At 40.5% G+C, this 144,179-nt stretch overlaps 4 protein-coding genes and 2 non-coding genes across 16 annotated transcripts; all 6 read right to left on the bottom strand.

Annotated features, from left to right (window-relative positions):
- Window positions 1-8,677: 8,677 nt before the first annotated feature.
- Window positions 8,678-45,207, bottom strand: LOC131300425 (F-box protein PP2-B11-like). Of its 3 annotated transcripts, none has more exons than XM_058326271.1 (3): window positions 44,862-45,192; window positions 40,235-40,353; window positions 8,678-9,401 (listed from the first exon to the last, which is right to left on the bottom strand). In XM_058326271.1, exons 1-3 carry the CDS (start codon window positions 45,120-45,122, stop codon window positions 8,975-8,977), a joined length of 807 nt encoding a protein of 268 aa, XP_058182254.1. In that variant the 5' UTR covers window positions 45,123-45,192; the 3' UTR covers window positions 8,678-8,974. The 3 variants fall into 3 exon arrangements, with proteins under 3 accessions (XP_058182254.1, XP_058182255.1, XP_058182253.1); XM_058326272.1 differs by having other exon boundaries at window positions 40,241-40,353; XM_058326270.1 differs by lacking the exon at window positions 8,678-9,401 and adding an exon at window positions 25,268-26,066 and having other exon boundaries at window positions 44,862-45,207.
- Window positions 45,208-60,190: 14,983 nt separating this feature from the next.
- Window positions 60,191-60,322, bottom strand: LOC131302184 (small nucleolar RNA snoR135). The gene has a single exon (XR_009191654.1). It is a non-coding gene; the product is annotated as a small nucleolar RNA snoR135 (small nucleolar RNA).
- A 14,498-nt stretch (window positions 60,323-74,820) lies between these two features.
- Window positions 74,821-124,595, bottom strand: LOC131300423 (uncharacterized). 8 transcript variants are annotated; one of them, XM_058326263.1, is made up of 12 exons: window positions 124,006-124,067; window positions 123,207-123,280; window positions 120,600-120,763; window positions 120,380-120,493; window positions 118,562-118,804; window positions 118,114-118,221; window positions 117,482-117,619; window positions 84,183-84,287; window positions 83,799-83,903; window positions 82,894-83,022; window positions 80,139-81,640; window positions 78,847-79,104 (listed from the first exon to the last, which is right to left on the bottom strand). In XM_058326263.1, the coding sequence occupies exons 6-11, from the start codon at window positions 118,174-118,176 to the stop codon at window positions 81,539-81,541; spliced, it is 642 nt and encodes a 213-aa protein (XP_058182246.1). In that variant the 5' UTR covers window positions 118,177-118,221; window positions 118,562-118,804; window positions 120,380-120,493; window positions 120,600-120,763; window positions 123,207-123,280; window positions 124,006-124,067; the 3' UTR covers window positions 78,847-79,104; window positions 80,139-81,538. The 8 variants fall into 8 exon arrangements, with proteins under 8 accessions (XP_058182248.1, XP_058182246.1, XP_058182249.1 ...); XM_058326265.1 differs by lacking the exons at window positions 123,207-123,280; window positions 124,006-124,067 and adding an exon at window positions 74,821-78,834 and having other exon boundaries at window positions 78,967-79,104; window positions 120,600-120,893; XM_058326266.1 differs by lacking the exons at window positions 123,207-123,280; window positions 124,006-124,067 and adding an exon at window positions 122,947-123,200.
- LOC131302141 (small nucleolar RNA snoR100) lies at window positions 101,878-101,985 on the bottom strand. The gene has a single exon (XR_009191616.1). It is a non-coding gene; the product is annotated as a small nucleolar RNA snoR100 (small nucleolar RNA).
- A 6,021-nt stretch (window positions 124,596-130,616) lies between the features above and the next one.
- LOC131300422 (F-box/kelch-repeat protein At3g23880-like) lies at window positions 130,617-138,618 on the bottom strand. Of its 2 annotated transcripts, none has more exons than XM_058326261.1 (2): window positions 137,257-138,607; window positions 130,617-131,060 (listed from the first exon to the last, which is right to left on the bottom strand). In XM_058326261.1, exon 1 carries the CDS (start codon window positions 138,467-138,469, stop codon window positions 137,273-137,275), a length of 1,197 nt encoding a protein of 398 aa, XP_058182244.1. In that variant the 5' UTR covers window positions 138,470-138,607; the 3' UTR covers window positions 130,617-131,060; window positions 137,257-137,272. The 2 variants fall into 2 exon arrangements, with proteins under 2 accessions (XP_058182244.1, XP_058182243.1); XM_058326260.1 differs by lacking the exon at window positions 130,617-131,060 and adding an exon at window positions 135,399-135,786 and having other exon boundaries at window positions 137,257-138,618.
- Window positions 138,619-140,137: 1,519 nt separating this feature from the next.
- On the bottom strand, window positions 140,138-143,313 carry LOC131300421 (putative F-box protein PP2-B12). The gene is made up of 3 exons (XM_058326259.1): window positions 142,997-143,313; window positions 141,939-142,057; window positions 140,138-141,055 (listed from the first exon to the last, which is right to left on the bottom strand). Exons 1-3 carry the CDS (start codon window positions 143,258-143,260, stop codon window positions 140,617-140,619), a joined length of 822 nt encoding a protein of 273 aa, XP_058182242.1. The 5' UTR covers window positions 143,261-143,313; the 3' UTR covers window positions 140,138-140,616.
- Between the last annotated feature and the right edge of the window lie 866 nt (window positions 143,314-144,179).

The following is a 144,179-nucleotide window of genomic DNA, read 5'->3' as shown; positions in this document are numbered from 1 at the left end:
TTGAAAAAATAAAATAAAGAATGGGTATAGTTTAAGAATTGATTGGTTTGGAGTTTTTGATATATTTAACAATAAAGTTTTTTTGAGAGCCAATTCACAAATGTTGAAACTATGAAATCAAATATGTGCTCCTGTTTATCTAGTCAAGAATTAAGGTTCTGTTTGTTTTGATGTAAAATGTTTTACAATGTAAAATATTTTCCATGTAAAATATTTTTTCAGAAAACAAATTTCAAACTTTTATTTTTCGATATTTGGTTGACACTTGAAAGTATTTTCAGAAATCAACAAAATAGTGCAGAGAGAGAAAGAGGGGGGCTTAAACAGTAGAGAGATCTGAGAATATTGGAATTGAACATGGGTCATGACTGGCGACCGAGAAAACTGAGCAGTGAGAATTGCAGTAAAAGACATCGGGTTCATTTTGGAAAATAACTTATGGAAGATTTAAGGGTAAGTCATTTTCATCTAATTGATGAAAAATGTTTTACATGTAAAATGTTTTTCTAATTTTTTACACAACCAAACACTGAAAAATAGGTAAAACATTCTACCGGAAAATATTTTACGCTCAAACAAACGGAGCCTAAAATGAAGTTGTTTTATCAACCATTTTACGTTGGTGAATCAATATAATCAAATTTACTATAATAAAAAATCGAATGACAAATTGGTTGTGTCCGCCGATGAAATCAATTGTGCTAATATTTTTTTGTATAAGTCAATTGTGAGTGATTGAAAATTTAAACTACGGATCTATTGTGCTATCTTATCTTCCACGCCACACACTTAATCACTTTTCCATCTTCTCCACTACAGGGTCCCAAGTTTTGACTTTGTTAGGGTTAGCACCCAGAGGAAGACCCAAATACTTAATGGGCAGCTTTTCCACTTTACACCCCATAACTTGCGCCAAGGACAGCACATCCTGATGAGGAACTTTAACACCACATAAGGAGCTTTTGGAGAAATTGATATTCAGACCTGACATGAGTTGAAAACAACGAAGGATTCTTTTGATGCTAATCAGTTCCTCCATGTCATTGTTGCAGAAAAGAATTGTATCATCCGCAAACTGGAGGTGGGACACCACAACCCCGTTGGTCCCTATTCTTGCTCCTTTAACAATATTCCGATCCCTAGCTCTTTCCAATAATATGTTGAGACCTTCCACCACGACATTAAAAAGAAAGGGGGATAACGGATCACCTTGTCTGATACCTCTTTGGATCTGAAATTCCTTGGATGCTGAACCATTGATCAACATTGACATAGACACTGAGGTTACACACTCCTTTATCCAACCACACCATTTCCTTCCGAAACCCATTTTTGCAAGAAGATCAAGCAGAAATCCCCAATTGACACAATCATAAGCCCTTTCAAAGTCAATTTTCAGAAGAAGCCCCCCGTGAGAGCTATTTTTCCAACTATGAATAACCTCATTTGCAATAAGAACTCCATCCAAAATTTGTTTTCCCCCAATAAATGCAGCCTGAGATTCTCCAATAATCGATGGCAAATGAGCTTTAATTCTATTAGAAAGCACTTTGGAGAGCACCTTATACACCCATCCAACCATGCTTATAGGTCTATAATCCTTAAATGAAATAGGACAATCCACCTTAGGAATCAAAGCCACAAAAGTCGCGTTGATACCTTTTGTAAGCTTGCCATTGGAATGAAATTCAGAAAAAAACTGCATAATCAAATCCTTCATAAATCCCCAACCATGCTTCACAAAAGAGAAATTAAATCCATCCGGGCCCGGAGCCTTAAGATTGCTGCACTCCTTTTGAGCAATCAAGACCTCCCTCTCATCAAAAGCTCGGCCAAGATGGACTGAAATATCATGTGGCAACCTCCTATATATGAAAGGTGCCCCCCAATACTGGCCTATATGCTCTGTCCTCTCTGAAATTGTTACTAAAGTGTACAACGGCTGCTTCTTTAATATCCTTCGGATCGTCTAACACTCTCCCATTTGCCTTTATTGAACCCATCAAATTTCTCCGAAACCTATTATTGGCTATAGCTTGAAAATACCTTGTGTTTTTGTCCCCCAATTTTAGCCAATTGAGCCTAGATTTCTGCCGCCATAACGATTCCGTTAGTCGAATGAGTCTCCAATACTTTGAATTGGCTTTACATCTAGATGCTTTTTCCTCTATACAGAGTTGTCTTTCCTCGGTTAACAAATCAAACTGATGAAGCTCATTTTCCGCTGCTAACAAAGCTGAATTTACATCCCCAAACTCCTCCTTGTTCCACACCTTTAGCTTATCTTTAATGGCCCTCAAATTTTGCAAGATTCGGAATCCAGCCCATCCAGACACGGTAGAGTTCTCCCATGACTCCTTTGCAATAGCCATACACCTCGGGTTTGATAGCCATATATCCATGAACCTAAAAGGCCTAGGGCCCCAATCTCTTTCATCATCAGTAAGAACAATTGGGCAATGGTCTGAAATTGGCCTATGAATCCCCCATTGGACCACCTTGAATTTCTCAAGCCACTGTTGGGATATTAAAAATCTATCCAACCGACTGTGAATTGCATGATCTTGGAAGTTAGTCCACGTGAACCTCCTACCCAACAATGGAATGTCTAGGAGTTCCATATTATTACTGAACTCTAGAAAGTCCCTCATTCCCCTCTCCATCCTCAGGCAGACTACCCTTTCACTGATAGCTTTGATCTCATTAAAATCACCCCCAATGCACCAAGGAACTAAAGAGGCTGCTTTCAAAGAAACCAATTCCTCCCATACTCCTCTCCTACTAACCACGTCATTTGGAGCGTACATATTGACCACAGTACAAGAAAACTCAGCATTAATCACACCTTGCAAAAAAATAAAAGATCTGTGGCAAATGATACTAATAGGATTGAAAAAGACTTTGTTCCAAATTGCCAATAATCCCCCTGACGCCCCGGAAGCACTAGAGCAAGCAAAATCACAATCCCCACTGCCCCACAATTTCTGAACCGAATAGGCATCTATGGTTTCCAGCTTGGTTTCCTGGATTAAAACCATATCGGGTTTCCTCTTTTTTATCAGCTTGAGCACAAATCTTTTCTTAACCGAACTCCCCAATCCCCTAATGTTCCAAGAAATAATCTGCATAAAAACAAATAACCCAAGACAATATACTCCACAAAGACAGATAGACCGAAATCTGCCCACCTTATACTCTCACACGATCAGGAGAGAATTCCTAAGACTCAATTTCGATCATTTTACAGAGAATTATATCATCATTCGAGCGAAAAATAATTCCCAACTCACCTCCGATAGCCATGGTAGCAAGAACCTCTTGAGCAACATCGGAATTAGACTGAACCATCTCCTCTAGATCGGCTGAAGAGTTGATTGCCGCCAGGTTTGGATTACGATCAACAGCCTCACTAATTGTAGCCAGATTGGTTAGTTGACGTCGCCTCCTTCTTCTACAACCAGCATCCTTAAGGTCCACCACCAAGTTGATGCCTGGGAGTTGAGAGCACCTCACAGAATCCACTGGGATTTCTAGGGCTGCAACCCGCTCACCACCCACTGCTAGAGATTCCACCTCCCTTTGAGATAAAGGTAGCCCTCCCTCGCCTCCCCCTAACAGATTAATCTGACTAAGAGGATTCAAACCACAAGGAAGTGGGCCCAGAGCCCTTTTAACAATATTAGGTCCAACTAGCCCCTCCTCCCCATCAAGGTCTATGGTAACCTCCTGGGCTAGAGGAACCTCTTGATCCAGAGACTTGCTTTGGGCCGAAAGGCCCACAAGATGTCTAGACCCCTCCCCGCTATCCACCGAGTCTTCAACCTGAGATTCAAAATTCTCTGACTCAGCAAGAGAGCTGGAGTTGACAGGCATTAAATGCAAAGCTGCATTTACCAACTTCGAGCCCCCTAGGCCAATCCCTTTTTTTCCTGCCGAAAAGTCACTTTCTCCATCTACCACCTTCATCCGATTGGTTTCTCCTCCTGGGTCCCTCGCCACGTCATCATCTTCTCTTCTCTCTCTCCTGGATTCAGACTCCATGACCTTTTTTGCCAGAGTTTTGATCACCCCTCTTTGCTCCATTATCAAAGGACTACATGCTTCCACCAAATCAGGATTGGTAAACGAATGTGTCTCTGAAACCTTAACATCGTAGTAAACTCCCGCTATCTCGAACTGAATCCAATCATCTATTGTAGACCTCTCCTCCGTTGCTATCAGAACACTCCCTTCATCAAAAGACAATTCTTTTAGAGTTTGCTCTTCTAACTTAATAAAGCATCCCCAAACCTCTGCAATCAATCTAAACGAAAGAACATTCCAAGCATTTAAGGGCACTCCCTTACAGCTTAGCCAAACAAATCTCTCGGGGCTATATGGCTCACCCCTCCAAGGATTCACCCTATCGAACCATAGTTTCATCCATTGTCCTGCAATGAGATTATCTCTAACTTCCTGACTTTGGAAGGTGATTAGAACAGATCGCCCTCCCAGAGAACGGAATTGGGCCACCCTGTTTGTCTCCATACTAAAGCTCACTTGCAAAGTCTTCATGGATCGATAAAAGAAAACTCCACTTAGTCAAATGGGAGATAATTTGTAAGAAGAAGGATTATGGTGGGTTAGGCGTGAAGAACTTGATGGTCCAAAATCTGGCCCTCTTGGCCAAGTGGTGGTGGCGATTCCATTCGGACTGTGATTCTCTTTGGGTGCGAGTCGTTAGAGGTAAATATAATTTGGAGCATGGCTGTTGGTTTCCTCGGATGCCGGTCTCTGGAAGGGCCTCAAGAATCTGGAAGGATATTTGTGCAATTGGGGATGTATCATCTTGTATCGGTAACATTATCCAAGAGGGTTTTAGTTTACAACTCCACTCGGGCTCGGAGATTTCCTTTTGGAATCATGTTTGGCTAAGGGATTCAACTCTTAGAGAGGAGTACCCTCGGTTGTACTTAATATCTTCTCAAAAAGAAGCAACGGTCAATGCAATGAAGGGTGGAGATGGTGAGGAAAGGTGGAATTTGGTATTCAACAGAGACCTTCGTGAGTGGGAAATTCTTCAAGTGGAGGAATTAAATCAGAGATTGGATTTAGTTATGCTGGATTCCGCCAGGCGAGATGCAGTGATTTGGAAATGGTCTTCAGACAATCGGTTCTCGGTAAAATCAGTGTATGATATGTGGGAGAGTGGGGGTTTCTTAAGAAGCCCGGTGATGGAAGCTCTTTGGAAGAACCTTTGCCCCCCAAAGGTGGAAATTTTCGCTTGGATGGCTATTCAATCCAAGGTGGCTACTAGATCCGTGCTTCTGGGCAGAAATCTGATTTTAGAGGGTCAATCAGCTCTATGCCCTCTCTGCTCGCTGCACTTGGAAACTCCTCAACACCTTTTCTTGCATTGTCAATTTTCTTGGGAGGTGTGGTCTCGGATATTGGATCGGTGGCATGTGAGATGGGTGTGCCCTGAATCATTGGAAGATCTTTTCATTTGGTGGGGGGATAATCGATTTCGAAAGTGGGAGAAGCACTTGTGGGAAGCTACCTTCTTCGTGACCTTGTGGTCTTTGTGGCTGGCAAGAAATGCCTATGTGTTCAACAATGTTTCTACAAGTGCAGAGGAAGTGGGTGAGCTGATTAAATCTAGAGTTGCAATGTGGGTTAAAGCAAAATTTGACATAAAGGTGTATTCGGTGGAGGATTTTAGGATATTTTTGGATGGAGTTAGATTGTTGAAGTTGTAACTTTGGTTGAGGGTGAGGTGTTTTGCTATTCCAACTTTCTGTTGGAGGGCAGTGCCTAGGTGGTTTTGTTGTTCTTCTTTTTTTTCCTTTTCTTCTGGTTTGATCGAGTAAGCGTGTAATCTTACTGTGTTCAAACCGCTCGATGTATCCCTTCGAGTGTTATAAAAGTTTCGTTTGCCGAGCAAAAAAAAAAAACAAATAAAAATTGATAGAGATGTAGGTCATCAAAACCTCAATTGTTTTACCATTATCTAAAGTTTGTTGATAACTGTTAGCTTCAAAACACACATTTATATGTATTCCGTTTATCGAGTTTGTAATTTTAATTTGCTTTTATTTTCTTTTTAGAGAGTCTGTTTAAGGTTGTGGAAATGAATCAATTTGATTTGTATTGCATTTGAGTGCGGTAGTCATTAGTACTGAAGTGGGTTTTTGGTTTAGGAAGGAAATATGAAGAGATTGTGATTCAAAATGAAATATGGATAGATTGTGGTTTGAAAAGACTAGGATCAAGGGGAAAAAAAGGTGGGAATAAAAGTACTACACCAAAATTATTTGAACACAATTTCCGCTCAAAAATTCTTCCAAATCAAATTCTTTTTCTACAAAATTTATTTCACAACAAACAAAATCCCTCCAATTTTTCACGGAAAATTAAAATTTTCCCCCAAAAATCAATTATACAACTGTCACAAGACAAGGGTTTAGGCTATCCACAATGACGTAATAAAAAGTGGATAATCAAAAGTTGTCACATCAGCTTTTGATGATCCATTTAAGAGATTGCTAAGTTTAGTAGTGTAGAGGTCCACAATGGCATAATCAAAATTGGATAATCAAAACTTGCCACATCATCTTTTCAAACTACAAAAACTAAAAACTGTGAGCATTAAAAATAGTTTTTCTAAAAATAATTTGAAACTAATAAAAACTATTTATAAGAAATAGAAATAAGTTTTTGAATTTTTTTTAAAAGAAGTTTAAAAAGCAGTTTTTGAAAAAACAATTTTTATATAGGATAAGGTTTTAAAAACAAGACGATTTTTTAAAAAAAGAACAATTTTTTTTTTGTATAAAATCTGTTTATGAAAAATAGAAAAAATGTTTTTAAAAACAAGTTTTTAGTAAAATATTTTTTTATGAAAACATTGGAGAGAGAGAGAGAGAGAGAGAGAGAGAGAGAGAGAGAGAGAGAACGTTTTTGTATAATGATGTGTGTTTTTAAAAAAAAAATACAAAGGTTGCTAGTTTTGATGTGTATAATGATGAGTGTATTTGATTGAGAATATGTGGAGTCAACTAAATTTGATTATTGTCAAAAGGTTACTAATTTTGGTTATCCAAAATTCAAAATTTGATTATCTCTAAAGAGGTTGCTAAGTTTGATTATACTATCGTGAACCATATTTCGTATCAACATTGTTAACTTAGGTTCGACCTTTTTGGTGAAAAGGCTTGAGGTGATCATGATATAATTTATCTTCACAGACAATTTGAAAATGAGGATGTGCGAATCCCAAAAACCATGTGCGAACATGACAATTTGATCATGTGCAAATCCCAAAAATCATGTTTACCAATGAATATGTTAAATTTATCATATTTGGGAATTGATAGGTAGGTAAGGTAATAAATAGGAGGTTAGTTCAGGAATTATTTGAAAATGAGGATGAGAACTTAATGTTGTAAACTAACTAGAAGGGGGATTTTATGTCTATGGTTTTAAGACTAATTAAAGTTCCCCCTTTTTTATAATAAAAAAAGTGACAAACCTCTTTTACCTCACTCTTAAGCTTGTCTCCTGTCCCTCTCCATTTATTAACTTCCCTATTTTTCCTCTCCACTTCCTTCAAACTTCCTGTTTTAAAAAATCCCTGATTGACCATCTATGAACTTTTTAATACTTTCTTTTATTTTTAATACTTTATTTTTTTTTCTTTGAACTTTTTGTTGAAAACAAATTAGAGAGTTACTATTTGTAAAAGCTATGGATTGGTACTTTCGTTTAGAACCTCTTTTTCATTTTCACTTTTATTTTATTACTAGCATTGTGCCAGTTTCATGCATAGTAGCGTAAAAAAAGATTGGTGGGAACTTTTGTTCATATTTTCCCGTACATCAAACGGACTCAAAGCTAGTGTCAGACGTAATCAACTATTATTCATAACACTACATGCTGTAGAATCACTACCATGTGTTTCAGAAGCTAACACAAAGGGGTGTCAGCGTGCCCAGGCCCATGCACACGCTAATTATTCTCACATATTATACTAGTTTTTAGGCTAATTAATATACTCCATTGAATTGACCCTTGCAGGCTTGCAAGCCTTTTGGGTGAAATCTTTTCTTAAAATATTCCTGTGTGGGAAATAATTTAAAAAATCTCAAGTTATCCATCATTTTTTATCGTGTATAAGATTAAATGCTGGCATCTACACACAATTTATACTTCATCCATCCCTTTTTGAGTGTCTTCTAGTATTAAAAAGACGTGCAATTTTTGTATGTCTGTATATAGTACTATTTTTCAACTTCTATGTAGTTTTTTAAATTGGTGTAAAATAATTTTAAAAGTTCTACACAGAAGTGCTTTATTTTATGATCTAATAATTACATGTTTTTTCATATGGAATAGTTAAAAAGTATAGATGTCAATTCATCAATACTTTATTTTTTGACATTAACGTAGAAATATTTGCGGTTCGTTCCCACTAAGTACAAATCCTGACAAATGTTGTCAAGACTAGTTCAAGGAAATCAGAATGAATTTCATTCTTTTTTTTTCTTTTCTTTTTCTTTTAGAATGAATTTCATCATTTAAGCAACAACATTCTTGAATGCATGTTGCTTCTTGTATCTTGATAGAATTGGAGGCCATATTAGCAGTGTATCCACAACGCAGGGCACAATTAAATGTGCAGATTAAACCGCCATCTTACTTATCCCAATTCAGTATATTCTAATGCATGTTCGAATTTAAAGAAACGAAATGTTCGCAAATATGTAGAAAACAAAAAAAGGTGAAAGCGGTAACTTTCCAATCCAAAATCCAATCAGGAACCAATGCATTCGGCTTGCAATATATACGTGCAACGAGCCATATGCAACGTTCCAATTCAAGCTGAATATGTGGCGAATGTACGTTTTCATTCTACGTGGGCTTACGAATCATTTCTCCATAAAAGACATTTCTCCATAAAAGACATGCTGAACCATGCCTAGCTCTTCCTTTTTATTTAGGCAGTATCTTTAGGCCGAACCTCAATGCCCTCCACAATAAGTCTGCTCTTGCCTACCCTGACCTCCCTCAATCTCATCTCCACTTCACCCTCATCTCCTTTGTCGTCGTAAAATTCCCCCAGTTCAATCTCCATCCTCCCGTCCCTTCTCATCTGAGGAAGCCGTCCATTTTGTTCTCTGGGCAGATATCTCACCGTCTCCAACGTCAAATATACAGTAAAGCTCATATCATCTTGATACCCATCTTCTAATTCCTTTACAAATCTCACAGAGGACTTCACTGGATATTCAAGACCACAACGGTCTGCGATTTTGAAAATGAGGTAAGCTGCATAAGTGATGTTTGTAGATAGCATCGCAGTGTTAATCCTGCCCCAAATATCAAGCCAACAAACAAACAAAAGCTGGGCCACCTCTGGGAATCTGCACATGCTATGCACATATTACTCTTGAATCCAACTGGAAAATTTACGAAATACATACTCGTAGGATCCATTGGAATAGATGTGCATTCTGAATTGAGCAAAACTAATTTTCAATTTCACCGAAAGTATAGGAAGTTTAGCTACAGACACTTCTGAAACTAAAGTAGAAGATGGATCAAACCTAGAACACTGATTTTACTAAGAATCTTTGTCGAACTATAATCAGATTAAATAGACCTTCAAAATTTTCGTGATAAAACTTTGAAACTCAATGTCCGCCATTCATATGTACCCGGCTAAATTCAAATCTTAGTTAATAATGATTCATTCCTTTAAAATGCACATCTATCCAAACAGGCCCTAAGGCTCAGTCCAAATGAGAGCAAATTTGAAGGGATGGAATAAGATTTTGGATTAGGTACTTGTTCGGCTCTGAAATAGCTCAAGGACTGAGCGGACGTGCCAGGACTTGTCGCGTCCAACGTAAAGGACCGAGTGCCCTTTTTCTGACTTCTTAATTGTGAGGGCGAAAATGCTGCAAACCTAAGGGCTGGATTGCAGTGTTGGTTCGTGGTTTTGCCTCTACGAGCGAGGACTTAATAATTTTCTAACCGTGTAGGAAAAGAAGTAACAACGTAGAATAACTTTATTATATCGTAATAATAAAGTTGGGGATATAAGAGAGATATGAATAACTTTGTTATGTCGTAATAACAAAATTGGGGTACAAGAGAGAATTTTTTTTTTTTTGATCCGCGGGTACAAGAGAGATAGAAATGAGATAATTGCTTCGCTGGGAAGGCTTTGGTTTTAAGCGATGAGCTTGATTGGTGTGTGGACCCTTTTTTCATCTTGTGAACTTGCATTTATAGGCCAAGGGTTTTCGATTTTTCTGCATGCAAAGGCCTTGTTGTCCTCCTCTTATGGCGCCATGTGTCCTTTGTAACTTCCACTTCATGAGATAATAGGTAGTTATTGGAAGTTATAAAAGATCATGGGCAAATACTGCACTGGTCCAGATTTGAGCCAAGTTTCCCGCCTTCACCACGAGCTGACATGTGTCCCGAGTTGGCTCTAGATGTTGCCAAGTGTCCAAAATAACTACCCACTAATATATTTAGTGGGATCATGGGTGATTATTGGAGGTTTAAAAGAAAACCCACATGTTTTCTTTTATCATGGGAAGTTACTGGAAGTTAAACAAGAGTAATGGGCCACCCTCTTTCCTCTTTTCGTGGGTATCAAAAAGTAGTGGGTCATTTGACCAAGTCAAATGGCCATGTGGCAAATATTCCCACCAACTTGTTCCCATTTTTGCTCGTACAATTCCATTATGGGCCTCCACCTTCCAAGGCCAAACTATATATTCTCTGGATTCCAACTTAAATAATAAAACCCATAGCCCACAACTTTAGAATTTCAACCGAAAGGGATTAAAATTAATTGGGCCCAATTAATATTCTCTTGGCCCATTAATTTTAACTCAATACATCTCTATTTTTGGCCAAATTTAATCAAATAATAATTAAATGGCCTTCCAGCGCTAGCTCAAGATTTGGTGCAAAAAACGGGTGTAAACAGTACTAGAACTGGAATCACTTTCTAAACGAACAGATATCTGGTCCTCACACCTCCCAATTCGGAGTAGAATAGGATTTTGGATTAGCTATTAAAGTGTGTGTGAGAGAGAGAGAGAGAGAGAGAGAGAGACCTTGAGTCGGGCAAAGATATCCATATCCAGTATCGGGGATCATCTTTCCAAGCAATATCGAGTACCCGGGCTGGTAGAGCGTAACACTTCTTCCTGCTTTCTCTGTCTAGTGCAAAGCTCCGGAATAAATGGTATCAAGATATCGTATTAGTAAAAGATGCACACCAGATCCTCAAACAATTTTGATACAATAAGATTTCACTGTAAAATATGATACTGCAAAAAACATTTTTCAGGGGAGTCACTGTACAAAATCATTTTCTGGTGTGTATAAATATATTCCTCCAGATGGGAATAACCACATTTACAACTAAAGCACTCTCCTCTGGTTTCAATAGATGCAAAACATATAGCGGAATTGAAACGATAGCCCCTAAACCTAAACAAAGTAGAATTTTTTCATCACCACCCATAGGCTATAAAGCACCGACACCTCTAGAGGTCGAAGTATCGCAGTATCGGAACACGAGGGCATAGCGGGGACACGCGTGGACACGTATGGGACACGTCACGTGGCGTGTCCCATAATTTAATTTAAATTTTTTTCGGAGACACCGCTGGGGACACTAATAGGGACACAGCAGGGGCCAAACTGTAATTTTAAAAAAATTGAGGGTCAAATTGTAATTTTTAAAAAAAATTTGGGGCCAAATTATAATTTTTAAAAAATTTGTGGGTGTAAAACTAAAATTATTTAACACATGGCGTGTCTCCTGCCGTGTTCGTATTCCCTTTTTTTAAAATTTCTATGTCCCTGTATCCGAGTCAGTGCATCATAGCCCATAGAAAATCTCCATTAAATGTCGAAGACCGTGTCCATGTGAAAAGAGAGTCCAAAGAATTGAAGGCTACAGACGAAGAATGGCGATAGCAAAGCTAGAACAGAACCCGAATACAGAGGTCATTGAATAGTAGCGACATGTCGACGCTTCAGATCTCGACAAATTATTACCCAAATTTTTTTTTTTTTTTTTCGGATCTTTGTATGACAGACAGCGGCGAAGGTGGGAACTGATTTGGCTAAAAACATTTAACTTTCAAAACAGACAGATCGTTAAATTCAGCAAAAGTCAAAGTATCCACTTTGCCACTTTGGTGCAAAAATCTCAAATCTCAAATGTTGCCCCATTTCCCGGACATCTATCATTGCAAAAGGATACCCAAACCAACCAGCTTTGTATTTATCAGTCAATAGACGTGATTTCGAAGGGTAATGCTACATGGGCAGGGTATTAAAAATCTGCTCTCTCACTCTATGAGTATAGTCAACTTGTAAAATTTGGTCTTTTATTAGGACAGTAATGGAAATGGCATCACCGACACTAGCTTCAAATTTTTGTTCACACTATTGTATTCCCTGGCTACATTCGAATAGATTAGATCTATATGGAAGGTTTGCTTAATTTCCAGAGTATGGAGGAGGCATGTGTATTGTTGGGGATTCGATCGTCCAAACCCACAAGCAAACGCACACAATTGAAGAACAAATCAAGAACAGAAAACAATATAAAACAAGAAAGGAACAAGACACAAAGATTACGTGGTTCCGACTTAAGCTGATTGCTTAATCGTACGTCCACGGGGTGCTGGGGTGTTTCACTATGATGAAAATATGTCAGAGTTACAAAAGGAGGCAGCCCTAGCTTTGCTTTTATATGTGCAAGCAAGCTAATACTAAAAAATCCTAAAAAAACGCTAAAACCTGCGTTGGGCGGGACCCAAACCTTCCGGGTCATTTTTTACTGCAACTCTAAAATTGTCTTCACATCTCAACAATCTCCCACTTGAAAACATGATCAGACATCCAACCAATCATCAATTATCATTAACACCACCAGCACCCAGCCTCCCACTCAAGCTTGGAGACCCACAGAAGTTGAACAAGACTTCAGCTTCTCCACAGTAACCACCTTCGTAAACATGTCTGCCGGATTATTCCTTGTGTGAATCTTCTCCAAAGTGAATTATCCATCCTCCAACAAAGAGCGAATAAAGTGATACTTTATGTCAATATACTTGGTCCTCGAATGAAAAGCTGCGTTCTTTGCCAGATGTATTGCACTCTGACTATCGCTGAACAATTTGCAATTGTCCTGTTCCTTACCCAACTCTTTCATGAAGCTCCTTAGCCATACCATCTCCTTGCACGCCTCCGTGGCTGCAACATACTCCGCCTCTGTTGTGGAAATAGTCACTATTTTCTGTAGCCGCGAGACCCAATCAACCGCTGCACTCCCCAATGTGAAAACAGTACTCTTCCTGCTGTCAATGTCCCCTGCTAAATCCGAATCCATATATCCTTGCAAACAAATATCAGAACCTCCAAAACACAAAGCCAAATCAGAAGTACCTCTCAGATACCGCAAAATCCACTTGATTGCCTCCTAATGCTCCTTGCCCGGATTTGCCATAAACCTACTGACAACTCCCACTGCTTGAGCAATGTTTGGCCTCGTGCTAACCATAGCATACATCAAGCTGCCTACCGCCGAGGCATATGGAACTTTGGCCATGTAGTTCTTTTCTTCATCAGTTACTGTCCCTTTTTCCCTCGAAAGCTTGAAGTGACTTGTCAACAGTGTGCTAACAGGCTTAGCACCTTCCATGTTGAACCTTTTGAGCACCTTTTCAACATATTCCTCCTGTGACAACTTCAACTTTCGGTTCACCCTGTCCCTACTGATTCGCATCCCAAGGATTTTCTTCGCAAAACCCAAATCCTTCATTGTAAACTCCCTGGACAGCTGTGCCTTGAGATTAGCAATCTCATCTATGCTTGAACCTACAACAAGCATATCATCTACATACAACAAAAGTATGAGATACGATTTACCAAGCTTCTTAAAATAACAACAGTGATCCCCATGACATCTACTGAACCCCGTATTTGTCATAAAGGTATCAAACCTTTTATACCACTGCCTAGGTGCCTGTTTCAACCCATACAGACTCCTTCGAAGCTTACATACTTGATCCTCTTTCCCTTTGACAACATAACCCTCTGGCTGATGCATATAAATATCCTCCTCCAAATCCCCATGAAGGAAAGCAGTTTTAACATCTAACTGCTCTGAGTGCAAGTTCTCAACAGCCACAATATTAAGGACACATCTAATAGTACAAATCTTTACCACAGGAGAAAAGATTTCGGTGTAGTCAATACCTGGTTTCTGCTCAAAACTCTTTACTACCAACCTCGCCTTGTACCGTTTGCTCCCATCAGATTCTTCCTTAAGCCTGTATACCCATTTGTTGTGCAAAGCTCTCTTCCCCTTGGGCAAATGAACCAAGTCCCAAGTCTGGTTTGATGAGAGAGAATCCATCTCATCATCCATTGCTCGCTCCCAGTCTCCCTTAGTCTCCACATGTAATGCTTCCTTAAAACATTCTGGTTCACCACTATCAGTTAGCAACAAATAGTGTAAAGCAGGAGAATAACGCATTGGTGGCTTAACGGTATGTATAAACCTCCTGAGTGGAGGAGTCTGTGGATCTGCCTGTGGAGTAGGTTATATATTAATATCCTGAGGCTGTGAGATATTGTTGTCAGGGATCTCCTCAAACTCTACAAAGTCTGAATTTTCATTAGCCTCCTCGGGTTGATTCTGTCTATTTCTATACAAAACGGACTCATTAAATACCACATCCATACTCCTGTGTGTTTTTCGATTTTCAAAATCATATAGCCTATACTCATAGCTATCAGTACCATAGCCTATGAACACGCACTTTCGAGACTTAGCATCAAGTTTACCCCTATCACTCAATTCAATATGCATTTAGGCCATGCAACTAAATACTCGTAAATGAGATAAATTTACGTCTTTACCTGACCAAGCCTCCTCCGGCAATTCATTGTTCAAAGGAACTGAAGGTCCCTTGTTGATCAAATACGCCTCTGTATTTACTGCGTCAGCCCATAATTGCTTAGGTAATCCAGCATGTAGCCTCATGCTCCTTGCACGTTCTAGGATCGTCCTATTCATGCACTCAGCAACTCCATTCTGCCTTAGCTTATTTGGGATCGTTTTCAACCTTCGAATCCCATTTGCAGCACAGTAAGCCTCAAACTCACCATCACAATACTCGCCGCCATTATCAGATTTTAGACACTTCAATTTCTTCCCTATTTCATTCTCAACTAATGCTTTCCAATTCTTGAAAACACCAAACACATCAGATTTATGCTTGAGAAAATAAACCCATAATTTTCCAGTTGCGTCATCAATGAAAGTAACAAAATAACTGTAGACACCCAATTTTGGACTGTCCAGACCAGTTTACTTACGGATTTTGATTCTCCAATGATGATTACGGTCAAGAACATTCCAAGGTTAATGGTGTGTTTGACCTTTGAGTGTCTTGAACCTCATTTAAACCTATGTCGAGCCTTGTCCAGACCCTTCAAGCCAGAACCAAATGGCCTCAGCAAAACCTTACTTGCTTACGCCGGTACTATGCTGGCGGGCGCCGGTAAACTGCTACGTGTCAGTCATCGATCGTTGACTCAGTTACCACCGGCGCACGCAGGTACAATGTTGGCGTACGCCAGTCAAAGTTGGTCAAACCGTCACTATTCAACTACGTGTTCGGGACTTTTGTGGCCACCCTGACTTAGTCCACAGTCCCCTGATGATTATACTCTGTAGAGACGTTCCCCCTTCTCTCCTACATCTCCCATCACCTAGTCCCATGCATTTAATGCATGAGAGGCTCACTCACTAACCAAACCAGCCCTTAACCCATCTAATTTCAGTCCCTCTTCAGTCACCTTTTGGCTATAAATACACCCTTTGCATTCATTTGCAAGGGGTTACTTCCTTTAAGAGCTTTAAAGTCTTCTCATCTCTTTGCAGTTGGTTTGTTTGTTCTCTCTCTCTCTCTCTCCCCATTGAAAGAGAAAGAAAGCAGCCTCTTATATACCATTCACATTCATACACTCATCATCCATCTCTCAAACATCAAGTTCAAGGTTCAAACCTCCTACCAACCTCAAAACCAAAGGTATACCACCTTTGTGAAGCTTTCTGTTCTGACCCCTGAGGGGTGCTGGCAGGGTCAAGGCTAGTAATCAATACTAGTCCTGGCCTTAAATGCTAGCAAGGTCCAAAGATGTTGCCAGATGACACGTGGCGCACGCTAGTAACATTGAGCCGTACGCCAGTTATGGCTGTACGCGCACTACTGGCGTGGGGATCACCGATCATCCTTTTCCTGCTTCCTTTCTTATTTTGTCACCTTATAGCATGATAAAAACCAGTTTACTATTTTCTGTATTTTAGAACTGTATAGTTTTACACCTCAATACTTGTTTTCATTTACTTTGGAAGGCCACTGGGATCCTTTTGGTCATGCTCCAGAGCCCAGATGCTGTAAAGCCAAGCACTGTCCAAATAAAGTAACTGGCGTACGGTCACTTGTGACATGCGTATGGTAGTTAAGTCGTGGATCAGTGGCTGGCCCTTGCACGGCGGTTAAACCTTGGCCTCTGTTTATTTCCCCACACTGTTTATGAGGTTTTCCTTTCATTTCATGCTTTTAGATCTATTGCTGATGGCTGTACCTGCTTAATATCTTCCTTATAGATTGCGTGGTTTATCCTAGGTGTGCACTGATCCTTCCAGAGCCCAGAGGGTGGAGAGCAAGGGTTGTAGTTTTAAACTTACTGGAGTACGCCGGTTTGTGTGTGGCGTGCGCAAGCGGGATCTGCATGCGGTGGTTAGCCAGTGCAAGCAGGTTTCTTCTTGCGCACGACACCCCTGGCCAGTAAATTCCAGTTTGATCGAAACACTCACAAGTGCTTGTTCTCAATCTATAATACTTGTTTAGATCATCCACACATCATTTTTGCCATATGTATGCAACTTGTCACTGCTTTAACCCCATCTAACTATTCCCCCGCCCTAACTGGCTAGAAAATGATCAATGAGAGAAAAATGCAAACGTTTTACAAAATGCCCGAGTAGAGATCGATCTTCGGATTGGGCGAGAGGGGTGCCATAAAACCCTTCCCCTCTCGTAACCTGGCTCCCGAACCTTAGATATCGAAGGTAACGACGGTCCAGTCTACAAGCCTTTTTCAAATAACAAAACGTAGCAAAACGTTTCAAGTTCGGTTCCTTGGGTGTTTCACCGCTAAAACCCGAGTGGCGACTCTGAATCGAAGCGTTTCACCGCGCTTTTCCAAAAAGGGCACACCCGATTTTATGCATAAAAATGAATTTTTTGGGACGTGTGCCCACAATAACGTGAGCCACCAAGAGAAGATATCTGAGATGGTCCCCACACGTCTGTATGAACCAGCTCCAACTTCTCCGATTTTAGAGTCCTTGCCACCTTTGTAAAGCTAACTTTCCTCTATTTCCTGAAGATACAATCATCACAGAAGTCCAAGTCTAGCGACTTACAACCCGACAATTTCCCTGCACATAATTCTGTAGCACATCCATGCGTGAAGTAGCATGGAATGAGGCTCCCGAGTCTACAATCCAAGACTCATCGTGAGAATCCAGCGAACAAATCAAGGCTTCATTATCCGATTTCTCGAAAACATTGACGGTGTTCTTACCCCCCTGATAATTCCCGTTCTGCTACTTTTTCGGTGGTGCTTTACAGTCTCGCTTCCAATGCCCCATCTGTTCTTGATAGCAGTTGTTGGGGATTCGAACGTCCAAACCCACAAGCAAACGCACAAAATTGAAGAACAAATCAAGAACAGAAACAATATAAAACAAGAAAAGAACAAGACACGGAGATTACGTGGTTCCGACTTAAGTTGATTGCTTAATCGTACGTCCACGGGGTGCTGGGGTGTTTCACTATTATGAAAATATGTCAGAGTTACAAAAGGAGGCAGCCCTAGCTTTGCTTTTATATGTGCAAGCAAGCTAATACTAGAAAACCCTAAAAAAACGCTAAAACCTGCGTTGGGCGGGACCCAAAACCTTCCGGATCATTTTTTACTGCAACTCTAAAATTGTCTTCATATCTCAACATGTATATGTTATAAATCTTGATAGGATATGCTTGGCGTCTTGCCTCATAATCATAATATTATCGTGGTGTTATTATTCAACGAGAAATCAAAGAAGGAAGAGGATGCGCTTCGGACCATGACCGTCCAGTTAGCAAGTTTGTGGTCCCTTTCTGGGTTCACTTTCATGATTCAAACCTTTCACAATTCAGAAATCTTTCTTGATTCAGAGCTTGTTGAGAACATCAACCAAGTCAAAAATCAAGTTGATCGGACACTGGTTGATACAATTTCACAATGAATGAGTTAAACGAGTTTCGATTCGGTTTTGTAATCGTGTTATGTTCCAAAACAAATGTGTACCGAAATCGTATCAAGCGATATCCGATCAACTACGGACAGTTTGGATCATTAGAGTGGGTGGACGTACTGGACAGTCTAGTCCATTTCCATGGACTGGAGAGGAGCTAATTCCATCAAAGAAAAGGAAGGAAAAACAAGGGTCAAGGGGAAAGGAATCGACAAGATCAAGACTAGAGAGAGAGAGAGAGAGAAATGGGTGGCTTCTCAAAGGAGGAGTGAGGACATTACGGTGAACAAAATTACAAACAAGGGTGGAACCTTAGTCACATTATTCTTTCAAAATGTTGTGTGCTTCCGCTCTCAATCCTCGCATTACACTCAAACTCTCAATCCTCGCTCTCACTAAATTTTAGTAAGTTGAGATGTATTTCAAAAACATTTTACCGCTCCTGCTCACGCACACACGAATTATGTGACTTGGAGTCAGGGCCGGCTCTAAGCTAAGGCAGACAAGACGGTGGACTTAAGCCCCTTAATTTTGAATCAAAACTAGGGCCCCAGATGGATTTATGTAATATATATTTAATCTAGCGCTTATATAACAAATAAGTGTTATATAAGCTAGCTAGCCCAGTGGAAAAGCATACTTTTGTTATTCAATAGGTACATGGTTCAAGTCCTAAGGCCTCTCCTTTTCTTCCCCACATGAATATTTTTTTGGGAAAATGACGGTCCAGGACGTGTTTTGATAATTAATACCCACCAAGGACTTGCTAAGCAAATGTTCTTAGCACGTCCTTGGCGGGTATTAATTATCAAAACACGTCCTGGGCCTTCATTTTCCCTATTTTTTTCTCCTCACAAGTTCATCTTGGGCCCAGAGAATCTCAGGGCCGGCCCGGCTTAGAGTGGAACCAAAATACTTCTCCAGTCGATGGTGACCGACTATAACTGATTCGTACAAAAATGACGACTATAATCAAAGTGACACCCACAAAATACCTCTGTTACCCACCCTTCGCCGATGGTGAACAAAATCACACTCTTATATAATATAAATAAATAAGATAAACAAAAGACGATTAAAGTAACAAAGAAAGAGCAGCAAGGGAAGGAATGGCAATGAGAATTACCAGTTTGCCGCCGTCTAGGAGGAGAGGAGAATCACATAGACTCAAGTACAAGTGCTTCTTGGTGGGGAAGGCCACAGGAGATACCGATCTCGACATGATTTGCCGATAATCGGACGACAGAAACTTCTCCCACGCACCATCCGAATCGGCGGCTGCTTTGAATGGGGATGAGATCGCCGATGATCGGCACGCCTCCCGAGGGGAGGTCAGGGACAGAATCTGTGAGATGCATCCTTCCGGCAGCACGCAGAAATTGTCCGACGACTACAATTTTAACATGAAAATATGATCCAACGATCGTTTGAATGTTTTATTACCTTATTTGTATGGCCAGATATTTCTGCTTTGTTTTATAGTGTAGATTTCATAGACCACTTTTCGTGTGGTGGGATTGTCGTACCTTTATTGTTTACAATTATTAGTTTTATTCTAATTTTATAAGTTCAAGAAAATATCTTTTAGAATACTTTTTAAGTGATTTTATTTGTATCCAAAGAGTACATTAATTTATACCTGTATGTACATATAATGAACTTAGGCCTCGTTTGATTCGGGAATTAAAATAGCCCATGCGCACGAAATATTATTAGTTCATTGGTGACAAATCGTATAGAACATTTTTTAGTCAAAACTCTATATATGCTTAAAAATTTAATAGGGTTGATTTCTTTTATTAAAGCTATATTATCTACTTACTCATAAATTTAAGTAGATTTTCATTTACCTTGTATATATTAAATTATATTAAAAAAACTAGTCTTTGAAGTGCAAAGAGGAGGGGAGGGAGGGCATCTTTATGGAGGACTTGGAAAGTAGAAAGCAAGGGCGGCTTTACTAGGCATTCAGGGGGTTTGAACTCTCTGAGTTCGAAAAGGCTGCTGATTTTGCCACTTCATTTTTTGTTAACGTCACTCTTCTGCAAGTGTATCAGCCTTTTCGAACTCAGAGTGTGTTCAAACCCCCTGAATGCCTAGTAAAGCCGCCCTTGCTTTCTACTTTCCAAGTCCTCCATAAAAATAACAGTGTGTGTTGGCCTTACCCTAAAACTTTGTATGGGCAGGGTGATTCACATGATTCATATTTGTACCACAAAATCCCATAGCATATCCCAATTGACAAGAGTATGAGTTGCCTATGTCATTGCTTTTAGAGAATTACACTAAAAGTCATGCTTTTGTATAATGGATTAATGATTGTTATTTATTAATCAGTTTTATCCCTTTTTGATGAAAATCTTTTATGGACAATATTTGCATAATATTATTGTATGTTGCACATGTGTGTCTTTTGTTTTACAAAGTAGATGATTCAGTGTGTAGAGTTCGGCTTACACACAGAAAATCAGATCATCGGTTTTTGTGAAATATAAGATATAGTTCATGATCTTAGATGGAACTGGACACACCATCGGTAAGACTGCAATATAATGTTCAAGTAGGTCTGTCTTGACCATGGGCAACGATCTAGTTCCAACTCATTGCACTAGTACACTTTTGTGTGTATTGAACAAGACTCATTGAGGTAATTGTCTTTGTACTAACTTTATAAGACAATTAGAACTCATGGTTATTACGAATAATTATGCTCTTAATCCAAAGATAATTAATATATATCTAATGTTGTTGACTTTGATTTATTAGATAGTGAGATCTTTTTCAAGGTCAATAGTCTCAGTGAGTTGGGTCATAAAATTATATGTATAATAGATATTAATTATTAATGGAATCCATGTCCCGGTAGAGAATGATGATACCCCATTGAGTAAACTTATAAGTTTCGATTATGTTAAACCCTGCAGGTGTATATTTTTATCCAACATATCAGATAAATTAAGTGGACAGTCTCAAGAAATTATAGATGTTGATTAAATATAATTGCTGGTAATTTAATATAATCAATGGGTATATGTAATCTTAACGTGGGGAGATATTTAAGTATTTAATATCATGGAGCTCATAATATAATTGAAATAAGGATGGGAGTGCAATTATAATTTTGTAGTAGGGTGAATTATAATTAGTGTAACAAGAAATAGAATCCTGGTGGAATTAGAGTTTCTTATTTGCGATGGAAGCCCCGACTTTGTTACTCCTTGGTAGGGATGGCAATCGTACCCACCCCGCCCTGATCGGGGCTGGTTTTCCACCCCATTTTCAGGTATCGGGTCGGGGTCGAGGTAAAAATTTCCAAACCCGCCCGGGTTTGGGACGAAAGTGCCCCGCCCCTAAACCTGCCTCGAAATTACCCGACCCGACGCGCGCGCGTGTATATATATATATATACACATATATTATTTATATATGTATATATACTTATATACATGTTCTTTCATTTTTTTAGAATTAATCCAAAAAACAATGTCTCTTTATTGTCAAGTAGCCTAATTAAATTTAAAAAAGAAATAAAATTTGATATTTATTGGTGTTTAGTGGATTTTTTTATAGGAGTTTTTAAATATTCATCCTCAAGCGTCACTCCTCATAAGTTTCCATGCATCCTTTGACTTTTTTGCACTTATGTTTTCATCCTTCCTCTTTTTTAATACCAATGATACCCTTACATATAAATATGCATAGCAGATATTGCCTAAATAGGTGGCATGTAATTAGGTTTTATGTGATTATGGTTTCCTAATTAAATGGGATTTGATTGATGATTTGAAAATAACGGGGGATAATTCAACTCTTTGTTATCTTTTTTTCCAAAACTTTTTAAAACCAACTGAAATCCATTCCATTCCCTGTACACACCAAATCTCCATTGAATAAACACATCATGAATGGAAAGAAATTTATAATAAGTGTTTCATGGTTAATTATATACATGATTTTTATAACATACACGAAACCATCGCCTCATATCATATTCATGACATCTATTCGCAATTGTGGAATCGATTTTATTATTAAAACATGACATATTAAGATCATGACGCAATTCAAATCAATAAACCTAACATCTGTTCCATAAAAACATGACAATCATTAATCCCAACAAATAAACGCGAAATCGATTCCACCATGAAATTGGTTTCATAAACACGACAGATTTCAAAAGATAAACTTTAAAATTATGGCAGATTTCATAAATTGATTCAAGTACCCTGTTGTGCAATCCGCCATGAACTTCAACCATGACAGATTTCTAAAAAATTGAACCTAAAAACATGGCAGATTTCATCTGCATGCACGTAATACAACCCCAAGCCTCCCCGCCTCGGTATGAACTTCAAAATCATGAACATAAAAATCTATCATGTTTCATGAATCTGAACATGAACTTCAAAACACAGCAGATTTCTAAAAACATGAACCTATAAACATGGCAGATTTCATCTGCATATACATAATACAACCCTAAGCCTCGTCGCCTCAGAGTACCTTTGTTTTTGTCGTCATCGGAGAGGAGTATCGCGTTCATGGAAATAGTGTCACCGGTGGAGTTTTTGTGGAGAAACAGATCGACCCCATGCCCCATCCGTGCATCTTCCCCATACGCCGCTGCTCCATGCTCGCCGCCGATCGCTGCTCACCACCGCTTGCCCTCGCTGCAATTTTGGGGGATTCATGTCGTCGTGGCCGCTTGCACCGCTGCTCGCCAATTACATGGAGATTGCACGAAAATCCATTTTATTATCCCAATCAACCAATTTTCAATCATCAACATCATCTACAAAGCAATAACATAATCATAAACAACTTCACCACGTCCATCTCCTAATACCCGCTAGTACATCACGGAAGAGTGGACACCGATGGCGATTGGACGACACGGCGAATCATTGAAACGCCAATTCAAATCATTAAAAAAATGAATTTGGGGCACTTAAGAACTAGGACCATTCAAAAATCGTTCATTCTCCTTTGATGACTAGTGTTTTCCGGCGATGTTGATTACGGACTGGCGAGGATGGAGGATTGAGTTTAGTGACGAAGGATGGAGGATGGACAACAGAGGATGGACGATGGAAGACGAAGTCGACGGAGGATGAGAAATAAATTCTCAGATTTGTTCTCTGTGAGGATGTGATATTGTGTGGTGGTTTTTTCAATCCTAATTTCAAATTACTTATAATAGTATTTGGAAAGCAAAAATTTAGGGATTTGATATGACTTACAATCAGAAAAATAGCAATTAGGACCTAGAAGATTTGAAATAGATATGGAAAGCGTGACTTTAGGGATTTGGTAAGTGTAGGTATCCATAAATTATAGTACGGGGCCTTCGAAGTTATTTTTCAATCCCAAAAATCATGGCCTATATAGGCTCCCAAAAAACAAATAAATTCCATAAATATAGTCCTACAAGCTGGTTTTTCAAAATTAGAGGATGAAAACATAACCTAGAAAAATGGCTGGGATGAAAACATACGTCGGTTAAGGTCTGAGGATAAATCTTTAAGTCTCCCTTTTTTAAAAAGTTTTCGTCAAATATTTATAATAAATTCTACACATAAAGAAATGGAATGAAGTATCTAAAATATTGATTGCAATTAAAAGTTTAGATAAAACCGCGACACCAAAATACAAAAAAAAATAATTTCAAAATTTTAATTTTCTAGATAATTTTATTCTTATTCAGCAAATTTTTTTTTTACTTTTTTACTTATACTTTAATTTTTAAAATTTTTATGGGGCGGGAACGGGGGTACCCCAAAAAAACCCGGGCGGGGCGGGGCCGGGGTATGCAAAAACCCGTCCCACCCCCTTGCCATTCCTACTCCTTAGGTCCCTAGGGTAGCCTTTTATATATGTCATTACGTTCTCTAGGTTTTCACATAATTTCATAATATACGGAATTGAGCTGAGAGAGAGAGAACACAGAGGTTGCGTTTGGTACGGTCGAGCGGAGTTCATAACATACAGCAATCGGTGTGCTGTAGCAGTCGGGTTCAACAACGAAGCAAGTCAACCAGCTTTCATTGCACATGAGTTGAGATAAAACCTAGTTTCGTCTCGTAGGATTTTGCTTTTTTTTTTTTGTTGTTATCTAATCTGTACACATTATTACTAGGTTCTAAGAATCGTTTCTCAACAATTGCAAAACCATCCGTCGAGGAATGGAAGCCATTTAGCAAACCCAAGCAACCACAAGAGCCCTACCTTAAGCCAGTGGCATGAAACCGGCTAGGCAGACTAGGCGTTGGACACCCTGGCTCGAAATGGGGTGTCACCGGGCGAGTACCATCATATGTGAGAAACAAACTTGTCCACCTACTCTAAGTAAGCTCTATTACGAGGACCGAAATTCAAGTACAAATTACAAATATGAATGATGTTCACCCACTTTTAATGAGTTACGAGATTTCCTCTCCTCGTACGACATGAATTACATGAATTGATGGATGTAACAGAACAAATGATTGTTCCATATATGGTGGTGTATCAAATGTGATTCACAAGTGTGATCACCAGAAGCGATAGAAACCAACATCTTTTTCCTTTTTTAGTTTAAGGAAATCAAAAGGAGACCACTGAACATTGTAGAGTCACCACAATCAATTGATTCTTGACAAGAACGCCGCCCCCACCGCCAACATTAAAGTTGATTATGCAACTGTTTGTCCGAGTATTACAAGAAAACAGAATAAATATCATCGTTTATGACAACATTCTTGAGTGCGTGTCAGTTATTAATAAAATTGGAGGACATACTATCAAGTACTCCACATTCACAACGCGAAGACAACAAATGTGCAGATTTAACCGCAAGGGACTGCCATACATGTCCGCAACAAAGAAGCATTTTCGATTTACAAAGCCATTCCAGATTGTATTAAGCACCATATTACTTTTCCCAGCATTGTGTACTCTTTTCAAGTGTTTCCAAGGCATGCCCCAATTTAAAAACAGAAAAATCAATTATGGAAGTTCCTAAAGCACAATCCCCCAAGCCTGGCCAAAAAAAGAAACAGTAGTTTTCCAGAACGGAAATCCATTCGCAAACCAATGCGTTCAGCTTGGTTTATTTAGTGGTATGGACACACCCCATCATAACATGTTCCATTTCAAGCCAACTATGTGATGAAATATTGTATATACTATATGGGCTTTAAAATCATTTCCCTCATTAAAGATAACCAAGCCTAAGCCGTGACTCTTTCTTTTCATTTATACAACAACTTTAGGCCGTACCTCAATGCCCTCCACAATAAGGCCAGTCTTCATACTTTCGACCTCCCTCAACCTCATCTCCACTTCACCATCATCTGCTACGTCATTGTAAAATTCCCCCAGTTCAATCTCCATCCACCCATCCTTCCTTGTCTGAGGGAGGCGTCCATTTTGTCCTCCACCCACAGATCTCAACGTCCGCAACGTCAAGAAAACGGTGCTACTGTTATCGTCTTCATACTCGTCTTCTCCATTTACAAATCTAACAGAGGCCTTCAGAGGAAGCGACTCAAGCCTAGAGTGCCTCTGGTCTGTGATCTTGAAAATGAGGTAAGCTGTATAAGTGGTGTTTGGAGATAGCATTGCAGTGCTAATCCTGCCCCAAATATCAAGCCACCACACATGCAAAAGCTGGGCCACCTCTGGGAATCTGCACAAGCTATGCACATCACTCTTGAATTCAACCAAGAAAAAACAAAAATGTTAGGATCCATTTGCATATATATAATGTCCAATTCTAGCCAAAAATATAAGAAGTTTTGCTATGGGTCACTTTTGAAACGAAAGTAGAAGATGGATTAAACCTAGGACTTAATTTACTAAGAATCCAATAACCTTGTGGAATTTTAGTCAAATGGCCTTTTAAAACACTCCGATTAATAAGAATCCAATCCAAGATCCTTGTCATAAAACTTTGAAATGCAGACTTTGTTTGGTTTAGGTTTTGAGGGAGGTTTAGGGATAATGAGTGGAGATGGATTGATAGAGAAATAAGAGTTACAAAATTGCAGAGAAACTTATTGGGGTCCCTGCTAAGAGAGGGGGTGGCTTTGGAAAACCAAAACAAACAAAGTCTCAATGTCCCCATCCATATGTACCCCTGTTAAATCTAAATTTGAGTAAATACTGGCAAATTTATTCTTTTGAAATCCATGTATATCCAAATAGTGCCCAAGTCTGAATTCAAATGAGAGCAAATTTGAAGGGAACTGTGGTGGGCATGGCTTGGCGAAGTGACCTAGGGCATGGCCACGTCACGCTAATGACAAGTCAAATCCATGGTCATAAGGGTTGGATGGACCGGCAGTGCACAGTGTTTGTTGTACCTCTGCCGGACCCGTCTTGCCGGGCCGAGTACACCCGGCAAGGGTGAGAACTAGGGACCAAGGCATGGGTTAGCCGTTCTCGGATATGTCTTTCTGTTCGGCGATGTTCCATTGGACCAATCGGTAATGAGAGAGAAGCCCGAACATAGCCGGGCTGTATCAATTTGCAGAACCGTCAACCACCGAGCCACCCCTGCCCCCTGACTTAAAGAGGAAGTCAGGTAGAGTCGAGTAGGTTGGGCAGGTGGCGTGACAGTATGGAACCAACAAGTGGTTGGAAGGTGGCATGACACCGTTCCTCCTATTGAATGAATGGAGTGCAGAGCTCGTGACAGGCTTTTGACTGCAGGCCTAACTTAGTGAACCAAGTGGGCACCAATCATCGAGCACGTGGTGTATACGCATGGGTTGGGCTCCAAGTTACCTTTGCCTATAAAAGGAGTACTCCACCTTCAAAATAAGGTAATGCATTCTCTCTCCAAAACCCTAAACACATCTTAAAAGCTTCCCTTCCCTCTTTCTAACTTGACCATCGGAGTGCCTATCTCGGACTCCCCATGACCCGGGTTTGGCACTGACGCGGGTGCTAAGTGTGCAGGTCTTAACCACGCTCAAAGAACACCAACCTAGCCACCATCCAAGAGGATTCAACTGGAGAAAGCACTACACCACAATTGGCGACTCTGCTGGGGAAAGACTATTGACTCAGACCTTGTGGTGAACCCTTTCTCCTCGCACCCTTTCTTTCTCCTTACCTCCTTGTTCAAGATGACTGACGCGGACGGAAGACTTCTCGGTCTCCCGCACTTCGTACCAAACCCCCAAGCTCTACAAGCCTTTCCAACTACTCAACCAGTACAGGAGGATGTAGGGCTTGTAGGCACCCCGGCTAGGGGGCCCGATGGCACCAATATGGTAGGGTTAACTGTCGCGGGGATGAGTAACCTTATTGTAGGAGTGGCTTCGTTTCATATCAACGGGGTCAACCACTCGGTGGGTAGCCTTACCCCTATTCCACCTCCTTTGCCAGACCTCCTGGTGAGTATGGCAGAGGAGCTACTGCGATTGAGGACGCAAGTACAAGAGCTCCAAGAGCGCCAGGGGTCTCCCCCCGCCTCTAGGTCTAGGGAATAGCGCCAAAAGAGGAATGCGGTCCACCCGTCCCAAACGGTCGACACTGCTAAGGCCTCAACCTTTACAAGGCTCGTCCCACTGTGTCGCCTTGACACCAATGGACACATTCATCTGGAGTCGAGACACCGAATGGCTTCTCACAATGAACCGTCCGGCGATGGCCGCACTCGCCGAACCCTACTACCCGAGACAAGCACCACGGTCTCGAGCATTTGGACGAGGGGATCTAAGGATAGGCGACCACCAACTGAGGTGGCTCGTCGGACAAGCGAAGGAAGGAATGTTGCAGAAAATTTCCATGACAACCATCCCACCAGGTCTCACAACCGCCGAGATGATTGTTACGCGGCCAGGTCTAGGGACCGGCGGAATGAAGACTGCGGGAAAGGGTTGGGACTCACTCCCAACAGCGTTCGCCGGGACACTCCGCAAGTCGTTCCCGGCAGCGTTCGCCGAGGCACTCTGCCGGTCCGTCCCAAGCACACAAGGAGGATAGCCAGGGTTGCTCCCTGAGGAGAGGTGCGAAGTCAGCAGCGGCGGCGAAGCCTTGACTATGGTTAACACCCGGACCGGTGAGAGAACCACCTACTGAGTGGCACAGCAGCACAGGGTCTCCCCACAAATGAAGGAAAATGTAAAGGCACCATCAGGGTCCAAGAAACAGCACTCACCTGAGCAAAGTGTCGGCGGTCGAGGACCCCGAGTGCCGCTATCCGACAAGCATTCAAGGGATGTCATCCCCGAGACGTACATCGCCCCTTCGGCAGTCATTTTGCTGAACCCTCAAGTCACGGCCGCAACCACAGCCGAAAAGGCGGGATCACCTTTCTCCAGAGCCATAACAGAAGAGATCCCCCCTTCCAACTTCAAGGTCCCGAAGTTCAATACCGACGATCCAAGATCGGATACTCCGACCCATGTTTAGCAATTCAGGTCTGTGTCTGCGCTCTGTGGACTTAGCGAGGCCATGATGTGCCGGACGTTCTCCTTAAGCTTGCCGGACGTTGCCATGCTGTGGTACACCTAGCTCAAATATGGGTCAATCAATGGCTTCAACGAGTTGGAGCATTCGTTCACATCTCGGTTTGTCACGAGCAATCGGCGGCCGAAGACTATTGAAACTTTGACGGACTTAAGGCGGAAAGTCGGCGAGTTGTTAAAGGACTACTCGGATCGCTTCTACAATGTCTACAACTTGGTCGAGAGCTGTGACTAGAAGAGTGCCGCCACATATTTTAAGCGCAGTCTGGATCAAACTTCTGATCTCTCCAAGGAGCTAATGCTCTGGCCGCCGGGCGACGTGTCAGACCTAATGCACACCGTTGCCCATTATATCGAGCTCAGGAATATATTGGGGGCTCTGGTGTGCCAGAGGTTGCCGAGTTGACTAAACCAGCGGCGAAGAAAGTAAAGAAGTAGGTCAATACCGTTGCCAAAAAGGACAGCACTAGCGATGGAGGCAATAGGGGAGGCGGCAAATTGTGGGACCAGCCGCTGAGAGATGGTCGGGACCATCTTGCCATCACCACCTATTTCAAAGAGCTCATTTTTCGAATGCTCAGCGAGTGCGGACGGCAGCCTGGATTCTAATGGCCGATAGGGGCAGCAGAAAAATTAGAGACTACAGATGGGCGTGAGCCGGACCGGTGAGTGTTCTACTCATTCCATAATGAACAGGGTCATTACACGATGGCATGTCAGCCGTACAAGCTCTATCTCGAAGAGCTTGTCCGGCAAGGGAGGATGGACAAGTGGATCGATCGGACCAAGTCGCCGAATGTGAGGGCCTGGCGCGAGCTTAGGTCCTAGAAGGCATTATACAATGTATACATGGTCCAATAGGTCAAAACTGGGCCAATGAGCTCCATAGTGAACTTTATCAGCCTTCACCTTTTTCCAAAGTGATGACGATACAGCCGTCTCCGAAACGCAAGATGGATGCTCGCGACACGTGGGTGATCACGTTCACCGAGCAGGACATGAAAGGGGTGGATTTTCCTCACGACGACGCTTTAGTCCTCTCGATACCTATCCAGCTGAAAATGGTCCAAAGAGTGTTGGTCAATAAGGCAGCTTGGCGGAAATTTTGTACTACTCAGCATTCAAGGCCCTTGGATTCACCAAGGATCAGCTATCTCCGGTGGACGCCCCTCAAGTTGGCTTTACTGGGATTCCGGTTTACCCGGTCGGCAAGATAGTACTCCCAGTTTTTGTTGGTTCGGTACAGCTAGATGTCGAGTTTATTGTAGTGAATTCGCTGAGCCCCTACAATGCCATCCTGGGCCGCAACTGGATGCACGACATGAAGGCTGTCGCATCCACACTCCACCAATGTGTTTGATTCATTGACGAGTCTGGTCGGCAAGAAACCCTCAATGGAAATCAAATGGCCTCCAAGAAGTGCTTTGTTAACTCCGTCCGAGGGAAGGGCAAAGCGAATTAGGTTCAATGGATTGAGGTCCCAGAACTGCCGGACGGAAGTGCGCCCGACAAAGCCATGAAGGAAGCATTGCAAGGACCTGAGGAAGTCAGCATGCCCGCTGGGGATAAGGCTGTTGAAGATTTAATCCAGGTCCCAGCCAATGAGGATGGTTCCAAGTTCTTCCTGGTAGGATCGGAGCTCGGCGACGCCGAGCGCAACCAGTTGATCCAGTTCCTTAAGGACAACATCGAGGTGTTTGCTTGGACCCTGTATGAAATGCCGGGCGTGAGTCCCGACATGATCAAGCATTCGCTCAACATGAACCCGGCAAGACGGCCTGTGGTGCAGAAGCCGCGCCGTGCCGCGCCTCAGCAACTCATGCTGAGGCAGTGAATGATGAAATGGAGCGCCTTATCGAGGCCGACGCGATACGTGAAGTCCAATACCCAACCTGGCTGGCCAACCCAGTGGTGGTAAAGAAGAAGAATGGCAAGTGGCAGGTTTGCATCAATTTCACCGATCTGAACGATGCATGCCCCAAGGACTATTTCCCTGTCCTTGGATCAACTAGTTGGTTCACACAACAGCCAGGCATGCACGGCTCAGTTTCATGGACGCCTACCGAGGCTACCACGAGATAACCATGGATGAGAAAGACCAGGAGAAGACGGCCTTCATCACCTCCAGGGGGACTTACTGTTATCAAGTAATGCCCTTTGGATTGAAGAACGCCAGAGCCACCTTCCAGCGGATGGTGGCCATACTGTTCAAGAGGCAGACCGACCAAATCATGGAGGCTTATATAGATGATATAGTCGCTAAGAGTCAAGACGTAGTAGATCATCTACTTCATCTCGATGAGATATTCGAGATCTTAAAGAAGTTTAGCCTCGAACTCAATGCGGAGAAGTGCGCATTTGGCATCGAGTCGGCAAGTTCCTCGACCATCTGGTCACTCGCCGAGGGATCGAAGCCGACCCGAACCAGATCAAGGCCATTCAAGACCTCCGGGCTCCGTCCAAGGTGAGAGAGGTTCAGCGGCTCACCGGCATGGCTTTAACTCTTAATTGGTTCATTAGCAAATCTTCGGATGTTTGCCGACCGTTCTTCCAATCGATTACGGGTAGTCGGAGGAATTTCCAATGGACGGCTTACTGTGATTGCATTCTCGCCGAGCTAAAAGTCTATCTATCTCAAGCCCCTCTACTTGTTGTTTCGAAGGACGGGGATGACCTCTTTCTTTACCTTGCTATATCTGAGCATGCTACGAGCTCGGTGCTCGGTGCTGGTAGGCAGGAAGGCACGGAGCAGCAACCAATCTACTACGTAAGCAAGACGCTGGTCCCACTGAGACGCGCTACTTGCCTATTGAGAAATTGGCTTTGGCGTTAGTTACGGCTAAGAGGAAGCTCTTACTGTACTTTCAAAGTTATACCATCGTGGTCATTATCGAGTACCCATTGAAAGTCGTCCTTCACAAGGCCGATTTGTCGAACCGAATCTACAAATGGTCCAGAGTTGGCCAACTTCGACATTCGTTACCAACTTCGAACGGCCATCAAAAGACAGGTATTGGCGGACTTTGTCGCCGAGTTCACACCAGGCCAGGTGGTGGATGCACACGCCAACGGACCCTTGTCGAGTAATGAACCAGCCGTGCTAGCTCCCGGACCCCGGTTGAGCCACCCAGCGCACGCTTTGTTTATTACCAAGTGTCCCATCCCGGCTCATCGAGCGAAGTTATTCACTGGACATGCCTGGTGACTGCATGTCGACGGTGCGTCCAATAACCATGGGGCTGGAGCAGGAATTGTTTTGGTTTCTCCGAATGGGACCATGCATGAGCACGCCCTCAGCATTGGCTTCCCTGCATCCAACAACGAAGCTGAATACGAAGCCTTGATTGCCGGGCTTCGACTCGCCAAGCACATGGGTGCCAACGAGGTGCAGGTTTACAGCGATTCCCAACTCGTCGTCAATCAACTTAACGATGATTATGAAGCCAGGGATGCAAGAATAAACAAGTACATGAGCCAGGTCATTGCTTTGACCGGCTCTTTCAAGCATGTGGTCTTCGGTCATATCGGCAGAGACCTCAATTCACACGCCGGTGCTCTGGCTGGCCTCGGAGCCGTATGCGCTACGCACGATGGCAGTTGCACCATCGTTCTTGGCGAGGTTCCTTCATCGAGCTTTGAGCCAAGCCTACGGGAGGTCATGGACATTCATTTGGCGCCAAGCTAGATAGATCCTCTTATCTCCTATTTGAAGCATCCCACCCTCCCTAATGATCGCAAGGAGGCTCACAAGATTCGCTGCCAATCCGCCTCCTATTTCCTTGACCTCTCTGGTGTCTTGAACCGTCGGTCTTACACGGGTCCTAACCTTCGTGTGGTCCATGAGCGATAGGTGCCCGGCATCCTTAAAGAACTCCATGGTGGGAGTGTTGGATGCCACTCCGGCGGCTGATCCTTGGCCAACCGTGCTCTTTCTCAGGGTTACTGGTGGAAGAAGATGGTGCATTCTACTACCGAGTTTGCCAAGTGGTGAAAGCCGTGCCAAAAACACTCTCCGCTTCTTCACTAGTTGACCCTGCCCCTGCAGCCCATTTTCAACCCTTGGCCCTTCGCCCAGTGGGGGATTGACATTGTTGGGAAATTGCCAAAGGCCCATGGCGGCTTCACACACCTCATCACGACCACAGACTATTACACCAAGTGGGTGAAGGCCAAAGCGCTTATTATGATCACGACCGCCAACGTTGAGAACTTCCTTTGGAAACAAATCTTCACTCGCTTCGGCGTACCATATGCCATGGTGTCGGATAACGGCACTTAATTTGTGGTTGACGCCATCAAAGCACTCTATAAGAAGCACAACATCCAGATGAAGACGGCCTCGGTGTCCTACCCTCAAGGGAATGACCAAGCAGAAGCCTCCAACAAGGCCATATCCGCCGGCCTGAAGCGTCGCCTCACAAATAAACGCGACAAGTGGGCGGCGGAGTTACCAGACGTTCTATGGGCTACCACACCACCCCTCGACATGGCATCGGCCGGACCCCTTACTCTATGGCATTCGGCGTTGAAGCTATCCTTCCAGTGGCTAATACTTGGCCTACTGCACGTACCGTCACTTTTAATGTTCCGGCCAACGATGCTATATTGGCCGCCGAGGTGGATGGCATTGATGACCTCCGAGATAATGCCCACATTAAGTACACTGCTTATCAACAGCAGTTGACCCGGGGCTATAACAAGAACGTGAGGGCCCGGCAGTTTAACGTGGACGATATCGTTCTTGGGCAGGTGGTCCAGAAGAAAGACTTGAAAAAATTTATGCCCAAGTGGGAAGGCCCATTTCGGGTTGTTGAGAAGGTGGGCTATGGCTCTTATGAGCTATCGGAGATGGACGGCACCGCTATCCAACCACTGGAACGCTCAGCGGCTTAGGAAGTTTTATGGTTAACTTTCTTTCTGAATTTTTCTCTTGTGCTCTCGGCTGCTTTTGTAAAGCCTTGCGCAACTCTTCCGTTTAAATAGTTACTTCTCAACATGTTTTACTATTCTCTGATTCTCTTTGCTTTTTACCCTCGATGGAGTCCTTGTGATTTTTCTCAAGTCCTCGCATTAAGACCTGAAGGGCACCAAGGCACCGCTACATCCTGCCGAGAGCTTTTTAGTACTTATTCGGTGGAATAAGTCATGCCATATCCTGTAGGGGGCATGCTCGGCTCTTGCCATTCTTTTGCTTCGGCAGCACCGTATGCCGAACTGGCTGGTTTCTGCTGATGCAGGGGCTGGGGCTAGCAAGTGCTTGGGCTATTAACTAAGAACAAATAAACATTTGCATGAAGTGCAGAAATATAAGTCAAAATACCAAGAACCTTAAAACACCCGTCAATTTTAAGGGGCCTTTGAGAGCACCCCATCAAAAGCTTACATCTAGAGGGGCTCGGCGGTAGAGAATTGTTCTTTGCCGACCGCTAGTACAAAAAATAAATCAAAAAGTTACAAGAAATGGCAAAAGGTCTAGACTTTCGGCATCATCGTTGCTGGCACTAGGATCCGGCAGCTGAGAGAGGAGCAGGTGGCTCGGCAATTGGACCTCGGGCACGACCGGAGGTTCCCTCCAGTGATCAACCTTGGGGACCTCGGTGTAGTCAAGCCCGACGTGGAACCCTAGGAGGAAAAAGCTTCTGTGGGTTTCCACAACCCCCTTCGTCTCCCCCTCCTTAAAGGTCTTGGCGACCAGGTTCCGCACCTACTGTCCATAGTCTCGCCCGGCCTCGTTGTAGCAAGCATCGCTGGCCTCTTGAAGTTTTTTCTCCAGCTCCTCAGCCCGTCTCTTCTCCTTAAGCAGCCGGTTCCTCTCTTCCTTGAGGTCCTTGAACTCGGTCAGCAGCTTCTTCCTTTCCGCCAGCCCATCCGTTGCGTCGGCGACGGCATTCTTCAGCCTTTCGACTTCTGCAGTCGCCTTCTGCGCCTCGGTCCTTTTACTCTTTAGCTCCTCCCTCAGTGATTTCCTTGAGGGAAATGAGGGAGTCCATGTCGCTGTAGGCCTGGCTGGCACATTGCCCAACCTATAAAGAGTGGAGGATCATCATTTAAAGATGAATTTTTGGAACAAACAAAAAACATGGAGAGATGTACCTTTGCTGCAAGATGGCAGAGCTTGGCCATGTTGTCAGCCTTCCCCGTCTGCAGAAGCTCTATGTCCCTGGGGAGGGCAACCCCGTTGAGCAGTGTCATGGCTAGATGGGGGTTGTCCACCAGGCTGTCGGCGACCATGATTGTATGCCCGTCAGGACATTTGAAGTGCGGCTCAAAGATCGCCGATGACACTATTGCTTCCGGCTCGGTGTCCTCAATCGAAGCATGTCTTGCGCTGGTGATATCCACCTCATCCTCAACAGCCTTGGCCCTATTTTCAGCCCTTTGGCCGGTCTACCCACCGACCGCGTTGCTCGGCCGACGGCGACTAATGTGTGGTGGCAGAGTGGCTCCTACAGCAGGAGGTTGAACCTGTTGCTGCTGCGGCTGTTGCTGCTGTTGGAGGTTGGGTAGGTTGGAGGTAGAGAGGTCTTGGGCCATGTACTGGTCCCAGAGCGCCTCCCGGCAACGCTGGCAAGGTCCACCTGTTTCCTCACCGGCTTGCTTGTCTTTCCGTGGAGGGAAGCAGTTGTAGGTGGGTTCGTAGCCGAGTAGGGTAGGTGCATCCCTATCTGCGCACAGGAGGAATGCGATCAAGTTTGCCCACTTGCCGGAGATGTAGAGTCCCTTGTTTGGCACAAAGCAATCTGTACGAAATAAAGGAGAAGTATTAGTACGACGCAACAGTTTATGTTAAAGCATGAAGACAAGAAAAGCAAAAAAAATGTTGGAAGCAGTACCAAGGGCTTCCCTGTAGCCGGGGAACCCCCGCTCTCGGGGAATGTCGAAGGGCCTCTCAACTGCCGTGCCACTCCTGGTTGGGAAGGGATGAGGGTCTACCGAACCCCACTCGAAGTTGCCAGATACCCTCACCAGGACATTCCCCCATTTCTCTGTGTCGTACAAGCGGTCCGCCAGATGATTGAACCACTACCGTGTGGTCAGGTAGTACTTGTCGTACGTCGAGTTCCTTGACACCACATACATCAACATCAAGTCGCCCACGGTGAAGGGCAGATGGTTTAGCTTAGCCAACCGCATCGCCAAGCAGAAGATCCGCCAGGTGTTCACGAAAACTTAGCACGGTGTGAGGTCGTATGAGGCAAGGAAGTATCGAAGGAAGGGGCTCATGGGGAACCTTACCCCTTCCGAAGGTGATGGCGTACAAGGGGAGGGTGATGAAGTCAGCACCGAAGGAGACTCTATTATCGGTCACCCTCTCCGCAAGGACGTCCTCCGGGATTTCGAATTTCTCCCAGAAACTGTTGGCGAAGCCCCTTGGACCATCTCCGTAGAAGTCGGTGTACAGCATCGATCCAAGGGTGGTTGGCAAGGGTGGAATAACGTCGATGTCCCTTGGCAGGCGTGGCTGAGCCTCTGCCCCTCCGTCACCGAGCATGGCCTGCGGTGGCCCCCCAATGTGGAGGTGCTAGCTTGGGCCCCGGTGACCATTTGCTCGGTTTGTTCGGCCTCCTGTCCCAAGGCGTGTTGGTGTTGCTCGCCCTCACTGTCCAAGGAGTTGCTCCGGCAGTATAGGATATCCTTTAGGGCCCTGTCGTCTATTTGAAGGGGGACGTGGATGCCAAGGATAACGGGCTGCTTGGCGGACCGAGCGAAATTACTCGAGCTTTCATCGAAGCTCACATTGCCCATCCGGCAACCCCTGCCTAGGTTCTGAATGGTCTCCTGGAGCGTTGGGTATGCGTCGGCGCCTACCTTCAGCGAGCCGGGGCTAGAGGAGTCCACATGCTGAAGACTTAAACAAAGGGGAAGAACAGAGTCAAAAACCTACTTCAGCATGGTCCTATCGCTATGGGTGTTTTCCCGGGGAAAAGCTTATCATCTTCACCAGGGGTTATTCAGCCTCCTCGGTGGAAGGCACGAGGCTTCACCAAGAGGGACCCTCTACGCCAGGTCGCGGCAAGGTTTGAAGATCCCCCGCCATGCTACGGTGGGAACCGCCGTCGTTGGCAGTTAAAGCGGCAGACTACGGCCAAAAGTGGCCGTAAAAGTTAAATGGAGATTTAACCAGTCCAAGTTTTTGGTGCAAAAAACGAGTTTTGAAACGAAATAACGACGATAAGTCATAATAGGAAGCAAAAACGAGCCTAAAGAGGCGGACAGAGTTTACCTGAAGCAGATTAAGCTGATCGATGGTGAGTGGTGGTGCAATGGAAGGCCATTGAGCAGAACAAAAGCTTGGAAGCAAAAGAGTTGCAGAGCGAGAGAGCAAGAGTGATTTCTCTTCCGCCCCTCCCCTTTATATATTGAACGAAATGGGGAGGGAGAGGGGGGAAAACCCTAGGGGGACTACGCGCGGGAACCCAAGCGACGCAACCCCAACCACTCTCGGAGTGCCACGTGGAAAGCCTGTATCGATCCGTACTCGCGGCGCCCCCTCTTCTGCCACATGGGACTCCATGCCGCTTCGGATTCACCCATAACCGTTCGATCTCTGCGCAAAGCACTCCCATCTGCTTCCTCTGCAACGAATATTCATCATTATTCCAAATTCAAAAAGGCTCTTTGATCCTCGTGAAGGCCCAATAAGTACTGCTTGACGGATCTTCCACTGGATGTACCCTCTAGGAAGACATTGGTTCGACTATGCCAAATTACTGAGGGCCTGGACGGACCACCAATCAACTCCTCCCACCTCCATCTAAGGTCGGAAGAAGTTGAGGGACTATTGTGGTGAGCATGGCTCGGCGAAGTGACCCAGGGCAAGGGCATGGCCACGTCACGCGAATGATCAGTCAAACCCATGGTCATAAGAGTTGGACGGACCGGCGGTGCACAATGTTCGTTGTACCTCCGCCGGGCCGAGTACACCCGGCAAGGGTGAGAACTAGGGACCAACGTGTGGGTTATTCGTTCTCAGATATGTCTTTTTGTTCGGCGACGTTCCACCGAACCAATCGGTAACACGAGAGAAGCCCGAACATAGCCGGCCTGTATCGATCGGTAGAACCGTCAACCAGCGAGCCACCCCTGCCCCCTGACTTAGAGAGGAAGTCAGGTAGAGTCGGGTAGGTGGGGCAGGTGGCGTGACAGTAGGGAACCAACAAGTGGTTGGAAGGTGACGTGACACCGTTCCTCCTATTGAACAAACGGAGTGCAGAGCTCGTGACAGGCTTTTGACTGCAGGCCTGACTTAATGAACCAAGTGGGCACCAATCACCGAGCGCGTGGTGTATACGCGCGGGTTGGGCTCCAAGTTACCTTTACCTATAAAAGGAGTACTCCACCTTCAAAATAAGGTAATGCATTCTCTCTCCAAAACCCTAAACACATCTTAAAAGCTTCCCTTCCCTCTTTCTAACTTGACCGTCGGAGTGTCTATCCTGGACTCCCCACGACCTGGGTATGGCACTAACGCGAGTGCTAAGTGTGCAGGTCTTAACCACGCTCAAGGAACACCAACCTAGCCACCATCCAAGAGGGTTCAACCGGAGAAAGCACTGCACCACAGGAACAGAATAGGATTTCACCTTAGCTACTAAAGTCGGAAACAGTTTCTAAACTGAACAGGATTCTGATGCCCACACCTCCCATTAGGTCTGCCAATAGACCAGATTTGATTCGGATCCGACCCGGCACAATTTGAATCAGATTACACAAATATCAATTTGATAATCCATTTAATTACGATCCGAAAATCCAAGAATTAACAGATCAAGTTATGACATCTGATCTCACCCGATTACATATATGATCCCGTGTTACAAATCTCCATTTAACAAATCCCTTACTCATTATTCTCTGCCTCGTTTGATTCGCGAATTAAGTGCCTGGGATAGGACTAATTGTACCTAATCCTGAGTTATCCCACGTTTGGTTCCCGAAATGACTGTCAAGATTATTAATCCAAGGATTAATTTTATCCCTATATGGGGGGTACTATATTATCCTAGGGGGAGGTGGGATTACATAGGATTAACAAAGAAGGGATTGTTTTCAAAAATATTTTGATGATATTGATATTGATTTCAAAAGTAATTTCAGAATTATTTTCTTTAATATTAATTTCAGAATTATTTTCTTCAATATTAATTTCAGAAAATGTTTAAAAAAAACTTTTTAAAAAATATATATTTTCAAAACTTTCTTATTTTTCAAAAACTTTTTACAAAAACTTTTAAAAGGAACTATTTTCAAAACTTTCTTGATTTTCAAAAATTATTTTTGTTAAAAAAAATACGAAAAAATGTTATTAAAAACTTTCTTTTCTCAAAAAATGATTTCAAAAACTATTATGTTTAAAAACCATTTTTCAAAAAAAGTTTCAAAATCATGTTTTTTTTTTTCAAAAAAAAACTTTTCCCAATTGTTTTGGAATAAAAATGATTTACCAAAATTATTATTTTTTAAATGTTTCTTTTTCAAAACTTTCTTTTTTCGAAAAAAATGTTTTTCAATTTTTTTTATAAAAAATAGTATTCCTTATCCCATAATTAATCCTATGCGAATCAAACAGGGAATTGGGTGAAATTAGGGATAAAATTAATTCACGACAAATAGTCCAGGGACTATTAATCCGAGGATTGTTAATCCCATCATTTTCGGTGACGATGAGGCAATTGCATCTCTTTTCGCACCATGGGAAGGTTAAATATGGTTCCTGAGTGGCGATTTTTATGACCGATGGATACATCTTGGCTTTTCAATGCTAGTAGTTTTTTATTTTTCTTTCTTTTCTTTTCTTTTTGTTATTTTTTCGTGATTACGATGTTTGAATTGGAAGCAAGAATTGTTTTTTGGAGTCATACATTTAGATGTAATTCTAAGATTTCGACTGATGAATTTTGGGTTTTTATGCTTAATTGTTGAATAGGTTAAAAGGAATCAGATGGGATCGGATATCCAATTCTTCGGATTCGGATCCGGATGCCCTTAACGGATTTGTGAAAGTCAGATTGAAATCAAATTGGATCATTTGTAACAAGATCATATTCAATCTCGTCGGGTTCAGACCGAATTTGGTTCAGTGGCAGGTGTACCTCCATCCCATGATAATATCAGATTCTAGCTCTATAGGGAAAAAGGTGGACACTAATGAAGGCCATATACAAGAATGAGATTACCTCAGGTGGTAAATTACAGGAATTAAAGTTGTGGCAACTAAATTATAATTTCCACTTGGATTCAGGTCATCTAAAGGTAGTGTTTCCACAAACCAGGTGTTGTGACAGGTGACATACAGGAAAATGGATGATCAAAGAAAAAATAAAAGAGTTTTTTTTGTGTGTGTGTGTGTGTGTGAGAGAGAGAGAGAGAGAGAGACCGAGACTCAGGCAACGATATCCACTTCCAGTATCGTGAATCCTCCTTCCAAGCAATGGCGACTTCCCGGGCTGGTAGAGTGTAACACTTCTTCCCGCTTTCTCTGTCTAACGCAAAGCTCTGGAATAAATTGTATGAAGATATAGCATTAGTACAAGACGCATACCAGATCGTCAAACTGTTGTTGTATATTGTAAGACTCTTTTTGTTTCACTCTATAATCTCTTAATGTAAAACACATGTTTCATGTAAATCAGTTGCAGCAAAAATCTATTATTGCTGCAATCATCTTCAGGAGTTCGGATATAGAGGAAAAATTCCAATGCAAAAATCCTATCAATCCATATGGTAATGACCATATCATGAACTAAAGCACTCTCCTCTGTGTTCAATAAATGCAAAACATTAGATATTGAAACGATAGCCTAAAAAAAGGAATTTTTTCATTGTCGATTGTAGGAAAACTCCATTAAAAGCCAAAGATTGTTACATGCCAAAGGAGAGAATCAAAACAAAATGAACGCTACAAACCTAAGGCAGTCTTTGACTTCATAGGCATGGTGATGGCAAAGCTACAAAAGCATTCCAACAGAAAGGTCATTGAATATTAGTGAGGAGTCGACACCTCAGATTTCAAAAAAAAGCTGAAGGACCCCCCCTTTTTTTTTTGGAAAGTAGCTGAAGGTCCTTTTTCTTGTAAATAAGTGTAGGCCGAAGGAGGAAAATGATTTCACAAAACAATTCATTTACCACATCTTCATGTATACAACAAACTGCGGACAAGGGGGAAACTGTTTGCGATAAAAATATGATACGGAAAAACTAACAGAGCTTGTCTCTTCTTTTTTTGGTGCAAACAGAGCTTGTCATTGCAAGTTTTCACCTGGTGCAAAAATCTCTAATGTTGCCCAATTTCCGTTAGACTTAGACTTCTGTCATTGCAAAAGCGATATCCAAACCAACCAGCTAGTATAAATTTATCAGTCATTGGATGCGATTTCAAAAGGTTTTGCGCTATCTAAGGTAACCAAATATTCCATGTTTATAGAAAATATTTAGTACCTAAATTATATATAAAAGAAATATATGATCCAACATTGTGTGAGGTATACAACACTATGAGAGTTGAGCTATTAATCTGATCACTATTGTCTTTTTTTTATAGGTGTCCGGGTAAGCTTATGCGCACATCGACTAATCCTAAGAGACGAATCTCACCGTTTATTAACAGGGTTCCATTTAAAGCAGCCCCAAGGGCGGAACCAGTAATGAATTATGCCCTGGGCTAACTTAATTTTATATCTACTAACCAAAAAGAGCCAAACTAGACATGTTGATTAACGGGATGTTTTCATATTGAAAAACGTAACCCCGACTCCCGTATAAGATAAGTATCATTAAATTTGACTCCTTGAATTATAGGAGGAGGTTGCTCATAACATTGGATTGAGAAGGAGCATCACTTTCTGATGTATTCACTCTTGATTTGAAGAACGACAAAAGAATTTTTCCTCCTTTTTTTTTATGATCTATTATAATTTAAACTTAAAAGAATTTAAACCTAAAAGACTAAGATTGTAAAAACCAATATGTTAAACTAATTTAAGCATTCTAGACTACCAGTGCTTTGCAATTAACAACATTAGAACAAATCTAAGGACACTAGCTAGTAGTGCTATGCAATTAACATCAAAGCAAATCTAAGCACAACAGCCAGTAGTGCCTCTGCATTAAACATCAAAACAAATTTAAGCACATCAGCCAGTGCTATGCATTTAACATCAGAGCAAATCTAAGCACACCATCCAAAGTATTTACCAACATTTAAATCTAAACACACCATCCAATGTTTTGTATTTAACAACATAAGTATAAATCTAAGCAAACCAACTAGCGCTCTGCATAAAAAGAGAATACTTGTGGATTTGAAGCATCGCGGATGAAAGTATTAGAATCTATCGAGCACGGGTACCGGTACGTGGTACGGGTACGGGAAACGGCAAAATCCAAAAAAGTAGGGTACGGGTACGGCGGGGGTACGGCATATTTATTTATTATTATTTTTTATAATTTTAATATGCTTGAGTTTTTATGTATAATGTATAGCTCATGTATAATCACATCATTATATTAGTTATAAAAAATTTATATATTTCTTAATAAAATACAAATTTAAAAGAGACCAGGGGTCGAAGTGCAAACTTTCATATATTTAGGGACCATATTGTTGCATATGATAAGGTATAAGGACTGGAGTGTAATAACCCTTTAAATATACGTATGAACCTAGGGCTCACAACTTCCCACATCGTCTCTGACTCTCTCGCCGTCGACTCTCTCTCTTTGACACTCTAGCCGTCGATCATCATCATCGTCCGACGTCTCTCTCTCGTCACCATCGATCATCGTCTCGCCGTCGCCATCAATCATCGTCTCTCTTCTCCGTCCGACGTCTCTCTCTCGCAGTAGCAGTGGATCAACAGGTTTCTCCCTTCCTCTCTCTTCTTCTTCTTCTTCTTCTTCGATCTTTCTTCTTCTTCATCTACTTATTCTTCTTCTTTGCGTACCCATCAGAGTATTTCGCGTACCCATGCCGTACCCTAAACATACGAACGTACCCGGTTCATTTCCGGCATACCCGGTGCGTTTCCGGCGTACCCGACCCGTACCCGTACCCGTACCAGGTACGTGTACGCCATTGTTTCTAGCGTACCGGTGCTTCATAGATTAGAATGGTATTTCAGCACAAACGTAAGAATAAATAAACCGGAGTATTTCTTTTTGCGTATCTTTATTAAGGAGTAATGCTCTGCATAGTAGAATACACCAACTGGGCTTATTTTATTATATATATACATATATATAGACACCTAAAAAAACACCTCTGATCCGAGCCACTCAATGTGATCAGAACGTGATTTTAAAGATACCCACGAGAAATCAACAAAAAAAATGACCGAAAAGGGTTTGATCCGAATAGTTTTTTATTGAACAGTTCAAATAATAACTGCTCAAATCAAGCCTTTCCCGGTCATTTTTTTTTTTGCTAATTTCTCGTGGGCACCCTTAAAATCACATTCTGCACACATTGAACAGTTCGGATCATAAAAATTTGATCAGGAACTATGAGATTGAGATCTGGAGTGTTTTTTTAGGTGTTTAATTGGTTGTCCACGGAACTGCCCTGACACACACACACACACACACACACACACACACACTCCAGATCCCTTAAGGGATCCCGGACGGAGTGATTGGTTGGGATTTTAAAAAGGATTTCGCGGATCCTAAGGCGCCCAAATTGAACCCGGGTCGAACACGGTTTCGGGTTACAACAAAACCCAATTCTTCTCATTTCCTCGGTAGCGTTCAAACAGAGAAGAGAGAGAGAGAGAAGAGAAACGATGAAGAGGAGAAGAACGAGGAAGAAGAACGAAGACATAGCAGATCGATCTGGACGCTACGACCACCACCACCCAGGTCTCTCTCTCTCTCTCTCTCTGTTTGAATCTCTCGAATCTGTTATGTCTTTTTAAGATCTGTGCGATTCACTAATTAGGGTTTCACGAATACATGTATCTCTCTCTCTGGTTCGATTTGGAAGAAATTTGGTTTAGGTTTTGTGACAGGAGGTGTTCGAAAGAAGCTCTTGCTGTGGTACTTCCCAATCATATTTTTTACTAATTTGTCACGGTCACCCTTAAAATCACATTCTGCCCACATTGAACAATTCGGATTATAAAAATTTGATCAAGAACTATGAGATTGAGATTTGGAGTGTTTTTTAGGTGTTTAATTAATTGTCCGCGGAACGGGGCGGTTCAATGGACAACTATTTAGACACCTAAAAAAACACATCATAGTTCCCGATCAAATTTTGATGATTCGAGCCGCTCAATGTGATCAGAATATGATTTTAAGGCTACCCGCGAGAAATCAGCAAAAAAAGAGACCAAAAAAGGCTTGATTTGAGCAGTTTTTAACTTAGATTTAATGAACGGTTCAATTAAAACCTGCTTAAAACAAGCACTTTCCGGTCATTTTTTTTGCTAATTTCTCGCGGGCACCTTTAAAATCATATTCTGCACACATTGAACGGTTCGGATCATAAAAATTTGATCGGGAACTATGCGATTGAGAGTTGGGGTGTTTTTTTATGTGTCTAAATAGTTGTCCATTGAACCGTTCCGATATATATATATATTCCCGGTTTTGGGGCGTTGACCTGGGCCACAGCCCAACCCAGCCTGTACACAGTTCCGCCCTTGGCTGGCCCTGGAGGAGTTGATAGCACAGGTTTCGAACCTAAGATATTAGGATGGAGCAAACCATAAGTGACAGGCCTTGACCGCCCGGTCAACCCCAAGATCACTATTATTTCGGTAGAATTCTCTGTCCTGTGAGAATATATATCTTTTACGGAAGTGAATCCTCCTCCAGTCGTTGAAATCTGAACCGTCTACTACTGCAGTGAATGGTTCGCTCGCGCGAAGAGACTTTGAGAAAATCCATCGAAGTGTATGTTTATGCATATATCAAGTGATAGAATTCATTAAACAAGTAACTGAGTACGATTTCAGTAACAAGAAAAGAGCAGCAAGGGAAGGAATGGGGATGGTATTTCCTACCAGTTTGCCGCCATCGAGGAGGAGAGGAGAGTCAAACAGACTGAAGTACAACTGCTTCTTGGTAGAGAAGACGACAGGAGATACAGATCTAGAAATGATTTGCCGATAATCTGAGGGCAGAAATTTCTCCCACACGGGATCCGAGTTGGCAGCCGCGTCGAACCCGGATGAGATCGCGGACGAACGGCACGCGTCCCGAGGAGAGGTCATGGACAGAATCTGTGAAATGCATCCTTCCGGCAACACCGAGAAATTGTCCATCCTCCTCTTCCTCTTCTTCTCCTTCTCCTCTCTCTCTCTCTCTCTCTTTACCTTCAGAAATGTTTTGTTGATTAACAAAACAAACCGCGTTAGGGGTGGGTTATAAATGAGTCAAACTATGAAGCTTGGTTTGAAAATTTAATGGGTTCCAAAAATTGTTCGAGCTTAGTTTGTTTATAAGACGAGTTGATCTCAAATGAGCTTTATAGTAGGTTTGGATTAAAAACTTAGGTGACTTTTAATTTTTTTTCATTTATTTGTTTTGCATTAAACTTTTTGACTTATTTATTCGTTTCGTCGAAAGAAATCAGAAAAGTAAAAAAGTACAATGATCGAAACTCATTATTTTTTTAAATAAAGACAAAAATAAGTCAAAAAGACAATTTATTTTACTTATTTTTGTCTTTTCTTAAAAATTTATGTCTTTCGATCAAAATTTTATATTTTTTCGATTCTTCTCGCCGAGACGAATAAATAAGTCATAAAAATTTGACCTAAAACTAATAAATGCGAATTTTATTGAATAAAGACAAAATAAGTTACTATTTGACTTTTAAAACCAAATCCACCCTTAATTAAGCCAAACACGAGTTGAATCTCAAGTAGTTTAAATTTTTTTCACATAATAATCCGAACGAGCCAAGTAATAGCTTGTTTAAGCTTGGTTTGAAATTTTAACGAGTTTAAAAAAAATGTTTAAGCTTGGTTTGTTTCTTGATTTGTTTATTCTTGAACAAGTTTTTAACGAACGAACACGAGCTCAAACTCGACTAGCTTGGCTTGTTTCTCTCTGTTGTGTAAAATGTAGTATTATTTGAAAGGAAGCGAATCCTCTCCGGTACATATTTTGAACTAAAGGAGACAGTTGTCATATGAACTGTCCAATACTACCCTCAATTGTTCTCAATTTCATAATGTATGATCCAGCTTTGGATTGCTTATTTCAGTCCAAATAGGATCCGATCTATGTTTTGAAAACGATTTTTTGTGAGAAAACCCATCGAAGCATCGTTTTATTATTGTTTACAAATTTTAGTTTTATGGTACTAATTTGTATATTCAAGATATCTTTTTCCTTTAAAGAATAATCTTGCAGTGATTTTATTTGTTATGAAGTATGCTACGTGTATAATATTGCACAACGACTTTTTACATAGTCATATCTTCATGATATCTTTTTCCTTAAAAGAATAATCTTTGAATGTGTAGCGGTCTCGGTTACCGAGACGGTAACCTGGCCATGTGTTCCGAACCAATGTCCCCTTGGAGGCGCGGTCAAGACGGTGGCGGCTAGAAGTCTTGTCTTACGGTTCGGTTTGAGGCTCGGTTAATGATGACGTGGTGTGCTCTCGCTTCGGTGCTCCCTTAGCTTCCAGGAGAAGTTACGCCAAGGGGGGTCCGTGAGGATTACATGGCAGACGTAATCATGAGAATCAGATCTGATCATGTGCTCCGTAACCGCTTTCGCTCCTGTCATCACATATGACGTCACCCGAGGCGGTTACCCGAGCGTATCTTCCACGCGCTAGCATGATGGCCAAGCAAACCTAGGTCTATAAATACAAAAGGGATACTCGCCTTAAGGGTATGCTATTCTTCCCTAACCCTAGATCTATATTCTCCCCGGAGGTCTGACTTGATCGTCGAAGTGTCACTGGGCTGTTCCAGCCCTAGTGACTTGTTGCAGGTTCAGTGGCGCAGGGGAACGAAGCAGCAGAGGAGGAATACTAATTCAGGTCAAGGTCCCGTCAAATCGAACCCCGACAATTGGCGACTCTGCTGGGGACCTAGCCACTCTTTCAGTATCCACTTCCCTCTTTCTACTCCGTTCAGCGTTCCTGAATCAAACATGGTTGAAATAGACGACGCACATCACAGTGGTACCGCCCACGGGCTCGGTTCCCTCGTGGACCACAGCCTGGCTTCCGGCGGAGCAACTGCCCTTGGAAAGACCCATGTATCCGTCAGAGTTGGCGCCGGAGCGTCAATTCCAGACACAGGCCCATCCTCCAAGCTCCACTCCTACATCCGCCATCTTGAGCAAAAAATCGACGATCTCGCGACGGTGATGGACCACGACAGACACGTCCGAGACGAGTTGGCGGAGATCAAACACCTCCTCCAAATCTCCCCGTCTCATTCCTCCGGGAGTCGTGGCGGAAGGAAGGACTGTCACACCCCCCCTCACAGTCGCAAAGTCGGTCACCTGCTGGAGCACAGATCCCGCCCCTCAGTCAAGGATCGTCTCGAGCCACCAAGAGCGGCAGACGCTCGAGCCACAAAGGACACATCGCATAGGGACCGTTCCCGTTCCCCTATGCAGCTTCGAAGGAGACCATCGGCCTTCGAGAGGCTCGATGCTGAGAGCGTCTCTGCCTCTTCCACCCACTCGGTCCGAGTGGGCAAGACAGGCCGGGAATCTACCCCTAGCCTCACAAGGGCGCCAGAGGAGATGACGACATTGTGAAGTTCCAGACGAGAGGATACCGCGAGCGCCTGATGGGCCCTCGAGCCAGAAGTTCCATCGTCTCGCACCCCGGTGGCGCATACAGCAGGAGCCCGATCATTGAGCGCCCCGAGCCTTCCGCTCGAGACAGCTACTGCCATCACCGCCAAGAACGCTTTCCCAGGAAATCGGTTAGTGTTGCCCCAAAGAGAAAGGAATATGAACGATTGGACAAACTTGTCCCCAAGAAGCGTACAGCGACAGAGCGTCCAGACGGCCCCGACCGTTCGATCTGACCTCATTGCGACGCGCGACTTACGCGACTCACGACCTCCCCCTTTACAAGAGAAATCGACTCGGTTACCACCCCCAAGGGATTCACCCAACCCAAGTTTGCCAAATACTACGGCAAGACCGAGGCGTACGCTCATTTGGTTCAGTACAAGCTCTTCATGTCCTTGTTTCTTCGGAACGAACCCTCGGACGATGCCTTCCTGTGCAAAGTGTTTCCTGAAAACCTCAACAACCTGGGCCTCACCTGGTTCAATCAACTCCCGGCTCGGTCAATTTCCTCGTTCGATTCCCTCTGTGATGCCTTCATGGCCCGGTTCGTAACTAGCAATAAGCACGAGAAGGAGATCGACTCCCTATTGGCCCTCCGCAAGAGGAACAATGAAACGCTCCGGTAGTACGTCGGCCGTTACTGGGAACTATTCAATGAGATAGATGGTTGCGATGGCGTCATCTCGGCCCGAGGATTCAAGCTCGGTCTCACCTCCCAGGACGAGCAAGTCTATGACGACCTCGCTCGCCATAAGCCAAACTCTATGAAAGACCTTATGACTCGTATTGAGGGTTGGTGTCAGCTCATCGAGTCCAAAGGAGAGAGAGGCATCGGGAAGTCTACTAGTTCAAAGACATTAACCACCTCGATATCCACACCGGTTCCCGCACCTGTCCCAACACCAAAAAAACAGGTCAACACCATCAAGCAGTCGCAGAGGAGGGGACTAAAGCCAGGAGATTTCAACGCCGAGAAAACCGTCTTTACCATTCCTATCTACCGGATCATCGATCAAGTGAAGGATTAGCCCTTCTTCTCCTTCCCAAATCAAAAGCTAGGAACCGAAAACGGGAAAATCAAGAATCCTATCGTCCGATGCAGTTACCACAACGAGCAGGGTCACTTCACCACAGCATGCAAGCCCTTCAAGGCCTACTTAGAGCAGCTCGTTGTAGGTGGCCACCTCGGCAACTTCATCAATCACTAGAGGACAACGGCTCGGGCACAACGTACCGAAACTAACACCGAGGAAGAGGTCCAGACGATCCACGTCATACACGGTCCGCTAAACTCTGAGGCCGCTCGCATCATCCGGGACGAGCTGAACGAGGCCTCCTCCTCTAAGCGGGTCATGTTGGTCGGTCCCGAACCAAAACGCCCCAGAACCGATGACGGTTCAAGAAAAAGAATGGCAAATGGCGAGTTTGCGTCGATTACTCAAACCTCAACGACGCTTGCCCAAAGGATTTCTTTCCCCTTCCTCGTATCGACCAGCTCGTCGATGCCACCTCCGGACACGAGCGACTCAGCTTCTTGGATGCCTACCGGGGCTATCACCAGATTGCCATGAGCTCAGACCATGTCGAGAACACGGCCTTCATCACCCCCCACGGCGTCTTCGGGTACCTTGTTATGCCCTTCGGTTTAAAGAATGCCGGGGCCACTTTTCAGCGAATGATAACCAAGATGTTTGAGCGGTTACTAGGCGACACTATGCTGGCTTACATTGACGACATGGTGGTCAAAAGCATGCGATCCAGTGATCATCTAACTCACCTCGCCGAAGTCTTCGAGATACTCAAGAAACACAAGCTCCGCCTCAATGCCGAGAAGTGTGTCTTCGGTGTCGGCTCCGGTAAATTTCTTGGCCACCTCGTTTCTCGACGCGGTATAGAAGCCGATCCTCCCAGATTCTCGCTATTGCTTAGCTCTCGGCTCCCCACAACAAACGCGATGTTCAGCGTTTGACTGGCATGGCCGCAGCCCTGAATCGGTTTATAAGCCGATCTTCGGACAAATGCCAGCCATTCTTCGCACTTTTAAAGGGTAGCCGACGGAGCTTCAATTGGACAGAAGACTGTGATCGAGCCCTCCAGTGACTAAAGGAGTATCTTTCCAAGGCTCCATTCCTCGTCACCCCTCGGGACCAGGAAGACTTATTCCTCTACCTAGCTGTCTCTCCGCACGCTGTAAGCTCGGTGCTCGCCCGCCAAGAAGGTCGGGAGCACCAGCCAATCTATTACTCCAGCAAAACTATGACTCCTGCCGAGACACGTTACCTCCCCCTAGAGAAGCTCGTGCTCGCCCTCATCTCAACTTTCCAAAAACTTGCCCCGTACTTTCAGTCGCATCGCATCATCATCCTGACCGAGTACCCCCTCAAATTTCTTCTCCGGAAGGCCGATCTCTCCAACCGAATCTCTCAGTGGGCTGTCGAGCTTGCAAACTTTGAGATCCACTTCCAACCGCGGACAGCGATCAAAGCTCAAGTCCTCGCCAATTTCATCGCCGACCTACTCCAACCGACGCTATCACTTCGATCCCGCCCCCGCAACCCGAAGCGGCCCTCCAGACAAGTCCAAGCTCTGCTTGGAAGCTCTTTCACGGGGATATCTGGAAAATGTACGTCGATGGCGCCTCCAACAGCCGAGGCGCAGGGGCTGGGATCGTACTCCTCTCCCCCTCCGGCGTCTTACACGAAAGCTCACTCTCTCTCACTTTCCCAGCCTCCAACAACGAGGCCAAGTACGAAGCATTGATCTCCGGGCTCAAGACAGCCCAAGCACTGGGCATCGAGGAACTTGTGGACTATAGCGACTTCCAACTAATAGTCAACCAGCTGTCGGAAGAATATGAAGCCCGGGACGACCGAATGCCGACCTACCTTAATTCTGCCATCCAGCTCATCAAAACTTTTAAGGCTATCCGCGTCGAGCATATCGCCCGAGAGCAGAATGTCCATGCCGACGCACTCTCAGGGCTCGCCTCGGCCTGCTCCTCTTCAGAACATCGATCTATCTCCCTCAGCGCAATTGATAAGCCCAGTTTCGAGCTTGACATATTAAGCCACGCGGTCCTCAATATAGACCTCGGCCCAAGTTGGATGGATGAAATCATTGGTTACCTGCGCGATGACACCCAGCCTACCGACAAGAAAGACGCTCACCGACTCCGAAACAAAGCCGCTCTATTCTGGCTCAATCCCAACAGCAAGCTCTACCGAAGATCATTTACCGGACCATACTTATTGGTTGCGCACCCACATCAAGTTCCGGGCATCATCGAAGAGCTTCATGCCGGCGACAGCGGTTGCCACTCCGTAGGGCCGTCCCTCGCTCACCGAGCCATATCCCAGGGGTAATGGTGGCCAACAATGAAGAAGGATTCTGAAGAGTTCGTCAAACGTTGCAAGAAATGTCAAATGTTCGCCCCTATCATCCACCAGCCAGCCCGGGATCTTAGCCCTCTCACAAGTCCTTGGCCTTTTTCCCAATGGGGCATGGATATCGTCGGTAAGCTCCCCGTTGCCGCAGGAGGATTTAAGTTCCTCCTAACGGCCACAGACTATTTCTCAAAGTGGGTCGAGGCCGAACCCTTGGTAACTATTGAAGAAGCAGACATCATTCGTTTCGTTTGGCGAAATATCATTTCACGCTTCGGTGTCCCTTTCGCCATTATTACAAACAACGGACGGCAGTTTATCAGACAGAAATACCGAGCCCTATTAGACGAGTACGGCATCAAATGGGACACATCCACTCCGGCTTACCCCCAGGGCAACGGACAGGCCGAGGCTGCAAACAAGGCAATTTCATCTGGACTTAAGTGACGACTCGAATCACGACGAGGCAAGTGGGCCGAAGAGCTACCCAGGGTACTCTGGGGCTACCGTACTACACCTCGGCGATCCACCAGTCGCACTCCTTTCTCTTTGGCATTTGGAATGGAGGCGGTCATCCCTCTCCAAGTCGGACTCCCGACAATGCGTACCGAAAACTTTGATGAGTCGGTGAACAACAACAGCATTGCTTCGGACCTCGACTTAGCCGAAGAGGAACGTGACAACTCAAGGATCAAGCTCGCGTCGTACCAACAGGAGGTTGCAAAAGGCTACAACCGAAGCGTCCGCCTTAGGTCATTCAAGCCTGACGATCTCGTCTGGAAAAAAGTAGTGGAGAAGTCCAAAAAGTGAAAGCTAATGCCCAACTGGGAGGGCCCCTACCGAGTTCTCAAGCACCTCGGATCAGGAAACTACAAATTTGAAAGGCTAGATGGTTCCCCCATTGCTAAAACATGGAATGCAAACAACCTGAAGAAGTTCTATGGATAGTACCCGGTTATCGAAGCCTAATTCATCTCTTTTATGTTGCATTTTCTTTTATGTTGCATTTCCTTTTAAATCTCAACGGCAACTTGCTTATGTAATGACAGCACTCCAACAAGTTTGAATGAGAATTCTCTCTTCTTAGCACTACCTGTATCCTTTGTTGTTTAAATTACTTACACTCGGATCCGTTTTTGCCCGGACCGTTTTACAACGACTTCAGGGATATTTTCCTTCCGTAGGTGATAACCTTGGACAAAATTCCCACTAAGTCGCCCCGGCCTCTTTGGTCGTTTGGATTTCTGGTCACTCGCTTTAAAGATACTCGGCTTCCTCCCGAGCCCCTTATACCGACCCACCAAAAGTCTCTCACTGCTCAGACTCGCTGCGTCCCGAACCTATGGCAGAAGCCATATCCCTTCGCAACTTCGGCCTACGTCCCCAAGCAGTACTACCACCTCACGCGTCTACTCCTCGCTAGGCTTATTTCCGTTAACAAGCAGGGGCGTGAAAATTCAAAATTTAATAAATACTTGCTTCTGATTCCATAATTTGGTTCCTACCGACCCCCCTAAAGCAGGGGCTCCGGATCAGGTCACTTTTTCCTAAATAAACATCCTTTCTATGCTTGGCAAAAATTTTCGGTTAATGCTTCGGTTAAACTTGTTTTACAACCCTTCAAATCTCACCGAAGCGGGGGCATCATCACCCAAGCAGTAAACCAATCAGACAAGCAATTCAAAGAAAACATTCAGGAAAGGAAAGCATTCATTCACAAAGCATCATGAGTCAGAGCGCCAAACCATAAACAAAAAGGTACAGCTTCGGTATCAAATATTTACAAATCCTGGAACGGCAAACTCCAAATGTCCGGAGCCGTCCAGTCAAAGCTACAGAATCAAAAGACATGAAATCTCAAAAATAAGGGGAAAGGAAAACACTATCCTAAGCACGAGCGTTGGGGTCGAGCTGGTCCTCGAGTGCAGGGGCATTTGTATCGGCTGGGTTCCCGGGGTTTTGGTCCTCGGACACAGGCTCCACCACCTCTTCCTCTTCCTCGGGCAGGACAAGCTTTTCGGGAGGCGCCTCGGGAAGTGTTCGGAGATCGGAGTCTTCAGGGAGGTTGAGCCTCCTCACCAAGGCTTCATGGCCATACCGAAGGCCGTCCAAGAAATGGTCCCGATGCAGCTCGGCCTCGATCTCCCGAACCTGCTTCTTATATTCTACTCCGGCTGCGTCCCAACCTTCATCGTAGCCTCTTTTCCTCGCGAAGTCAACCTTTGTGGCCCGGGTGACTCTCAGGGTGCTGGCATCCTCCTCGGCCTTGGCGGCCCTGCCCTCTGCCTGCACCCTCTCCCTGTCACACCTTTGGAAGTCCGCCAGGTAGAGCTCGCAAGTCTCTTGAGCCAGCTTCAGGTCTTCCTCCTTCCGGGCTAACTCCCGATTCAGCTTCTCGGTCTCCTTCTCCTGCGCCTTGCACCGGTCATTGATAACCAATGCCCGAGAACACGCTTGCAAACAAAGAACAAAAGAGATTCACCAAGTGTAAACATTCAGATTGAAAAGAGCGGGACGCAAACCATTTACTTACAGTGAAAAGAGCCTGAGCTATCTCGGCCGTAACGTCTTCGGTCAAGCCCGTGACAGCCCGGGCATCCCTCGGAAGAATGCTCCCCTGGAGCATCCCGAAGGCTACCCCGAGGTTCTTGACACTGTCGGCGTGATGGATCTGGCAACCGGCGAAGTGGCGGAACTCCGGAGCCCAGGGGAGTTCCCTCGGATTGACCCAGGAACCTTCCTCCGCTCCACCGATCCGCCCTCCGGTCTCTCCCTGCTCCTCCTCGATCAGGATCGTCTCCTGATCTCCCCTTTCTCCGTCATCCCCTCACGCCGAGCCCTCTTTTCCGGGGGCTCCTATGGTGAAACAGGAGTTGCCCTTGAAATTCCGGCTCCTGGCGTACCGGGGACTGTTCCTCTACCCCAACCCGCCGGCCTCCGGCGCCTGAGATTCAGCACCTCACGAGTTTCGGGACCTGCCATCTCCTCGCTCAGCCCGGTTCTCTCGGGAGTATCTCGGTCAATTTCCTCACGAAGGATGCCCCGAGGCCCGGAGTTACTCCCCTCGGTCTCGGTCGCAGTCTCTCCTCTCCCCTCGTCCTCATCCTCTCCCTCTGCCTCGTCCTCGCCCTGCCCTCGGGACCCCCTGCTGCCTCGGTTTCTTCTTTAAAAAGCTCGTGTAAGTTGGGACGTACCCGAGCAGCTCTGGTGCGTACCGGTTTGTGTTGGGAATGGCGTAGGCTGCTGTAATTCGGGCCCGATTAGCTCCTTCCCGAAGCTCTTGAACGATTCCCTCTGCTGCAAGGCAATATCAAAACAAGGGATCAGTATAAGTATGCAGGGCATAACAAAAACATGCAAAGCATCTACCGAAGAGTAATTTCTACCAACCAAGAGCTCCGGTCCCAAACTGCACTCTGGTAGTGGTATCCGCATTCTCCCCGGGTCCCAACATAAAATTTTCGGTTACCGAAACGTAAATGTTCGCCCACTCCTCGGAGTCGGGGAGACGGTCGACAAAGAACGTGTCGTATCCCGTCTTGCATGAGAGGTAGTATCGGTTGCTCTCTCGGTTGACTCCCATGAGATATACGCCGAAGAGTTCCTCGACCCCAAAGGTCAAGTTGAACTGCCTCCTTAGCTCAATGACACTGGTGATGATTCGATACGAGTTTACCGTGAGCTGGGAGGAGGTAAGAGAAAGGGTCCGGAGTACTCGTCGGACGAATTGATGAAGAGGGAATCTAACCCCTCCCTTGGTGATTGCCATCAGGGGAAAAATCAATTCCCCTGGTCGGTGAGGAAGGGTCTTGGGGTTGTTGTCGGGAAGTAACTGAACCTCTACGTCCAGAGGGATGCTGTAAATCCTTTTGAACTCGGCGTAGGCAGCCGGGGTCCCGTTGAAATATTGGTTCAAATAGGGACACGGCCTCATCGGCCTCCTTCGTCCCCGAACCTCTTCGGGGGCATCGGCGAATGGGCCCGGTCCGTGGTCTGATGTACTGGGGATCTCCATTTCCTAAGGGATAAAGGCTGTGACGGAACGTGAAGCTCTAAGAGGGTCTGAGGGTTCAATAGCGTCCAAAGGAATTCGGTAAAAAGCCTGAACACGAATCTCCTCAAAGATTTCCTCAAGATTAGCAGAAGATGAGCTACTAGAACTGTCCGAGGAGACTTCAACAACCATTCGCCCTTACCTAGCAAAAACAAATGTGCAAAAGCCCGTTAGCTATATGCCCAAGGAAAGGCAAAATGACCTAGCAAATGGGACGGAATGGTCGTCGCTCCTCGATAGATCTCCGGGGACCCTTCCCTAGGAAGGGTCTCCGAGGCCAGTGGTTATTCTTATGGTCTTGGGTTGAAGATTAGCCTCGGGATGAATATATAGCCCTCGGGTTGAATTTAGACCTCGAAAAAATGAAGAACAAAGCGCTGGAGGCGCCCAGCGCCGCCGTAAGCCAGACAGCGGTGAACGGCGGCACAGCCACAATGCGTAAAAATGTGGATTAAAGGGAAAAAGACTTGAAGAAGATGATCAAAACACCAAAGCTAGCGACTAAAAATCATCATACCTGGGTTTCGTGTCAAGATCTGCATCCAAAACGCTCGAAATCTTGATCAATAAGCAGAAGGCAGCGGCGGCGGTGATTCGTCTTCGTAGCACAGAGGAAATGGCCGGTCTGTCTTCGTTTCTCCTATTTATAGTGGGAGGGTCGAAGAGTTGCGCGGGAAACGAGGCATCATGCTCAGGGCCGTTAGATCTCTGGCACGCGTCCTTATTGGACGGTCGGCATCAAGGGCTCTGCGCCGAGGTCAGAGCGCCGAAGAGTCAGGCCATTGGCACACTGACACGTGTTCCCGAGGAAGGTGTTTCGTACTAATCAACTGACACGGCACGTGCCGGGACAGCTATCAAACCACTTAGAGGCCGAGAATTTTCGACACGTGGCCCCGGCGGCTAGGGTTAACTGTTTGTCATCTCCCAAAGTCGCTCGATCGCAGGAGTAGGCAAGATTCTCGTGCGGGGGGGGGGGGGGGGGGGGGGTCGTGAGGATATCAACTCCCCCATAGCCAAGATGTGGGGCTCCAAAGAGTTGAGGGGCTATTGTAGCGGCCTCGGTTACCGAGACGGTAACCTGGCTATGTCTTCCGAACCAATGTCCCCTTGGAGGCGCGGTCGTCAAGACGGTGGCGGCTAGAAGTCTTGTCTTACGGTTCAGTTTGAGGCTCGGTTAATGATGACGTGGTGTGCTCTCGCTTCGATGCTCCCTTAGCTTCCAGGAGAAGTTACGCCAAGGGGGGTCCGTAAGGATTACATGGCAGACATAATCATGAGAATCAGGTCTGATCATGTGCTCCGTAACCGCTTTCGCTCCTATTATCACATATGACGTCACCCGAGGCGGTTACCCGAGCGTATCTTCCACGCGCTAACTTGATGGCCAAGCAAACCTAGGTCTATAAATACAAAAGGGATACTCGTCTTAAGGGTATGCTATTCTTCCCTAACCTTAGATCTATATTCTCCCCGAAGGTCTGACTTGATCGTCGGAGGGTCACTGGGCTGTTCCAGCCCTAGTGACTTGTTGCAGGTTCAGTGGCAGGGGAACGGAGCAGCAGAGGAGGAATACTAATTCAGGTCAAGGTCCCGTCAAATCGAACCCCGACAGAATGATTTTACTATTGTTATGGAGACCAGTCATGCTACTCACACAGCAACTGTGCACAGATTGCAGTGTATGGCCCACTTTAGGTCCCACACAAATAATCTGATTTGTCCATTAATTGTAAAATATTTTTCAAAGGTCCCATTGAAAAATCAGCTCAATCTGATACCTATAAGTGCTCGATCTAATCATCTAATTTTTTATTTAGATTTCAGGATAATGAAAAGTCAGATGATTGGATTGAGTACTTATAGGTATTGGATTGTGCTGATTTTTCGCGGGGACCCTTGAAAAAATGTTTTACTTTTAATGAACGGGTCGAATCGTTTGTATGAGACCCGAAATGGGCCCCATATCACAATCTATCTTTACCTCCTTAAAAACGGTAGTAGTATTTTAATGGAATACGTAATGGCATGCACGATCTATGTACGTGTATACTAATGGTATAGCGTAGGTTAATCCGATGATAAATAAAGTAAATAAAATAATACTCCCTCCGTCCCTTTTTAAGTGTCCTGCTTCGTAACTCCAACTTATTAAAAAGACATCATCATTACACCTTTCACATCAACTTTTTCCTCCACTTTTCTTACTTACCCATCATCATTACACTTTTACTCACTAACTTTTCAAAATAAAATCTACTTTTAGGGACAAAATAGACAATGCACCAACTTTTACCCACTTAACTTTACAAAATGGACACTTATTAAGGGACAGCCCAAAATGAAATACTGAACACAAAAAAAAGGACGGAGGAAGTAACACTCATCGAGCTGCCCTTCTTCGAAGTCATGATCTCCTACAATAACGCATACTATCCCAAAATTTGCTTTTACAATTGATGTTAAGGAATAGTGGTGATATCATAGTACTTCCTCCCTCTGTCCCATTTTCCTAGCCCATGTTTCATCTTTTATTGTCCCAATATATTTGTCCATTTTGACTTTTCAATGGGTATCATTGCGTTCATTTCCTATTTTTCCCTTTCTTTTCAAGTCACAATCAACAAGAAATGATAGTTTCCATTTTATAGGAAGAGTTTGAAAGGGTTTAAATTTGAAAAGTTGAATTTACCGTCAATAATTTAGGAGAACATCTGCATAATATTCGGAATTGACTTTGCTGATAAGGGAAAAGTCTTGCTTTTTTCAGAACCTTCTAGAAAGCTTTTTGCTTTTGATTTTGAGCCTCAAATTTGGGTGAATTTTTTGGCGCCACTAATTTCCCCATTACGGGTATTTTAGGAAATTTATTCCGTTTTAATTTGTAATCATGTAAAGCGAAGTGGTGTTATCATATAATATCTAAATCCATATACGTATATCTACTATATTTTATTGCAAGGGTGTTTTAGTAAACAGAGCTTTTAGAGCATCCACAATGGAATAACCAAAATCATAAGGTTACTAAAATTAGCAATGTTCTATTAAAAAAATATTCACAGTGTCATAACCAAATTTAACAACCTCTTAGCAACTCATCAAATTTTGGCCCTTGGATAATCAAAACTAACAACATTTTGCTAATAACCAAAACCTTCTCTCTCTCTCTCTCTCTCTCTCTCTCTCTCTCTCTCTCTCTCTCTCAACAATGTTTCTAAAAAAACATTTTTAAAATAAGTTTTTTTTTTTTGCAAAAACAGTTAAATTGTTTTTTTATTAAAAACTATTTTTTTTAAACTGTCTTTTTTTTTCATAATAAAAGTTTTCAAAAAAATATATTTTTATTTCTAATAACCTGTTTTTATTAGTTTGAAAACTATTTTAAAAAAATTGTTTTATATGGTGACAATTTTTAGATTTTTATAGGTTGAAAAGGTGATGTGGCAAGTTTTGATTATTCATTGTTGATTATGCCACTCTGGACATCTATATTGCTAACTTTAGCAATCCCTTAAATGGATAATTTAAAGGTAATGTAACAACTTTTGATAATCCCATTTTGTTTAGTCCACTGTGAATGCTCTTAGGTGGAAAGTAGTTAGTTGGCTTGTTATAGATGTTTTAATGTGACACACGTCATTAATTTTATTATTAAGATGGTATCTGGGACAACTTGTCGCTTACGCGCACCTCGACTAATTTGAGGACCATAAACCCACCGTGCGGAGGCCTCACTAGAAAGAACAAATATATCGCTTAAATCTTTGAAAAATGATAATACCAAAATTATTTTTATTTGTGTGTCAAAACTCTAGTGCATATATCTTGCACATGGTATGAAGGTTTTATGCACTACAATTTTGACATAAATAAAAACAGTTTTGGCATTAGCAACACATATATCTTTTTCGAATTCATGCTTAGAAATTTTGCTATATTCCATGTCTAATGTAGTATTTTTATTCTCATCTCTCTCTGCCCATCCAAATATGTACATTAATTTATGTCAAATATATAGCAATGTATCTTTGTATAGACAATACTTAATTTTGATAAACAATATATAGACATTGATTGTTAAAATGAATGTACAAACTAATACATGTACTATTGCATAGAAAAGAAATTTTTGGTGTAAAATTCATGTATTTATGCAAACAAATATAAAGTCGTCTCACTTTTTTTTACTATCCCTGACTTTGAATGAGTTGTGAGATGTGCATGAGTTGGGTTGGGCAAGCTAGGAAAATAGGCTCAGTTTGGATGGCTAGGATCTTAAGGAAGAATGTGATGTCATACTTTCATGATTTTGATGTTTGAAAAGGACATCTATATGAATGTGATGCCATACTTTTAAGATTCCCACGTTTGGGAGAGGCAGAAAAAAGAATGTGATTCCTGATGACACATTTGACAAAAATCACATTATTAGTTTGCATGGAAATCTGATCCCTTCCTTACCCTTTGAAATCTTAGATTCCTCGCTCAATCAATACAAAACCAAAATGTTGACTTTGATAAATTTTTAAAATAATTGATTCCTATTTCTTGCAAAAGATCACTGAATTAATCCAAACACCGAAATGAAATTACTTCAGGTATTGTATTTAATTCCTACTAATATATTCTTATTCCTACTTAAGAATTTTATTCTAATAATCATATTTTTGTTTACTGAAGATTACAGTCATCCAAACATAGTCATAAGTTTTTTTTAGGGTTAAATACCGAGACACCCCTCAAACTATTCCTGTTTGTCTCGCTCACCTCCTTATAGAATTTTGATTACGACCAGCTCCCTGAGCAAAGTTTTTTTGTCCCATAGATCCCTTCTGTTAGGGTTCTGTTCAAAACTGTTAGAATTTTGCCCTAATTTTTTTGAAATGTGAGAAAATGTTCCAATTTTGCCCTCCCATGGCCCTTATTGTCCCTAGCACTCCCTCTCCTTCTCTATGAAACTCGGCCTAACACTAAAATACGCCACAACCGCCGCCCACCGGCCACCACCACCATGTCCTTCATTACCGTTGGCCCATCACCCCCACAACCACCGTCGTCGTCCTCGTCATCCATGGCTGCCAAGAGAAATGGCTGTCACTAAAACTCCTCTTTGGAAAAATACAAATGTGGGAAAGATGATTGTTGAAGATTTCAATCAATTTTTTCGAAACACAACTGCCCACCTTCCCCATCTCTCAATTTTGCAGGGAACTCTTTCAATTTGTGTGCAGTGTAATTGGGTGTTCGTCGCGTTCTTCGATCGTCGTCTTTGTTCTTCGTTCATCGCCTCCTTTTCTCTCTAATCCAGAAGTGTGAAGGAACGACAGAATGAGGAGGGGGGATTTGACCCACGGTGTTGGTCTAACCCGTTTCCCATGACCCGGGGTGTGTATATATATATATATATACAATTTCAGGGATAGATATACATAGAGAGATGCAGTGGGATTTTGAGAGACAGAGAGGCGAGAACTCCTCTTGCTGGACTCTAGTCGTCGGCGCCGGAGTTCTCTTGTCGGACACAGAGAGGCGAGAACTCCTCTTCAGTTTTAAAAATGTTTAATTTTGCCGATCTAAGATCCTCTTGAAAACAGCAAACTCAACATAGTCAATTGATTTTTATTTTTGCCATACCCAAAGCCTAATTTGCACTTAGAGGAAGTGGTGCTTCTGGGTGGCTATGGCAAGGTGATGGACGATGTTGTGGTGGTGGTGGGTGGCGGCGGTTGGGATTGCATTTTAGTGTTAGGGCTAGGAAGGGAGACGAGTAAGAAAGGAGATGGAGGAGAGTGGCGGGCTGCTATGTGTATATATATGTAAGGGCAAATTAGTCTTTTCATTTTTTCCATCCAACGGAGTCAGGTCCTCGAAATGAAAACTTTAATGAGGGGAGCTGGCCGTAGGCAAAATTCTATGAAGGGATGAGCGAGACAAATAGGAATAGTTCGAGGGGTGTTTATGTATTTAACCCTTTTTTTTACTATGGCAACCATTCACAAGTCAAAACTTATCTCAAAGAGAAAAATAGTTATGCAAGGGCTTTTCTTTATCTCAAGAGAGATAGACTTCATCACAAACTCTTAACAAAATGATCACAAAATTCATCTTCTACATCAATCAAAACTCTGGAGAGTGATAACTCATTGAATCAAACAAGAGTTTGAGATAATAAAACATATAGTCCTAACCTACTTGGTATTTCTTGTCCTAGTTTGGAAAGAGTTATATGGCTTTATACAATATGCAAGGTTTCAAGTAGTTAAAAAGGGTGCTCCGTAATGAGTTTGCTGGAACCCCTAACATAGCCCCGTGACATGCCAAGATATTAGGTGAACTCAACGTGAGTTGCCCACACGATGCACATGAAAATGAAATAAATAAAGCAAATATTAATTTCATGTTGAACTTTTTGGTTATGGCTCTCAAGTCACCAGTAGAGTCGCCAAAACTGTGGACATCTCCCAAAAGAGGCATGTAGAGACCCGTAAATTTCTTCTATATAATTTTAATGTTTATAAAGGGATAAATGATGGTTTAATGTGGAAATTATGGTTGGGGTTAATGTGCAAGGATTTAGGAGATATGGGTGTTGGTGTAATATAGTGTATATATATGTGAGTGGTGTGTGGCAGTGGATTTATTTTCCCTTCTCCATCTCTCGGTCTCTCACTCTCTCTCTCGACTCTCTCTATCTCTCCCACTTCCTCAACCAAAAACTCACCTACAAACTCAAAACCCACAACAATCAACCTCAACTCCATCTTCTACTTGTGTATTAGGGCTCGTATCACGTTGGATAGAGCTCGGTTTGGTGTATTTGGCTCGATTTGGATTCTGGAAACTAGAGCTTGCTCAATCTCTTTGATTTCGGTTTGGATACTCGAGGTAGGGAATTCTACCTCTCTTTATATGTAATTTGAGTGTTTCCATGTCTTTTTCGAGCTTGTATTAGTCGTTATTGAGATTGGATTAAAATCTAAAATTCCTGTCAAAATCACCAGAAAAGACTCTCTCTCTACCGGTAGGACAAGTGAGAAATTCTTCATAACCAACTCAAACGTACTGCAACAGCTTAAAATTACTCATTTCTTTCCTACCGGTAGGCCAAGTGCAAGATTGTTTCATGCAGAATGTTGGCCCTTTTGTTTCTAGTTTCCACTGGTAAGAATTCTTCACCTACCAATAGATCAAGTGCAAATTTTATTTCTTCTATCGGTAGGACTTGTTCACCTATCGGTAGGCACAGTGTCTAGGAGCTGCTTTCTTACTTCTTCCAAATCACTTTTTGGAGCCTCTCGTCAACTCTAATGGGTTTGTTTATGCATCTTTTCAAGTGTTTGGAGAATAATATTTGTCTCGAACTTAAAATGATATCCGGTGGATCTGTATGAGCTCATTGCGCTAAGGAATGAAGAATGTAAACTATTGCACGTTGAAACATGAACGATAAACATGAGCATATCTAGTGATCCAATGGGTGGAATTGCAATTCGTGTTCTCTCGACTCGTAGAATCTTTTAGACTCCTTTAGCGTACGACTTATGGACTCCAAGTATAGAAACTAGAAGACCGGGCATCGCAGAGTCTAGTCGTGGGTTGATATGTGATATGTGAAGGTACGGGGGTGTAATTAGAGGTACGGTGAGAATGTGTGTATTTGATTATATGTGTTGCAGTAGATTGTTGGTTTCGTAGTATCGTGTGATTAAATAAACGGTTTGGGACTCGATTGAACGGTTTAATGTTTGTGAAATGGGAACGTGGAATAAATGTGGATAACAAATGGACACAAAGAGAACTTTCAGAGCTCTTGAATGAGTAAATACCTAGCAGGAGCTAAATGCTCATATCATATACTTTCAGGGCTCTTAAATGAGTAAATGCCTGGCAGGAGCTAAATGCTCATATCGTATTCTTTCAGGGCTCGTTATAAGAGAGGCAGCACAAGTAACAGATGTACCAGTCTAAGCGAGCGTAGCAGTAGAGGATCCTATCACATCCTGAAATGACAAAAAGCGCTGGTACTCCTTAGCTGGAATAGCCACACTATCGGCAGAAGATTTAGTAAACTGTCCAATATCTTGAGAGCTAGCAGCCTTATGAGCTTGGGGAAAACCATAAAGATTGTAACAGAACTCTACCGTATTATTTGTTCTCCAAAAATGAGTACATAATCTGGAATCTCGACCGCGGCCACCTCCCCCTGATATGCAACCACCATGAGTATCAAAAACAGAATCATGGCTGGCCACGGCCTTCAAAGTCACGACCACGACCACCAAACCTAGACTCACGATTGCTAAAGCCACGACCGCTCACCCCATAGTTACGGTCACGACTACTAAACCCAGACTCACGGCTGCGACCACGACCAAGGCTAACAGAGAAAATAGAGCCATCAGAAACAATAGAACTCAAAGCAGAACGGCCAGAAGTCAGAGCAAAATTAGACGACGACTACTAGAAACGACTGAATACCTCACTGAGAGAAGGTAAGTCACGACTCCCCAAAATCTGATTACCCACAGGACCAAAATCAGATGATGCACCAAATAAGAAACGAGTAACCCGTATGCGCTCACGCTGGCGCCGCATAACCTGAATATCAATAGATAGTGGCTCACAGATATCCAATTCATTGCAAATGCGCCAAAACTTGGCATAATAATCTTCAAAAGAATCAGCACCCTGAGATTTATCAAAGAAAGACTGCTGAAGGTCATATGTGCGATGGAGATTGTCAACACCTGAATATAACTCTTTTGCCTAGGTCTACACCCTTTTAGTAGTATCACAGAACATCAGCGTACTAACAACCTGTTTCGTCATACTATTCCATAGTTCTGAACGAACACGGGCATCAACAGCTTTCCATGCCCTATATGTGGGTCCTTCAGTAGCAGGAGGTTCATCAATCAAATATGAGTCCTCAGACTGACCCATATAATACACCTCAACTGCTTTAGCCCAAAGAACATAATTGCCCCCATTTAATGGTGTTGAGGTGATAGGGCGTCTCTCACGAGACCAAGATCCACTCGATGAGCTACCAACAAGAGTAGAACCAGAGCTAGAAATAGTACCAAACTCAGAATCTTTCTTCTGTTCAGACATTTTACCGGTCAACGGAGAGGCAACAATCAATAACTAGTAAATAACCAGTACACAACCAAATCAATACCAACCAAGCGGAATATCAATAACTACTGATCAACAGCATCAATTAATATACTAACACCGTCACCAAACTGCATCGGTACCCAACATCAGCAACTCCAACTTAACAGATCCGTCACAACAAATAACTGCAGACTCTGCAAATCAAAGCGAACAACAGCTGAACCAAATTGAATGAACAACAACAAATAACATCCAGAAGACGATAACGCATGAAAATGTGAGCAAATAAGTAGTTAAAGACACCATACCAGAGGCAGAACAACAACAAAACAAGAACAACAAGGCGATGAACAATGCGCGATGAACAGTAACGACGATGAATAGTAATTGGTGAACAGTACCAACAATGAACAGTAATCAGTGAACAATAACGACGATGAACAGTGTTTGTGAACAGTGCGCAAGAACATTAATCGTGGGCTAGGATTAGGGTTAGGGTTAAGGCACAGGCTAGGATAAGGATTATGATTTTAGGGATTATGTACAAAGGCTAGGGTTGTGGTGGTTTAGGATTAAGGTTAAGATCCCGCTCTGATACCATGTTGTAAGAGAAAGAAACAAAAGTGTATAGTGTGTTAATTTACCCAAACACATAAAGAGCTTTATTTATATTATGTCAAGACCCATTACATAACATGACTACCCGATGTGGGACTAAACTATTCTAACAATTACTGTGAAGCAAAGTCCCACGTTGCTTGAGTACCAAAATAATATAAAGAATATAAGCGTGAAGGCATCCTCACTTCAATAGCTAGCTTTCGGGGTTGAGTTCTACCCAAAGATCATGCATAATGGTATCCGAGCCGGGTATGCCAAGGATGGGTAGGGTGCATATCCCTGGCTTGCACGTGGCAGGCATAGGCAGACTTACTAAGTGGCATGTGGGGTCACGTGCCTCCACACCCTCCCATACAATTTTTTTCAACTAAGGCTTTCTCTTGTTTGATTTAAGGTTGTAAAGTATATTTCGCAACAATTATGGATCTTTTTTTGATAATTCAAGATGTGTTTAACGTAGAGATTGTCAAATAATTTGTCCACACAAAAAATCAAGTTGATCGGACACTGATAAAACCCTGATAAGAACATTTTATTTATGCGAAAAATAGTTTGACCGTGTATTTTTTATGAGTATAAGTATTTTGATGAAGTTGTTTCAGTTTAAAGTCTAATCAACATAGATTTTTTCAATGGACAATTTATATGACAAGCCCTATCAGGTGAACGGTTCGGATTGATGAGGAGAGATATACTTGTGGACAAATTGCACTTGCAGGGAATCAGGTCCTTTTATTAAGTTAGGAAGAAAAAAAATAGTGCTTAAGAAGAACATAACATTAAAACAAAATTTTAAAAAACGTATTTTGCCGTTTCACCACTCAAATGAAAAAATCTAGCAGAGAATACATATATGTGAATATCTTCAAAAACTTCTGGAATAATGTATAATTGTAGTTGACGGTGAAATTCTTCAAGATTAAGAATACCTTGTTGTCTAAGCAAAAGAAAACCTATCTCAATTTTCTCTCTTAAGCCGTAGCAACCCACATCATAAATATAACTCTACCACAAACGTTTCCTCACTCCAATAACTGCCCACGTTCAAATTTAAAACTTATCTAGTCTAATTACACAATCGACCCAACATTATTCTTCCATATTAACTAATCACTTGCGGGAACTATTCCCAGTTTAACCAAACTTACGATTTTAAACGATACGTCTAACAGATGCCAAAAATAAGCAGCCCAACATTTCTTCTTCTTTTTTTTGCAAGAAGTTTGAAAAAGAAAAATAAAAGATTAATTATTCACATCAAAAATACATTTTTATTGAAAAAGTGGAATGTCACATCATCCCCCTCAAAAAGAATTTCGTCCTCGAAATTTAAAAAAGTAGCTAAACCACAAATTAACACGACCCACTAATGAATTAAACCACGATGATATTCCTAGTAGATATGGTAAAATGAGATGACACCTTTTTCCTCAGACGAATCAACATCTCTTCCTTCCCTCGTAAGAGCATAAACATGTCCTTGAAATGCTAGTTGATTTTGCTTTTCTAGGTTGTCATTAAACTGGTTCTGGTTTTGAAATGATCTATGTGATTGTAGTCCTCCATCTCCTTTTGCCCTACAGTGAGCAGCTACATGTCCAAGTTGTCCACAATTGTAAGTTGTAACATAACTTAAGCAAGCCATCACAACTATAACCATAATGAGATTTCCCACAACGATTGCATAACTACTCAACCTGCTGTCTCCTATCACCATTTGACTACGTTGGTGTAAAGGTCCTCTTGTTAGAGTTACTACCCTCACTGTTTTGTCCTAATTGCCACCATTCTCTACATCTCTTAAACTAACGCTCCTCACACATCTTCTCCTCTTTCAAATCATTCTCTGTTGCCAATGCTTTAGTCACAAGTTTAGGTAGTGTCTCAGTGTCAAGTAAAGAAACTCTCCCATGAATATCGGACCGAAGCCCCCCTTTGAAAATGCCTTGAAAATGCCACACCTTATCTGTTTCTCTTTCCAACAAAACTCCTGCATACCTTGACCATTTATCGAACCTCTGATGATACTCCGCCACTGACATATTGCCCTGCCTTAAAGCCAAAAACTCAGTCTGCATTTGGTCTTTGACTGCAGGTGGAATGTACTTGTCCTCAAAGTCCTTGAAATTGCTCCAAACCAATTTATTTTGCTTGTCTTTGTAATGCTGCTTTGCTGATCGCCACCAATGCTCAGCTCACCCTACAGCTTATATGCTGCAAAAGACACCTTTTGGGCTTCAGAACAACCTAACACATTGAAGATCTTTTCCATTTGCAACAGCCATGCCTCAGCATCCAATGGCTTATTAGTCCCCAAAAAATAAGGTAAATTAGTCTTTAGAAATCTATCAAAAATATTGCCTTTGTCCAATGTCAGAGACCTTGCTACATTTACTGGTACCACTTGGGCCTAATTCCCTGCAAATAATCCCATCAAAGTCTGGAGGGCCTGAATAACAGCTATCGGGTCAACAGAACCTGTGGGTGCACCAGCATTTGCAATAATTTCAGTAATTGGATAAGTTGGATCTGTAGCAGGGTCGGCTAGATTAGTATTATTTTCTGTTTTAACTACATCATCAAAAACTTCAATCTCAGCACTACCTCGGCCACAACTCGCTGGATTGGCGCGACCACGGCCCCGCGCTGCAGGAGAGGCCCGTCCACGGCCACGAATTGTAGGAGTGGCTCGACTACGACCACAAACTGCTGGACCCACATCTGTCAACCTAGTATTACGACGTGGACAAACCATTCCCTAAGCTGCTCAAAAATATAATATGACACACAATAAGCTAAATGCAAAATTAAACAACTACAGTTGTGACTCACATGCCTATAAGACTCCGAGAACCTGGACGTCTTCTAAGACAAGATGCGATGACTAATGCAAGTATAAAAATCGAAACCTGGCTCTGATATGGCACGTGCCACACCTCCACTACATAGCTCCACCCCTGTCAACTAATTTGTTTTTCCTGGGCTTGATTTGATTATTGAGACTTTCATCTGGTTAATTTATGTAATGTCTCATTCTCCCGCTTTTCATGAAATTGGTAAGTGATCCCCAAGTACAAATTAGGGGAAAAAATAGGAATTTCCGAGAAGATAGGGAAATCACCATGTGACATACACGTACATGTTGGTGCTTGTATAATCAGCAAAATTAATGGGTGGTTTTGGAGCACCACCACGTAATGCCACAACATTGTTAACAACTATACATTTATGTGAGACAATACTAAGTATATGTATCCCATAAAATATGAGGTGAAAATGGGTGTTGGAACACTACCACGTGATGCTCCAAAACTACTAAGTAATTACTCGTACAATCAAGTGTCTCCAAATTGATTGGTTGTGTATGTACATACAACTATCAACAGTAAATGGGGTTTTTTTTTATCAACACAAATGGATTATGCTTGATTATAGACAATCAGAGCATCCACAATGGTATAATCAAAACCAAAAGGTTGTTAAGGTTAGCAACATTTGCTCAAAAAAGAGTTAAATAAATTTAGAACTTGTGGCTCATATGTTAATATGAAGACATACTGAGAAATTCTAGAAAGAGGCCAGATGTCGTCATTCTGCTCTGCTCCGGCATTTGGCCCATCACCAATGATTCTTCGGCCTGTGGGTTGATACAGACTGTATGGGTATTTTGGCAAAACTACCGTTTACCCTGATTAGGATTAGAATAGAATGGAATATAAATACTTTGTCTAAAAATCCTACTGCAGTAATACTAAGAAAACGATAGCCACTCTTGCTCCCGTATACGTACATAATTTTGGGGAACCACGTGTATTCTATGTGTCGATTCTTTACAGTTTCTTATTCACATATCATGTGTGTGTGTTTTTGTTCAACATAACCAAACTTAGCAACTCATCAAATTTTGGACATTAGATAATCAAAACTAGTAACTTTTTACCAATAATCAAATTTAGTTATCCCCACATTTTTCAATCAAGTACGCCACCATTTTCAACGTGTTTGTAAGAAAAATACTTTTAAAAAGAGTTAATATTTTTTTACAAAAACTTTTTTTTTTGCGAAAACTATTTTTTTTCCGAACAGTTTTTTAATAAAACTTTTTTTTCAAAATTACTTTTTTTAACTTTTTCTTGAAAATTGCTTTTTTTGATATCAAAGTTTTCAAAAAACTATTTTCTAATAACCTGTTTTTATTAGTTTGAAAATTATTTTTTGTGTCACAATTTTTAGATTTTTATAAGTTGAACATGTGATATGACAAATTTTGATTATTCAATTTTGATTGTATCATTGTGGACCTCTACATTGCTAATCTTAGTAACACTTAAATGGATAACCAAAAGATGATGTAACCACTTTTGATTATTAACTTTTGGTTATTCCACTACGGATGCTCTCAATGTAATAATCAAAACTTGTCACATCATATTTTGATTATCCATTTATAGTTGTTAAGTTAGCAATTTCAAGTCCAACATTGTTTATTTTTTGCCAAAATCAAAATGAGTTGGCAAAATTTAAATCTAACGGTCAATTTTTTTCCTTGTCAATCTAATTGTCTATATTGAATGACATTCTAGTAAAATAAGTGAAAGTAGAGAGCATTTGTTAAAATATCCATAAAGTGGTAACTATTGTTAAATACACAACCACTTGCCAAAGCAGAGAGTGAGTTTTACCGACCAATAGTATTTGTTTTATCAAAAAGTCTATGGGTACAGAAAAATTGATACAGATTTTGTACATAATTTTTTGTGGGGCCCACTACGGGTCCCATACAAATGATCCGAGCTGTTCATTAAATGTAAAACATTTTTTCAAAGGCCTCGCAAAATTCAGCTCAATCCGATACTTCTAGATATTCGATCTAATCATCTAACTTTTTCATATCCTGAAATCTAAATGAAAAATTAGATGATTGGATTGAACACCTATAAATAGCGGATTGAGCTAAATTTTTGCAGGAGCCTATGAAAAAATATTTTACATTTAATAATCGGCTTGGATCATTTGTGCGGGACCCGTAGTGGGCCCCACAAAAAATTATGTACAAAATCTGTACCAATTTTTCTGTACCAGTAGCTGGACTCTTGTTTTTTGGTGAGTGAGTTTTACTTTCCCATGATGGTCGTACTTGATTTTGAAAATGTGAAGACCATTAAATTTGATTATTAGCAAAATGTTGCTAATTTTAATTATCCAAAAGCCAAAATTTCATGAATTGCTAAGAGGTTGTTAACTTTAGCAATCCTTTGGTATTGATTATTAGGCTATCTCCAATGGCATCACCACATTTGGATAGTTAAAAGTTACCACATCGGCTTTTGATTATCCATTTAAAATATTGCTAAAGTTAACAATGTAGAGACCCACAATAGCATAATCAAAATTGGATTACCAATGTAGAGACCCATAAAGTTAACAATGTAGAGACCCCTACTGGTGATCTAATGGTAGTGACGACATCTTCATACATGTCTCTAATCACCTCGATATACCCTTTGGTCTCTCATTTTCTTTCTAGAACCCATCATATGATGTCTCTAGGCACCTTATCATAAGCTTTTTCTAAGTCTATGAAAACCATATGGAGATCATTCTTCTTGGCTCTGTGTTTTTCTACCAATCTCCTTAATAAGTAGATAGCTTCCATGGTTAATCTTCCAAGCATAAACCAAAACTGTTTCTCTGACACCACAGTCACTATCCTCAAACGATGTTCAATAACTCTTTCCCACAACTTCTTCGTATGACTCATCAATTTAATACCTCTATAGTTGTTGCAGTTTTGAATATCCCCTTTATTCTTATAGATAGGTACTAAGGTGCTCCTTCTCCATTCGTCGGGTATCTTCCTAGTCATAAGTAATTTTGTTGAACAACTTCGTCAACCAAGTCACCCCCAAGTCACCTAGACTTTTACACACTTCAATAGGGATACCATCTAGTCCTAGGGCCTTACCCGATTTCATCATTCTCAAAGCTTTAACCACTTCGAACTTTTGTATTCTCCGATAAAACCATATTCTATGTTCTAGGCCAGGTACATACACTTCCTCCCCACCAAAGCCTCCTTCATGTTTCTTTTTTAACAACTTATCGAAATACAACTTTCATCTATCCCTTATCACCTCGTCTTTCACCAATACCACCAAATCAATACTTTTTATACACTTAACTTGAGAAATGCCTCTAACTTTCCTTTCTTGTAGCTTAGCAAGTTTATAAATAATTTTTCTCTATCTTTACAATCGAGTCTAGCGTAGAAATTCTCATAGGCTTTCAACTTAGCATCCCTAACGGCTTTCTTAGCTTTCTTACTGGCTTGCTTATAACCTTGAAATTTTTTCATATTCCAATCATTTTGCCACTTTTTAAAGCACTTAAAGCACTCCTTTGCTTTTGCTATGGTTTGAACCTCATCATTCCACTACTATGTCTCCTTAGAAATTAGACATTTTCCCTTCAACTCCCCAAGTATTTCTTTCAATATTCTTCTAATACCGTCAACTATTGTATTCTACATATTGTCACTATCGCCTTCCACTCCTCACCGTACTTCTTGAGACATTCTTTTCTTGAATACCTCTAACTTCTCCCCTCTTAGGCCACACCATTTAGTTTGTGGGCAACTAGTTTCATTTCTCCTTCTATTATTTCCCTTGCGACAAATATCTAACTCCAAAAGTCCATGTTGTGCCACTAGACACTCTCCGGGAATAACCATACAATCCTTACATGTCAAGCGGTCTACACCTCTAGCAAGAAAATACTCCCTCCGTTCTTTTTTAAGTGTATTGCTTCGTAACTCCAACTTTTTAAAAAATATTATCATTATACCTTTCACATCAACTTTTTCCTTCATTTTCCCTACTTACCCATTATCATTACACTTTTACTCACCAACTTTTCAAAATGAAATCTACTTTTAGGGACAAAATAGATAATCCACTAACTTTTACCCACTAACTTTACAAAATGGACACTTATTAAAGGACAATCCAAAATAAAATACTGGACTGTAAATAAGGGACAAAGAGAGTAGTCGATTTGGCGTCAATTGGCTCCACTCTTAAAGGTAATTAAATACTCATCTTGCTTCCTATAGAGAGTATTCCCAACTATAAGGTCAAAAACTACTGCAAAATCTAAAATCCTCCTACCACCTTCGTTAAGGTCCCAAATCCAAAGCCACCATGCACATTCTCATACCCTTGCTTATGCACTCCCACATGACTATTAAAATTGTCTCATATAAATAGTTTCTTCCCAAAAGGTATCCATTGAACCACGTCATCCATTTACTCCCAAATTTGCTCTTTAATAAGATCATCCAAGCCTACTTGGGGTGCGTAAGCACTAATAATATTAACTATACTCTCTCCAATCACAAGCTTAACTGAAATAATCCGATCTCCTTTTTCTTGTTACTATCACTACCGAATCTTTCAGGTGTTTATCTACTACTATACTTATCACATTTCTATGTGTATTCTTATCCGTATAGTAAAGCTTATAACCTGTGTCCTCTAGCTCCCTAGTTTTCTCCCCTACCCACTTAGTCTCCTAAAGGCAAGCTATACTAATCCTCCTCCTAAGCATGGTGTCAACTAGCTCCCTAATCTTACCCATTAATGTTCCTATATTTCAAGTTGCTAAACAAATCTTATAGTCCTGGGCTAGCTTCTTTACCCGTGCTAGTCCAAACACGCGCGATAACCTTTACTCACTTATCACCACACCCGGGCGCCGATGTTGCGCCCTTTGCTCATTTTTCGAAGCACCTAAAGGCGGGCACAACGCGTCGCTTAAAGGGAACACCCTAACATGTCTTGTAATCATATTTGGATTCATGTCAAAAAGATCTAACGGGTTCTTTTACGTGCTGGCTGTCAGCTACCTAACGCACAACCCTCCTCCTTTGTTTGGACTTGGGATCGGCTTGGAAATAAAGATAAGACTCTAGGCACGAACCAAGCGGAGTTTTGCATTAACATTGTTAACTTTAAAAATTTATTACTTTGATTTTGCCATTATGGATAGTCTTACATTGTGGATGCTCGAAACATTATACCACACAGTTGAATTAATATCGAAAAGATTAGAAGAATACTATTACTCACTCCGTCCCTCATTTAGAGTTCAGTATTCCATTTTTAGTTGTCTCTTAATAAGTTCTTATTGTGTAAAGTTAGTGGATAAAAATTAGTGCATTATCTATTTTGTCCCTAAAAATAAATTCCATTTTAAAATGTTAGTGAGTAAAAGTATAATGATAATGGATAAATAGGAAAAATAAAGAAAAAAATTGATGTGAAAAATATAATAATGATATATTTTTAATAAGTTTGAGTAATAAAGCAAAACACTTAAAAAAGAAACGGAGGGAGTACTACTTATCCCAAATGTTATAAATATTCGTCATTGTGTCAAATTGGTTGTTGCTCAAGGGAAACTAATTCCTCTTACCTGATTTGCATCCAAACACCGGAATGGCAATTTTAGCCTTGTTCACTTCAAGTTTTGAAAATTTATTTTTTACTCTCTGCACGGTTCTCAATAAGTTTCTTTATATATCTATCTCCACTCATTACATCAAAAAATCTCAAAACGCAAAACCAAATCAAGCATGTTTATAATCTGATCCCACCATAGGTACGCCATTTTTGAGGTCTCACACTAATGAATTTGTTAACGTTACTACTGTAAGGGCTCTTCCAAAAAATAAGCTCATTCAACTATTAGTAAAGGCTTAAATTGATCCCTTTTTTTTTTTTTTTTGCGGCAATTCATGGCCAAAAATCGAACAAACACTTACCGTTACCCGATGTGCTGATTTTTTTTTTTAGGGTCTCTTAAAATCTTGTCTTAAACAAATTGAATAACTTCGATTATTTGTATGAGACCCCAAGATGGGTTCCACACAATCTGGTTCTTACACCAAATTGTGTACCCATAGTTTCTTTTTTGTTAGAACAAAACCAACCAACAAAGCTTGAATCCAGGTAGATATTAAGATTATCCAGAGAGTTGGCCACATTCCTCCAAGAGTAAACACAAGCCTTGACTTCTTCCAAGAGTTGGGCAGTAACTGAACTAGAGTCATGCCCAATCCTTTGGAATATACGCCCATTTCTTTCCTTCCAAATGTAGTAGATAGAAGCAGCCAAGCAAAACTTGAATAAAGAGGCCCTGACAAACTTGTTTTTACATGAGAGCCCCAATGAATCAGAGAAGCTAAAGACCAGTCATGAGAAAATGATCCCAACTTTGCTCTGACTCCCAACCAGACTCGAGATGAGAATTGACATGAAAAGAAGAGGTGGGAATGGGATTCAACCCCTCCCATACACTTGACACAGCTACTAACTTGGATAATCCCCCAATTTAATAACCTGTCCTTTGTGTTCAATCTTCCCAGGATAGTCACCCTGGATGCTAATTATTATTTAGATTCTACTTCGATTACATATTTTTGGATTGTAGTGCGAAAACATAAAATTGGTTTGCTGATATATGCAGAATAGTTTTGTTCTCTTTACAATTCAAAAAGAATTTTTCAAAAAACACCCCTTAAATTCTTCCTACTTCCAACATTTCTTTCTCTATCTCGCTCACTTATTACCCCTACTATTTTTCAAAAAAAAATTCAAAAACCAAACCAAACATAGCATAAATTTTTTAAAAGGTTTCTCTGAGTGAAAATAAAATCTAAATCTAAAAAGCTCAAGATGTTTTTGGCATATATATATATATATATCAAGGCGGTTGCAGGGACCCCTAAAAAACCTCTAAAAATAAAAACCTCTCTCTCTCTCTCTCTCTCTCTCTCTCTCTCTCTATATATATATATATATATATATATATATATATATATATATATATATATTTGAATAATACATTTACACATAAAGCATTTCATAATAAGCTCCAAGACAGCCAAAATTCAAAAATACAACATGGAAAATGAAATTCTATTATCAAAGGCTTGAAACAACTTAAAATTCGTTCGTATCACAATCACGAATATTCAACAACCCAATAAAGAGGTGTTTGGGCATCAAGTATTTCTTAAATTTTGGATTGTAAACTGTAGATTATAGATTTTTGAAGTGCAATGGGAATTACCAAAAAAAAAAAAAGTTTAGAACTAGAACAAAATAATACTGATGAAATTAATCAAACATTCAATTGACACAAAAACACAAAACCGATTTGAATTCCAGATAATGGATTACCAGAAATATTTCATATCTAAAATGACGCGAAAGTCGATTGGAATGACAAAGAACCATCAAGAGATTTCCAATTACTAACCATGGAACTAACAAGGTCTTATTATTTGAATTCAAATGACAGGAAGATAGAGGATCGAGAGATTTTGTGTTCCTTTTAAAAATCCCTTTTGCTAAATAAGTAGATAAAAATTTACGTAAACCTACATAACCCACAGATCAAGATGACTTAAGCAACAAAAATCGTGTTAAATATTTAGCATATAAAATCAAAGGCTTCCAAGTAATTAACAAATCAAAAAATCTACTCCCTCCGTCCCGATTAGTTTGTCTCCTTTTTGACTAATACATGTCCAAAATTGATTGCCCAATTTTAAAATCAATGAATCACATTATGTAAATTTCTAAATCAATGGATCAGATTTGGTTTCCTTAATAAGTTGGAAACCCAAAATTGGACAAACAAATCGGGACAGAGGGAGTATAACTTTCCCTCGTCTTAGGAGCTTTTTAGATCAAAAGTATCCTTTTAATTATGAGTACTAGTAAGCAATCTGTATTGTGCATTCTATTTTTAGATTGGGAAAATGTTGAAGGGGTGGAATTCAACTCCAGTCTCATTGATTCCTAAGATTGGTGCTCCCAACACAATGAAGGAATATAGCCCCATTGTTTGCTGCAATGTGACTTATAAATGTAATACCAAAGTCTTGGCCAATAGGCTTCAAACAGTCCTTCCTTATGTCCATTGGCCCTCGGCAATCAGCTTTCATCAAGGGGAGATCAATGATGGATAACATCCTTCTGATGTGGATGTGGGAGCTAGTAAGGGGCTACCATACATCCAAGGTAGACCTACATTTGCCCTAAAGCTTGATATAATATAGGCTTCTAATTCAGTAGCCAGGGACTCTTTGTTTGATTCTATGGCAACCATGAAATTCCCTACTCTTTTTCTACAATGGGTGGAAGAATGTGTGTGCTCCCCATATTTTCAGTGATCATTAATTGAGAAATGCAAGGATACTTTCCTAGGAAAAGGGGCCTCAGACAAGGGGACTCAGTTTGTCCTTATCTTTTCCTTGTCGTGATGGAAGCTTTCTCTTCTCTCCTGATGTGAAAAATATAAGAGAAAGGTTGTGTTGGAAATTGTCCCACATCGGTTAATTATCTCCTCCAAAACTAATATATAAGCCTGGGCGGCCTCTCCACTCATTGCCAATTGGTATTTAGTTGGATGGTTTAGCAGGTTTTGTGTTCCAGCCTAGGTGTGCAGACATTAACCTCTCCCACCTTGTTTTTGCTAACTACATGTTTATATTAGTGGTGCAGATCCATAATCTTTTGGGGTGATTGATGAAGTTCTAAAGGACTTCCGCACACTGTCAGCCTAATTTGGCTTAGAGTTCAGTGTTCTATTATGGGGTTAGTGAGGAGCTAAAAGTGGTTCTTCAAGGTATTCTCCCCATCCCTGAATCTATTATCTCAATTAGGTATGTTGGGGTCTAAGACTCAAATATGTTGATTGCGTAGCCGTGGAAGATAAAATGTTATCAAGGGTCCGATCATGGGTTAATAAAATGTTGTCCTATGGGGGAAGAATGCAGCTTATTAAGCCAGTCTTGTTTAGCATACACTTCTACAGGGGATCAAAACAGGCACCTTTCCAATCAGAGCTTTTCTTTGGAAAGGTGCCTGGTTTGCAAGCTTCAAGAGCCAACATGACATGGGCGGATGTGTGTGTCCCTCAAGAGGAGGTTTGGGCTTTAAAGTACTCAAGGAAAGGAATCATGCTACCATGGTAAGGCACCTCTGGGCAGTGTGCAAGAAAATAGATGCAATGTGGGTCAAATGGGTTCATACGTATTAAGATCCAAAGCTTTCAATATATGCCCTGCCCTCTTGATGCTTCCTGGATCCTTAGAAAACTTTTCCAGCTATGGGGTTTAGCTCAAGGGTGGATTAAATATGAAGTTGGTAATCATTCATCTACCTCTCTCTGCCTTGACAATTGGCACCCTATTGGGCCCTTGTTCAAGCATTATGGCAGGAGGGTTGTTGTGGACGCCCCCTCCAAGAGGTTTCACCACATAGGATGGACATGAAGCGAAACTATGCTCTTTTGTTAGACACCCATTGCGGCATGTCTTGTTTGATTGTTAGTTCCCATTGCGGCGCACTTATTCTGTTTAGAGTCGCCATTTGGTTTTAGGAACCAAGAAACCAAAAGGGTTGAGCTTCTGAGTTCAGGATCCATGGGTACTGGAGGGGAAGGTGTTAGGCGCCCCTGTCCGCACAACCAAAACGTTGGCCTCTACTTGTTTGACAAAAAAAAGTTTAATGCACTTTAACTGATTTCACATGTACTTTTTAATTAAGCCATTAACATATATGGGTGATAACAGGAAATAAACAAGTAGCAGGGAGTGGGGAAAGGAGCATGCAGAAACAACACAATAGAGTTTCTGATCTTTAGAAACTCTGGCAATCGCCACAATCACTGGCAATCGACAAAATTAAATGGTGTTCACCACAAGCATTGGCGACCATCATAAACTAATTGGCGACCGCCACTTAAGGTCAAACAGTTGTCACATGCAATGAGTATTGGCGATCGTCACAAAGTTGTGGCGGTCATTATTCTTCGTTTACACCAGAACAGCAGAAAATAGAAGAACATCCAAAACAGAGAAAAGAGCATGAAACAAATAAAAAAGGCTAGCCCGGAGGCTATATTAACATACCACCTTGGTCACTCAGTTACTGAATATTGCGACTTGCAACTTGATTTCAAGCCTTTGTGGATTAAAGGTAGAAAAACCCAAGAATGATGAAAAACTCTTCCTAGTTTGAAGGTTTCGGATACTCTGTGTGTTTTGGTTGCTCACGGATTTGCTAGACTGCAAGGGTTGAATACTCGAGAGATTATGGGTGTTGTGTGATTGTGGAAAGATGAGAGAACATGATTTTGTATGGGAGAGAGTAGAAAAATCTTATTAAAAACGTATAGGGAGAGGCCCTATTTATCGAGTAGAAGAGGTAGGGTTAAAGATAATTAATAGAAATTAATTTAATCCGAAAAAAAGAATTAATTTCCATCAAAACTCTATCTTGAAGGGTTTGAAAGTGCTAGGCAAGTCAAAACAATCAGATCAGGGAGTTTGGATCGAAGACAACGACTGAGAAGTGTAAGCGTTCTGGAATGTTCTGTGCGCAGAAGGAACTGGCGATCACCACTTTTTGGAAGTATAGATCGCCACTTTGTTTCTGGAAGTATAGACGTCCATTAGTGTTGCACTATGGTGCACAGACGCGAAAACACAGACACGGGGATTATAAAAAACACTGCAGGGGACACATACATCAAATACACACACACACATATACAGACCGAGAGAAAGAGAGTGAGAGAAAGACATAGATACCGAGAGAGAGAGAGAGAGAGAGAGAGAGAGAGAGAGAGAGCTTGCAAGAGCGAGAGAGGAGAAAGGAGCTGCTGTCGCGTCTCTGAGAAAGGAGAGAGAGGGTTGTCGATTGTGAGAGGGAAGGAGAGAGGGTTGTCGATCGTTAGAGAGAGGAGAGGAGCTGCCAATTTAGGGTTTTGATATTTTTAATCAGTCAATGTGCCCTCGTCGTGTCCCTGTCGGTGTCCTAGCCGTGTCTCACCTGTGTCACCCCATGTCCTAGTCGTTTCCCACTCCAAAAATTACATTAAATTATTGGACACGCCACGTGGCGTGTTGGACACGTTTCTAGGAGTGTCGGTGCATCATAGGTGTTGCAAAACCTGCTTCACTAATGACTTAAAATACTATGTTACCTTCATTAGCAAGAACAAAATAGAACAAATGAGAACTTTTCGACGGCATCGTCCCCTAAAAAATGACAACAATGAAATAAACTCCAAGCAATTTCAAACCTCGAATATGGAACCAGTTCCTCCTTCAGCATGTTGATCCAAAGATGGTATTGGACAGTATTTTTCGAATAACCTCAAATGCTGCAGCGGTGAGCTTTGCGTACGAGATTTTTAAGCAACTTAACAAGTGAATGGTATCTGGATTGCAAGAAATAATGAATTAGAACCCAAAAATAAAAATAAACACCTGCAGACAATTTATAAAAGGATAAACTTGAGCTGTACTTCACACATATAGTAAACAAAAGAGAACTGTGATTGTAGTCGAACAATATCCACAAAATGTGAAAACTTACCATCATAGCAGGACAAACTGTGTCCATCTAGATCTACAACCAGTTATTTTCACTTCAACCAATTCTGACATCAGTTATTTTCACTTCAGCCCTCCATTTTTTTTTTTAGAAGTCTTCAGCTCTCCATTAAACTTCACCAAAACTAGTAATTTGATACAAAGTCAAACAGCACCAACAGCCTGGCATCAAGTTTTGATGCTCTGTAGCCCGTCAATAATTTTTAAAAAGTTTACAAAAGTATCACTTACAAGCGCCTCTTTTATCCCCAAACTTTTTCGTAAAGACGAGTTCTACGGACATATAGGCTCAATGCTAATTACCTAAGCTAAGTTCCGGTCATCAGCATTTTGCATATTATCACAATAAAAACCCCGCTCAAACTAGTGTACGATATCTGTAGACCAGCTATACGAAGTTACTGAAAATCCATTTTCATCCCCAATTTACATGCTTTCAGGAAAAACCTTTTCTAAAGCACGATAGACTTTTTGCTATACATGTTTTCCTCAGCTGGATCTCTAAAAGGCACCTCAGCGTAGTAATCTCAACTAGATTCTTCATTCTATTCTCATAGCGGTACATACAACAAAAATTAAACTATGATGCTTGTGTACCCCCAAGTACAAATAAAGTCACCTCAGCGTAGTAATCTAAACAGATTCTTCATTCTATTCTCATAGCGGTACATACAACAAAAATTAAACTATGATGCTTGTGTACCTCCAAGTACAAATAAAGTGATCATTATATTAACGAAAATACACCACAAGACTTACACCACCGATAATAGCACTCCAGGAAAACTAATTTCTGATAAAATCAACATACAGGTACATCCACGCATCAAGTGTATATCGAAGCTATTCCTCTACTTACAGGCACTTGCAGTTTGTGAGACAACAATTACTGCTGTGGTAGCATGGCCATGACGAAGAATCAATATTGCCATCAGATAACCCGAATATCCTCAAAAAGAACATTAGCACCACAGGCATTGAGCCTCAAAGAATTCAACACATCGCAAGAAAGTTAAGGTTACATGACTCCTTTCACTAAAAGGAAGAGAGAAATATCTGCAAGAACTAGACAATATCCAAAAGTTAAATTCAGCCTATATGTCCAGGGAACAAACCCTAGAAGTGAAATACCACAAAAAGAGTAGAAGTTTTTCATTCCACACATCAAAGATGTATGATCCAGAATATCTCCACTGCTAAAATTATTTCAAATTTCAATGAGAAATAGCATGTCTATAAATAAGTTCAGCAAAAAGAAAAAGAAGATGCTAATCCCAGAGAGAGACAAGCTACATACACATCATGTGGGAACTAAGCGGTAGAAGAGGATACGGTTTGTAGGTAAAACTGACTCAGAACATTTCTACCTATAAAATATGGACTGCTTACCAATATGACCTCTACTGATATACTAGAGTTTTTGTGAAACAAACAGCAAGAGCACTGAAATGGCATCTGCAGATAGACCAATGAAGAAAAATATTGGCATTTGAAGTGGGGTGAGGGTCAAATGATTATCTTTATTTCTTTGATCAATAAAGGGGCAAGAGAAAGCTTTACAAGCCCTGTAAAAATATTACTCCACTAATTTCACGTCACTTAACTACTTTCCCCACTACAACCATGGAATGTACTGTACAAAAAATTGCTTGTCAAGTTAGAGACTTTACTTTCCCATCAAGAGGTCTTTCACCCACTAGAGCCACTTATGTTTTCTATTTGTCGTCAGTAGTCAATAAACCTACTCCGAACAACACTTCTTTCTCAAGTTAGCGTCTTTACTTTTTGCTCAACGAGACCAGTTATCTTTTCACAACCAAGAGCAACTTATGCTTCTCAAATTGTGGTCAGTGGTCTACATAGCTACTAGGAACGACAATTGTTCTTCGTCTTACCTTACCGTCGAGTTAGAAACTTTACTTTCCCATCAAACGGCCAGTAGTCTTTCACCCACTAGGAGTCACTAATGTATTTTATTTGTGGTCAGTAGTCTATATACCTACTAGTAACCACACTTTTGTCTCGAGTTAGGACTTTACTTCCTGCGCAATGAGGCCAGTTATATTTTCGTAACCATGAGCTACTTATGCTTTCCAAATTGTGGTCAGTAGTCACTAATCTATACACCAACTAAGAACTAAAATTGTTCTTCGCCATTCTTTGTCAAGTGAATACATACCTTTGCATTTGTGGTAACAAAACAAAATACAAGAAAAAGGGAATAAGAGTCATCAAGGACTTGCCTCTTTTCTCATGGAGCTATCGGCAAGCATTGAGCAGGCGGAAAGCTTTGAAAGATTTTACGCAAATCATTTCACTGTTGCCATCATGATTAATCTCATCTTCAGCTGAGTCATTATCCTGAATGCCAAATAGATCCATAAGCCATCTAGACCAGTTCCCAACTTACCAGCCAGAAAACCAAAGAAAGATCCAATATGGAGAAGTAGTAACTTTTGGTCATTGATATGTAGTTCAAATAAGTCTTGCAGTTTGGAGATTGGTCAAAAGTCAAAATATGATATGCACCAAAAAATAGAAAAGTTATTCTCTTCTAAAATACGATCGCAGTAGGACGCTATTCAACCCACCAATGGATCTGCCCAAATCTTTAGATTTTGCAGAGCCTCCAAGAACCTCTCGATATCAAAGACCTAATAGAATTAGATGAACCTCGTGTAGATTTCAAGATTCTTAAGAGAATGTAGGGAGAGTGTCAGCGTCCAACAAGTGTCTAACACTAGTACGTGACCTCCAACAAAGTGTCCGTGCTCATATTTGTTCCGTACTTTCTGTGCAGCAGTTCTCATATTAGTTATGTTAGAGTCAACCCTTACAAAGATTTTCAATTGCAAACTAATTCGCAACAATGTCTCAGGCTCACTATTATTACTAATATAATATAATCATTATTATTATTGTTGGCATCGTCACTATCATTCACACCCCCGCCCCCCCCCCCCCCCCCCCCCCCTTCCCCCCCCCCTTCCCCTTTTTTTACAAACTTATTCGCAACAATATCTCAGCCAGATTATATCACTACCATTGAACTTTAGTCATATACAGACTGATGTTAATGGAATTACATCTTTTTCCTCCCTACTTTTCCATGACTAAGTGAATTTAAAAAGGGCGAACGATACAACCATTCAAAGAAAATCCTTGAAGCAACGGAACTTAAACCACTATTCCTAGCTGGCTGGAAAGGGTTACTGGACGGTGTGGGCCTCTGATGAAGAAATCCAATACTTAAAACTTCTTCAGTCATGATACTCAATAGTCAATCCCAGGGCGGCTCTACCGTTTTATTTCTAATCCTAAGAAAAAAAGAGCGAATTCTGTTGTCCTGAAACAAAGTCTTTTGCTCAAACCTTAACAAGTGAGTTGACATGTGGAATGTCTTACAAAAATTTTAGAGACTTAAAAACTCTAGCATCTGAGTAAATGTTGAGAATTTATTCTTAATGAGAAATAATTTTAATCAATCTGCTGAGATTAAAAATCATGTTATTTAAACTTCTCGTTGCATTCAGACAGGATTTGCCAAGTCTTATAAATGTTGACAACCTGACCAAAGGGAAAACTTAATTAACGGGGTTTGATAAGCAACTCACCCCCATGATGGCGGCAACTAGAAGAATGATTCCTGTAACCCAAGCTAGGGTCCGCCTAACCAACAGTCCTTCTGCAACATCCTTTGAATTTGGCAAGCCTGTTGTTCCCTCCAGCCAACGAGCAGAGGGCTGAGAAGTGAACATAACATTCAACACTGTTTCTGATTCTTGAGAAGGTGTTTCATTAGATAAGATGACTCCAACAATTTTTCGTGCTCAACCAATACATGCAGTTGGATTAACAATGAGACAGGATGCATATATTTACAAAGAATGAACTTAAAAATCATAAAATGTTCAAAAGGTTGCACACAAATATTCGTAAGGGACTCCAAATAACACCAGTTGTTAACAACAGGGTATTACCCAAGTGCAATATACTTCAAGTGGTAAGGGCTCATGTCGAAAGGACTCCTCTAAAATTTAGTTTAATATCAGTGTTGTAACTCGACACTTGAATAAGGGTCCAGCATGTGTAGTTGGACATTTCAAAGCAAGCATCTGTAGTACTCCGATTTTGAATACAACAACATATATAGCTTGCATATAAAGAACGCAAGGCTCTGTGCCTTCTTGTACCCGCCATTTTGCCCCAAAAATATAAATATATCAAGGACTGATTACTGGGTTGTGTCTCAGTGAACTTGGGTGGGAGTTAGATGAATATGACAAACCTGACCCCCTCAGTCCGTGTAACATAGGCCATGGACTAAGGCCAAAAACCAGTTACACCTTTACGCAGTCCACGTTAATAACTTACTGTTAGCATGTACAGAGAAGCAATACACAATCACATATAGCCTAAACTGTCAGTACAAAACTTCTGAAAATTCGCTGTGGGAATAGGTACTAGTTGTGCAGCTAAAGATCAAGTCAAAGTTTCACGAACCATGTAGAAAACTGACCTTCGTACACGGATTGTAAGGAGTTGAATATCTTTGCAACTGAAGTAAAGAGTAACTCCACTCCTTGATGGTAACACCTTCAGTTCCATACCCCTGTTGCAGAACCTACAAATGTACTCATTAGAATGATGAATGAAGCAATATTACTAACTAAACAGAAGAGACATCTTTAACCCTCCAGGGTACTTATCTGGGTTTCGAGCTTAGTACCTTTTACCCAGTTCACATTAATAACTTACTGTTAGCATGTACAGAGAAGCAATACACACTCACATATAGCCTAAACTGTCAGTACAAAACTTCTGAAAATTCACTGAGGGAATAGGTACTAGTTGTGCAGGTAAAGATCAAGTCAAAGTTTCACAAACCATGTAGAAAACTGACCTTCGTCCACGGATTGTAAGGAGTGGAATATCTTTGCAACTGAAGTAAAGAGTAACTCCACTCCTTCCGGGTAACACCTTCAGTTCCATACCCCTCTTCAAGAACCTACAAATGTACTCATTAGAATGATGAATGAAGCAATATTACTAACTAAACAGAAGAGACATCTTTAACACTCCAGGGTACATCTCTGGGTTTCAAGCTTAGTAGAAGAGAACTTCTAATTTTTTTCAAAGTGCCTTTCTCTTCATATCAAATACCTCAATGGGTTGCCCATCATATGCCAAATCATCTTGAACATGAAGTGGCTCTTAATCAATCACATTGCACGGACTATGCACATAATTCCTCAACATCGATACATGAAAAACGTTTTGAACCCGAGCCAAACTAGGCGGCAACGCCAAATGATAAGCCACCTCACCAATCCTCCCCAAAACCTCAAAAGGACCAATATAGCAAGGACTCAACTTGCCCTTTTTGCAAAACCAAATAACACCTTTCCATTGGGAAACCTTAAGAAACACCATCTCCTATTGCAAACTCCAATCCATCTTGCGATTATCCACAGAACTTTTTTGTCTACTCTGAACTGATGCAAACATTTCCCGACTAGAAATTTTCTTTTATTTGCATGCTCCGCCAAGTCAGATCCCATAAGTTGCCTTTCTCCAACCCCATGCCAACAGATAGGGAATCTATACTTCTACCCATACAAAACCACGAATGGGGGCAACTCCCAACCTCGAATGATAGCTATTATTATATGCAAATTCCATCAACAGAAACTGATCATCCCAATTTCCTTTTCCCTCTAAGGTACATGCTCTCCATCAATCATCCAAACTTTGCATAGACCTCTCAGACCATCAGTTTACGGGTGGTAAACCGAGCTAAAAAGTATGCGAGTACCCATCGCTACCTGTGAGGCATCCCAAAATTTAGCTACAGAATGAGGATCACGGTTTGACACAGTTGATACCGATGCACCATAGAGTCTAACATTCCTCCTAACACACAACCATGCCAAACGATCCAATGTATATGGCATCTTCATAGCAACAAAATGCGTTGACTTAGTGAGCCGATTAACAACCCCCCACCTTCCCCCCCCCCCCCCCCCCCCCCCCCCCCCCCCCCCAACTCAACATTCATGTAACCATTCTATCTCTCTACAACCCATATCACTCACATCAAGATAAAAAAAAAAAAATGTAAGTAGTTATTAGGAACTCCGAAAAGAATCATGTCTCCTTAAGATTGAACATCTTGAATATCCAAGAACTCCAAAATTTTGCCAACAATTCAATAGTTACTGCCTCATTATGTCCAAACATTGATACATCCAAGTGCATCGATCTAATCTAGTTCCAAGTGGACCACCAATTCTTAGAATCCCGACTCATGTCTCATGAGAAAAAGAAATCCAAACCTCCAACTTGAATTCTTTTTCTAACCTCTTGTAATTTTAAATATTTAACTAGCTGCTAAAACAAAATCAAATCACTCACATGATCAATTCTAGGGTTCCTTCAAACTCTGACACAGAAAAAAAATACATTATCCACATTCCAGTATAGCATACCCCAGACACTTCCAAAATAACCACCGTATATATGTTGCATCGAAGAAAATACAGCTCTAAGAAAAATGCTAAACAAAACAAACACCTAATCCACAAAATTGCGTACATCCTAATCCTTGAAGGTATAGCAATAAAGCTCCATCAACAACGGAATCAAATGTCTGAAAATTCATCGTGTTCTCTTCTGGTTCCCTTAGTAAAGTGATACTTCCAAGTCCAACTTTCACATTTCTAGCTATGAAATATAACTATCTCTTCCACATCCGACTCGATAACAGTTAAGTTCCACAAGTACATATATGTCTTCATGATAGCTTACTGCATTCCATCGCTACAAACCAAAAGAAATACTTCCACACAAATCTCCCTAATATTACGGTCCAACTTTGCCTAAGAGGACAAACTTAACACTAACAATTAAGATAATCTACCATATTGTCTATAAAGGATAGAATGAGTAGTCATGAAAAGAATCGATATAATAACAGCTCAAACCCAAGTAAGCCAAGTTCTAAGGTTTGATCTTCAATAATTAACTACTACAATCCCCTCATTCACTAAATCCAAAGTCTACTAATGGACTACCTAGACCTCAAAGCTTCTGATATTTAATACAGTATCACAAGTCTTAGGGCCCAACAGATCAGATCACGTCTTGTTATGCTACACATCACACACCCATACCCTTCAAACAGTTTTGTTGAAACATTCTCAAATAAGTCTTCACAATTGTCCAACAAATGATCAAATCCTGAATTAATTTTTAGGTAACAGCATGCCTTGCAAATATCATTATCAATTCCACATATCCAAATTAAAAGAGCTGCAAGACAAGAATTCTTCAATAAATGCAATCCAATCTTATCACCTCAACCAAAGTTTAAGACATGTACCAATGGTATTGCTAAACAAAATCTCATTCCACCAAATCTAAAAAAAAGAAAAAAAAGTCAAGGGGCATCGTATACAAATCTACAGCCTCGTTAATTTCTCAACTCAGTAGTCTTCAAAACTAATTCTCAAACTAATAGCCCCTAGTCTCACTTCCTATTACACCACATAATACACATCATTACCTGAAAATACTTAAATTCACCTCGCATCTGGAAGATTAATTCCATGCACTAACTCAAAATTCAACTTCATACAATCCTGCATTAATTTCTCCTCTTTTTTTTTTTTTTTTGTCGTACAAAATCACATGTCTAAATCATCCCTAAAAGTAAGAGTTTAAACCTTAAGCAGCGAATAAATAAATAACTCCAAAACTACTAATGATCAAGTCGGTAATACTCCATATTTACCTCAACGGCACAATAACAACTTTAATCCCATAAGTTTACCCAATCAAATTTTCTCTTTACTAACCTTCCCATAATTTCACGACAGCGATACGTAATGCATTAAACTGTCAAATCATCACCGGCGCACACCATAACTTTACACCATGACAATCAACCTTCCATATTATTTTACAGACCCAAGCACTCACATCCTGATATAGCCATAGCCCATTGCATGACCACCACCAACAAGCATTCATAACCTCACGAAAAGCTTTCCATTGGCAAGCTCTCAAAACTGAACTACTACTACTATAATTAGACAAACCCACAACTTCAAGAATCAACTACTCCCACTTTATATTCACCTAGATCGTCAGAGGTTTTTTTTTTTTTTTTTTTAAAGGGATTGAAACAATGAAACATTGAAATCCTTACCATTCTTGCCAATATTCAACTCCTATTAAAACATCAACAAATTCATTGGGTATGGCCTTAGATAAACATAATTATTAACCCATCCTAATAGAACAAAATCAAATCTCTACTAGGATTTCAAGCATAAGAACGAAGGACCAATCAAACAACAACAATTCAAGAATATCTGGGATGTACCGAGTATTACAAGTAGGAAACTCTTGACACACCCTCACACAATTAAACTAACTCATCCTCAATATCAATTTGTTGCAATCCTCTAAGTTAGTCAATCTCCAAATACACTACCACCAATACTAATTGTTCAGATTCAATAACATCATACTCCAACTGCATTATGCCACCAGCATGCTTGTAAAATAAGTGTGACGATCCCAATAACGAATAAAATCACATATGCCACATTCTCCTCCAATACCCTATCCAAAGTCTACAGAAAAATAATGTTCCCACTGAATGGCTATTATCTCCTGTTTACACCCAATTTTGGCAAAAATTTAGAAATAAGGGTTAACTAAAAATTGATGGTTAGAAGGCCCATTATTTCTCATCCTTGGAGGAGTTCGTACAATGGGCCTCCCATTATTGGACCGGGTTAAAATACGAGTGGAGAATCAGTGGGGCACACCAAAAATTCATGGGTTAGGATCAGATTAAGGCCTAAGAAATTTGATTAATAGGAGCCCAATCCAAACTCGTTTCGGGCCTGATTTTCCCAGTTCATGCGAAGGTCTGAATTGGACTTCCTAGGGACTAAGGCCCAGGATCTTTACGTTCCGGGCTTGGGCCTGGCTATGGGCTTTATAGTAGGTCCAAATCAGTTAAAGACCTCCTTCCGGGCCCAGGATAAGAAGGCTTGAACCTTTAGAGGCCCAGTTTCACATTCCATTTCCTTCCATGTTCTAGAATATACATGAACCAACCAGAGTGCGGTGCATGGGAATACGGTGGAGTAGAGGATGTGGGATAATAACTTAGTGACCTGGGGTAGATGTGTACATCAAGTGGACTATCTTGGAACACAAGCAGCTCAAGGCCTTTCTTCGAGGTGAAGAAAGGCCAAGGGCACTTGGCATGCATGCAAGCTGCCAACGCAGGTAGCTCAATCAGGCCAAGGACACATGGCATCCATGCAAGATGCTACCGCAAGCAGCTTAAGGCCTTTCTACATCTTGAAGAAAGGCCAAAGGTACTTGGCATGCATGCAAGCTGCCAACACAAGCAGCTTGCAAGCAGCTCAATAGGACTTAATGGCCATTGATGAGCACGAAGGAGTACAAGTCCCAACAAAACTTTCTGCTCTATATTTTTGCATATTTGGACATATGGAATAGCAAGTGGGCCCCCGGAAGCACCTCAAGGGCCAATGGAGTGGCTGAAAGGCCTGGATATTCTGCAACAGCTGAAATTCCTTTTTGCTTTTAACAGTTTTTATGCAAGAAATGAGGTTTTTTCAGGCCTCAGCCGATTTCTTGGAAAGGGGAGCAAGGCTCGGACAAGTGGCAGCTTCCCATTAGAGCATTTGAAAGCAGCTTAAGCAGATCAAGTCCTAGGACCCCTGGCTATAAATATCAGAATTGAAGGCCTTGGAAAAGGCCCCTGCACCATCAAGCCCTGCGCTTACTAAATTTATCTGTCATTTACTCTCCAGCAAAGTATTATATTTCCTTTCAATCTAGCCCAGCCTGGATCTTGTCATTTATTTCCTTGTACCCAAGCTTTGTTAAGCCTATTAATGAAGTTTGTTTGTTCCTTCTTTATCTTTCAGTCCTTGCATTATCGTTTCCCATTTTCTTATACCGGTTAGGAAATTTTAAGTACTTTTTTGTTCAAGGCAAACCACGAACCATATACGGCCGTACCCCTTTTGGCCATACACAATCTGCTTAGCACGAAGTCAGATTATGAGGCATGAAAGCCTTAAAAATAGTTTGGACTGCAACTCGGTCTAGCATGCCCGCAACTCTAGCCATTTTGGTTTTTTGCACTTTTTGTGGAAAACATCTCCATAATATTATGCGATACCGATCCACATCAAACAACAAAACTTCTTACAAATGGCAATAGGACTCTGTGGACTCAGACCTCCACTAAATGAACATGATAAAAATAAATGCAAAAGTAATATTTTGTTTTTCAAACCTAGGCTATGATACCACAGACGTCACACCCCAAAAAAGGTAGTGACCGACCATGAACCACAAGACCCACACTTGTAGAACATGCAGCCCAAAAAGATATTTATAAGTGACCGTAAATGTTTTTATACGAAGAACTCAAACCAAATGGATCTAGTCAAAAGCACGGGACACAAACATCCCATGAACTTCAATATCAACGAATCACCAATAATAAAAAGACCTAAATATCTGACAAAATTTTCCAATTGCGAAAGCGATAAAAAAAAACAATAAATTATGATGATACACCCTAAAGAGGTCAACCAAAAGAAATTTCCGAGATGCCGTCAGAGTCCTTGCCTAACTCCCCAACTTACCTGCTAACGAGCTCGGTGAATGGCAAAACATGTATATTAAAATAAAGTTCAAAAATAGGGATCAAAATAATTTACCATGTCAACATAAATTTGGCATATGTGGTGTACTTCAAAATATAAACCAACCCAATGAACAATTTAACCAATAAATCTTAATGGTGATCACAATACAATATCCAACCACAATGGGGAACCACAACCAAATACCAAACAGTACTAAATGCCAGTGAACAAATATCTCAAAATTGGATCCAATAACAAATCTTAGAGTCACCACATGTAGGAAGCCCGTGGAACTTTTCCTTAAGAATGATCCGGTCAAAATCAACCATTGAGCATTAGAGTCACCGGCCTAACCCGTGTCCCTTCTCTAATGGCTAGAGTAACACAAAGGATTAATTTCCTTGGAATTTCCAAAATATGTTCCCAATAAAATCTACATAGTTCTCCCCAAAAGGTGATCAGAATACCACAAGATTTCACTAAATGTTTATCGCATGCCAATTTATAGAAAAAATTGTAAACATATATCGATTTCCGAATAACAATCATATAGATTTTCAAGTGAATAATTTTAAGGGACGCAGGAAACTTTTGAAAGTACATAACATGCTTAACCACTCACCTAGGTCCACAAGTAATGCAATCAAATAATGCAAAAAGAGGCTAACCTGTACAAAATAACAAAACACGAATGACTATCTATTCAAATATACACTATAAATACCAAATGCGACTTACTAGAAAAATGAAATAAAAACCTAGTCTAATCCTAATTAATAACCATCAGTAACCACAAAAACTACAAAACCCAAATTCCATGCCACAACCCACGTGCACACACCACTATTTTTATCGTTTGATCATGAACAGCCTTTTCCACTTCAACCCAAATACAAGTATTATAAGAGAGGAACAAATTAAGTCTACTCCAATAACTTCACTAACACCCAAAGCTCTCAATCAAAGGACTACCACCCAAAATTTCTCTTCACACGACAACTCACACAACCAACAAACAACTAGCCCCACATATACACCATTTCGTAAGGCCAAACATGCACCGCCCATGACATTCACAAGGCCACCAAATAAAAAATATTCTAAGAGCGAAATTGCTTGCAAATAAACAAATATACATTGCCGCCTCAAACAATTCTACCATGCACACCACGGCCGTAGAGACCCGCGTGTAATTTTAAATTTATTTTTATTGAGGTTGGTACGTGGAATTATAATTAGATAATTTTGCGAGCAAGGGATAGTTTATATGTGTAGTAGATGTATGTTTGGTCGTGCGAGCCTGAGTTCGTGGGCCATGGGACAAGAGTGTTGGGGGACCCGCGGTGAATAACTTTTATGAGTAATTATTTATTTTAATAGCACATGGAGTTTGATTTAGCTTTTTATTAAAAAAGAGGACTTGAGAGCGTGTGTTAGTAAGTAAAAGGGGGTGTGGTGTAATTTGCACACTTATAAACCCAAATTGGGATCAGGAGACCCCGAAACCCTTTTTCTTCTTTTCTTTTGCCGTGTCCTCTCTTCCTCTCGCCTCACCCTCTCTTGTCAGCTCTCTCGGCTCTCTCTCATCCTCACACCCACTCCGTTTTGCTTCCTTTCGAGAATCCAGACTCGGGAATCTTATGGCAAGGCTGGGAGGGAGTAATTTCCGATGGGCTACAACAAATTCAAGCTTGGAGCATTTAGGGTTTCATTGCAATTCAGGGATTACTCTCTTTGAGGTAGGATTTATGCTAAATGATTAAATATGGGTGTGTATATGCCTTGGTGTGCACTTAATTCGAGTTTATGGTTGAGTAATCAAATTATGAGTCAAGCCCTAATTTATATGTTTGGAATTGTATGCTATACATGATTTTTGTGAGGGATTTTGTTGTTATTCATGGTTAGGGTCGATATTTTACTGCTTTTGGCATATTTGGTCTTCATTAGTAGGGGGTTCACCTTCTAAGTGATCAAGATCATGAATTTTAAGTGACACGAGAATATAGGCTAGTTTATGCACGCTATGTGTTTGAGGAAATGTGCGTAATTTATGTGGGCATATTTATATTCAGAGTATAATTTTCCTTTTGCACTCTGTTAGCACGTGGAATGGTTATTTTTTTTATATGCATTTTGGATACTTGGTAGATTTTGTGTAGATTATATTGAATTTATCCCATATTGGCTATTTTGATGACTTTGGATGGGTATTTGAGGAATTTTAGGTTGATTTGGTCTTAGAGCCAAGTATGGTAATATTGGGATTGTTATTTTCATGATTTTGAGTTGGGTCACCGGGAAACTCGGGTCAATTATGATGTCATCGGTGAAAGTCCGTAAACTTACTCGGGTCAATTGTGACGCCGTCGGTGAAAGTCCATAAACCTACTGGGTCAATTGTGACGCCGTCGGTGAAAGTCCGTAAACCCGCGCGGGGTAGGTTGCTTCGTCATTCGGGTAAGTAGCCCGTAAAGTGCATGTGCTAGAGACGTCTAGTACGGTGGTTGGTTGGTTGTATTGGTGGGCTCATATAATTTTATGTCACTCGGTGTTGAGTAAATTTGATATTCGATTTGGTTGGCTATTCTAATATGAGCTTTGTTATTTTCCGTATCGACTTTTATGGGTAATTTCCTTTATTCGGGACTTGATTTGAGTTCGTAGTTAATAGTATTCTTTTGAGCATTTGAAGGGAAGGAAAAATTGGAAACGCTTAATATAATGCATAGATTATTTTTGTTGTGTTGGCTTGATTTTGAATTGGGACTTTATAACTTCATTATAAATATTGACGGAGAAGAAAGCATGAAAAACTTTTCAATACTTGTATATAAAAAGAGTATATTTTGTGTATCAAGCTTTGCATGTTCATATCTTTTCATTTAGCGTATTTCCTGCACGAGCTGTGGCTCAAGTCGTTGCAACCCAAATTTTTCTGGTTTCGAGATGGATCCGAAGGCTTAAGAATCATGGGATATGTTCTAGTTTTTTATTTAAGAGCGTAATGGAATATTTGTATATTTTTGGCTTGTTAGACTTGTAAAATTTTATTTTGGGTTGTAAGAACTTGAATTGCGAGGTACTTTATTTTGGTATTGTAATTTGTATATTGAGAGAATGGGATCTAGAAGTGCGTAATATATAGGGCATTTTGAAGTTTATTTGTAATAAAAGGCGGGTCGTGACAACGGCAATTAATCTCTTAACACCCACGCATGCACAATAACTAAGAACTCCAAACCAGCTTTGATTACTCCCAAACTGACCCAATTGGGTGCCCAATGGATGAAGGAAAAATTAATCCCCATTGCCCTAACCAAGAACAACTCCACCATAGCCAGAACCCAAATCTTATATGGACACATGAAGAGCCGTTCCTAAGCATGCTTGGCAAAGAATTCCCTAATACACTAGTGTTCTGCCCTCACAGCACTTAAAACACAAAACCCTAGTCTTATATTATTGACCCACATCCACCCCTAAATAATAGGTAACCACCAAATAAAAGTAATTAATTACGGTACAACACTAATCACTAAAACCATTTAAACTTATACCCCAAAACTATAATAGTGCCGACAACAGTTATACCTTGTGCAGAGAAAGAATATCAATTATGATCCAAACCATAATTATCCATTTTCTTTTTCTACAGAAATATAATTATTAGGAATCTAAAAAGACAGGGTATAACATCCTTCCCCCCTTAAAATAAACTTTGTCCTTGAAATTGCATATTAACCTCAAGCATACAAACATGGGTATTTTTTGTGCACTTCCTCTTCACACACCAAAGTAGCTTCATAAACCAAATGCTTACCTAGACCTAGGTAACAGGTCGTGTCAGCCAGGTTCGTGTCACAGACCACCCAACACGAACACGGCCAGTTTACTAATCATGTTAATTTTCCAAACACGAACACGACCTGCTAATAAACACGTCAACCCAAACACAACCTGTAGAACACGATTATTAGATAGTTGTGTCAACCCGTAACACGACACGGTTTGAACACGTTTAAAAGAGGTGCATTCACAAATTTTCACAATTTCTAACTTTCTGCAAATACAAATACACTGACTTAGAGTCTTAAAACATAAATTCTAACCACCAATGAAGAGAAAAATCAAATCAACAACCACCACTAAGAGTCTTAAAATATAAATTCCAACCACCACTTAGAGTCTTAAAACATAAGTTCCCATACTAAACAAGTCTGCCTTAAACATTCAAATACAAACCAATAGGTTCCAATATAAAACAAGTTCTCAAAAACACAAGTTCTCATAAAACCATGCCAAACTTAAACATTTCCAGCTATCATAGAAGTCCCCGCCATCGTGTCTGTTGCCCAGCTCTACTTACCACAACAATTTAACCAAATGAATTTTTTTTTTCAAAGTGCCTTTCTCTTCATATCAAGTATCTCAATGGGTTGTACATCATATGTCAAATAATCATGAACACGAAGTGGCTCTTAATCAATCACATTGGACGAACTATTAATCAATCACATTGGACAAACTATGCACATATTTCCTCAACATCAATACATGAAAAACATTTTGAACCCGTGCCAAACTAGGTGCCAACGCCAAACGATAAGCCACCTCACCAATCCTCTCCAAAACCTCAAAAGAACCAATATAGAAGGGACTCAACTTCCCTTTCTTGCCAAACCGAATAACACCTTTCCAAGCGGACACCATAAGAAACATAGTATCTCCTATTACAAACTCCAATCCCGCCAACGATTATCCACTTAACTTTTTTGTCTACTCTACACTGCTACAACCCCCAACTCGACATTCATGTAACCATTCTATCTCTCTACAACCCATATCACTCACATCAAGATCAAAATAAAAAAATGTAAGTAGTTATTTGGAACTCCGAAAAGAATCAAGTCTCCTTAAGATTGAACATCTCAAATATCCAAGAACTCTAAAATTTTGCCAACCATTCAATAGTTACTGCCTCAATATGTCCAAACATTAATACATCCAAGTGCATTGATCCAATCTAGTTCCAAGGGGACCACCAATTCTTAGAATCCCGACTCATGTCTCATAAGAAAAAGAAATCCAAACCTTCAACTTGAATTCTTTCTTTAACCTCCTACAATTTTAAATTTTTAACTAGCGGCTAAAACAGTATCAAATCACTCACATGAACAATTCTTAGGGTTCCTCCAAACTCTGACACCGAAAAAAAAATACATTATCCACATTCCAGTATAGCATACCCTGTACACTTCCAAAATCACCACTGTATATATGTTGCACTGAAGAAATTACAGCTCTAAAAAAAAAAAAACTAAACAAAATAGACACTTAATCCACAAAATTGCGTACATCCTAATCCTTGACAGTATAGCAATAAAGCTCCATCAACAACAGAACTAAATGTCTGAAAATTCATCATGTTCTATTCTATTACCCTTATTAAAGTGATACTTCCATGTCCAACTTTCACGTTTCTAGCTATGAAATATAACTCTCTCTTCCACATCCAACTCGATAACAGTTAAGTTCCACAAGTACATATAAGTCTTTATGACATGTGACTTCCTTCCATCGCTACGAACCAACAAAAATACTTCCACAAAAATCTCCTTGATATTGTGGTCCAACTTCGCCTAAAAGGAACAAACTGAACACTAACAATTAAGATAATCCACCATATTGTCTATCAAGGTTACAGCTCAAACCCATGTAAGCCAAGTTCTAGGGATTGATCTTCAATAATTAACTACTATAATCCCCTCATTCACAAAAATCCAAAGTCTACTAATGAACTCCCTAGACCTCAAAGCTTTTGAAATTTAATACAGTATCACAAGTCTTATGGCCCAACAGATCACCTCTTGTTATGCTACACATCACACATGCATACCTTCCAAACAGTTTAGTTGAAACATTCTCAAATCAATCTTCACAATTGTCCAACAAATGATAAAATTTTGAATTAATTTTTAGGTAACAAAGCGCCTTGCAAATTCAATTCCTCATATCCAAACTAAAAGAGCTGCAAGAACAAAATTCTTCAATAAATGCAATCTAATCTTTATCACCTCAACCAAAGTTTAAGACGGGTACCAATGGTATTGCTAAACGGAATCTCACTCCACCGAATCTAAAAAGAAAGGGGAAAAAAAAAAGTGAAGGGGCATCATATACAAATCTACAGCCTTGTAAATTTCTCAACTCAATAGTGTCTTCAAAACTAATTCTCAAACTAATACACATCATTACCTGAAAATACTTAAATTCACCTCGCATCTAGAAGACTAATTCCATGCACTAACTCAAAATTCAACTTCATACAATCCTACATTTATTTCTCTTCTTCTTTTTGTCGTACAAAATCACATGTCAAAATCATCCAAAAAGTACGAGTTTAAACCTTTTGCAGGGAATAAATAAAAAACTACTAAAGATCAAATCGGTAATACTCCATATTTACCTCAACGGCACAATAACAACTCTATTCCCATAAGTTTACCGAATCAAATTTTCTTTTTCCTAGCCTTCCCATAATTTCACGACAGCAATACCGTAATGCATTAAACTGTCAAATCATCACCAGCGCACTCCATAACTTTACACCACGACAATCAACCTTCCATATTATTTTACAAACCCAAGCACTCACATCCAAATATAGCCATAGCCCATTGCATGACCACCACCAAACTAGCGGTCGTAACCTCATCAAAACCTTTCCATTGGCAAGCTCTCGGAACTGAACTACTACTACTACAATTAGACAAACCCACAATTTCAAGAATCAACTACTCCCACTTTATATTCACCTGGATCGTCAAAGGTTTTTTTTTTTTTTTTTTTGAAGGGATTGAAACATTGGAATACTCACAATTCTTACCACTATTCAACTCCTATTAAAAAATCAACAAATTCTTTGGGAATGGCCTTAGATAAAGGCAAAAACTACAGCATTTGGGGTTACAACCTGGTTCGTTGTCAGTCAAATATTTTGGGGTCCCCCTTAGTTCCCCAAGCTTTCAGCCTCAGATTGTGCCCCTCTTATTGACAAAATCTCTTCTAAGATTACTCATTGGGCTAGAAAGGATTTTTCTTATGCTGGTTGTCTCCAAATAAGTAAATCCATTCCATTCAATATGCAAGTTTTTTTTGGCTATGCACTTTGCTCTTCCTAATAAGTCAGTTGATAAGCACATAGAACAACTGATAAGAAATTTTCGCTGGTCCGATACTTCTAAGTATGAGCACTCAAATAAGATATCTTGGTTGATTGGTTGTTTGTAGCCCTAAAAGTGAAGGAGGTCTGGGTCTTAGAGAGCTGGTGGATTGGAATTATGCAACAATGCTTATAGACTAGTCGGCCATTTGTACCAAGCAAAACTCCCTCAGGGTTAAATGGAGCAAAAAAATGTTACCAAGCATCATAGTATTTGGACTATGAAAATTCCTCAACCTCAGATCAAAAGCCAAACCTCTTGTTAAATCTCGAAATGGAGATGGCTCTTCCACCTTCTTTTGACATGATAATTGGCACGCTAGGGCATCTTCTGGATTATCATGGGCCAAAAATGGCAGCTAATTCTGATATTCCTTTAACTGCAAAGGTCTCGTGCATCATCGAATGTGATGTATGGGCATGGCCCTTCCTTTCACTTTCAGCTCCTACATCTCCTCCAAATCAAAGTGTTGCTGATTCAGTGGTATGGACTGGTTCTTCCTCCTCAAAGTACTAAGTCTCCTTCACATGGAATGCCAAAAGGAAACACTATCCTACTGTAACCAGTAACCTGGCATTAACTGGGTCTGGTTTTCCAAGTATATTCCTAGGCATGGCTTTATTCTCCAAGTATATTCCTAATTACTAACCATCAAAACCACCAAAACTACAAAACCCAAATTCCATGCCACCAATCCATGTGCACACACCACTATCTTTATCTTTTGATCATGAACAGCCTTTTCCACTTCAACCCAAATACTAGTAATGTAACTTCACTAACACCTAAAGCTCTCAATCAAAGGACTGCCACCCAAACTTCCTCTTCACACAACGACAACTCACACAACCTATAAACTCTTAGCCCCACACATACACAATTTCCGCCAGGCCAAACATGCACCGCACACGACATGCACAAGGCCACCAAATAAATAATATTCTAGGAGAGAAATTACTTGCTAATAAACAAATGGACATTGCTGCCTCAGACAATTTCACCACGCACACCACGGCAATTAATCTTTTAACACCCACGCATGCACAGTAACTAAGAACTCCAAATCAGCTTTGATTACTCGCAAACTGACCCAATTGGGTGCCCAATGAACCCTAACTGTAGAGACCCGTATTTTAGGCCTATATTTTTTTTTTTTTATATAATTGTACGGCTTGTCGAGATAAACGGTGTGGATATATGGAATGACGTATTTGCAGAAGGATATAAAGGTAAATGGATGAGAGGTGCATGTGTGAGTGTGTGGTGTGAGGGCATGGGATTATTTCCCCCACCTCTATTATTTCCAGGGAACATTTTTCCCCTTCTCATTTTTTGCTCTCGGCTGTCTCTCTCTAATTCTCTCGCCTCTCTCTCCGGCTCTCATCTCTCCCTCCCGACCACTCCACCAAAGCCCACCAAATTGGTGCAAAACCCATACAAACCCACCTCCATTTTGGCTTCTATACGCGACTCCAACCTTAAATCTCGTGGGTCTTGCTCGGAAGAGGAGTATTCAGTTTATTTCGAAGTTTGGAGGGCTAGGGCTTGCTCAGCTTGCGTGGGTTTCGCTTCTCGACTTGAGGTAGGGAATTCTACCTCTCTTTATATGTTTTATGAGTGATTTGGTGCATGAATCGCGCTCGTAATGTTGTGTTTAAGTTTGGATTGAAAATTCGTAGTTGCTGTCAGAATTGTCTGTTTTTCCTGGATTCCTACCGGTAGGCCCGTCCTTTCTACCGGTAGAACGTTGTTATTTTGCCAGAAAAATCGATTCCCTACCGGTAGGAACTCTTCACCTACCGGTAGAACGATTGAGAAATTCCTTCGTAACTAGCTCAAACGTATAGCAGCAGCTCAAAAGCTGCTCAACGTATCAACTTTCTACCGGTAGGAATTCCTTACCTACCGGTAGCTCAAGCTGCTCAGCGAATTCAATTTCTACCGGTAGGAATTCCTTACCTACCGGTAGGTCAAGTACAAAAATTGTTTCGTTCAACTGTTGACCTTTCTGTTCCCAATTTCTACCGGTAGGAACTTCTCACCTACCGGTAGGTGAAGTGCTTCTACCGGTAGGAACTTTTTACCTACCGGTAGGTCAAGCGGTTTTGTTCAGATGTTGGCCTTTTTGTTTTCAAGTTCTACCGGTAGGACTTGCCTGCCTACCGGTAGGAGATTAGGAGTTTGAGCTGCTTTCAGCTGCTTCTTTGAGCTGCTGCAGTATCTTTCAGCTGCTTTCCTATATCTTTCAACTTACATGTCGAAGCCTCTCATCGACTCTAATGAGCTTGTTTGTGTATTCTTCCAAGTGTTTTGGTGAGTATTACTCATTTCTCACTGAGAGTGGCATCCAACAGACTAGAGTGAACATGTCTAGGGATTCGACGAGTAGTATTGCAATCCGTTCTCTCTCTCGACTCGTAAAATTATTAGATTCGTTAAGTACATGCTTTTACGGACTCCGAGTATAGAAACTAGATGATCAGGCATCGTAAAGTCTAGTCGTGGGTTAATATGTGGCGTGAGAAGGTACGGGAAATGTACTTAGAGGTACGGTGAGGACGCGTGAGATTATGGTGTACTTAAAGGAATAGGCGTGTAATAATAAATTAGTCCGAGTCTTGATATGGATGACAGTTAGGAACGGTTTGAGATGTAATCAACGTGGTAGATTGGTAGATTGTTTGGAATGCTTGAAGTGAAAATTGATGTGAGAAAGAATTGTTTGAGATGATAAAATAACTAGTGCCCTCTCGACTCGTCAAGCCTTTTAATCCTTTGACACTCTCTCTATGAGGCTCAAGTGTAGAAACTAACGGATAAAGTATGGTAGGATTATATGTACGGGCTTAGTATGCTATGTCAAACGTGAGTGGCTAAATTAATGAAAAGGCATGAACACGTATATTTGTGGAGTCACGTAATGATTAATTAAAATTCAGTGGTGTAACCATCAAAGGGATGATGAAATTGGTTATGAAATGATGTTGATTGTGAAAAATGTGAAAGGTGACCCAAAGCGGTCGTTATTGAGGGAAAAGACTCGGGGTGACCCTGCGCTCGAGGGAACTAGACCCGAGGTGACCCAACTGATTCATATTATTGGAGGAAAAGACTTGGGGTGACCCTGCGCTCGAGGGAACTAGACCCAAGGTGACCCCACTTGATTATTATTGTTGAGGGAAAAGACTCGGGGTGACCCTGCGCTCGAGGGAACTAGACCCGAGGTGACCCTAGTGATGATTGATGGGAAATACCGGATTAAAAGAAAGGAAAGGTTTTGAAATAAAGGGATTTAATGAAGGTCAATGTGGACACGAGAAAGATTGTACCACCGTGCGAAAAGTGATAAGATGTTTTGATTTGATTATAGACAAATGTGGAATGACGTGAGTTCAATAATATGATTAGTTAATGAAGTAAACGGCTAATGATATTGTTGTGAAGTCTAGGACTCTTAAGCGTTAATTTGCAGCTTGTTGGTAGCCACTTGAACTATAGGTGTATTTGTCCATGCTCATTCCTTCTCGGTGTATGATTCATTCAAACTACATATAGCTTGAGCTTAGAATTCTCTACTGGGCTAGTGTAGCTCAACCAAATCTTTCTTTTCAGGTTCTGATGCCGGGCAATAGATTGCATGCATTGTGTGCTTGACAGTAAAAGATTTTTGGAAGCTGACATCCCTGGTTATTTCGTCATCTTTGTGAAGATCTAAATTCGTTAAAGATGGTTTTGTAAATAATTGCTATTGAATTTTCTTTTGACTAAAGTCGTAATTATCTAAACTTAAGGACTTGTTTGTAAATTAAACAGGTGGGAAACTCCTTTGGGCAACGTATATGATATGCGAGGTTTCTCTTTTATTGAAATGTATTACTTAATTATGTTGAAAATCGAGGGCGTGACACTAACCAAGAATAACTCCACCATAGCCAAAACCTGAATCTTATATGGACACCTATCTATTATCAAAGCAGAAGAAGGTAGGAAAAGAATAGAAATCTACGTACCACCTTAAGAGCCGTTCCTGAGCATGCACGGCAAAGAATTCTCCTAATACACTACTACTCTGCTCTAGCAGCACTTAAAACACAAAACCGTAGTCTTATATTATTGACCCACGTTCTCCCCTAAATAATAGGAAACCACCTAATAAAAGTACTTAATTACGGTACAACACTAATTACTAAAACTATTGAAACTTATACCCCAAAACTATAATAGTGCAGACAACATTTATATTATGTGGAGAGAGAAAATATCAATTATGATCCAAACCACAATTATCCATTTTCTTTTTCTACAGAAATATAATTATTAGGAATCTAAAAAGACAGGGTGTAACATCCTTCCCCCCATAAAATAAATTTCGTCCACAAAATTGCATATTAACCTCAAACGTACAAAAGTGGATATTTTCTGTGCACTTCCTCTTCACGCTCCAAAGTAGCTTCATAAACCAAGTGCTTACCACAACACTTTAACCAAATACAACAACAACAACATAACATAACCCATCTAGTCCCCAATCATTGGAGGTATGGGCGGAGGATGATTGGAGACAGACCTAACCTTTGGCAATATATGCACAATGTGACTGCTCTAAGAATACCACTAAAACAGTGGCCCCCCTAAACCTTCAAGAACCGAGGAGCTACAAGGACGTTTTGTTGTAAAACCATGCCCCCAAATTAAAGCCAAATGACATCAGAGAGGGCAGGCCTAGAGACTCAAATCAATTTATGTGCACATTACCATGCTTCCTTCATTGATGTTCCAGAGCATCGGTATGCACATTACAACACTTTAACCAAATGAATTTTTTTTTCCGAAGTGCCTTTCTATGCTTATCAAGTATCTCAATGGGTTGCCCATCATAGGTCAAATCATCTTGAACATGAAGTGGCTCTTAATCTGTAGAGACCCATATTTTCTTAAGAATACTAAAGAGTGATTAAATGTAAAAAATTGAGGAAAATGTGAAATGTTTATATGATTTGGGGTTACTTTGATAAGATGGTTAGTTGAGGGGTGCAAGTGCAATTAACGTATGTGTTAGTATATATGTGTGGGGTGTGTGTAAGGGAGAAAAATCACCCCCCCCCCCCCCCCCCCCCCCCCCCCCCCCCCGCCCCCCCTCTCTATCTCTCCCGGCTCTCTCACACAATCTCTCAAAATCTCACCCAACCACTCGAAACCCACACTAATCTACCTCCAATCTACCATCTGCACGCATATTGGAGCTCATATCTCGTTAAGTTGAGCACAGTGGGGTGTATTTTGCTCGGTTTCAATTTTGGAGGCTAGGGCTCGATCCCTCGCTCAAGTCCTCGACTTCGAGATAGGTATTTCTATCTATCTTTATATGTTATTTGAGTGTTCATGTACCTTATTTGAGCTTGTAATGGTTGGTATTGAGTGTTGTTTGAAATCTGTCAAGCTGTGAGAAATCGCCTGAAACCCAGTTTTCTATCGGTAGGACTTATTCATTTACCGGTAGGCGTTCGAAAATTTTCTCGTACAAAACTTGTGTACTGTCTGATCTACATTTGTACCAGTAGGACTTGATCCCTACCGGTAGGACCACAGAAATTTCAAGATTCCTACCGGTACCATTTGCTCCCAACCTGTAGGACCCTAGTGAACCAAATGTTTGCACCATCTGTTTCCAATTTGTACTAGTAGGTCCCTATCTCCTATTGTTAGGACCTCAATTTCAGTATCTAATTTTCTCAAGTCTTCCTATTAACTTGTTGGAGTTTTACGTCATTCTAATGGGTATATTTATGCATGGCCTACAAGTGTTTGGAGAATATCACATGTTTAAATGCGTAGAATTATGTACAAATAGACTCTTGGACACCTAAACTAAACGAGAACATTCAGGACCCATCGACGGGTGAGGTGTTTGGTAGGGGTATCGAGATCCCTTAATTGGCCCGGCTGGTGATATATTCAGGACTCACCAACGGGTGAGGTGCCTGGCATGGGGTATCGGGATCCTTTAATTGGCCCAGCAAGAGCTTTTTGCTCATGACACAGAAAGATAAGAGAAATGTGTCACATTGTTGATTAAAAAGGGTTGTTAATGAGAACATGTGGTGACATGAAGAACATTGGAACTGGAATTCTTTTAATCGTGATTGTTTCCTAAGTCATGGTTGTTCTATCTTGTTACCGTTGTTTGTTCATCTGATCATCTCATGGGCATAAAACGTTAGTGTAAAATTTCCTACTAGGCTAGTGTAGCTCAACCCTTCATTATTTTCAAGTACTAACCCAGGACAACAGCTTGCATGCTTCAAGTGCATGAATTTGGAAAGAAAATACTTTTTTGAAAGCTAACCGAAGAAGTTACTCATCCATCTTTATAAATCTCTTTTGGAAGATGTGTTTGTAACTTTAATTATAGTTCTTTTGACCATGAGATATTGTAAACTCTTAACTCTGTTTCGATACTCAGTACCTACGTTAATTTGGGCCCTAGAACCAAAGAAGTAATCTTTTGGATACTATTGGATGTCGAAGCACAATTATGGAAATGGAAATGCTAAACTCTTTTGGGGTATCGTAAGGATTATTGAAAGGATTTTCTTATGGATATCATTTATAATTACGATGAAAATCGCGGGCGTGACATAATCAATCACATTGACTTAGCCTTAAAACATAAGTTCCAACCACCAATGAAGAGAAAAATCAAATCAACAACCACCACTAAGAGTCTTAAAACATAAGTTCCAATACTAAACAAGTCTGCCTTAAACATTCCAATACAAAACAAGTAGGTTCCAATATAAAACAAGTTCTCATAAAACCCCGCCAAACTTAAACATTTCCAGCCATTATAGAAGTCCCCACCATCGTGTCCGTTGCCCAGCTCTACTTAACACAACAATTTAACCAAATGAATTTTTTTTTTCGAAGTGCCTTTCTCTTCATATCAAGTATCTCAATGGGTCTAGCCAAACTAGGCGGCAACGCCAAACGATAAGCCACCTCACCAATCCTCTCTAAAACCTCAAAAGGACCAATATAGCAAGGACTCAACTTCCCCTTTTTGCCAAACCAAATAACACCTTTCCAAGGGGACACATTAAGAAACACCATATCTCTTATTGCAAACTCCAATCCCTCCTGCAATTATCCACAGAACTTTTTTGTCAACTCTGAACTACTGCAAACCTTTCACGAATAGTTTTTTTTTTTTTTATTCGCATCCTTCACCAAGTCAGGTCCCATAAGTCGTCTTTCTCCAACCTCATGCCAACAGATAGGGAATCTATACTTCTACCCACACAAAACCACGAATGGGGGCAACTCCCAACCTAGAATGATAGCTATAATTGTATGCAAATTCCATCAATAGAAACTGATCATCCCAATTTCCTTTTCCACAGAAACTGGTCATCCTAAATTCCTAATTTCCTTTTCCCTTTAAGGTTAATGCTCTCAATAAATCTTCCAAACTTTGTACAAACCTCTCAAACCATCAGTTTACGAGTGGTAAGCCGAGCTAAAAAGTATGCGAGTACCCATTGTTTCCTGATAGACATCCCCAAATTTAACTACAAAACAAGGATCACTGTTTGACACAATTGATACAGGTGCACCATGGAGTCTAACATTCCTCCTAACATAAAACCAAGCCAAACAATCCAATGTATATGTCATCTTAATAGCAACAAAATGCGATGACCTAGTGAGCCGATAACCTACAACCCCCAACTTGACATTCATGTAACCATTCTCTCTCTACAATCCCAACCCCAATCACAAACATCAAGATCAAAATACAAAATGTAAGTAGTAATTTGGAACTCCAAAAAGAATCATGTCTCCCTACGATTGAACATATCGAATATCCAAGAACTGCAAAATTTTGCCAACCAATCAATAGTTACTGCCTCATTATGTCCAAACATTTAATACATCAAAGAGCATCGATCTAATCTAGTTCCAAGTTGACCACCAATTCTTAGAATCCCAACTCATGTCTCATGAGAAAGAAATCCAAACCTCCAACTAGAATTGTTTCTTTAACCTCCTACAATTTTTAATTTTTAACTAGCTACTAAAACAGTATCAAATCACTCACATGATCAATTCTTAGGGTTCCTCCAAAATCAGACCCAGGAAAAAAATACATTATCCACATTCCAGCATTGCATACACCATACACGTCCAAAATCACCATTACATATATGTTGCACCGAAGAAATTATAGCTCTAAAAGAAATGCCAAACAAAACAGACACCTAACCCACAAAATTGTGTACATCCTAATCCTTTAAGGTATAACAATAAAGCTCCATCAACAACGGAATCAAATGTCTAAAAATTCATCGTGTTCTCTACTGTTTCCCTTAGTAAAGGGATACTTCGATGTCCAACTTTCACATTTCTAGCTATGAAATATAACTATCTCTTCCACATCAAACTCGATAACAGTTAAGTTCCACAAGTACATATAAGTCTAAATGATATCTTACTGCATTCCATCGCTACGAACCAAAAGAAATACTTCCACACAATCCCTGATATTACGTTCCAACTTTGCCTAAAAGAAACAAACTTAACACCAACAATTGAGATAATCTACCATATTGTCTATCAAGGATAGAATGAGTCGTCATGAAAGAATCGATATAATAACAGCTCAAACCCAAGTAAGCCAAGTTCTAAGGTTTGATCTTCAATAATTAACTACTACAATCCCCTCATTCACAAAAATCCAAAAGTCTACTAATGAACTCCCAAGACCTCAAAGCTTCTAATATTTAATATAGTATCACAAGTCTTATGACCCAACAGATCACCTCTTGTTATGCTACACATCACACACTCATATCCTCCAAACAGTTTTGTTGAAACATTCTCAAATCAGTCTTCACAATTATCCAACAAAAGAATCAAATCCTGAATTAATTTTTAGGTAACAATGCGCCTCCCAAATATCATTATCAATTCCACACATCCAAATTAAAAGATCTGCAAGACCAGAATTCTTCATAAATGCAATCTAATCTTATCACCTCAAACAAAGTTTAAGACGGGTACCAATGGTATTGCAAAACGGAATCTCACTCCATCGAATCTAAAAAGAAAGAAAAAAAAGTCAAGGGGCATCATATACAAATCTACATCCTTGTTAATTTCTCAACTTAATAGCGTCTTCAAAACTAATTCTCAAACTAATAGCCACTAGTCTCACTTCCCATTACAACACATGATACACATCATTACCTAAAAATACTTAAATTCACCTCGCATCTGGAAGACTAATTCCATGCATTAACTCAAAATTCAACTTCATACAATCCTGCATTCATTTCTCTGTATTTTATTTTTATGTCGTACAAAATCACATGTCTAAATCATCCCTAAAAGTAAGAGTTTAAACCTTAAGCAGCAAATAAATTAAGAACTCCAAAACTACTAATGATCAAGTCGGTAATACTCCATATTTACCTCAACAGCACAATAACAACTCTAATCCCATAAGTTTACCCAATCAAATGCTACCAAAAGAAAGGACTCCAACACCTATATATAGACTCAATACAAAAAGACATAAATACCCTTATTACATACTACATCATACTCCCCTACGAAAAAGAAAACTTGTCCTCAAGTTACGGTAGTGTCCTCTGGCAAATAGGGCTTGCATATTGAATGTGTTGGAGATGCTCAAGTGAGAGGGTAAGCGGACTTGATAAGTGTTGTCTTGATCTTCCGCAAGACTTCACAAGGACCCACTTTTCGATCGTTCAACTTCATGTAAGCACCGTGAGGATGCCAATCCTTGCTCAAGATAACCCAAACCAGATCCCCTTCTTTGAACAAAACCTCCCTTTTGTGTGCATCAACAGCCGCCTTATACTTCGCATTAGACTTCTCAATGTTGAGCTTAACTTGGGAGTGGATATTCTTCATAAACGTAGCCATATCTTCCACCTTAGAGTGTCCCTTCTTAGGAGTTGGCAAAGGAACGAGGTCAACCACACTAGAAGGTTTCAACCCGTAAACCGCTTCAAATGGGGAAGTGTGGATGGTGCGGTTTAGAGAAGAATTGTAAGCAAACTCCGCCAAGGGAAGAATTCCATCCCAACCTTTTGGATGTTCACCAACTAAGCATCGCAACAAATTCCCAAGACTCCGGTTTACCACTTCCGTTTGACCATCGGTTTGAGGGTGAAAAGAAGTACTAAAGCATAAGTTTGTGCCAATCTTCCTCCACAAAGTCCTCCAAAAGTGGGCAAGAAACTTAGCATCTCTATCGGAGACAATAGAAGTAGGGACGCCATGCAACTTGTAGACGTCCTTGAAATAGAGATTGGCAATGTTAGTCGCATCCATAGTCTTCTTACAAGGTATGAAATGAGCCATTTTTGAAAACCGATCCACTACCACCATGATAGAATCACTCCGCCTTTGCGTAGGAGGAAGCCCCAAAACAAAATCCATACTCACGCATTTCCAAGAACTTTTCGGCACCGGTAAAGGCAAATACAACCCCGCATTAGTGGCCATCCCCTTACTCTGTTGGCAAGTTTGGCACCTTTGCACATAGCCCCCCACATCTTTACTCATTCCCGGCCAATAGTATGCATCTTGAAGAAACGCTAGAGTCTTATCCTTGCCAAAATGACCCAACTTGTGACTTTCGGCCAACAATTGCTCCCTTAAAGAGCATGTAGGGACACACAATTTAAGTTCTTTGAAGAGAAATCCATCCTTCAACATGAAACATGGATAGACAACCTTATTACCCATTTGCAAAGCATCGATTATCTTACTAAAGTAAGGATCTTCGGCATAGAAAGTGCGAAATTCTTCAAACCCAACAACCTTGTTCTTCATTTCCACCAAGAGAGCCACTCTTCTACTCAAACCATCGGCCACTTTGTTGAGAATCCCCGATTTGTGCCTCAAAGAGAACGTGAATTGTTGTAGATAAGCCACCCACTTGGCATGCCGTTTATTGAGGTGTTGTTGGCTATTGATGTATTTAAGAGCTTCATGATCGGTGTTGAGGACAAATTCCTTGTAGGCAAGGTAGTAACTCCAATGCTTGATGGCTTGGACAATGGCATAGAATTCCAAGTTATAAGTAGAGTACTTGAGTTTAGCACCGTTCAATTTCTCGCTAAAGAAGGCAATAGGTTGACCACCTTGGCTTAAGACTCTACCAATTCCCACTCCCGAAGCATCACAATCAAGTTCAAAAGTTTTGTCAAAGTCGGGTAAGGCCAAGATAGAAGCTTCCGTAAGCTTGGACTTCAACAATTTGAAACTCTCTGCGGCTTCTTGGGACCATATGAACAACCTTTGTTTGAGGCAATCGGTAAGAGGAGCCGCGATACTACTAAAGTTGTCAATGAACCTCCGGTAGAAGCTAGCTAACCCATGAAAACTCCTCACTTCATGAACACTTGTAGGCGTTGGCCATTCCACAATGGCCTTAATCTTGTCTTCATCCATGTGAACCCCCTTTGAAGACACAACATACCCCAAAAATACCACCTTATCAACGGCAAAACTACACTTCTTCAAGTTCCCATAAAATTTCTCTCTTCTCAAGATTTCAAAGACTTGTTGGAGATGGGATGCGTGATCTTCAAAACACCGACTATATACTAAGATATCATCAAAGTACACAACTACACATATACCCAAGAGAGGTTGAAGCATTTGAGTCATTACCCGCATAAAAGTGCTTGGAGCATTGGTAAGACCAAAAGGCATCACAAGCCATTCAAAGAGGCCATGAGGGGTCTTGAAAGCCGTTTTCCACTCATCACCCGGGCGAACTCGAATTTGATAACCACTTCTTAGATCAATCTTTGAGAAGACCTTTGAATCGGCAAGGCAATCCAACATATCATCTAGCCTTGGAATGGAAAAGCGGTACTTGATAGTGATCTTGTTGATAGCTCTACTATCCACACACATCCTCCATGAACCATCCTTCTTTAGAGTCAAAAGAGCCGGCACCGCACAAGGGCTAAGGCTTGCCCTTATGTAGTCTTTCTCTAGAAGATCCTTAACTTGCCTTTGAATCTCTTCCCTCTCCCCTAGAGACATTCTATATGCAGGCTTGTTCGGAAGGGGCGCCCCGGGTACCAAGTCGATACAATGTTGAATATCTCGCAAAGGAGGCAAGTCGGGAGGCAACTCTTGAGGAAACACATTAACATACTCCTTCAAAAGTTTAGAAATCGCATCGGGAACATCCAACACACCCATATCCACCATAGGAACCAGCACTAGAACATACCCGGTTTCATGACTTTCCTTGAGAAATCTTTTGGAAGCAAGCAACGTAGTGGGAGGAGGCGTTGTAGTCACCTTCTCCTTTATAGGTAACAAAGTAAATTGTCGCTTCTCCGTAAGGACGGTGTAGGTATTCTTCCTTCCATCATGGATGAAATGCCTATCATATTGCCACGGTCGACCAAGTAGTATATGACAAGCATCCATAGGAACCACATCGCACCAAACTTCATCAAAGTACTTTTGCCAAATGGAGAAAGATACCGAGCACCTTTTAGTCACCTTGATTTCATTACCCTTCTTGAACCAAGAAAGGGTATAAGGATGGGGATGCTCCTCCACTTTGAGTTGTAACTTGTCCACCACCTCTTCAGAGACTACATTCTCACAACCTCCGCTATCAATAATCATGTTGCAAACTCTACCACCAACATTGCAAGTGGTGTAAAAGATATTGGTACGCAACCAATCTTCATTACTAGCATCCTTAGGAGTAAAGAGAGTGTTTTTTATCATCAACGCATAGCCTTCTTCTTCCTCATTATCACCTCCAATTTCTTCACATATTTCTTCGTCATAAAAGGGAATATCATCCACACAACCTTGTTCCGTAACCTCCTCAATGAAAAGTGCCCTGTTACGGCCTCTGGAAGTCTTACGACAAGCCGAAGACTTGTGACCCAATTCCCCACACTTGAAGCACTTAAAACCCCCACTTTGGAATTGATTTCGAGCCCCCGAAGCACCGGATTGAGACTGATTTTGAGCGGGTGTTGAAGTTTTATCCGCTCGGTTTTGAGTATCAACCCCAGAAGAAGCACATTGGCCACCACTAGAGGAAGAACCACCTCTAGCATAGGAGTAAAAGGGCTGCCCAGACTTGGAACCGCCTTGATAATGTTGCCCGGATCTCAAAAATTTCCTCTTTTCTTGCTTTTCAGCCACCAAGGCCCAATTGTAATCTTCCGAAACCGTTCACAAAGTTTGCATAGCAAGGGCATCTTGGATTGTGATTGTCAACCCACTTATGTACCTTGCAACCATTTGATCTTCACTTTCATTCAAATCAACTCTAGCAACAAGTTGATGGAAAGCCTCCATGTATTCATCAACACTTCCAACTTGTTTGAGATTATGCAAATTCTTGTAGAGATTTTGCATATAGTTGAAAGGCAAGAATTGTTCATTGAGTTTCTTCTTCATTTTCTCCCATTCTCTAATCTTTCCCTTTCCTCTTCGTAGCCTAGTTCCTTGCAATTGCTCCCACCAAGCGGAAGCTCTTCCTTTGAGACGGATAGCCACTAACTTCACCTTCTTCTCCTCAGAGACGTCTCCATAATCAAACATTCTTTCAACCGTATTAATCCAATCAACAAACTCATCCGGGTTAAGACTTCCATTGAACTCAGGAAGTTCAATCTTGATGTTCTTCTCCCACCTATAAGGAGAGTGAGTGAAAGGTGGCCTACGCCAATTCGGATCACCAAAAGGATTGTCAAAATGACTTTGAGAGTCCTTGGACCCTCCACTACCCACACGCGACACTTGCAAGCCTTGCACCATCGCCGTTAGCGTAGCAACTTGTTGTCTCAACTCATGGGTTTTGGTTGCCAAACTCATTCTCTTCACCATTATTCACCACAAAGCCTCTACCTCTACCTTCTCTTCTACCTCTAGCTCGATAAGCCATTACAACACCACAATCAACTTCAAACAAGTCAATCAACCCCAAATAATGAAAACCCAGTCAACTCAGCCACCAATTTCAACAAAACAACCCCAAAAACACATAATCACCAATAATCATACTCGAATCGACAACTACGGAGCAATCTAGCAACAACCCAGTAAAGAAAATAAGGAATCGACACTTACCCACCTTAGATCTTGTCCGAAATCCGCAAAAATCAGTCCGAAAACTCTCAAAACCCACGGATCTGACTTGAAATCACTGTAGCAGTCTCGAAATCACTATAGCTGTGCTCGTAATCACTGTAACAGTTCCGAAATCACTGTAGCAGACTCAGAATCACTGTGGCAGCTCCGAAATGGGCAGATCTGGGTCTAAAACTTCGATTTGAGTTCCGAAATGGCAGATTTGAGCTCGAACAAGACTGGGTCTTGTTCAAACAGGTCCGAACAATGCCGAAATGGCTGATTCAAGTTCAAACAGGTCAGATCCGAAGGGTTTTGGGTTCGATTCAGGGCTAAATAGGGTTGAAATCGAAGTATAGGGTATTGGGTTGGATAGATTTGAGGATTTAGAGTGATTTGGGGGCTCCGGCGAGATTTTCCAGCGCCGTTTTTAGGGTTCCGGCGAGGTTCAAGTTTCCGGCGAGATGAACGGTGGGGATCGAGCCTAGAAGCTCTGATACCAAATGATGCAAATCCAAATACCCATAGATAATGTAGAGAGAGAAACTCCCAAATGGGATACAAAAGATACTAGCTCTTGATAATATTTGTTCAAAATGATAAAATGCTACCAAAAGAAGGACTCCAACACCTATATATAGACTCAATACAAAAAGACATAAATACCCTTACTACATACTACATCATATTATTTTACAGACCCAAGCACTCAAATCCCAAAATAGCCATAGCCCATTGCATGACCACGACCAAACAATCAGTCATAACCTCATCAAAACCTTTCCATTGGCAAGCTCGCAGAACTGAACTACTACTACTACAATTAGACAAACCCACAATTTCAAGAATCAACTACTCCCACTTTATATTCACCTGGATTGTTAGAGTTTTTTTTTTTTTTTTAAAAGGGATTGATAGAATGAAACATTGGAATCCTCACCATTCTTACCACTATTCATCTCCTATTAAAACATCAATAAATTCATTGGGTATGGCCTTAAATAAACATAATTATTAACCTCTCCTAATAGAACAAAATCAAATCTCTACTAGGATCTCAAGCATAAGAACGAAAGACCAATCAAACAACAACAATTCAAGAATATTTGGGATGTACCAATTATTACAAGTAGGAAACTCTTGACACACCCTCACACAATTAAACTAGCACATCTTCAATATCAAATTGAAGCAATCCTCTAAGTTAAATTCTTAAGTCAATCTCCAAGAACACTACCACCAATACTAATTGTTTAGATTCAATAACATTATACTCCAACTACATTACGCCACCAGCGTACTTGTAAAATAAGTGTGACGATCCAAACAACGAATAAAATCATGTATGCCACATTCTCCTCCAATACCCTATCCAAAGTCTACAGAAAAACAATGTTCCCACTGAATGACTATTATCTCCATAGTAATATGCGGTACCGATCCACATCAAACCAACCCAATGAACAATTTAACCAATAAATCTTAATGGTGATCATAATAAAATATCCAACCACAATGGGGAACCACAACCAATACCAAACAGTACCAAATGCCAGTGAACAAAAATCTCAAAAATGGATCCAATATTGAATCTTAGCGTCACCATGAGTAGGAAGCCCGTGGAACTTTTCCTAAAGAATGATCCGGTCAAAATCAACCGTTGAGAATTAGAGTCACCGGCCTAACCCGTGTCTCTTCTCTAATGACCAAGGTCACCCACACATAGAGGATTAATTTTCCTAGACATTCCAAAATATGTTCCCGATAATATCCACATGGTTCTCCCCAAAAAGGTGATTAGAATACCACAAGATTTCACCAAATGTTTACCGCATGCCAATTTATAGAACAAATTGTAAACAGTTATGGGTTTCCGAATAACAATCATATAGATTTTCAAGAGGATAATTTTAAGGGACACGGGAAACTTTCGAAAGTACGTAACATGTTTAGGTACAAAAGTAATGCAATCAAACAACGCAAAAAGAGGCTAACCTGTACAAAATAACAAAACACAAATGACTATCTATTCAAACATGCACTGTAAATACCAAATGAGACTTGCAATAAAAATGAAATAAAACGTAGCCAAATCCTAATTAATAACCATCAGTAACCACCAAAACAACAAAACCCAAATTCCATACCACAAAACCACGTGCACACACCACTATTTTTATCTTTTGATCATGAACAGCCTTTTCCACTTCAACCCAAATACTAGTATTATAAGAGAGGAACAAATTAAGTCTACTACAATAATAACTTCACTAACACCCAAAGCTCGCAATCAAAGGACTGCCACCCAAAATTCCTCTTCACAACGACAACTCACACAACCTATAAACTCTTAGACCCACACATACACCATTCCGCCAGGCCAAACACGCACCGCACACTACATGCACAAGGCCACCAAATAAATAATATTCTAAGAGAGAAATTACTTGCAAATAAACAAAAGGATATTGCCCCCTCAAACAATTCCACCACGCACACCATGGCAATTAATCTCTTAACACCCACACATGCACAGTAACTAAGAACTCCAAACCAGCTTTGATTACTCGCAAACTAACCCAATTGGGTGCCCAATGAACGAAGGAAAAATTAATCCCCATTGCCTTAACCAAGAACAACTCCACCATAGCAAGAACCCAAAGCTTATATGGACACCTATATATTATCAAGGCAGAAGAAGAAGGTAGGAAAAGAATAGAAATCTACATACCATATGAAGAGCCGTTCCTGAGCATGCTCGGCAAAGAATTCCCCTAATACACTACTGCTCTGCTCTCACAATACTTAAAACACAAAACCCTAGTCTTATATTACTAACCCACGATCTCCCCTAAATAATAGGTAACCACCTAATAAAAGTATTTAATTACGGTACAACACTAATTACAAAAACTATTTAAACTTATACCCCAAAACTATAATAGTGCCGACAACAGTTATACCATGTGAAGAGAAAATATCAATTTTGATCCAAACCATAATTATCCATTTTCTTTTTCAACAGAAATATAATTATTATGAATCTAAAAAGACAGGGTGTAACAGTTATGTCATTGTGGAAATAAGAATATGAGAATCATATTAGTCAAGAAGTTTTGCAAATTGAAAATATATAACTTCCAATAATTACACTTTAAGATCCGAAAAATTTTCAGTAAGTTTCACTTTTCTTTTAATGGTTAAGTATTTAATAATAGTGGGGTTTCTGCTTTGGATAATGACAAAAACTACAACATTTGGGGTTACAACCTAGTTCGTTGTCAGTCAGATATTTTGGAGTCCCCCTTAGTTCCCCCAAGCTTTCAGCCTCAGATTGTGCCCCTCTTATTGACAAAATCTCTTCTAAGATTACTCATTGGGCTAGCAAAGCTCTTTCTTATGCTGGTCGTCTTCAAATCAGTAAGTCCATTCTATTCAATATGCAAGTTTTTTTTGGCTATGCACTTTGTTCTTCCTAAGTCAGTTGGTAAGCACATAGAACAACTGATAACAAAGTTTCGCTGGTCCGGTACTTCCAAGTATGAGCACTCAAATAAGATATCTTGGTTGGATGGTTGTTTGTAACCCTAAAAGTGAAGGAGGTCTTGGTCTTAGAAAGCCGGTGGATTGGAATTATGCAGCTAATAGACTAGTCGGCCATTTTTACCAAGCAAAACTCTCTCTGGGTTAAATGAAGTAACAAAAATGTTATCAAGCATCATAGTATTTGGACTATGACAATTCCTCAACCTCAGATCAAAAGCCAAACATCTTGTTAAATCTCTAAATGGAGATGGCTCTTCCACCTTCTTTTGGCATGATCTATGAAGCACCGACACCTCTAGAAGTCGATGTATTGCAGTGTCGAACACGAGCACACGGCAGGGACACATATGGACACGCCAAGTGGAGTGTCCCATAATTTAATTTAAATTTTTGAAGGGGACACCGATGGGGACACGGTGGGGATCAAAGTGTAATTTTTTAAAATTTTGGGGGTCAAATTGTATTTTTTTTAAATTTCTGGGTCAAACTCTAATTTTAAAAAAAATTCAAAGGGTCAAACTATAATTTTTCAACTGGGTTGTATTAAACTTATGGATGTTCTGTCTTGTTTGAATGGTATTGGAACTATGAATTTTTCATTTTGTCCACATTTTGCCTTTTAAACTTGGAAAAAAATTGAAAACAAATATATAAATAAATAAATAAATATACACGTGGCGTATCCCCCGCCGTGTCTGTTTCCCCATTTTTTTAGAATTCCTGTGTCCCCTTGTCAGTGTCTGTGTTCGTGTTCATATCCATGTCCGTGTCTGTGCATCATAGGGCATTATAATTGGCACCCTAGGGCATCTTCTGGATTATCATGGGCCAAAAATGGCAGCTAATTCTGATATTCCTTTAACTGCAAAGGTCTCATGCATCATCGATTATGATGTATGGGCATGGCCCTTCCTTTCACATTCAGCTCCTACATCTCCAAATCAAAGTGCTGCTGATTCAGTGGTATGGACTAGTTCTTCCTCCTCAAAGTACCAAGTCTCCTTCACATGGAATGCCCTAAGGAAACACTATCCTACTGTAACCAGTAACCTGGCATCAACTGGTTGGGTTTTCCAAGTATATTCCTAGGCATGGCTTTATTCTCCAGATGGCTATTAAAGATAGTCTTAGAACAAAGGATACGATCGGCAGCTGGGGGATTCTTGACTACATTTCTCTCAGCAGCAACCGAGTGTTCCTACTCTAAGCGAGTCTGGTATCATGTGGTTAAGCTGTGTTGTTTCCCTCTGGCCCTACTCTATGGTTTGATAAGGTGTATTAATTTTGCTCCAATTTCAAAAGCAGAGGATTTCCAAATGCTGTTAGAAGGCTAGCTCTAACTGCCATGGTCTATATGCTCTGTCAAGAAAGGAGTAGTCAGATCTTCAGAGGCATCCTCAGGCCCCCTTCATCAGTCATTAGTCAGATTAAGGTGGAAGTCAGGGTCAAGGCTTCTCAAAGTAGGAACATCAGGCCCTCTAATGTAGTGTCTTCTCTTTGTAACAATTGGTTGATCCCAATTTGTATATTAGCTTGATAGGTTCCTTTCCTCGTAGATGTTTAGACTTCTTATCTTTTGTATGTTGATGTAATCTGAGGGTTTTCTATCTTGCTTGTTCTCTATAAAAAAGCTCGTTATTAATTAACAAAAACAAAATCTTCTAATGGCGTATCTCATCATCCAAAGAATACAAAAATAAAATTAGTGACAAGGTGACTTCTGATTAGCGACAAGTATGTAAATTACAAAACTATGTGGCATTATATGGCCTGCCATTGGAAACTTGGTGTTGATAGCACAAGGGGGTTTTGTTGCAGTTGTGAGTTGCTGGTGGTGGTTGCAATCCAGGAATGATGGTGTCAATGGTGTAGGCACAAGCAATGGCCATAGGAAGTTCTAGTAGCAATCAAAACAATTTAAAGACTTGTTACCATGGGTCTGCTCTTGGCACTGGTGATTCAAAGCAAATTTCCCACTGTTCAAGAATCAGGACTACATTTTTCTAATGGAACAAAGCACAAATCCACACCCCCCCACGCAAAAAATAAAAAATTATTATTGTTATTAATGTAAAACAACTATGACTGTGTACCTAAAATCAATAGTATAACTACTACTTGTACTATTGTTACACCTAGAGTAACTATAATAAGTCACCATCCTAACCACTATTGGGGTTACTGTTAAAATTTATCACTGGTATTATTTTCTTCTTTCCTTTTTCTTGGAAATGCAAATACGGATGATATAAAACATATTTACTTTTCCCTATTCCTCCTTAATTAAATAGAAAAAGCAACATATAAACAAAATTTCTTCAAGCAGCTACATGAATAGCTTTACAATTTACTCTTCAGTTGGCTTCTCACAATCAAACCTCTAGTTTATGCAATTTCACTTTTAAATGCTTCTAGGTCGTACCCTACAGTACAAAAAATCAATAAAAGAAAATGCATCCTAAAGATTCGTCTTGATTCGAAATCTTTTATGTAAACTCTCTTTTGAAGCTAACTAAGCAAAACTATAACCTCAAACCATGAAATAAGAAGTCAAGAAAAACCTGAACCACCTTAATGCCATCAAAACTTCCTCTAATCAACTCTGCTGGTTTTTTCATAATTCCAAACAAATCCTGATGCATATGCATTGCCCTTCTAATACTACGGATGAGACAAACAAGGCTTCCGATAAATTCTTTGTCTGCTTTCTGCATATTCAACCAAAATTTTTGTTAGAGCTTGTCCCACATTGGTTAAATATGGCCTTTAAACCTAGTATATGAGCCTGGGCGGCCTCTCCACTCATTGTCAATTGGTTTTCAGTTGGATGTCTTAACATGGTATCAGAGCTAAGTTTTCGGAGGCTTTTGAACAAGACTCTTTTCGTTGATAGTTGGTTCCCCCTTTGTCGTTGATAGTTGATTGTTGTCATAAGTGTTGAATGGTTGGTTTACCTCACCACGTGCGAGACAGGGGTCGCACGTGCAGGGGAGTGTTAGAGCATGTCCCACATTGGTTAAATATAGCCTCCAAACCTAGTATATGAGCCTGGGCGGCCTCTCCACTCATTGCCAATTGGTTCTGAGTTGGATGCTTTAACAAATATTATCACAAAATTTGAGTAAATGTTCGGTATATAATTCTCTACTACCAAATAAATCTATAAGTAAAAGAAATTAGCAAGACCAAAAATAGAGAAGACCTTTGACATATGAAGATTTAGACTGGCACCACTTGCCAAGGGGATAGTCAACTCTTCTGTCATGGGCTCTAAGGCTTTAGCAACATATGTTCCACCCAACCAGGATGCCTAACACAAACAATTTTCAGCAGTTACCCGTAAGAACAGAATTGATACCAAAATCATTGGAATGGAGGACAAAGGGAGTAGGAAGAGCTGCTACTAACAAGATACACTGATTTCCTTTTCAGTCAATTCCATGTCAGCATCAGCACTCAACAGTTCATTCAAGAAAACCACCAAGAATTCATCTTCACGTATGTAATAGTAAACCAAAATATTTGGAAGTAGAAAAATTTACATGAAACAAAGACAAACTCTCACAAGTGTAACTTGTGCATCATACGAGTATTCAAGAACCTGGGAGTTGAATATCAGGCTTATGATTTTATTGAAGAACAGGTCAAACCTTTTAATGACATGCGCACTGGTCCTAAGGGCAGTACCAAATAAAGCGTTAGCTGACTGCACCATGACTTGAGAACCTGCATATAGTAACACATTCACAAAAATTATCTGCTTCAGAATGACTAGAACTTGCATCTCATGATGCATTTCAGATCCAATTTCAAGCACCTTCGGCTCCTTCGACAGCTAGCATGAAAACAGCACGAGGCCTATCAAATGGATTAGGCATGAGCACCTCATTCAACTAAAAACAAAAGGAGAAAATAAAATTACTGACCAGATTAGATAATAAAAAGAAAAAACAGTTCTAGTGGCGAAGATGAAAAGATAACAGGAGTTATTTCACATCTGTTTCTTACTACTCATTTACTTTTGCCTTTCCAAATTTTGGCCAGTAGTCTATATACTTACTAGGAACCACAATTGTTCTTCGCCTTTTTTTTCTATCGAGATAGAGACTTTACTTTCCCATTAAGCGGCCAATGGTCTTACACCAACTAGGAGCCACTTATGTTTTCTATATGTGGTCCATAGTCTATATACCTACTAGGACCCACACTTCTTTCTCAAGTTAGGGTCTTTACTTTCAGCTCAATTAGGCCAATTGAGCATTTTGCAACCAAGAGCGACTTATGCTTTCCAAATTGTGGTCAGTAGTCTATATAGCTACTAAGAACCACAATTGTTCTTATGCCTTTCCTTTTGTCGAGTTAGAGACTTTACTTTCCCACCAAGCGGCCAGTGGTCTTTCACCCACTAGGAGCCACTTCTGTTTTCTTTTATGGTCAGTAGTCTATATACCTACTACGAACCATACTTCTTTCTCAAAATAGGGTCTTTACTTTGTCAGTAGTCTATATACCTACTACGAACCATACTTCTTTCTCAAAATAGGGTCTTTACTTTCTGCTCAATGAGGCGAGTTATCTTTTCGCAACCAGAAACGACTAACGCCTTCCAAATTGTGGTCAGTAGTCTATATACCTACTAGGAACCACAATTGTTCTTCTCCTTTTCTTTCTATCGAGATAGAGATTTTACTTTCCCATCAAGGGCCAGTGGTCTTACACCCACTAGGAGCCACCTATGTTTTCTATATGTGGTCAGCAATCTATATACCTACTACGAACCATGCTTCTTTCTCAAGTTAGGGTCTTTACTTTCAGCTCAATTAGGCCAATTGAGCATTTTGCAACCAAGAGCGACTTATGCTTTTTCCAAATTGTGGTCAGTAGTTTATATACCTACTAGGAACCACAATTGTTCTTTGCCTTTCCTCTCTATCGAGTTAGAGACTTTAGTTTCCCCTCAAGCAGCCAGTGGCCTTTCACTCACTAGGAGCCACTTATGTTTTCTATTTGTGGTCAATAGTCTATATACCTACTAGGAACCACACTTCTTTCTCGAGTTAGGGTCTTTACTTTCTGCTCATTGAGGCTAGTTATCTTTTGGCAACTAGGAGTGACTTATGCTTTCCAAACTGTGGTCAGTAGTTTATATACCTATTAGGAACCACAATTGTTCTTCCCCTATCCTTTTTGTTGAGTTAGAGACTTTACTTTCCCATCAGCGGCCAATGGTCTTTCACCTACTAGAATCCACTTATGTTTTCTTTATGTGGTCAGTAGTCTATATACCTACTAGGAACAACACTTCTTTCTTAATTTACGGTCTTCACTTTCTGCTCAAGTATCCAAGGAGTATTGGTGTCCGATACAGATATGACTCCCTTGGAGAAGTATCCGTGCTTCATAGGTGCACATTCTCAATTAACATGTGGGTAGAGATGCATTAACAAACAGAACCAGGATGAACTAACCTCAACATCCAGGGCCTCAAGCACAACAGCTGAAATTGGGTGCAGAGAGAACCCATCCAGAACAAAGTTGTTGAGGACCCTCTTGATCAATGATGCACATAACGTTCGGTATGCCTACAAGCAGTAAGATTTTCAACAATGAATACTGAATACATACCTTGGCTTTTCTGGAAATAGAACATAATACAAGAAAAGGAAATTAGAGTCATCATGGACTTACCTCTTTTCTCATGGAGCTATCAGCAAGCATTGGGCAGACGGAAAGCTTTGAAAGATTTTACGGAGTTCATTTCACTGTTGTCATGGTGATTTAGTCTCATCTTCAGCTCAGTTATTATCCTGAATGCCAAATAGATCCGTAAGCCATCTGGACCAGTTCCCAACCTATCAGCCAGAAAACCAAAGTAAGACCCAATAAGGAGAAGTAGTAACTTTTTGTTATCGATATGTAGTTCAGATAAGTCTTGCAGTTTAGAGATTGGTCAAAAGTCAAAATATGTTATGCACCAAAAAAATAGAAAAGCAATTCTCTTCTAAAATACGATCGCAATAGGACACTATTCGACCCACTATCGGATCTGCCCAAATCTTTAGATTTTGCAAAGCCTTCAAGAACCTCTAGACATCAAAGACCTAATAGAATTAGATAAACCTCATATGTAAATTTCAAGATTCGCCAAGCAAATAAGGGGGAAGATCAGAGATTAGTGGATAACAAGATGATTGACAAGTCAAAGATCTGTCGTCTCTCAGCTTCCACATACAGAGCCATGTCGGTTTGACAACTATGCGAACACATACACATAAATCAAACGGAGACACAAAAAATAAGCCAGATGAAGACCTAATTGAATGTCGCGTCATGAATTCCGATTGTTGGAATCTACACCCTTGGATTTGTAAGATATTTTTGAAAAATTGAGCTGTTTTATTATATAGATAAATGGGTCTTGTTTGGCATTTCGACAGTAAAAAAAGTTTGGAATTTTTTTTTACTTTTTGTCAAAAATATTTCTCACGACAACATAAACTGAAGTCCTCTAACAACTTTAATAAGGAAAAAGGTTATGCCCTTACTCAATTCTTGCCATTTAAAGAGTAGTCAACAAAAACAATTACATCCCTTTCCCACCCCATCACTTGAATTTATAAGGTAAATATGAAATATCCCCGGCTTGCAACTTCCAAAAATATGTTGCACTATCAGAGGTTGTTAGAAAATTTATAACTAGCATAGTGCAGTTTTCTTTTTCTAATTGAGTTGCAAAAGTATTCATGCACATGCCTACATAGACTCTAGTTAAAGCGACTATATTTGGGGCTCTTCGCACCCTTAACGACACAAATTGCATCATATTATGGACTCTATTTTGGTGGTAAGTTCTAAAGAAGTATCATCAAATAAAGATACAAGGAAGGGCATAACCTTGTACAAACGGAGTATAAAATAACAACAAAAGTAGAAGGAAGTCCAACAACCCACTAGATATCCACGGGGATATACACGTCTCCCAAAAACTCAAGAAATCTAAGGAAAAGGAAGATCCTTTCTCCACCAAAAAAATAAAAAGCATAAGTAGAGAGCACCATATCTTAGGACATTAATAGAGCACTCATTCCTTTACAATTCATTTCCCTCCAAATGGAAAGAACAAGAGAAAGGGACACTTAGTTCCAAAGTCCAAACTTTCCTATCTCCTTTCCTTGAGATTGCCCACGATACAAAACCAAATGCAACAGGCCTTCGCAGAATGAGGCCCCACGCCATGCCAAAATTTTCAAGGACCAATTCCAAATCAGCTAAGATACCAAAAAATACATAGAAGGTAATTCACTGACTCCCACACACCTTACACATACAACACCAATCCAACAAAACCTTGTCCCGCTTACCAAGTATCATTGTCAATCTAAGCGTCGGCTCCTTAGTAGCATTCCTAGCAAATAAAGTCATTCTCGAAAGGGATTTAATTAGAATGCCTAAGCATTTCCATGTGTTGTTGAAAACTGAAATTACCTTAATCAACTAAGGTAATCTTTTCCAAGACTCCAACAACCATGGCATGTAATTCTCAACCAAAGCCTCCTTCTCTTTCACTATGTTTGGGCCACATGTGGTCAACAATGACCAGCATTATTGGTTTAAATCATCGTGCACTCATTTAGATAGAAAAATGGCGATAATAGGATGACAATGGGTGCTTGGTTTGGGATCATCTATTCTCTTTTATATTTAGTTACACAAAGAGGGAGGTGGCGGAATTTAGTCTGGTTATGTTTTGAAATTTGATGTTCCGAAAATTCGCCTATGATGTTTCTTCATACGAAGTAAAATACAGAATCAGCTAAGGCTAAGGCTAAATACAGGATTTACCTAACATAGCACAGTATGCAATAAAAAGTCCAAACTATAGACCAGAAACCTAGCAAATTGGGCATTGATCCACACTATATGACATACAAATGGAATATGAATTGCAATTCACTTCACTGTAAAAGAACCTATGACAATCTTGGCACATACAACTTTAATTTCGAGAAATGAATAGGTTCCAGTTTGTGCATACCAAGGGCAAGTAAAGAATGACAATGTTTGGGCTCTGATATATGCCTTGACTTCAAGCAAAAATCACTAATAGGACAACCTGCCACCTGATAGTGTTTCTTATGAGGAAGTGGCAAAAAATATACTCCAAGTATACTTCAGCAAATAGACCATCACTCCATACCAACTTGCATGTCGACGAATACACACACGTACACTACATAAGCAAGTGAAGCAATACACTGAAGCAAAGAAACATAACTTAAAATTGAAATTACCTACCCTTCTCAGACTCTCAATACAAAGCCCCATGCTGAACTTGTGGAAAGCTTCATGGCAGAGCTCGAACAGCAAAGCTGCCAGATGTGTATGGTTACTATCAGCACAAAAACACTAATTAACAAACCAAAACACTACTCTGCTTAATTATGAAAGCATTAAATTCTTTCTTGCAGCCTTGAAAGAATACTCAACAATTGAAGTACATAACCAATGGCATTTTCAGTCCTGGGCGCCAAAGAGTAACCCTTCTTGCTAATAGAAGGGCAGTTCATTACATATTACTAAATAATTACCATAAAAAAGAGAATAGCACACAGCAATATCGGTGTAGTGATGATAACAGGCAATGCAAGATCGAACAAACATTTGCACAATTTTGTCATATGTTAGTTTCATGATTCCATGCCAATGATACCTCCAAATGTTATCCATAAAGCACTGAAAACCTAGGAGTCGCCGTAAACATGTCGGACATACCACTAATATTTTGGTTCCCGAATGCAAAGTTGATAGGGCACTTGTTCAAATAATGGAAGTTTGATATGATGATTCTTAAACAAGGAGTATCACTTTCCCTTTCATATAAAAATCATATTGCTTTCCAATCTTGTACCTAATACATACAATAATATAATATACAGGGGATTCATATGGAAAACGATATATTCTCATGAATAAAATTTACCTTACGTCCTTTGCCAAAGGGTCTAAATTTAATTTAGATTTGAATGCAAATCACCAGGAAAGAGGAAAGGGGCATTGTCGGATACAACAACGAAGCACTGAGTCGAGGACTTACCATAGTCGGACGGGTCCTCTCGCCGGAAGAGGAAAGATGTTGCTCCGTCGCCGCTACAACCCGCATACGTGCCCCTTGCAAAATCACGCTGCCGCAAAGGCGGGACGGTGGAATCAAAGAGACAATGGTGTCGGCTAGGGTTCGAGCGCGATTGTTGAACAACCTCCATAGAACCTCCGCGACCCTTCGCTTCCTCACGTTGTGACCAGCGACGGTCTTGATAAAACGCAGAGAGAGGAGGGGAGCTGTCGGATACATCAACGAAGCACTGAGTCGAGGGCTTACCACAGTCGGACGGGTCCTCTGGCCGGAATAGGAAAGACGTCGCTCCTTCGCCGCTAAAACCCACGCATCCGCCGTCCTCGCCCCTTGCAAAGGCCCGCGGTCGCCGACCGCGTCGGTGGTGGAACCAAGCAAATAATGGTGTGGGCTAGGGTTCGAGAGCGGCTGTTGAAAATCTTCCATAGAACTTATGGTAGTCGAGGCCTTCGTTTCCTCGCCAATGTGAGAGAGAGAGAGAGAGAGAGAGAGAGAGAGAGAGAGAGAGAGAGAGCGCGCGCGTCCAAATTGAACATCTCCGAGGCCTTCGTTTCCTCGCCAATGAGAGAGAGAGCGCGCGTCCAAATTGAACATCTCCGAGGCCTTCGTTTCCTCGCCAATGAGAGAGAGAGCGCGCGTCCAAATTGAACATCTCCGAGGCCTTCGTTTCCTCGCCAATGAGAGAGAGAGAGGGGAGAGGCGGTGAGATTTCAAATTCAACATCTCCTTGGGCTTGCCGCTTTGATTCATTGGCAAACGGAATAAAACTTTAACAAAGACCCTCTTACACTCTCCCCCTTTCTATTTCCTTTAATTCCAAATGTGCACCTGTAATTTTTTGGCTCTGTCATCCCAACATATCTTCCACAAACTCTTATCCCTCACCCAAACATGCCATAAAATTCCAAATGTGCAGCTGCTCATCTTTTTGTTTTCTGCTGGAGTATCTCTTTCTTATTTTCTCCTTTTTCGTAAATGTTTTTTTTTGTGTCTATTTTTTTAAAATGGCAACACGAGTTTAATAAAAGAATTTGTTGGGTATGTGATTTTGTTTGATTGTATGGATTTAAACTGCATGGAGCAAAGATGGAGTCGATCATGGGCGGAGGTACATTGTGACTAGGTGGGGCTAGGCCTCCTTGTAATTTTTTCCCTTGTCTTATAGAACGTGGATTTTTATTTTTTTTTGATTGACATGGTTTTTTTTTTTAATTTCAATGACTATTGCATGTGCTCACATATGAAATTAGAAACTTGGGACTGTGATTTTGGAATTCTTGAATATTGCTATCAAGGCTTTTCACTAATTTAAGCCCAATAATTTTTAAATCCTAATTCCGCCACTAGAGCCGAGAAAAGAGGTGGTGGCGGTCATAACCCCAATAATTTTTAAAAGGCTTATCTACTTATTTGATCCTTACAAAATATGCTCGATTTCAATTTCATCCTCACAAATTTGTTTATTTCAATTTTACCCTTCTAGTTTTTAACCGATTTCAATGTTACCCTTTCCATCAAACTTGGACTTTGACGGTCCCATAATCCACAATCCACATCACCTAATCCGTTAGCCCCTTAGGCATTTTACGTTAAGTTTGACAGAAAGCATAACATTGAATTCGGTTAAAAACTAGAAGGGTAAAATTGAAACCAAAAATTTTATGAGGACGAAATTGAAACCAAGCCTATTTTGTAAGGACCAAATAAGTAGATATGCCTTTTTAAAAATGCTCTTTATTCTACTTAAAACTTTTCTATTAACTGTCAAACTATATAAGTCCACCATATTTAGGTAATTCACTCTAGAATTCTAATAACACTTCAACATTGGTGGATTTCTAGCTATAAAATGCGGAGGTAGGTAAGAACCACAATAAGCTTATTGCACCTAAGAAGTGGTATATATAAAAAAAAAAAAAAGGGTGTGTTTTCGCACTCCCCAAATTGTTAACCGTACTTACCAAATTGTTAACTTTGGAGAATGCAAAAATCAATATGGAGTTGATTTTCGCACTCCCTTTGAGAGTGTGATTAAAGTTTTAGGGAGTGCGGAAATCACTCTCCTAAAAAACTTTTAGAAGGTTCAGCAGAAGCTCTGCCCAATTTTTTCGATTTTCTCAGAGATTTATTTTCTCCACCCTTCAAGTTCTCGGTTTATTATCTCTTTCAGTAATATGCATATCGTTTCTTACTTTTCGTTTGCTTGCTTCATGATTATATATTAAATGAACTTCTAATCAACTAGAACTATAAAATCCGGTGACATGGCAGCTCAGCCTATTTTCAGATCGGATCAGGTCGAAAAACCCCCAAAACAAAACAAAAAAAAACTCCAACTTTCTCGTTTGATTTTTGTGAGCGACTTTAAAGTATGGGGAAGGCTCAAGAGATCATTCCAAAAACTTTTTAAACTTTATAATCAACTTATAAAGTCTGGCTTTTTCTATTCTGGAACTGGTCGAACAACTTAAAAAAGGCAAAATCTCATACATTTTAAACAGTTACTTTAAACATTTGGCAAACTTCTCAAAACCTACCTAACTATAAACGTGACTCTATTGTCCGGCACCGCAATAGCCGGGTTGGGGTACAACGTTGAGAAATATCGAAAAATATATCAGAAGAGCACTCAGTGCTGAAGTATAAGGGTTTCTAAGTGGGACCTCGTGACACCTCCTTTATCTTGGGATTTTTCTGATGTTGAACTGTCGTAGACTCCGGCTTAGCTGTTTGTTGTCCAGGCAGAGTCACAAACCCAATAATAATAAGATTCAAGCTTCCTCAGCAAGGTCGCGATAACCCGCTTTTTCTAAAAATCTGAACTACCATCCGAACTACGTTTGCCTTGATTCCCCTCGTCTCAAGAATACATAGGCTGATCCCTACGGGCTCGCTTGAAACATTTTGCAACTCTTTCTCATTTTCTTCAAACCACCCTTAAAAACATTCCAAACATATTTACACATACTACAGCCCGAACTACGTCCAACTTGATTCCTCCTCATCCCAAGGGTGCCAAAATTTGGCACTTGACCACTTTTTGGCGCTCAAATGAGCAAATGACTATAGCGATTTTACATCGCCATTGGACTTGCTCTTAGGGACGTAAAGACTTAATTATCTCTACCTTTTTATCATACCATATTTTGACTACAATAACTAACCAATGACAACTTGGTAAAAAATCAATTCGAAATATCTTTTGATCATTATCCTCTCAAACACTACTTTGTTGCAAAATCTATTTGCACATATATGCCTAAGACTGTATTAATTCAAAATCTATTTTAATCACAATCTACAATTCACAAATCAAAATATTACTTCTGCTGGGGAGCCAGTTGGGGTTAGGGTCAATTGTAGTGGAGAGTGATGCTCAAGCTGTGATTAATATGATAAATGGGCAAATTGTGACCAGTCAGGAGTTGGGGGGTTATTATTCATGATGTCCAGGCCTTAGGTTGAAGTTTTCAAGTCTATTCTTTTTCCTTTGCCGGTAGGTCTTGTAATATGGTTGCTCGTCTGTTGGCGAGCAAAGGTATATTTGGTATGGAGTCTTGTCTTTGGACTGATTCCCCACCGTCGTGGTTACTTGATCCCTTAATTAGGGACGAGTCTCATTCTTGATGTAATGATTTTCTTCGTGGTTATAATATCTGTTGTCGGTTGGCAAAAAATTAAAATACTACTTCAATGCAAAAATAATTAGACTCCCAAATGGGCCCTTGATTTTTGGAATCTGCATTCTGAAGTTCAATCATCTTGACAGAATGCTTTTCATAATAAGCTCCAAACAGCTAAAATGAAAAATACAAAATGAAAAATGGAGTGACCAAATAGGCCCTTATACTATTACCATCGGCTTGAAACAAATTCTCTAAAATTTCCTTCCAGTCAAAAGTCACAAAGGTTCAATAACTGAATAAAGAGGAGTTTTGGCGGCAAGTATTGTTTAGATTTTGGATTGTAAATTGTAGATTGTAGATGTCTAAAATTAAATGTGAATCTACAAAAATGTTTGGATCATACATGCAAAATAAATTTTGCAAAAAAAAATTGCGAGTAAAAGAACAATCAGAATCGAAAAAGCTGATCAACAACGGATTTTTGAATTCTCCATTATTCCTTCTACATTTAGGTAAAAAAAAACATTTCCAAAGTGGCGGCTAGACAACGCAAATTCATTAACGCAGAATTGAAGATGTAAAACCTTACAAAACACTGCCGTACTTCAATATTCAACTTGAGCACTGAAAAACCATTCAGCCGCTATTGACTTGTTATGGTTAATGGGTTAAAAAAATTTGGCTTCCATAAGCTCTTTTTTTTTTCATTAAAAAGAAAGAAAGAGGCAAGCCGTCAATTGCCAAAGTGTTTCTCTTTTTATATATGGTTAAGTTAAGTAATTCGTTTAAATCATGTTTTTATTGTTCTAAAGAACAACTGAAAATGGTTCATGTTCCATACGGGAAAGGGTCATGTCCAGTATTCTAATTGTCCAGTCCCGTCTAGTTTCGATTTTGTGGGCCCGGAACGTCCAATTTTGATCTTGTGGGCCTACAACTAGGATCGGACCCATTCATTTTATGGAGTTCGTCGAGACCTTCCTCTACATAAAGAATTATGTTCTTCGATTACCAATCGATGCCTGATCGGAACACATTTTTCTTTGAATACACGCACTTATCACATTGGATCAGACCCATTTGTTCAAAGGTAAAAAATAAGGTTATTTCCAATTAAGGACACCCCTTCAACTATTTCGTTTTGTCAACATGACCCCCTCATGTTTAAAACTCATCAACCTCACCCCTTCATCTATCAAAACTCATCAACTTCACCCCCTCCCCTCATTTCCGTTAAAAACTTGGATGGAAACACATAAAAAGACTAAGTTACCCTTTCAAAAATGCTAAAATGACAATATACAACACCATTACAACATGGTCTCAGGTCATCAGTGGGCCCCATCTTTTCACCCGGCACAAAAAAAAAATATGAGCCAAACAAAGAAAATCCCCAAATTTAAAACTCCTTCCTCCTTCTTCTGGTTCGAGAGAGAGAGAGAGAGAGAGAGAGAGAGAGAGAGAGAGAGAGAGAGAGAGAGAGAGAGAGAGAGAGAGGAGGAGGTGGACGAGGACAGATCCATTACCACTGCACCGCCACCGTCGACCCTCATCACCACCTCTGGCGAACACCTCCACCGAAGCTCGTTCAAATCAATATTGGGGCAAAAAATTGTAGAAACGTAGACCATAGATAAGCATCCCTTGTTTTCTAACCCTTGCAAAAATTTAAGCTCTTTTTCAATTTGTCCATTGTTCTGATTCTTTATTGGGCCAAAACAAATTTGCTTGTTAAGTTTGTCATCATCTAGCATTCTTGCAAGTCTCCCAAACAGAAAACCAGCAAAAACACACAGACCACAAGACTACACAATCAACTCATCTAGAAACAAAAAATCCCCAATTTCGTAGTGGATCACAAACCCTAATTTTTTGGGGGTACCCTAATTTTGGAACCCTAAGATGGAGAATCAAAGGCTCATCGACGAGAGAGCAAGAGAGAGACCTTGGTCCAAGTTTGAGCTCGTCGTCGGTGTTGCTGCAGTGGTGGTGGTCGCGAGAGGCCCAGGAGAGGTTGCCGACTCACCGGAGTGGAGAAGGCAATGGTGGTGGTCGGTGGTGGTGGCGATGGTGGCTGGGTTGGTTCTCCCCTTGCTCTTTCTTTGCTCTGGAACGTATGGAACGAATAGGGATTTCAAACATTTTTTGTTTTTGATTTTTCACTTTTTTTTTTTGGCTGGATTAAATGTTTGGGTTTGATTTTTCAAGGGGAGCGAATTTTGGTTTTTCTAGTGTTGAGGGAAAGGGTTGGAGAGAGAGAGAGAGAGAGAGAGAGAGAGTGTGTGTGTGTGTGTGTGTGTGTGTGTGTAGTAGGGTTGAGGGAAGGGCAATTTAGGCTTCAAAATGTTTATTCCGTCCAAGTTAATGGTTTTTGCTAACATTTCTTAACAGAATTGGACGGAAGGGGTGAAGATGATGAGTTTTGACAGATAAAAGGGTGAGGTTGATGAGTTTTAAACATGAGGGGGTCATGTTGACAAAACGTGATAGTTGAAGGGATGTCAGAAATGGACGGAAGGGGTGAAGTTGATGAGTTTTGACAGATAAAAGGGTGAGGTTGATGAGTTTTAAACATGAGGGGGTCATGTTGACAAAACGTGATAGTTGAAGGGATGTCCTTGAAAATAACCCAAAACTATTCGTTTTTATCTAACGATCAATACCAAGGATCGTGGCATCGTGCCTCAAACCCTCCATACACCTTTCAAAGTCTTCACCATGACTGAATTATCGGACTCTTCTCATTATTTTCACTCCTACATCTACATGTACAGAATTCTCTGGATTCTATTTCATCCACCTCCATCTTTTTATTTCAGCCATGTGAGAATTGCTTCTCCTTTTTTTTTTTTTTTTGAATGGCAAATTTTTTTTTATGAATCTTGAATTTATTACAAGACTAATAGGAGCAAGGAAATAACGTCATGTTCAGAAGAATAATCAATCAAATCCAAAACCCAGACCTACAATTGGCAAAAAGCCAATCTGCCAGGGCATCCAAATGGGATGAAACCCACTAAAGGCCGAAGCCCAAATATCTTAAATGGGTCTAACCAACCCAGATAAATACAATTAAGCACAAGGAGGCCTACAATGTCCAAATCAAACACTAACGCTCAACAATGGGCCAAACCCAGTCCAAGAGGAACCAAACCTAGCCCAAACCCCCAACCTAACCCTAACCAAATCACAACCACCACACACCACAGCCCAAACAGCCCGCCGACCTCCAAAATCCAGGTGAACAACCACCGCCAAAAAACCAGAAACTGGACGCAAGGGAGACCACTAGATGCCGAGGCCGATGACCCGCACCATCGCCCACCAACACGGTTGGAAACCTGTAGCACGCCACCGACCCCGAGTCACCCCAAGAAGCAAAGAGCATCACTGAAAACAGCAAGCCCAGGTCGAAACAGCCATCTGAGAATTGTTGTTGTCGCTCAAATAAATAGATCAAAGCATAAACATTGTGTGGGCCTACGGGATCTCTAATCCAATCTGGGAAAAAACTACCCTAATTAAAATACTTTTGGCCAGTTGAATTCGAAGTATGGACTTGAGGCTGTGCTGTGAGTAGGGGCACAATAGAGCGTTATGCTTTTAAAAGAGAGAAAATTTCAAAAAAGTCCCTGAACTTTCTGACAACTCGCAAAAAAACACCTGGACTTTCACTATTAACAAAAAAACACCTAAACTTAGCATTCCGTTAACAATTAGGCCACTGCCGTCCAATTCCTTCTAGTCCTAACGGATGGAGCTAACAGAAGGCGTTAACTTTTTATTTTTTTTTACTTTTTACATTCAAAAATTATTTTTGCCTCTTTGTTTTTTATTAGTAATAAATATGCAATAAAGTTTTTTTTCTTATTATTTATCGAAAATTACTTTAACCCCATTTTTTATTTTCAAATTTTACCTTCCCCCCCCTCCCTCTCCCTTTTTTTTTATATATTAGAATCGACTCCACACTACCAATTAACCCCACAACCAACTACCAAAGCCTTAGCCACAATTTCAAAAATTCGAAAGTACTTTTAACCTCCTCTTTGTAACCTTTTCTTCTTCTTTTTTACTACTTTTACTTCCAAAAATTACTTTTAACTCATTTTTTTTAGTCATAAATAAATATGCAATAAAGTTTTTTTTTCCTTAATATTTTCCAAAAAATTATTCACCCCTGTTTTTTTAACTATTTACGAAAATTACTTTTTAACACCCCCCTGCTTCCCTGCACCCCGCCCCGTTTTTTTTTACTTTCAAATTTAACCTTTCCCCCACTCTATCTCCCTCTTTTTTTTTAGAAATTCGATCTCATACCACCAATTAACCCCACAACCAACTGATAGAGGAATTTTGGGTTTCTCCAAACTGATCGGTGGAGAGAAGAGGGGGGAGGATTTTCATCAGTGGAGCGAGAGAGAGAGAGAGAGAGAGAGAGAGAGAGAGAGAGAGAGAGAGAGAGAGAGAGAGAGAGAGAGAGAGAGAGAGAGAGAGAGAGAGAGTAAAAATGGGTCTTAAACTCTTTATTATAAATAGTAAAGATTAGAGTTAAAGTAATTTTTGATAAATAGTAAGAAAAAAAACTTTATTTCATATTTATTTACTACTAAAAATAAAGAGTTAAAAGTAATTTCGGAAGTAAAAAATATATATAAAAAAAAAGGAATGCTAAAAAAAAGGAGGTAAAAAGTAATTTTGAATTTCTAAAATTAGAGCTAGAGCTTTGGCAATTGATTGTGGGGTTGATTGGTGGTTTGGGGTTAAAGTTCTTAAAAAAAAAGGAGAGAGAGATAGAGAAGGTGAAAGGTAAAATTTGAGAGTAACAAAAAAGATGGTGGTTAAAGTTATTTTTATAAATAGTAAAAAACAGAGTTAAAGTAATTTTTGATAAATAGTCAAAAAAATAATAATTTTATTGCATATTTATTTACCAATAAAAAAAGAAAGAGTTAAAAGTAATTTTTGAATGTAAAAAGTAAAAAAAATAAAAAGTTAACGCCTTCCATTAGCTCCATCCGTTAGGAATAGACGGAATTGGACGGAGGAGCCTAATTGTTAACGGAATGCTAAGTTTAGGTGGTTTTTTTGTTAATAGTTAAAGTCCAGGTATTTTTTTTTGCGAGTTGTCAAAAAGTTCAGAGGTTTTTTTGAAATTTTCCCTTTAAAATATGAGGGATTTTTTGCCAAGTCTTCCTTTGTTCATTTGGTGAGGGAATGAACGCAAGAAGTTTTTCTGAAAGCAAGGTAGCTTCTATGACTTAAAAAAATACTCCTACACATCAAGAAAAATACGTATTTTTCATGTGGGTGCTAAAGTTTGACCAATATCAAACTTTTCATAGAAGACGGATTCGATGATCAAAAAACATGAACAATTTGGATCTTACAAACAAGCCCTGGCCTAAATGCCCCCATCGAAAAAACAAAACGCTTTGTTGTGTCCCCTACTCCAAGCAAGGCCCCAGGCTAGAAGGTAACTTGCCGGGTTGGTGCTTTGTTTTTTCGGTCGAAGTCGACTCACACAAGGATCCAAGAATTCTTACACCACAACGTGAGTGTATGTGCAAGTGTTTGTGCATGTATATGTAATGCTAGCAAAGTTCTACGAGGATGTATCACTTGCTTTTGATCACTAGTACTTGAACTATCAAAGTAGCTTTCCGATGTTTTCAGCCTATTAGAACAACCAAATTTTCTCAGCATGAACTTGTGTAGATAAATATATTTAAAATATCTAAACTATTTATAGCGGTAAATCAGAATGGTACTTAGAACACACCGGCATGGCCTGTATGTGCCATCCCAATAAAGAAAATACTTTAGTAATTAAGCGGGCCGTTACAGGAATGCCAACTTTAGTATAACATGAAGAGTGGGGGCGAGGAGATCAGAGAAAAAGGAGAAGAAGAGAGGTTGAGACCGCTGTCATGTTAAAATTACGTACATACATACCTTCAATTTATTTATCTAACTTTCCCTCGCACACACTTTGACCACACCATTGGGATACCTATTATGTCCCCAAACTAACACATTCACAACACCCATAAATAAGTCCCACATCTAAAACATTTTACAAGTTCCTGCACATCTATAGTAGAATTAGTTGTCGGAGATGCGTTGAGTGCATATTGCAGCAAGATGACCATGATGAGTGTATTGGCGCACCTCAATCGCGCCCAAGTTGTAACAGTGGAATTAGTTAATGAGAAACATAGTGAGTGATGCAAGAAAACGTACGAAAAGAAAGACAGACATGTTTGTTGGACAGATGGAAAAGAAAGATACTTCATTTATTTCTTGAAGGGATTGACTGTCTTATAGCATATTTCAACTGTCTACAAAATGTAACCATGTATGCAGAAGAGGCTGCAGCTCAAGCAGGAAGTTCTACAAGTGCAACCCAGACACCTGCAAAAAGGGCAAGCATATGGTCTAGAATTAGCGGGTTTTTGGTAAGAGCAGGGTGAACGATCTGGGAGGTGATTAGAGGTATTGTGGATTCGTTTCTAAAGGGATTCAGTAACCTAGTGAGAACAAAATTTCTGAAGGCATACGGGATCTCCATCCTAACCTTCTTCGCTAGGCTGGCAAAGCAGTTGTTTGGTTAGATTTTAGCAACACAACAGAATGCATATGAGATTGCGTTGTTGATTATGACGTTATGCAAAGTAAGTGGTTGGGAGATTATGAAGTGAAAACACGTTTCACTTTTCATCCTCCATGTGTGTGTATGTGTAATAAATGTGTATAGCTTACGCAGTTCTATTGCTGAATAATGTCCACTAGAAGGCTTGTGGTGTCTTCTATTGAGGCTTGTTCTTCCTATGGTTTTATTTAGGTATATAAAGCTTTTCATGTTTTGTATTTGGAGAGATGCGTTTGGTTAACCTTTCAAGTCAAATTGGCATTGTTGGTTTCACTGCAGTTGCTTTTCCTTGTGCGCAACACCGATGTTTTTGATAGAAATTATTCTGCTTTTTGAGACAAAACCAAAAATATGAATGCAATAAAATCAGAACTCAAAACCTAGAAGTCGTTGAAAATATCATAGTGATCAAGGCGAGTGTGGCACTCTATATTTGAAGAAACATTCCGCCCCCGCTCCGGTGCTTAGAGTTTTGTATTGGATGTCTGTCTCCCAACACTACTTGATCAGAATCCCTCCAAAGCATCACTACAATTGAAGGCCCTAGCGAACCAAACTTGTGTTTGCAGTCTTTCATATGGAAGGACTTTGACTTAATGAAAGCATTAGGAAAGATTAACCACACAAAATGAATGAGGGGCATGATATTTATAAACCAACTGGTGACTCTACAAATGGTCACCAAGGGAAGAGACATCTTTGTTCATAAAAGACGCGTCCGTCCACGATGATTAGGTGTCATTCAAAAGACACATTTCAAATCAAATCAGTTTACATACATTCACATCCTATTCGGCCCACTACACTAGCATAGAAAACAGGGTTGGAAGCCATGTCGGTGGTGCTGTGATTATCACAGTAGCGTCGAAATGTCACTGAAGCTCTTAAAGAAGAGTAGTTGAAATGGTCTCAGAACAATTTGAGCTGAAGAGTACTACTCGGACTCATCACTATAGTGAGTGACAATAGATTATTTCTTAACACTCCAGAAGAACAACAGGGGACCCCGAAAAACACATAAAATGAAACACGAGGAGCTCTACTACCGAGTAAGGTCAAAAGGCCATATCCATTGTGCCTTCAAAATCACATAGAAACATCTTAATATCTTATAGCAATATGATGACTTGTACGTGGCAAAGTCAACTAAGTAATGACGAAAGAGTAACGTGATCACTATGCAGGCATCAAGTACCGAAAAGAAACAACAAACTGACAGCACTCAGTCTCATCAGAGCCTAAAGCAGCAACATCAGAGCCTAAAGCAGCAACATCAGAAGTGAACTGATCAGGCGTGCCACAGAGCTATGGACTTGAGTAGTGCTCGAATTGCAAATGGAACAGATGAAGGTCAGGGACCATGTGAGACACTTCAGAAATGCATGGGATCCATATCCTAGACCTCTGGGCACAAACCCATGGGCAACAGTAGAAATGAAAGGCTAGACAGGGGCTGGTGCAAACCTGCCAAAACAAAAAATCGAATGAACGGGATAACAAGAAGTAAACCCAACCCATAGAGAAGCATACAAAAGAAGTATAAGGGCCCTAAGAAGCTGATTTTTTAAATGAACAACCACTACGTGGATGGCTAAGCTTGCAGTCCTACTTCGAAATGAAGATAAAGATGAGTTACTAGACAATTGTCTACGTGGGATTATTGTGAATCCAGATGTATCATGAAACCATGATGAGACACCTGCAAGTGGTAATCTCAAGAAACTTCGCCTAGTAGGACCCGACATGAAAATGTGTTACTGATGAAATTCTCATTCGGATTCTTTATACTAACTTGTTCGCACACACTTAAGGAAGAAAATAAAAAAGAACTGACTTTTCATTTCCTCTGCAGTGAATGGGGCCGGAAAAGAAATAAAATCACAAATAAGGTTCATGAAAAATGAAACAGGATACCTACATATTAGACCAGCATAGGGGATAAAATTGTGTATCTCTAATAGCCTGTGACAGAAAAATACCTGCCTTGCTTCTAAGTTCTAACTTATGACAAATGATATGCCACTAGTGAGGAGAAAACATGATTAATTGGGAAATCACCACCATTTCCAGTATGCATTATTCAACGCTATAGTTTGCTTTGTTTTTCGAAAGGGATTCATAAACGCAATACACAAGAAGCTTCCATCTGGAAAGAGGAGACAAATGCATCCAAGAAACAAGAAGAGAAGAAAATCAGTGCGCTGAGAAAAGATAGCAAAGATAGGAGCCGAACAAGATGAACCCTTTGTGGTCATGGTAGAACCCCCTACCCGTAGGTGTCTGATCAATTGGGGTTAAATTATCAGAGGATGTTTAATTCCTCCTTTCTTGGTTCCATATCCGATGTACCTAAGAAAAACCCTCTTCAAGACTATAAGATACCAACATTTGCATTGACTTAACACGGCTTCTATCCTTTTGAGTTGGTAGATGGAAAGAACATAAAAAGTTTTCGTGTAATTTTTGTCTACTTTTATTTTTTTTAGTAAACTTCGGAAAAGATTGCAGTGCCATTTGAACAGCCTAATGACAATAACAAATAAAAAAATGCAACTCGTGTGAGTACCATACTTTTTCTTGAAATTGCCAATTGCAGTATCCAACTTAAGCATGAAAAGAGTAACTACACTTTAAGATGTAACATCTTTTTGGAAATAACATTCTTACAAATAATAAGAGCAAGGCATACAGATTCTTCTTTAGCTTCATTTTTCAATCATTTAGTCACAAGCATCAACATGTAAGGAATTACTACATAAAAGACATTTAAAGCCATTGCTAAGCACTTCAGCAAATCTATTTCTTCAAAAAAATATTCTTCTCTAGTTACAAAACAATCAAGGCTCAGACAACAACAGGACTGAATAAATGTTGAAATGTTGAAAGAAATTTAGGTTTTGAGATCAAAAGTAAGAGCTTACGGTATAATTTTACCTGTCTATGCTTTATGTTATTGGTGTTCCCTCTGAATCACATTTCTGGCGTTAGGTGAGACTAGGCTCTCAACATAGATATGAGCTTCAAGCCAAGCAAGCAAATTGTGAATCACAATATTCTTATATGTAGCATCTTTGGGATTGCACAAAATTAATCGTGGCCCAAGCTGCAGTAAAACTTCACCGTTCCTTGAAAGATACAATAGCGTGGAGTCTTCATAACCCCATAGATTTGTAATATGTGGTATTGAAAACAACTTAGTCCATGACTCTGTCTGCCCATACTCCTTCATCACCCATATATCAGAGCGAGTACCAGGGAAGTTACATAGCACACAAAGGCATCCTCTTAAAATCTCCAACGTCGAATCAAACCTACCCTCACCAAAATTAGGCAGCACAACCTTCCCGTACACCTCGTTCACCAAATCAAGAGAAACAATGTCCCAAGAGTAACTTGAACCTTGAACCCCACTAGCAGACCAATGGAGCGACCCGCTCGCATATCTCCCCGAATCATTCAACGGAATACCATGACAGAAGTCTCCAATCCTCCTCCATGTATCGGTCCTTAATGAGTAAACCTTAACCTCAGTCTCGTATGAACCTCCGCTACGAAGAACACAGAAGATCACTACCACTTTGTAGTCATCATTACACAAATCATAACCAAACCCATATATAATAAAGCATCCGTAACGCATTTGAACACCTGAGTCCGGCAACCTATTGGATTTCCTAGTAGTTGGGTTCCACAGGAATACGCCATCTTCTTCTATAGCAATACACACCAAACCATTACAAGAACCAACAATCCAGACCGAATTATGAGGGGCTCTCAATGGATAATCAAGATCTACAGCCGTATCGGATTGGTCATTCAATATAGATCCAAGGGAACATGACTTGAGATCGAAATGGGGACGAACACAGCTCAAAACAAGTCTCCTGTGGGTATAATCATCGCTTTTGTATGCTAAACTGAGATGGGATTTCACGAAATGGGGATTTGAGATTAGAGAAAGCCATGATTTGCAAACTGACCTGAATTGCAGCAGAGACTTGACGGGCAGCCTCGTGAGTATCTCGGCGATGATTTCGTGCGGAAGGTCGGGAAGTCGGTCCGAAGCTTGTTGGGTTGGGATGGGGGTTTGGTGGGTTTTATTGGTCCTTTTGGATTCTTGGTGTGTCGGGTCGCTTTCGATCTCCATTGATGGTGTTCCCAGGTGAATTATTGGGTTAAGGAGGGCAACCCAGAACAGAATCGTGATCAGACGATCAAGGAAAAATAGAGTTATGCCAGACAATGGTACATTACTCTCTCCGACCTTTTCATCATTGAGCAATGCTAGCCACCCCAAAAATACAACTGTGCTACTTGCACAGATAATTTTGCACATATTTTGTACATACATTTTTATGGGGCCTATATCGGGATTTCAAAAAATGATCCGAACCACTCATTTTTTTTAAAAATATTCTTTGGAAGGTTCTTGTAAAAAATCAGCTCCAACAGATATCAGTAAGGGCTTCCTCAGAATTCGTAAGGCAAAACAGAATGATTCGCCCTACGATTTTTTAGAAAGTTCTTACCGATATCCGTTGGAGTTGATTTTTTGCAGAAACCCTCCAAAAATTATTTTAAAAAAGATGAACGGTTCGGATCATTTTGTGGAACCCCAATATGAACCCCACAAAAATGTATGTGCAAGATATGTGCAAAAATCTCTGTGTGAAAATCATTTCTGCAAAAAATATTCCGAAATCACTCCGAACTGATATTTTTTATCGCTAATAAAAGTCTATTTGCGATCGTAAATACTTCTAAAATTCTATTCGGGATAACTTTAGGATATATTTTTTTTGATACCTAACACTTTCATTCGTCATTTTGGGAAAATTCCAAACGAAAATGGCAGGTACATGAAAACTATCCATCATGGATTGTTTTCATGTACCCCTACCAAACCTCAATTCTAAATACAATCCCTTATTTTGTACTCCTCGTCCAAAATTGCTTTATTTTTTTAAAAAACAGAGCATTTTACATGAAAAGAAATGTATTTATGGAAAAAAAAAATCGAAGTATAACTGCCAATTTTTCTCTCAATGAGTTCTTTAAATTGGATTAAAAAAATTTGGGAAAAAAAATCATGTTAATGCATTATTTGTTGCATCCAAAATGCACGGTCTCCAAGAAGGGACAAGCAATTTGGAACCGGAGAATAAATAATGCAACAGACTTCTAAATATATGTAATATATGTACCCAGTCAATAGTCTACTACAAAGAGACATTTAATTTTTGAATAAAAATAAAATATTTCCTTGCATATTTTTTAAAATTTCTTGACACCAATCTATAAACCTTAAAATTGTATGTATTTTTGTACTCCCTCTGTTCTATTTTGTTAGAGCATCTCCAGCTTTGACCCAATTTTTTACCCAAATTTGGGTCAAAAATTTAGTAAAAACATATTTTGGGTCAGGCTCACTCCAATGGCAAAATGATCTCTTACCCAAATAAATTATTTTTTTAATGCTTTCAAGACTTAAGAGTATGGACCGATCATCTTGTCGATGAGTTTGAGTTCGTCCTGGGCCTCTTTGTGCATGTACCGCCTATTACCCGACTGGGGATGGTGTTGTAATATACATGTTTAGTCTAGCTTAAGAATTTTTTGAGACTAATTGTTCAAACTTGGACTCACATTTAAAATTTTGTGAACGTTATAAATTTGGCTCAGCTCGTAATACACAAGCTTAACATCTTCCTTCTTTCTTTCTTTCTTTCTTTTTAGTTCAAGGAAATAAAAAGGAGACCACCGAACATTGTAGAGTCACTGCAGCCAATTTATTCTTGACAAGAACGCTGCCGCCACCAACATCAAAGTTGTTTATGCAACTGTTTCAGTTTGTCAAAGTACTACAGGAATCAGAATAAATCTCATCGTTTTAAGCAAACGATGTCCCTGAATGCATGTCGCTTCCGAATAGAAATTGGAGGCCATACCATCAAGTATATTCACAACTCGAAGCCAATAAATGCGCAAATTTAACCGCAACGAACTGCCATGGCCACAACAAAGAAGCTTTTTTGATTTAGATAGAAATCCATGCCAGATTGCCCAGTATTTGTACTATTTAAGTTTTTCGAAGGCATGTTCCAATTTAACAAAGCAACGCATTCGGCTTGGACTATATACTGGCATCGCCACACCCCATCGTAACACGTTCCTCTGTCAAGCCGAATATGTGATGGAATTTTTAAAATTCTATGCGGGCTTTAAAATCACTTCCCTCGTAGAAGACAACCATGGCGAACCGTAACTCTCTTTTTTTTCTTTTTTCTTTTTTTTTTATACACCAACTTTAGGCCGTACCTCAATGCCCTCCACGATAAGTCCGGACTTCCAGTCACTGATCTCCCTCAATCTCATCTCCACTTCACCATCGTCTCCTTCGTCGTTGTAAAATTCCCCCAATTCAATCTCCATCCACCCTTCCTCTCTCATTTGAGGGAGCCATCCATTTTGTCCTCTATCCAAATTTGCCAGTGTCTGCAAGGTTAAGAAAACAATACTACTGTTATCGTCTTCGTACCCATCTTCTCCTTCCTTTACAAATCTGACAGACGCCTTCACCGGAAGCGACTCAAGCCCATAATGTCTCTTCTGGACTGTAAATTTGAAAATGAGGTAAGCTGCATAAGTGGTTTTTGGAGATAGCATTGCAGTGCTAATCCTGCGCCAAATATTAAGCCAACAAACACCCACAACCTGGGCCACCTCTGAGAATCTGCACATACTATGCACATCAGTCTTGAATTCAACCAAGATATAACAAAAATATTAGGATCCATTTGCATATATATGAATTTCAATTAGAGGAAATTAATGTCCAATTCTAGCAGAAATATAAGAAGTTTTGCTACGGGTCGCTTCTGAAACAAATGTAGAGGATGGTTTAAACCTAGAAGACGTGTTTCGCTAAGAATCCAAGATCCTTGTCGAACTACAATCAAATGAAGGACTTTAAATCACTCCGATTAATTATTAATCCTTTCAATTTGATGTCATAAACTTTGGAACTCAATGTCCCCATCCATATGTTACCCTGCTAAATCTAAATTTGAGTAGATACTCGCAAATTTATTCCTTTGAAATCCACATTTATCCGAACGGTCCCTTAGGCTCAATTCGAATGAGAGCAAACTTGAAGGGAACAGAATAGGATTTCAGCTTAGCTGGAATCACTTTCTAAAGTAAACAGGATTCTGATCCCGACACCTCCCATCTCCCAGTAGGCCTGGCAACTGGATTTGATCCAGATCCGACCCGGCACAACTTTAATTTCTGTAATTTACTACCTGAGGTAATCTCTTTCTTGAGTATGGTCTTCATTAGTCTCCACCTCTTCTTCTTCTTTTCTTTTTCCCTATAGAGCTAGAGTTTGATATTATCATGGGATGGAGGTACACTTGTCAATGAACCGGATTCAGTCTAAATGCGACAAGATTCGAATTAGATATTATTACAAAATGATCCGATTTGATTTCATTTCCCCTCAGATTCAGGTCATCTAAAGATGGTGTTTGCACAAACCAAGTTTGGTGACATACATGAAAATGGATGATAAAAAAAAAAAGACGCGCAAATGAGAGAGAGAGAGAGAGAGAGACCTTGACTCAGGCAATGATATCCACTTCCATAATCGGGGATCCTCTTTCCAAGGAATTGCGAGTTCCCGGGCTGGTAGAGTGAAACACTTCTTCCCGCTTTCTCTGTCTAGTGCAAAGCTCTGGAATACATCATACGAAGATATAGCATCAGTAGAAGACGCATATCAGATCCTCAAACTGTTGTTGTATATCGTAAGGCTCAGTTTGTTTCACTGTACGATATCTTAATAATGCAAACCACATTTTTCACGTAAATCACTTGCAACGAAAATCTATTAAGGAAAATTCTAAAATCAGCCCAATGGGCCAATAACAATATGTTTCGTGTATTAAATAGTGTAAAAAATATACAGAAATATGTGTTTTTCTTGACTTCTAGTATATTTATTGTCAGCCCAGTGAGCTAACAATAGGAAAACCGATCTATTAATATTGCGACAATTATTTTCGGGAGTTTGGGTCTAGAGAAAAATTCCAATGTGAAAATCCAATGATCACTCTAGATGGTACAATGACCATATCAAGAACTAAAGCACTCTCCTCTGCATGCATTCGATAAATGCCAAACATTAGTATTGGTTTTGTCAAACAAAAATAAACACACCCGAAGGCAGGGGCGGTCCAGGGGTGCAAGGGAACCCAGGCCTTTCCACAATTTCAATTATTCTCGTGTATTATATTAATTCCTTTGTTAATTAGAAAAAATTCTATGGAATTGGCCCTGCAAGTCTCTTGAGTGAAATATTTTCTTAAAATTTTTCTGTGTGGGTTAAAATTTCCTAAAATGTATGGTCCTTCCTGCTGTTAAAAAATTGGACCGGAAATGATCCAATCCCATCATTTACTATTAGTTTTTTTTTTCTTTTTTTGGAACAGATCATTTACCATTAGTTCAGTCAAACAACACACCAGATAAAAATGTGTATGTACATGCATATATCAAGTGATCGAATTCATTGAACAAGTAACTGAATACGATTCCAGTAACAAGAAGAGGGCAGCAGCAGCAAAAAAAAAAAAACCCGGCAAGGGAAGGGATGGCGTGTGGGATTTACTACCAGTTTGCCGCCGTCGAGGAGGAGAGGAGAATCACAGAGACTGAAGTACAACTGCTTCTTGGTGGAGAAGAAGACCACTGGAGATACAGATCTAGAAATGATTTGCCGATAATCTGAGGGCAGAAATTTCTCCCAAACGGAATCTGAGTTGGCAGCTGCGCCGAACCCGGATGAGATTGCGGACGAACGGCACGCGTCCCGGGGAGAGGTCATGGACAGAATCTGTGAAATGCATCCTTCCGGCAACACCGAGAAATTGTCCATCCTCTTCTCTCTCTCTCTCTCTCTCCTTACCTTATTTAAAACATACGTAATGGCATGCAGGCTGCAATATCTGGGTTTAATTTCTTTTTAAAGTTGCAACAAAATAAACTCCATTAGGAATTTGTCCAAGTTCAATGTACCTGGACTATTGTATGTTTTCACCATACATCATGATTCAGGAGAAATTTTTCGGTGCCGGGCGAATATATCTCACGTGGTATCCGCTCGGCACATCCAAATCGTCCAATACACTTTTGAACGACTTGAATTGAAACTTTTTCTCTTCTCTCCCCCAAACACTTTCTCACTCTTTTTTTCTTTCTCCAAATCTGAACCGTCTAAAAATGTATAGAATAGTTCGGAGTGGACACCACGTGTGATACTTGCTTGGCGCTGAAATTTTTTTACCATGATACAGACCGCATGCATCCATGCATTTAATGTGTGCTTACGTGTATATAGCTATTTCCAGTTTTTTTTTGTTTTTTTGTTTTTTTGGCGAGTCTATTTCCAAGTTACTTCTTGTGCCTTTTTGACGTTTTGTCTTTTTATTTTTTGGTGAAAGATTCTCTCTGGTCAAGGGGTGATACCGGTATGGTAAAAAAATAATTCATAATTTCCTTTATTAATTAGATTTGTTAAAGAAATACAGTTTCACATTGTTTGGGAGTGGAATGAGTGATCACTTAATAACATTTGGAACCTTTTCACTAATTGCCAATTGATTTTGAGATGAACACAAAGTTTTCACATGGTATCAAAGCGGGGCACGTACACCCCACATTTTGAAAAAATTCGCAATCCACACCTCGCAATGACTATTTACAAATATTTCAACTCAGTCGAGGATCAACAGAGTTTATGGTGTGTGAATTGGAATGTGGTTATATGAAGGTGGAGTTTGATTCCTTAACGTATT

This window comes from Rhododendron vialii, chromosome 9a (genome assembly GCF_030253575.1).
Source record: "Rhododendron vialii isolate Sample 1 chromosome 9a, ASM3025357v1".
Lineage (NCBI taxonomy): Eukaryota > Viridiplantae > Streptophyta > Magnoliopsida > Ericales > Ericaceae > Rhododendron > Rhododendron vialii.
Note: the sequence above shows the minus strand (reverse complement) of the source record. Positions and strands in the feature narration are given on the sequence as shown.

Coding starts and splice junctions, on each gene's coding strand:
- LOC131300425 (XM_058326270.1), bottom strand. CDS start 45,122: ATGGACAATTTCTCGGTGTTGCCGGAAGGATGCATTTCACAGATTCTG. Junction 40,354..44,861: donor TCCTCGATGGCGGCAAACTG/GTAGGAAATACC, acceptor AATTTATTCCAG/AGCTTTGCGTTAGACAGAGA. Junction 26,067..40,234: donor ATATCGTTGCCTGAGTCTCG/GTCTCTCTCTCT, acceptor TAGCTTGTGCAG/ATTCCCAGAGGTGGCCCAGC.
- LOC131300423 (XM_058326263.1), bottom strand. CDS start 118,176: ATGACAGAAGAGTTGACTATCCCCTTGGCAAGTGGTGCCAGTCTAAAT. Junction 117,620..118,113: donor TAAATCTTCATATGTCAAAG/GTCTTCTCTATT, acceptor TTGAATATGCAG/AAAGCAGACAAAGAATTTAT. Junction 83,904..84,182: donor CTTACAATCCGTGGACGAAG/GTCAGTTTTCTA, acceptor GTACATTTGTAG/GTTCTGCAACAGGGGTATGG.
- LOC131300422 (XM_058326260.1), bottom strand. CDS start 138,469: ATGGAGATCGAAAGCGACCCGACACACCAAGAATCCAAAAGGACCAAT.
- LOC131300421 (XM_058326259.1), bottom strand. CDS start 143,260: ATGGACAATTTCTCGGTGTTGCCGGAAGGATGCATTTCACAGATTCTG. Junction 142,058..142,996: donor TCCTCGACGGCGGCAAACTG/GTAGTAAATCCC, acceptor GATGTATTCCAG/AGCTTTGCACTAGACAGAGA. Junction 141,056..141,938: donor ATATCATTGCCTGAGTCAAG/GTCTCTCTCTCT, acceptor TAGTATGTGCAG/ATTCTCAGAGGTGGCCCAGG.